Source organism: Camelus bactrianus, chromosome 1 (assembly GCF_048773025.1).
Source record: "Camelus bactrianus isolate YW-2024 breed Bactrian camel chromosome 1, ASM4877302v1, whole genome shotgun sequence".
In the NCBI taxonomy this organism is placed as follows: domain Eukaryota; kingdom Metazoa; phylum Chordata; class Mammalia; order Artiodactyla; family Camelidae; genus Camelus; species Camelus bactrianus.
In genome coordinates this window covers 72510745-72654923 of record NC_133539.1, presented here as the reverse complement: position 1 = coordinate 72654923, position 144179 = coordinate 72510745, and the positions used below count along the sequence as shown (strand labels likewise).

The following is a 144179-nucleotide window of genomic DNA, read 5'->3' as shown; positions in this document are numbered from 1 at the left end:
TTCTCGGAAAAGTTTTTTTGTCAAATATAAATTGAACTGGACAACCGTGAAATTCATTTCACTATGTAGAGGAAAAGGAGTTCACTATGAGTAGGGGCTGTAGTGGATGAACTGGAGAACAGAAATGGTGCGCCTATGGATTTGCCAAAGTAGAAAATTCCTGACAGCCTCCTTGTTAGTACAACTGAGTTCTTATTTTTTGAAGGAAACTGAAGTTTTAGAGAAAAGAGGCATCTCCAGTGGTTCCTTTTGAAGCCCTTCTTTGTAGCTTTAAGCAGTGAGGATCACAAGTCTTTGAACCCAACCGCAACCATCCAGATTTGCCCATTTATTTTTTAACCCGACTCAACAGGAAAAATGTGGAGGTGAAAATGAGGAGGGATGAAAAGAGGAATCGTATTCTTTGTATCCTGTCCTGCCATTTGCCACATTTCTAAAACACCAAGATTCCCAGTCTTGAGAGGATGCATGAATCTTTTGCTATTTTTTTATCTTTTGACAAAAAAAGTAATAATTTCCAATGGCTGAATAATTACTGGAAAGGATTTCCAGTCTCTTGCATTTGTACTTTTAACTAACAACAAGTGGAGATCACTGACCCAGACACTTGGATATTGTTCCAAACTGTGCCACCCTGAGTGGGTCACAGAGCTTCTCTGTGTCTATTTCCTTATCTGTAGAATCATATTCTCACCTGTCAAATTCACAAGATTGTTGAGAAGAATTAAGTGAATTCATGACTATGAAAATGCCTTCAAAAACACGAAGCACCACAACAAATTCAAGGAACAGTGGCAATTATGAAGATTATAACGGTGACAATGAGAGAATGCAGGTAGAAATTACATACATTTATGAAATTATGGCTTAATATTTGTCATGTGGGAATTTTAATATTCTTAGACATCCAGGACTGAGATGTTAATAGAAGTTTATAAGCACAGTGGTGATCCTTGAATGAGACATATTTTAAACATTCAAAAGAAAATTCATGATATGCATATTTCTCTTATCAAAGGTAACAAAGACACCAATGCAAAATGCTCAAAATTTGCAGCTTCTGGAGGTTCTCTTTCTTTGCTTTGCCTATAAACAATGCTTGGGAAGGCCAAGTGAGGATCATTTTTAGACCTTTAGTCTGACTGAAATACTGCCCACCCTATTTAAGTCCTGTGATTTCTGTCAGAGAGTGAAATAAACATGCTTCTCAATATCATTACCAAGAGATTCCACTTTGACCTTCTGGTTCTGTCTCAGGTGGCTGCTAAGTGATAGAAGGATGAAAGAGAGGAAGAAAGTATAACTGTGAGAACTAAAAATATGCCCTAACAGAAATTATAGGTTCCCTAGGATGAGGATAAAGATTTAACTCTGTAATATCAATTGCTGTCCTATTAAATAAGGAACTGCACTATAAAAACTGCACTACAAGTGATGATTTCTGGATATCTGCACATATCTCTTCCACAGTACCCTCCCATCACTAAGGTAAAGGAAAAGCATATTGATTTTTCTGTAAACATCCATCCTTTTAAGTTGACTAGCTGGAACTCTGTTATTTAAATAGGAAGTTATGTCCTGCTTAGGTAGCTGAAGCTGCCAGCAGAGCTTTAACAGATAAAATATTCAAGGACCAAAGCACCGCCATTGCCACATTCCCAAAATACCAAGATTCCCAGTCTTGAGAGGATGCATGAATCTTTTCCATGTCCAAAATCAAACACAAGGGGCATCTTCTTGGCAATGCTCTGAGATGAACAATTATTTATACTCCATTTCACTACTCAGACATACAAAATAAGGCTGAAGCAAGAAGAGCAATGCTACTCACGGAGAAATGAGAATTATAGCATTCGGGATGGACAGATTTTTATTATCCTATGTTCAGATAATTAAACAGAGAATTAGAGTGCATGGATTACTCTGCAAATGGAGGGCAGTAGAAAGCCTGTACCCTATTTTCTTGAAATCCTCTTGCTTTCCTCCTTTTGCCCATTATACTCCTGTCTACAGGGGGCATTTTCAACTCTGCCAATAGTGTCTGAGAATCTGTGCCCTGGATGTCATGACCCAGTCGAAGAGGTTTGCTAATTATCCTAACTCCCCCTGCTGGAGGGTTTAACTACAACCCAACCTAAAAACTCTCTTCTCATTTGAACATAGTAACTGTTAAAAATATTTTTCAAGTTAATCCACATAGTAAAAAAAGAAGCAAAAAAACTTTAAAAGAAGGTGAAGTTTATATGAGACTGTAACTCACTATATTTTAAATATATTGGTTGTTTAATATTATTTTTAAACTAGCCTTTGTGATTAGATTTGTGGAATATAAAATAGATACATTGGTCTAATTTTTCCCTTATTCTCTTTTTGTTCCCACACTCTCTCATTTTTGTGGTTTGCAATATTTCCCTTTGTCTCTAAGCTCTAGACTTCTACTTAATAAGTACCAATAAAGATTGGATGTTATCCTTAAACAGTGGTAGCATTCCCCACCTGCTAATTGCTTTATTTGTACTTACTGTTTCCGCCCTCTCATCAACAGGGGCTTTAACATAAAGGGCAATGAAGTAGAACGTGATGAAGCCAACAGGAGCCAGCCGAGTGAATGCTTCTATAATTACACAGTAGCCTGGAGTAGCTCTTCTCAAATCAAATTATGAGCCTGGATTACCTAAAACTCTCAGGACACAGTCCGGGTTTTCATTTGTCTGCAGGTTACTGGAGACAAGCAGCCTTCTTTCCTTTTGCCTTTATTCTTCACAGACATTAAAGCTCAATCCCATTGTGATATTCCCAAAGCAATGAGACATTGTGGAGAATGCCATTCTCTTAAACACTTCGTCTGATCCCATGTGTTTTATAACTGATTTTAAAATTTTTTAAAGAAAGAAAGTTTTTTTTTCATGTTTACAACCACCCTTGTCATTTGCATATCAAAGTTGATTCCCAGCTGAGCTTATTCATGATTCTTTGGCAAATATTTATGTTTTGTCACCATCTCAACCACCCATAAGGCAACTGGAACAAGAGTCATTAGGCCTCGGCAATGTTTGGATTCTTGTTTGAACACCTGACTGTCCCCTCAGAAATGTACACTGCACTGGAAATAACATAGTAATAAGAGGACCAGACTCAAGGTCAGGCCACCTGGAGTAGGGACTCAGCTCTGCTGCTGACTAGCTGTGTGGCCTAGATCAGTCTCTCAACTTCTCCTTTTCTCCATCTGACACCCAAGGAGATAGAACTAGATAATTCTAAGGTCTCTTCCAGTTCTGTGGTTTCACATATGTATAATACTACGTGAATGATACACACAAGAGACTTAGTACATACTTAATTGGAGAAGCCAAGCAAAGCAAGATAATCTTTTTCTCAAGTGATTTAAATGTTTATTAGATCAAGATTTGGTGTGTCCAAGATCAGGTCAAAAAGTGAACAAAAGGTGGTAAGGGTTGGTTGGTTGATGGCTCCTCGAAAGGGAGAGAACTGAGGTTCAAGGCTTAGCTCTAGCAGGCTCTATGTGGTGTTGGGTCGGTCCACCAAAACTTCTAAGAGGAGTTGGGTAGATGACCTCTAAGTCTTTTCCAACAAGGACATTATGGCTCAAACAGAAAAAAAAATCAAACCGCCACATTCCTAAATATAATATTCAGTGCATTTTACTATATATTCTTGAGGAAAATGGATATTGGTCTGAATAATTACAAAACAAATATTCTCTGTTCCATATTACTCTGTATTGAAGAATTTTCAGTTGGTTTATAAATATGTATTTACAGTAGGCATCCTGATGGGGAAGACAGGTAAGACTATAACTGTCATAAAGGCAAAAGAATTTTCAGATATGGTTATCATAACAATGGGGTCTGTCATCACATACCAATTTGTTGACTCTTGGCTACCATCAAAAAGATAATGAGATTTTTATTTTCATGGCTAATAACTTAGAAAGTCACACCAAACTAAATTGAAAGTATTAGTTGCACACCCATTTTTTAAAGCTGTAAGTTTCCCATACTAAAACCTTTTTTAAATCACTCATTAGCTAAAATGTTACAAAATAAACTGAGTTTTAAATTGATTCCACTTGAGAACTAAAGGATCTAGTTAATAATGCAAATTTAATTTAGTTTTCCACATTATTATTCTTAATTTAAAAATTATAAACATAAGTGCCAGCATCTTCTAAGTACTTTCTGTATTTAGTTAGACACAAGCTATATTCACAAAACTAAAGCACCCAAACCAGTAAGATATCAATAGAGCCTCTCAATGCATGAGATGGCAACAGCCCCAACAGGAACACAGTCCTTGTTTCAGACCACTACCATCTTCTGTGAGGTTAACTGAGATGGGAGGTAAAAGAACACCATTTAGGAATGTATCTGATACACAGATTATGAAATAATTTAGAGCTTCCAAGTGCACAAATTATACACAGATAGAGGTAACAGGAATTTGACTTACGTACTTCAAGTCAAACCTGAAGCCCACATTCCAGAATTTTCCTAAAACACATGAAGAACCTTTAAATCTACTTTGCAAACTTGAAAGTTTACAAAAATATTAAGGTTTTCCCATTTGGGGTTTGCCCTTAACCACTGTTTCTTTTACTTGTTGTTGAAGCAGGTAAGGAAAATAAACTTTACCAAGTTAATTATATAGTATTTGTCATTTTCCAATTATAATAGCCTCTCCTTTCTATCTCATTTACTTGCCATTAACAACACTACATTTTACTTGCTGGCCTCATAAAGGTAGAAATTCAGAAGTATGTGTATTAATATATAATACGTATTTTATACATATGTAGTACATGTTTTACATGCATACATATATACACACATAGAGCACACAAAAGGAAATATTGCTTGGATTTCAGGCTGTTCTTTTTAAAAAATAATGTACTGCCTTTTGTGCCTCCATTTCTAATTAGCAACTTACTCTCACAACTTTCTCCTAAGTAAATCTACAATATACTCTTGAACAGAGAATAATGATTGCACACCCAGTATCTGAAATCAGGCTATGGTTGCAATCCTGTTCTACTTTTCCTTATCTGATACCCTTAAAAAATTGTTTAACCGTTTAACCTCACTGTGCCTCAGTTTCCTTATCCATAAGATGGAGATAATAATGGCATCTACTTCACAAGACAGTTTTGAGGGTTAAATGAGTTTGTATGTGAAACAAATTTAGAATAGTACCTACCACATAAGAGGTATTTAACAATTAGGTATTACTACTATTGGTTTAGTTTATACTATAGAAACATATCTGCAATTAAACTATCTTCTTCTTTAAAGATCTTCCAAGTGTATGAAGTCTTCAAGATATGAAATCTCATATTCTATCTTTCCTTTTGCCCCCACCATTCTCCATTAAAGTACATGTTTATTATTGTTATTTTCCATAAATGCTTATGCCAAGGAAATTTCTCAGCTTAGTTACAGACAAGTATTGTCCAATAGAACTTACTTTGATGATGGAAATATTCTGTATCTGCCCTGTCCAATACAGTAGTTACTAGCCCCATACAGCTAATGAACATTTGAAATGTGGCTAGTTTGACTCAGGAATTGAATATTTAATTATATTTAATTAGAATTTGAATTAAAAGAGCCATACTGGCCAATAGGGCTACCATGCTGGACAGCACCATTACAAAGTGTTTTGGAGTCACACCTAGACTTAAATGCATGGCCCTGACACTTACTACCTCTATGACAATTATTTTCCTGGAGCTTCAGTTTCTGAATAACATTCTAAAGGGCATGGTGTAATACATTTTATAAATATTAGTTTTTCTGATTCTCTACCTTCCTTTAGATTGGTATAATCTGGACAGAACAGCTTTTGAAAGGACCAGACACAAAGCAGAGAAAAACTTTTAGCTCTTTTTAGACTTCAAAATGAAAAACACCACCCCCCCCACAATGTTCTCACCTGCTGCACTATAACTGTTAATCTTAAGTAAAAATGTGATATTCTGATTTTACAGAGACCCCTGAAAATGCCTACACATTTCTCAAAAGATGTGAAACTACGAGGATCCTCAGGACTGTCTCACATTCATAGAACCCCAGCAGGCTTTGGTCATGGAAAGCCCATTTGTACATACTCCCCTGGATTGTGGCCACAATCCAGGCAGTCTCTTGTTGCCTCCGTCAAAAAGCAATCACTGTCGGCCAATGCTCCAATAATCTTGTGACCTGCCATCAATATATTCATGAAAAAAACTGATCCCAAGTAACTCCCAGGAGAACTTCCTTTTTGAAAACTCCTCACAATGACACTCCTAAAAGATGGTAGAAGAAATTCTCATATACCATGGAAATAGTAGTACAGTCTCTTTCAGCACCTTCAAGGACATGATCATATGGGCCTGGGATACAAAACCTCAGGGCAAATATGACCAGAAAATCGCAACCCAGGCTTATTATGAAGAACTTTGGAAGTACAAATTAAAGTATTGGCACTCTTAAAATTGGGACTTGACTTCAGAACAGCAAGATAGGGGTCCAAGATACTTTGTCAACAGCCTCAGCTCTTTTCTGAGATTATCCTCCCTGGTAAGAAAACCTTTTACTATCATACTTTTATTTGATGCTTCAAGGATTTTAGCTAACTTGGCTCCTTACAAGGTCCTGAGCATAAAGACTTTCTGGATATCCATAGCTTCATGACACTACTCCCGATTGTAATCTAAAAATAGGAAAGACCACATACCCACTCAACAATCATAACTTGTATGCCAGATAAATTGTGGCAAAGATGAGTGCACTGATGAGAAATACTGACTTCATCCAACTCTGGTCTAATATATATCAAAAGGGAAGAGAACTAAAACAAAACAAAACAAAACAAAACAGCCCAAATTATGTGAGACAGCATGGTGCTATGGTAAAAACAGTGGCTTGATGTCATAAGACCCACCCCTCATTACTCAGTGTCTGTGGGATTTGGGTCCAGTTATTTGACTTTTTAAGCCTTGGTGTCTGTAATACGGGAATACTACTATTTTATTTTGAGGACTATAGTGATTAATTAGACAATGTACAGAGTGTCTAACACAATAACAACCGTAGTATTGATAGTCAACAAAGATTTGTCTTTTTCTCAACTCTGATATTTCAAAATAATGCTATAATCATTCTAGTTAGTCCAATCTATCCAAAAGTATTTACTTAACCTTTTACCTGGATTTCAAAAATGAAATGACATATGTTAAGCCATGATACCAATTTCAGCAAATTTTGATGCAGATTTGGGATTTAATACTCCTAGGCCTCAAATAAAATTTTGGTAATAAGGATTTGGCATGAATTATAGGAACAAGACAAGCATAATATAGGCCTTGGGTACCATTTGCCTGGATTACTACAATTTCTTCCTCACTCAACTGCCTTCTATTGTTGTTACAGAGACCTCTACTGGGGGTTTTGACTATATTAACCCTTTTCTCCTCTAAGATTTATTACAAATAAGAAATAAAACCCTGTGAATGGCTTCCAAAACCTCATCCGTGTCACAATTACAACCAAGGAGGACTTCACCTCCTATGTTTCCATCTGCATCCCTTGAATGGCTTTTCTCATGCCAGCGTGACCCTATATACAAATGTATCCCTAAGTAGGCCTCTATGTTTTAGGCGGAATGAAACACAGAATGCAAAGAAATGAAAAATCAATTTTTCAGGCCCATTTCAACTTTGCAATGTTTCATTTTAAAGTTATAAAATCCAACTTTCTAAACTATTACTTCCTCCCTACCGCATCATAGGCATTCTGTTTTTTCCAACAAGTGCCAAAATGAGAATGTACACCCTGCTCCCCCATAAACTTGCCTGCACAAAGTCTTATAAAGAATAGAAAGTAAACCTCTTTAGTTTCTCATTACTTAAAAATGTGATTTATAATATGTCTTCCTGATCAGCCACTCCACTTGTAGAGCACCCAGGCCAGTGCTGAACATGTAATTAGCATATCATAAATACCTGTTAATTGATTGACAATGTTAATATTATTTATTCTTTTCATACCACATACTTACTCAGTGTTTTACCTGTTGTCTATTTATCCTCTGTGCCTATCTCCATTGTTGTTTTTTCTAAAACTACAAGCTGTAAAGTGGAGGAGCCTGTAAAGTGGAGTGAGTTTCTTTGACTCACTGTGGATAATGGGCTGTGGAGAGATGCTTAAACAGGCTTTTCAATTGATTGATTAATAGAACGATTGATGGATGGATGGAAGAAAGAGTGAATGCATTATAGCATTCTCCATTTGCTATTCCAACAGGCTAAATTTACCAAAGGGGTCTGTTCTGCCCCTGCTGCCTAAACAAAGCGCCAGAGGTAGGTGAGTGAGAGGGTCAAGGAACAGCCATCCCTACCGCACACAATAGACAAGGGCTGCTTCTTCCACTAATTGCTGCAAAACATCTTTTGAGGCAAGGTGGTTATTTTCTATTATTTCTTCATCATATTCTTAGGGTAATTCTTCTTTAAGTTATAAAAGAAAAAAATGCAACTAACAAGAACTATGCTTTTTTTTAACATTTTTTATTGATTTATAATCATTTTACAATGTTGTGTCAAATTCCAGTGTAGAGCACAATTTTCAGTTATACATGAACCATGCTTTTTTTTCAGCCCTACACTTTTTAACTTTGAGTCTCACTAAATGCAAGTAATTTCCTTGCCATCAATAACTTATTTATTCATTTTCTAGGCCAGTATACATTCTATCTACAAATGGACTTTGTTTCATAAACCTAAAAATGGATAAAAGAGATACAAAAAATATTTAAATCTTTAAATTGCCAGATTTCCTTTAGAATTCATGTTAATTTCAAGTCCAAACTAATGATCTTAGGGCTCAAAAGTATAAAATTTTTGGCCAGATTGTTTTAACCTGATAGAGGAGCAGTCAGGACTAGACACATGGAAGCAAGCAATAGATTTCAGGGTTATTCTGCCTAGAAATATACGGCCATGTCTCTGCTCATGTTTATTTCTGTCAGTACCACATGTAACATGCAAGAGAGATGAGTTCTCCCAGGAGCTATGCTCTGTGAGCACACCCAGGGCACTACCTAAAAATCCATCACTCTCACTAAAGAAAAAACATCAGAATCTAATAAGTGAATAAACTAGAATATGGTCATATTACTTTTTAACTATTCACTCATTCATTTATTCAAAAATATTTACTGAGTACTTACAATGTGCCAGGTATGGTTCTAGGCACTGCAGATATATAGGTGAGAAGATATACAAGTTCTCTGCTCTCATGAAGCTTATGTTCATACAGTTTTGCCCCTTCTTTGTATAATTAACTGGATACAGGGCACCACTTATAAACTCATTCTTTCTCTTTACTCTTTAGCACTGCTCTATGAGCTATGGAGAGAACACAGGAGGAGCTGAGCTAATGGAGGAATATAACTCAATTCTCAACAAATCCTCAACATTCACTGTGAAGGAAGGACTAGCCAGGGTGGTGCCTGTGCCTTTCCCTTTAGTATTGGGACCATCATAGTAATATGGCTCTGTAATAACTCTAGAAATCTGCATTAATCATGAATGTTTAATGGTGGACACGTGGCTCTCAGTAGAGGTTGTCATAATATGCCACTGAAGAAGGATATTTCACAACAGATTTATGTTAGATTGCTAATTTTAAAAGCAATTTATAAAATACATGCAGTACAATACAATTTTGTTAACAGAGGAATTCTGACTGTGCATCGGACAAGGTGGATAGAATACACAGCCACATGCTGGCGGTGGATAGCTCTGGTTAGGATTGTGCGTGCTGTATGTGCGTGAATGCATGCAAATGCATGTGTGCAAGTGCTTTGCATGTTTTTTTAAATTTTCTACAATGAAAGTGTTTACTAAATTCTCCAACCATAGGGAGAAAAATTTTACCCCTCCTTCCAAAAAACTACATCAAATATTACTGCAGCAGAAGGTGGGATCCAATAACAGAGGAGCCACCCTCTTGTCTAGGCGGCCTCCTTTTGTAGCTTATGAGGCAATGTTGTTTGGCCTTGTCCACACTTGGACTAAAGCACTGAAGTTTTTCTCGTCAAATTTCATTTGGACCTACTGGCCAGAGACAACCTAGTAACCATAATTTTCCAAACCCTGCTGTTAGGTACAGTACATGGGTGGTATTCTATCACCTATGACTAGTTGGTAATTTTTGCAATAGCACTTATTCTTCTGAAATAAATTATATGTTCTTCACAATGCTGTCAAAAACAGAAACTTATCACAATGGTATCAAACATAAGACATTTGAACAAGTAAAAAGATTTTTTAAAGGTGGGAGGGAGATTTCTAAATTAACCAAGGTATTATCCTCACTTAAGGATATATATGTGAAAAAGCCTGCTAAAACAAGAGCAATGACATGGCATACCTCCTTTCATTTTAGTCTGTTTCTTCCAAACTGAATCATCTATTCCTCCCCTTCTTGGAGAAGGCACAAGACCATTCACCAGTGGGCAGAAAATAAATGTGTAAACTCATAGAATCAGCTTGTCACAAATTGGCAAATACAGTTAATGGTTAATTATCTGCAAAGACTTTATTCTTGTCACTTTTCAATTTTCTGGTCAGCATTTCAAAAAAGGAACCAACTCTAATTAGTAAAATAATTTTTCAGGTCTTTATAGAGCTGTTTCTCTAGAAAGCTCTTGGAATAGCCTGCTTTTGTTTTGTATTGTTTTCTTTTAGGATAATATAACTCCCTTGCTCCTACATGAGAGCTAAGAGCACTTGCACACTCAACCCACCTCCTAACCAGGAAAACATTTTTTAAAAGATTACTGTTTTTTTAAGCACAGATCTAGGTGTTCTGAGTTTCTGCTGCCGCTCATCTGCACTGAATGGCAAAAACAATGTAAACCTTCCAGACAGAAAGTTGTATTTGAGAGTTAGTGTGAAATACGGTTCACCCATGTGAATGATCTTGGGATAATAACAGAATCAGAGAAGATGTTGTGTGTAGCCTAACAAAGAGTCAAAATTATAGATATACATGTAGATAGTTCAAATTAATTATTGGTTCCATTTAGAAAAGAATCTCCTCCTGAGAAAAGAGGCTTTGAGTTCATCTCCCTGCTCCTCACTCTTTTACCTTTGAGCTTTTGGGGGACCAGAAACGCTAACCTTAATTAATGGAAGATCCACTAGACCCCAGGCAAGGGTTTGGGTCCCAGGCCCCGGGTCTCCTCCTGTGCCTCTCCCAGGAGTAACAAGCAAGCAGCCTTCATTACTGGCAGCTGAGGGGAAGGGTCACTGGGAATGGATTTGCAGGGCCCTCATTGAGCGATCACTCCATGCTGAGAGGAGCTGGCCGTGCTCTCGGACACCTGGTCATTAACATTGCTAATTAGCAGCCATTAATCAGGGCGCTCGATTTTTTTTGTTGTTGTTGCATGTCACTGGCTCAGAGGAACCAAGTGAATAAGAAGATTGTTTCATTACCTCCACAAGAGGTGGAATGAAAGCAGTTCCCATCAGCTCAAGATGAGATGGATTAAGGGAAAGGTTAGACAACAGTTTGAGATGAGCTGGGATTGGGGTGGAGGTGGGGGAGCGGGTGGAGGGGCCGGGAGACCTGAGCTGTCTGCTCAGGGAAAATCAGTCACCTATAATTAATGAAATCTTCCGCAACCTAATTCTAATCACCGTGTGAGCGAGCGTTCCTCCAACAACCAAAGTTTTGAACTTTAAAAGCTTTATTTTCTTCTGTTAGTGCAGGGAATTATCTTTAAGTCATTTTAATTTTGTTCAGAACTCAGTAAGTTTGGTACTTCTGCCTTCTCATTCTAAAGTAACTTTCATTCTAAAAGATTATGACATAATTTAAAATTTCAAGTAGTTATAATGAAAGCACTTTTAGAATATCTTCATTATTTTACCCAAATGGATACATTCCAACCAACAATCAAGGGGTAATCAAAAAAAAAAAATTCTACAGTTTTTAGAATGGAAATAATAAAAATAAGTTTTTATTCTTATGCCTAACTGCCCTAAAAGGCAAGAGGGAATGAAAAGACTATATTGATTTGTACATAATGACGCTGAGAAGAACAGCATGTCATTAAAAAGGGCTAAAGACTGTGTGTGTCTTGTGTCTGTGTGTAAATTGTTTTTTTTTTTTGTTATTGTTAATTCAAATGCAATGTAATGAACATACTTTAATGGAGCATTTTCTCTTCTGGAATGTAGGGTGTTGTGTGTGTAGCACATTATCTTAATTTCTGGAAAACGTAAATCTTGGTAACAGGTTGTATGTCCCCGTGTTATCGGTGTCATCATCATTTTTTATCTAGGAAAAAAATATTGTGAGAATACTTATTTAATTAGCAGTTAGTTAGCTACTATGAATTTATTCATTTATTAAAATGTGCTCACCCAAGAGCTGCAAAGTAGATCTCCTCCACTTATGGGGGAAGTTCTCTTTAACTCTAAACATTGAGTACTTTGTCCAGCTTTTTGCTGTGTTTCTGCTCTGAGTCTCTCTGTAGGTTACAAAATGTTGTTTGCAGTGGCTCTAAATGACTAGGAAGCAGAGATTGTCTAAGTATTTATTAGCACTGTGGCCTCATTTGGACATGTGTAATAAATATACATTTGCACATATAACATGTACCCCTGCACTTTCAAAGCAAAGTTATTTACTTAATGTGTCCTCATTTCCAAACAATAAAAGGTGAAACCTGTTATTTGTGTACAAATTTGCTCTGTTTACAAAGAACTATGAAGTTGTTGGGGGAAGGAAGCAAGTATGTAAAACTAATCTGAGGAGCATTTCAATTGGGTTGGAAATCTGTAATATGATTTCTAGGACTTCATGGGAAAGTTGAACACTCAAGGGGAAATTACACAAAGAACAGCTGAGAAAAAGTTGCATTCTGGCACAGAATCATGCAAATGGGGCACATTCTTCAGTTTTCTCATGACGGATTGCCTCTGAAACCTCAGAGCCAAGCTGCAGCAATGCTAATGAGGGAGATGCATCAATGAACAGTGTCATCCCAGGGGCTTCCAAAGGGGACGGGGTGGGGGGGCGGGTGGCGCGAGAGGGAGCTGGAGGAGGAAGAAGGAAGAAAGGAAGAAAAGAGAAAAAGGGGGTAGGGGAGAGGGGAGAAAAAGAAAAAGAAAAAGGAGGGAGAGCAGTTGAACTTTGAAGTATTAGGGCTAAACCATTACAAACAACTAACGTAGCAGGTAGAGATGGAAGGTACAAAATGTACAGCACTACAATTAGATCCTTTAAGATTTGAGAGATTTTAAGAAACAAAATAGGATGGGAGATAGAAAACTTTATAAACTGTCTGCCTGTTAGACTAAAACCAAAATTACAGCTGGGAGCTAAAATGCTCTATGCAGACAGAGTATGGCTTGTGGTTTCTCTATTAGGACTCTAGACTATAATGAAAAAGACTGGGGACCATCTATGCCAGAAAAAAAAGGTAGCACTTTTCAGACTTAACTTCTTTGTGGTTACAGAGTTCTCATTTGAATATTGAAAAAAATTGTAAACGCACACATTTGTAGCTCATTTACTACAAATGAAGTTTGCTTGTCATTCCAATTGTGTTTTGAAAGATTTTTTCTTTAAATGCATGTGTCTTTGTGTATCAAAGATTAGTTTTTTTAAAGAATATTTCTCTTGAGATTAACAAATGACTACTTTTGTAGAGATCCATGAGCAGATTTCTCTTTCTTGAGCTGCTAAAACCATACATACCACTTGCTTCCATCCCCACCTAGTTAATCCAAAATTATTACTAATTTACTTTGCATTTTCCTTCCATTCTGGGCTTCCAATACACTATATTTCTCATGGAAATCAAATCAATAGCTATTTATTTAGCTTTTATTATATTTAAGGCATTTTATATTATTTTATAAAGAAACATAAATATATATATATAACTGTTAAGTTTCAGCCCTTTTAAAGTGGTATTGTTTCCAAACCTTATGAATTAACTGCCTTTATAATAATACCACAACAAACACAGCCAATTTGGTATTGATGTCAGTTGTGTGCTACACTTCCAAAATGTCCCACTAAAACTTAGTGCTGGCTCAATCAAAAGTATGGTTAAAATGTATTACCATTTTCCTTTTATTAGTTTATTTTATTAGGATCTGGTTTTAAAAATGTAAATAGCCAACAGTGTCCTTGTTTGCTAGCACCGTCGGTTCAGTACCTTTAGTTAAGTAAATAAACTCAAATAGAAGAAAAAACTAAAAAGAAAAAAAATGACTGCAGTAAGTTTAAACTCTTTAAACAATGAATATATAAGCAGCTCTGCATCAATATAGATTGATGATAAAATCAAGTTCCTTTTATTTTTTTGCTCAATTTCAACCAATAGGAACTGCAAGATTCAGAATTAAAGTGGAAAAAAAAATCCCTAACTCACTGTATTGTGTATTACAGTTCATATGGTATAGTTTCCAAGACCACCCACAGTTCTGAGACTGCTTAATGGAAGATTGTATCAGCTGCTTTACCTAATGACAACTAGATGAGTTCAGAATGAAGTGTTAGCATTCATAGTACTTGTGGGCATAAAACAGGTTATTCACATCATTTCAAAGATAAGCTTTGTAGCAAAATGCATTCATTCATGGAATACATTTCTAACAAATCAAGGACATTTTCTATTGAAATTAGCTTAAAAATTAAATTTCTCAGATAAAAAATTTAAATATTCCATTAAAGGATCTGTTAACATGTATTTAGGCAATTAAAAATTATATATTAATGGAAATTGCAAAGTATGTTTCTGGCATCACACAGTGTCATTTAACAGCATAATTATGAACAATGTTATTAATTGGTAGTTCACTATTGTCCATCATACACTCTAAGGGATGCCAGAGTGTTTCAGAAAACTTTCCCTCTAAAAAAATCTCTAAAGGCGGAGAGAATACATTTGAACCACAAGACATCTTCGAGTAAATGCTAAAGTAGCCCCTCTCCTTGTTCCCCTTCCTTCTTTTACAAAAAAGGGATATTTCTTGGAAGTCTCCTGTTTTGTTTATTAGATCCCTATGATTTTTACTGCAGAATATGGCCATGTTCATTTTAATTTAAAAATTATCTAAATTACAAACTATTTAGTTTGCTTGCTTGCTTTTAAATCTTAGAGTAAAACTGATACTCCAGGAAGATGCATCATGTTAATCTCTTGAAATACTGTTATCCAGGGTGAGATGGTACAGCAATCAGTGAGCCTTCCTTAAGGTTCAGGGACTCTGATCTTGAGCCTTCAATCAGACTTACTGTATGGTTCTGAGCATGTATGTCCTCTAGCTGCTTTGGTCCTCAGCTTCCTCATGTGTAAAATGAGACGGTATACTAGGTGTTGATCTTTAAACTCTGTTCACTTTGGGATGCTATAATAATTCTAGTAACACATTTTGTTTTTTCAATGGAGAGTAATGGCTACTTAAATATTAGTGTAGATTAATTCTGTGAATCTTTTACAACATAAGAATTTTAAGGAAGCATGGAATCCATATGTGAAATATAAAAAGAAAACACACTTACTGTTTTGGCAAATTTACTCCAAAACTTTAAATATAAAAACCTGGGGAAAAAATGCCCTGTTTGGTTTTCCCTTTGTTTTCATTTGTTCAATAAAACCATGTTTAATTGGGAATGAGCAATCATAACCCTTTATTAATCAAAGCTTTTTCTTGCAGCATAATTCCAAGAGAAAGATGCAGAAAGAAACCAAAAAACCTTCTAACAAATTTTCCTTTCTTTAAAAAATTATATTCTGTCCACAGTTATTCACTAGACTCTATGTCTAACATACTACATCCTTAACTATGGTGATTTGGTTTTGAGCTCATGCTCTGGAATCAACCCTTAGTTAAATCCTACCTCCACCATTTAGTTATTGTATCAGTTATCCTCTCTAAGCCTCAGTGCTCTCATCTGTAACATGAACATAATAATAACACCTCATGGAGTCTGAGGAGCAGGGATTAAATGAAATAGTATATGTCAAATGCTCCGCACAGTGTTTGGCCCAAGGTAAGTCCTCCATTAATAAGATCTCTTATTAATACCTTCTACATGGAAATCACTGTTCCCCTTCACATTAAAAGCCCATCTCAAGGTGAGACAAATATATGAAGCACACCAGAAATAAGAAAGTAATCCAAAACACTTAGCCAAATAGCATCCAAATTATCTTCCAAAAATACCTTGTTCAGTCAAAAACAAAAAAAAACTTCCATACGTCCTACCCTACTCCTCTGCATGATCCCACCCCAAGCCACTATTATGGGACTCAGCCGTATGAACAGTCCTCTCTGCTGGCATGGTAGTTACCCACACGTTCAGAATCAGTTGCTAGGGATCATCACAAGGTTACCTCCTGTCCTAGCTGACAAATGCAACCCACCCACCAGTACCCTCAGGCCCAGTCTGGCCCAATTCACCCTCACCTCTGTACCATTGCTTACATGGTCCCTCCACCTACTTCACCTTAGGGCTGTCTCTTCTTCGCAGGTTTCACTTTGTGCTTTTCACTCCTTCAGTAGCTCCCTATTTCATTTGGCATCAAGCTTAAACTGCACATGGATTTCCAGATCCTTCTTTACTTCTTCAGCCTCAATTTCCATCTTGGCCCTCCATCCAACACCCAACCTCCAGCTGTTTTGAACTACTGAAAGTTCTCAAAACTTCCCATATTCAGCTTCACCTCCAGGTCTTCAAGGGTTCTCTTTTTTCTGGGATATTCTTTTTCTTTCTCCCTGAACCCCTTCCTTCAGATGCCCCATAGCTAATTCCTATTTGGCCTTAAGTTCTCAGCTTACATGGGAGCCTTTCCTGACTAGGGAAGATTTGGTTAGTGAGTACACATGTCTCCATGGCATTCTAGTTCTCACCCTTATCAGAATTTTTATCAAATATTATTGTAGTAGGCTATGTGCTTATTTGTCCTACTCCAAATAAACAATTCCTTAACAGCAGGGGCTGGGTTATGATCATACTCTCTGGCCCAAGAATGGAGCCTTTCACATATGAAGTCCTCAGAAAATATCTGTCAAACAAATTTCTTTTATATCTATCAGAGTACTTTTTATATAATCATCGTCAGTTCCAACATAAAACAGGTAGATGGATTATAAAAGTCATGTTTAATAGACTACATCAACATTAGAAACTGTCATTAACTAGCCAACCACAGAAGGTCCTAAAGAAACACATCAACACTCACTTTCTCCCCACGCTGTTCTGGAGAGTAAATTAAAACATGGACATTGCAGAGAGGTCCTTGAAGGACTACTAAACTTCTGTGGAAGAAAAATTTGGTAGGTTATTTATGCATCTTCAAGGCTGCCCTTTCCATCCTAAAGGCTGGAGAACAGTGAGGGAGAGTGTTGTGGGGAGACAAGGAGCACAGAATCATTAGGAGTAATCAGGAATGTTTAGATATCGAAATGGTAATTGGTTGTGTGAAAGAGTTTGGGACATAAATCTCTTAAAAATATTTTGTTTATGACTAATAGAAACTGTGAGGTTCTCCAACCCATGTAGCTTCGCAGTGTGTGTGTGAGTGTATGAAGGTGAGATGGGTAGTCCTCATCGTTGTCTCATGACTCACACCAATTATTTAAAAGTGCTTTTCTTTATAGCCTCCTCAACCCTGATTTTGCCCAAGGTTTTACCCAGCCAGACCCTCCCGCACATCACATGTCAGTAAAGGAAAATCTCAGTACCTCAGCTCTGATCACACACACTTTTTTCTGGAACACCTATCTCACTTCACTTTTACCCTTATGCCCATTCCACTTTGTTCAGACTTTAGATCCTATTTTGGCTTCTATTTTTGGTTCCCATCACAGATCCTGGAACTTAGCTTTTCTTGCTTTGCCCCTGGATGTTCTTTTAGAACTTTGGTTTCTTATGCTTAATGTTTGATTAATTTCACTACTAGACGAACTGTTCTGAAAGAGCAGGGTTTTTTTCACTTCTCTTATACTAGAAATATATATTTCATATACATCAAGAGCCAACCTAAATAACAGCCATCCTAGAACCAAATATCCATAGTTGATTCTGGACCACCTGAGCCCCCAGCCACACAATGGGCCAGTATTTCCCGAAGTGTAGGACACATACCATGTGTGGCCACACTGCCGGACATGAGCCTGTGCAGGCAGTACACTGGCATGGTGCTGAACAGCAGCAGTCCACATAGTGAGTAGGAAAGTTATTCTCCTATCAGTTGTCTTTCAGTCTTTCTGATTACAGTAAGACTAAAAAGTCCAAGTGCTAATCTTGAACACCTTTCCTATACTTCATAACACCCTGTCTAACACAAAAGAACTGAATAGTTTTCATTTGTTTCCTTTAATAGTTACATCTTCTTTATGGTTTATCACATTTGTTTACTATTTATAGGACTGATATGTTCATAGTAAATAGTTTCCCTTGCAAGTAAACTACACTTAAAAGGTAAGTCCATAAAAAGAAAATGTTATTTAAATAATAGCACAGGCAGTGTATGGCTCTGATTTAAAAAACCATGATGCAGTCATGAATTGCTGAATTTGGTAGACAACAAAAAAACAGACCAAAGTTACAGAACAAAATTAGATTTAGGCATAGCAATAGTTTATATTTTCTGACCCCTCAAAATACCAGGTTTTCTTTAAGTCAGCAATAAAAACATTTTCATTTATTCTCTACATATTTCTTAAGGGAATTTAAAAAAATTGAATCTCTTCAAACTTTCATTCCTAGTTCTTTCTTCCTCAAAACCATGAAATGATTGTTCTATAGACTATAGTGCTCACGGATCAACCAAAAAAAAAAAAAGAAAAAAAGGATCCTTTAGTCCCATAATTACCAAAGGAATAAACAGAACCTTGAGAAAACAAGCTGGTGTTTAAGAAAATAATTTTCATTGCCAGCACCTAACCACCGGCCCCTTTCTTAAGAGGAGTAGGAGGCCCACAGGGTAATAAAAGGCCTACTATAGAACCATATAAAAGTTCCACATGTGCTACTCCCTGAGTGGCCTTTAAGGGGGTAAGGGCTGGAAGGGGGCAGGGGAATAGGGCTAAGAGCAAGACAAAAAAGGAAAAATTTTGCTTCTGGAGAAGCAGCTCATCTTACACACAAAAAAACTAATTAACATGACAGGTTCCTATTTGCAGAAGATCTTGTTATCAGTGAAAAACAACAACAACAACAACAACAATAATCGTAATAATAATATGATGATGAGCCCAAGCAGTCGGGGTTTCTGCAATTACAGTGTGAATTGCATGAGAGGATTATATGAAGTGCTCTTGGCTTGGAGGGGGAAGTAAGACGCTTCAGCTTGCGAAGCGCAAGCAGCTGCTTGGGGGCCGTGCACCTGCCGGTTCCAAGGCTGTTTTTACCTCGAGAGGAAAACAGGCCCCTTCTCTTTCCCTTTCACAGCCCCCAGTCCAAAAACCATGTCTAAGAAGAGGGAGAAACGGGGAGAAAAAACGGTGAGGAGAGAAAGGCTCAAGAAAATAAAACTGAAAAAGTTCGTCCCCGACAGCAACAGCGGCTCCCCCATTTAGTGAGAAAATCGCGGAGCTGGAGAGCAGGGGGAAAGGTAGGGGTGGGAGGGAGGACGGTGGCGAGAGGAAGGGAATGACTTCATTTTAATGCAGCAACAGACAGAGCGCGATCTGATATTGGCAAAGTTTCAAGGAAAATGGGGGGCAAGGGGGCGGTAGGAGAAGAAAGGACTCTTTTACTGTTTCAGGCGGCTAAGTCTTCCAGAGGAGCATAAGCTCAGCTCGACATTCTGGGAATAGCAATGAGGCACACACAACAATCAAAACACACTAAATCTGTTTGATGATTCAAACACATCATGCATCTGCACCCACAAAATAAGACTTCAATTAAATAACCTTGAAGATTTGAACAGGAAAAGAAGGGAAAGCGTGAGGATTTTTAATTAGTAACTCCCAATACAAGCAGTTCTCTAAAAATTAGGTGTTTGCACTACACTTTATTCTAAAGTGAGTTGTAAGCGTGTGCCACTAGAGAGCACCGGACAGCTCCTCCCCAACATCGACTTGAATTTGTGTTTTCCTTCATTAGGAAGAAGACTAGAGGAAGTTGCTTCAAGAAGGCCTTTACCAAAGGCGAGAAAAGAGCCTACATGAAGCTTTTTATACACATTCACACAGATACATGCACATCCACAGAACTTTTCCAGTATTACAGGAAAACTCCATACGGTTTATTAAAAACAAAACACACACACACAAAAGAATAAATACCCATGTCTCACATCGGGTCATTGTGCAAACTACAACTTCTGTTCCCCAGAATTTTTACTTAGAGGATTTCTATTTCCATGGTAGGGATAAATTATCCCACTATACTATTATTACTTGGTCTGTGAGCATGTGATCTATCATATATGTTTGTATCCATACTACATAATAACACACAGTTAGCAGTGAATGATATGCTTGAGTGTCTCAGAAACGGCTTTTTTGTTGTTGTTAGATCCAGATTCACTTACTTTCAAACCGATTTGCAAATAAGCTTGGCCTGGTCCCTGCTTGCTTTTAAAAAATCAAAAGGAAATAATTCATACTGAAAAATAGGAAAGCATTTGTAAGGCTCTATCTTTGGAATCTTAGAAACACTTCTCCCTTTTATTGAAAATTTATTCAACCTAGCAACCTAAGCAGAAGTTTAGAGGAATGAGAACAAGTTTTTTCAACTTCCTAGATTATACTCCCTGCCCCCAGCAAAGACTCCAAATGCATCAGTTATCTGACAAAATATAAATAAAATCTATTTGAAATATAAGCATTTTACTCTACATAAACCTGAGGTTGATACAAAGACTATTTAGTAGAACAAGAAAGCCAACTGTGCAAATTAAGAAGACATGAAAATTAACTAAATCATTCTTTAGAGTCTGAAAATATAAATGAGTCACAGAAAGGGAGGCAAGAGTTCAAGCGTGTGAGCATGAAGCTAAAATGTCTCACCACATTTGTATTTTCAAAGAGTAATTTGAGCAACTGAGGGGTTTGAACCATGGTATACTGTTTAGAAAGCACTTAATTTGGGGTCAAAAACAGAGTTCAAAAGGAATGTAAGCCAGGAACATTGGGTATACCTATCAGTACCAGTAAAACCATGCCCCTTTTAAAAGCCTGTAAGCCTTAGGTAAAATATGAAATAAAGGATGGACAATTTTGTCCATCACAGAAGTGGGAATTACCTGTACCCCTCTGTTAGTTTCCCCTCAGTAAATGGGTAAAGCTTTGCTGCCCACTCAGAATGAGGCCAGATTCAAGGTGAGATCTTCCCTAGTGGAAATGAGGAAGGGACTAACCCTGGGAGGCAAGAATCCCAAGTCTCAACCTCAACTCAGAGTGGCCTAAAGACTATATACATTGCTCTCTCTGACCTCAGTATTTTCATCTACAAAATGAGAAAGGTGAATTATTAGATAGTCTCAAAGATGTCATCCAATTCCAAAATCCTGTGATTCCAAGGGTAGAATCAGAAAAGACTGATAATATATCTTGCACCACTTGGTAGATAAGGAGATATCTATTCCTCTTCCACTGCCATGATTAAAATCCCCAAAGAGGTGAATCCCAATAACTCACAGCTTTGATGGAAGCTCTTCAATTAGGCTGAAAAATCTCAAAAGAGTCTAAAAGAATAAAAGTGAATTGTCAGTCATGAAGCCTCTGGAATTTCTGACCATTCACCCATCTTTAAAGTCCCAGTATTTTTCAAGGTGCATCATGTAAGGTTGGGGTCAGAATCGCCAAGGAAAATGGGATGTGGGCCAAGTTTCTGAACTGCTCGTTAACTCCTTCCTCCAAATTCAAACCCACAAGCCACAGTGACACACTGCTGTTAATGGGAGTGTGTCCTATCAGATGCCAGGAGGAAAAAGATGAAAAACCATGGTACTACCTTACCTCCCACCTAGCCAGATTTAGTCTGTCCTTCAAGCTTCTGTTTTCCTTCAAGAAGGCTCTGCAGACTGTTTCACACTAATCTTTCTTCTTTACAAATTGGTACCAGATTGTAGCATAATTCATCTGACATCAATTACACCTTGTGACATCTCATATTTTTATTTTAACTTTTAAAGCATCACTTCCTCATTTATGATACTACTTCAGTGTTCCTCAGTACGATTCTGTGGTCAGAACCTGGTATACACTGTATAAAACAAAGTTGAGCAAATTTTACAGCAAAATGTTGAGAGCAATTAATAAACTGATGTGTATCATGATGTGACATCCCAAGTGCTATAGACAGCACTTGGTCTTCTCAAGCTTACTTAAAAAAAGCTTCTATCGGAAGTATTGTCCAATCTCTATAACAAGGTTTCATTTAAGAATTACGATTCAAAACTTCACTTATTCATTTAATCATTAGTGCTACAAATATTTACTGAGTGCCTCCTTCGTGGCAGGCACAACTATGCTAGGGGTGGGACTACCAGATGGGTAATTTCTGATCCCTCAGTCCAGTGGGAAAGACATAATAACAGCTAATCATAATCCAATGTGATGAGTACAGAAAAAGCAATATGCACAGAATAATATGAACACCAATGAAGAAGCACCCACCTGGTGGGAGAAGAGTGGTTAGGAAGTGAGAAATCTTTCTCCATGGGATGACCTCAGAGTGAGGATGGGAGGGAGCTATCAAATTACTGACACACATATAATTTGGTCAAGAGTTTAGGTCCAGAGTCAGAGCCACCTGAGTTAGAATCCTGCTCCTGCCTCATAGCAGCTGTATGACCCTGGGCAAGTTTCACTCTTTGAGCCTCATATTCTTTATCTATAAAGTGTTAAGTATTAACCTCAAAGCATTGTGAGGATTTAATGAGATCCTAAATGTTGCACCCTGGCAGCGTCTGGAATAGAGACCTCTCAATGAACTCAGGCTCATGTCATTAGTGAAGCGTTACTGCCATATGGATCACCTTCTTGCTACAGTGTGGGAGAATGAGATATAAAATTCATATGCCACTTCCCTGTTAAAGCCTCTCCTCATTCCCTCACCTCTGCCCAAGTTCATTAGTCTCTCTCCCATATCTCCTCTTTTTCAAATATTCTACTGTATTTATGAGGCGCCATTCTGTAATTTATTTACTTACATGTATCCTCTATTAGATTATAAGAAACTTGATAGAAACTCTGTCCTATTCATCTCAGAATCCCCCATGTCTAAGACAGCGTCTACCTCATACATAGTAGGTACTTAATAAATGCTAATGGAATTGGATATATATAGTGTGACTATATAACATTCTGCTGCAAGTCTGCCTTCAAATAAGTGATGGAGATGTTAGCACAGAGATGACATGATTGATACAGGGTAAGAAAGAGCAACATGCTCAGGGTCTAGGACAGTCTTACTTTTGCATTCACTCTATAGCATGAACTTATACAGGTCTGGTGCCTCTGCTACTGGCCTTGTAAGGCCAATAAAAATGAAGTGAGATGGCATTAAAAGTAAATTTTTTTAATTAACCACCCTTCTCCAGATTTTGCATCCTTAGTATAATGTCATGAAATCATGAACTCCAAACCAATAAGAACAAACATAAACTGTCTCAGAATCAGGAGATTAAAGCAGGGGCTAGGATTAAATGAAGTCGGTGGCTTCCTATCAACAAATAGTGTGATTTCCAGACAGAACTGCAAGACCCTCAAAAAATTTTCCCCATAAATCTTTCCCTCCTTCCAAAACTGGCTTGAAATTCTTGCCATGTAAGTTTCTATATATCTGTGTGTATTTAAGGTGGGTGTAAGGGTGGGCTAGACATAGCGTCTTCAGAAAACCCTTGCAATAATGCTTGTTATCGTTTCACTTGCCTTTTCCCGTTAGCGTATTAGCTTCATGCATGGGAATATGCCTTGTAAATCATACAAAAAATATTATTAACACAGAATCATTTATCAGGTCAGCTTTTGGTCGCACAGAAGACATGGTCTCAGGGAAAGAGAAATTGGAAAGGACAGGTAGATTTTAATCATGGGCCTCAGACTGGAACCAGGTGCAGCCTGGAGAAGGTAGACCAGGGAGAAGTGACTTAATTAAAGCCTAGGAGCTGGGCAGCAGGGGTGGAAATGTAATGATGTAACTTAGTGTCAGCCTTCAATCCTGTTGTCCCTTAAGTTTACTCATTCATCTTTTTATTGTTGTTGTTTTTAAGTAGGGTTTACTGAGTACTGAGAATGTGCTAGCATTAGGACAGGTCTTGGTATGCAGTGGTGTAAATGCAGATAAAGCACCTCCTCTAATGAAGCACACAATCCTAGTATAAGAGACAAATATTAAACAAGCAAGCATATTAATATTTCATTTTAAAACATGCTAAGAGCTAAAGGGAAAAAAACAATAGATTATAAGAAAATGATGGAGCCTACCTTTTGGAGTGGGTGCAAAAGTAAATATACATTAAAACTAATGAAGTTTAAGCTTGCTTGAAAGCCTCTTATTTGCGTGGGCTCCCTCCTAGGCTTTGGAGATAGGGGGACCCCTACAGTGTGTTCGTACAGCTATGTTTTTGCAAAATTTGCAAATGGAAAATATTTTAACTGCAATCAATAAAGACTGCTGTCTCTTTCCACTCTGATTTCCTCTGTCATACTTCCCCTTATGTTGTGTGAATCTGGAGGGCCGTGGGCATTTCTGGGATCTAGTTTGGGGAAAATTGAGATGGGGATACACTTCAGCTGGGTTTGGTGGGACATATTACAAACTGTAAAGTTACTATGAGCATCCCAATGTAAGAAAGATTTCCAGGAACAGTCCTCCTAGCCTTTTTACCAACTCTTACAGCAGGATGACACAAGGGTTTAGGCCTAGAGGGTATCACCTGATATGACTGTGTCCTCCATTGCCTGGCACCAGAAGTAGATAGGTAGTTGGGGAGAAACCAAGTATGAAATGCAAGGGCAAGACAGAGCTTTTGCCCTGTGTGAAAACACTACTACTAAACATTTGCATAGCATTACTAATAAAAACACTGTGAAGCTGAAATAAACTTTTCTAAACTGTCGAATATAAAAAGCAAATTTTGATTACTATAGAAAAACACTAAATTATCTTTCTATCTCACCATGGGAGAAAAAAGACATATAGCCAAAGAACATAAGGGGAAAATGATTAAAGCATTACTTATGCTATGGTACTAGTTACATTTTTAAATTTATCATTTTTGTGATGTCTTTTATTATCTAAATAAATATTCACTTCTGAGTATAAATTTATATTCATGATTTTTTTCTTAAAGAAAATCACCGAATTATATAAGCTTCAGGTCCCACAAAACCTTCTCTTTACCAAGAAGCTGTGACCTGACTCTGGTCACAGCTTCTTGGTAAAGCTGAGATTTCAGCTGAAACCCAAGGAAAGTGAAGAAATATTCACAAGAAAAGAAACTCCAGGGCCATGGAAAGAACATGTGGAAAGACCTGAAGGTGAGATGAGCTTAGAAAGTTCACGTGTAAGACCACAAGCCCTATTTATTTCTAACAACACTTGTTTTATTATAAGAATAATGCATGTTCATTATAGTAAATTTGAAAAGCTCAGAGAAGCACAAAGAGTAAAAACAGAATCACCATATATGTTCTAATTTTTTACTGGAAAAATATGATTGGTCCAGTTATACCACAGAACTCTAAATCAGATAGGATGGTTCTAAAATGATCTGGAACCTGATAGATTTTCAGAGCATTGTGCAAATGTAAAGAATCTGGTTACTCTTATCATCATCATTATCAATGTCCAGTCACAAAAACATATTAAAAATATCCTCTTTTAAATCTTTTGCCAAGGTCATCTGGCTATGGAATTATACATAGCACCTTTGTGGCAGTAATGACATAGGTGAAGAGGGGTCCCTTAGGATTCCTAATGAAGGGAATACTTATTGTTCTGTTGCCCAACTTATTCTAGAAATAGTCCCTCTTCTTTCAGGGAACTAACCCTACCACTGCTTCAATCATATGACTTTGATAGAATGTGATGATCACAGTTTCCCCTCCCAACTCCCAATCTCAATTGTTGGGTTTGGAAATGAGCACAGATTTGGGCCAACGTGAATCCTACCCCATGATTTTCTATCTGGAGCTCAGAGAGGACTTGCCCCTCTGTGATGGTAAAGATGGGGGATGTGGGCCTGAGAGCATTAGAAGGCCATGTTTCAAGCCAAATAGAAGTTGGTCTGAGAAAATAAGACTGAGGACCTAGAGAGGAGCAGAGAAGAACGATGAAGAATGTCCTGGTGATCATCCCAGAGAGTCCTTATTTCTTGGCATCTCTGAAATCAAGCTACCCTTACAATCTTTCCTGTTGACTGGTTAGGTGAAACAGTAGATCTCCCTCTTGTCCAAGTTAGTTCAAGTTATGTGCCTGCCATCTGGAACCAAATTATTCCCAATATGCTAAAGGTGAATGCCTCCTGTGGATCTTTATCATGAATAAGTCACTGTGCTGGATTCAGGGTTACTAATAAAATAGAAAGGGACAAGAACTAACATATATTGAGTACCTAGTGCATTTCAGGGGCTATACACAAGTTACTTACTTTCACTCTTATAGCAACTCTAGGAAGGAGGTATTGCTTTTAAGAAACTGAGTCTTGGTGTGATTGGCAACTTGTCCATGTTCTCACAAGAAAGAACAGAGGCAAAATTTGAACTTAGACCTGACTGCATATCACAATCTTATTCTTCTGCTACATGTTACTCATTATAGGATCTTATAACACAATTTCGAAGAGAGATATTTATACAAATAATATAATGGGATATGAGCTGATGCAAACAAGGAGTGACAAAAGAGAGAAGTATTGAGTATGGACTGACCCATTGCCCAAAGGACCACCCAGTTCTACCACATTGGAATCTTGAAGCCTTGTTACTGCTTTTAAATCCTGTCCTTGCCATGAACCTAAAAATGCCATTGTTACTAGATAAGTGCTCCTCACTTAAATATGTTCAGATCTATAAGCTAGAGGTTAAGACTTAACAATTTTATTGGAGGGGAGTAATGTTTAACCAAGACTATAATAAAATGTGGAAGGATCAGCAAAACAGCCATCCAAAGACAGAGCAGGGAAAATGGGTCTAAACCACAACAGAAATTACTTAAGTCCTTTATATGGGAAAACTGCTGGCTGATAGTGAGGGCTGTTAAACAATGAGATGGGTTACCAGGGCAAACTAAAGAATCTCCTCATCTACAGGCCTTTAAAATAGTAAAATTTTCTTGGTCTGAATGGCTTTACGTGTGGTCTTTCTTGAGACGGGGTGGGGTCAGGGAGCTACAGAGGTAAGGATGACCCTCTAATTCCCTTCCCAAAGCCTGAAATTCTCCCTACCTGAGTGTCGTCACGTGGAGGAAGGGGCTCTGCCATTCGGCAACCTGTCCCCTCTCCTAGTTCTTGCCTACCTTAGTAATGCACTCATTCACAACTGCTGTAGAAATGACTGAAATATTTAGACATAATGGAGGAAGTTTAATAGGGTCCAGTGGGAAACCCAGGTGTTTAGATCAGCTTAAAAATAATAACCACCTCCCCTGCCAGGGGCTTTCTATTCACAATCAGCTCTGCTTTTATTCTTAACCATAAAGGCTACCTCAGACAGGAAATTATTCACGTGATTGGTCTTTACAAGTGCTGTTGGGTTTAAACTGAGGGCTGTAGAGGTCATTAGTGGGCAGCCATGTGATTAACCTTTGCTAGCCCGTTGCTTTTCACACTTTGTTAACAGCTTCCATTATTGCCCCTCTGAGTCTTGAGGAAGCTGTTTATTGACAGTATTAAAAATACGTAGCTACAAATTCTTAAGATCCTTGTGTTAAAGGAAAAAAAAAAAAAAACAAAGAACCTCCCAACATCTTATGGGCAGCTGACTGGGGAAGTGGGAAACCTCTAATTTGCCATAGAGGTTTATCAAGACCTGCATTAAATTAATATTACACTTAGCTCAATAGTAGTCCCTAATGTCGCTCCTTTCTTTCGTATTTATATATATATGATGGTGACACCAGAGAATTTTAAAATTTAAAAAGGGAGCTATAAAACCTCTGGAAGTATTTGAAACTTGGACTCTTGTTATTTCTGAGGAAATCAGGTTATATGTGTCTAGGGAGGAGAGAAAGAAAGGGGTTGATAAGAAAAATGTCTCTCCTAAGGCAAAGTCAAGCCCTCACCCATGTGAAATGACCAAGAGTTTCAGAAAGGATTTTTATGTGTGATTCAGTACTTATTCTGATGGGAATAAATAATGGTTGTTTCAGTCTTCACCCCTCTCCTCACCCCCACACTGGGCTATAAAGTGTCTTGGGAGGCATTTCCTAGAATTGTTTGTGCAAGAAAGACCATATTGATGTTTCCCAACCAATGATACGCCTAAAGCCTACTTAAAGGATGGCATTCTTCAAATGATCCTTGGTCTATGACCCCTCCCACTGCCCCCATGACCTTCCTGCAAGAATTGAATGGCCTTTCTATGACCCCCCACTTCAGCATAAGATTTCTTCCCAAGCACTTTCCTTTTACTTTCTGAATTCCAGTGAAGAATTTAAACTCCTGCTTCAGAAGTATCTAAAGCTTTCCCCCTGCTAAGTCAGAACTCATATTCAAGGGGGGGAAAGGCCCAGAAGATAAATCTTCAGGAGATTTATTCCCTGATTATATATATGCATATATAATACATTATATATATAATAAATACATATATATGACATATGTGTAATATATATGTATATATAAAATTAATGAGTATGAAGGGAAATTATTAGAATTCCATATAAAATTTCCATGCTCAAGAGATTAAAAGAAAGGAACAATGTACAAAAAGAGAGATGATTCTTATTCCATCTTGACTTTTTGTTTGTTTCTATTTTGATGCTATTGCTCTAACTTATTCATATGCTGTTTAAAGTGTGCAGCTATAGACCCAAACTCTTTTCCTGGGAATAATCACAGGGCAAGTATTATTTCTCTCAAAGAAAAATAGGAATTAATTAATGTTTTATTAAAAGAAGACAAGCATTATAAATGGGACTACTGTCTTCTCCCAGAACTATCTGTTATAGGCTATGACCTCTGATGTTTGTGTGAATTGTTCTACAGCGAGGCTTCAGTTCCCATATATACACTGTGGTCAACAAATCCAAATAAACAAATAAAAACAGGTTCAATTTCCCTTTTTAAATATCGTTATAACTTTTAAAACTGAAAGACCACATATTCCTATATTTCATGATGGAAGGTGGAGGGGAAATTGTTGCTAAGATAAGACTTTGTATTTTATGTCAAATTGTATCTGGAAACTCATTTTAAAAGTGGAATTATAACCTGCCCACCCCCCAAAAGCAGGGATTCGAGATGAAAATGCCAAAATAACTTTAATTATAGGTTTGTTGGGGGGTGTGACGTTAAAATATCAGTCAGTGGAAAACTTCACATTGTTAATGTGTCACTCAAAAAATTTGAAATTTGTGTTATACCATTACTATTTATTTGTACATTCTTGGTCTCCAAAGCACATGCTTGCTAGATAAGAGCCCAAATCACTATAACAGTGGTACAAAGTTTCCAAATTTCTTGTAAAATGAGTTAAATATAAATCACTGCAGGCTTATTAATGTAAACCCTTGGTTCCACTTTTTGCAGATAGATTTTCAAAGTTGGGCTAAATCATACATAATTTATTCAATATAAAAAATAACAAAATTCAATTTGACCTACAACCTTTCCATTTTTTTTCACTACAGAACTCAAAATAATACTGTGGCACTAGGGGAAAAATATAGTAGCCTCTAACATCAAGCTAGTATTTCTTAACCTAGACTTATTGTAGACAATAATTGGTTTTCTCTGCTTTCTCCTTTCCCAAGCTGCATGAAAAAGGAAACCATGGAAACTAGGCCACCACGAAGCAATGCTTTCTAACCTCAGCTGAGTTCTCACTGATCCTCAGGAATGGTTTTACACATCCCTTGTTGACTATTATAGGAAGCCACATTAGCTGTTTTAAACATCTATCCTCAAGGGCCCACCCTTTGACTTCCTTCAACTTAACCTCCCTCACAGGGGGTGAACTTCAGGCCTACTTCACTGAGGAAGGTCAGTCAGCATACACCCCTTGCACTGATCCTTGACCAAACTAGACCTGGGCTTTGGCCTGCCTGGCTGGCCTAGCTGGGTCCAGCCCATGTAGTTCTCCTAAGTTGTCTCCACCTATGTGTCCCATCCTCACAAGGCAGCCTCAAACTTGGCAGTTCATGGTCCATATGTTGCTACCTAGTCCCAGCTAACCTTGATCCAGAGTCTATCATGACTTATCTTAGCAGCATTTTCTATCTTTTCTGCAGTGGATCTATCCATATGTATGAGAACATGGCCAGCTCTCCCTTATCCTTCCAAATTTCCTTGGAGGCTTCTCTTTTTACCGCCATTTTCACTTCTCCAAGGCTTTATCTTTAGCCTTCTTCCTTAGTCCTCTCTCTTTAGGAATCTCTATCTTTACTGTCTTCTTTGGTAATCACATCAAATCCAGAGGATCTACTTTAATCTTTAAGCAATGAATTCCTCAGTCCCTAAACTCACATTTTTAACTTTCAGAGCCATTTACTAATTCCTCAGACTAAGATGCTCTTTCCCCATCAAACTGCCCCTTCTTCTCAACTTCCTCATTTCAATAGATATGTCATTAATGTCCCAAGGCCATGAGTATTTCTTCTCTCTCCATGGCCAATGAACTATTATGACACAAGAAATTGTAAGTATTATACCCTTTCCATGGCCAAAAACTCTTATGTGTAATCTCTGTGACATGATCCCCCTGTACTCTCCCCTGGCTCACCGTGACTTAGCCATTCCAGCCTTCTTTCTGCTCCTCAAACCCATCAGATTTGTTCTCTCCTTAGGGCTTTTGTGTATTATTTTCTCTCCTCCTGGAACTTTCTGCCCCTCAGATCATTCTAGGGTAGCTCCTTGGCATCTGGCCAAAAGATCACTTCATCAGAGATGGTCCCAGAAACTCCATCACGTCATGCCATTTATATTTTTTCCATAACAATTTTCACAACTGATATCAATCAGCTAGGATTAAAAAATGATGAGTAGCTAAACTATAGTAGTGACAATAGACAAAGGAAAAAATAGGCTTGAGAAGTGATTAAGAAGCAAAATCAAGAAAATTTGATGACATTTATACAAGTAGCAAAAATAAAAGTATTATGGATTATTCCCAAATTTCTAACATGGGGGACCAGGTGTATGGTGGAGTTATTTAAGCAGAATCAAAAATATAAGACAAGAACTAATTCTGGAAGAGAGACAGTCAGTTCACCTTAGGATGTCATTAAGTTGTGGTGTCTACAGTGCAGACTGAAAGATTTCCAAGAGGCCATTGAAAATATAGGTCCAGAGCTCATGGGAAAGCATTTAAAATTATATGAATAGAAGATATGGTTTATGAAGAGTAAGAGCAGAAGAAGGACCCAGAGACCACTGGAGAGCACCAATGTGAAAGGGAAGAGACTCATGAAATAGAAGGAAAGCAGGGCAAGAAGGGAAGCCAAGCAGAAGTTTCAAGAATAAGGGGGAAGTCAGCAGTGTTAAACTATAAGCATGTTGCCTAATGTAAGAACTTCAACATGCCACTGGATTTGGCAATTGTGTCATTAATGAATTCAATGAGAGCAGTTTCAGAAGCAAGGCAGAGGCAACTGTCAGGCCACATTAGGTTGAAAAGTATAAGAGCCAGCACAGGGGAAGAAAGAATCTTCAGATATGACTCAAGCTGTGAAGGGGAAAAGAGAAAAGGCAATAGTTAAGGGAATACAGATGTGCTCTTTCATTTGATGAGTAGAGAGACTTAGTTGTGATGGTATGTGGAGAAGAAAAAATGGCAAATTGAGAGAGAAAGACTTTCAAGGTCTCCCTGACTGACACTGGCTTGTTATTTCTAGTCTTCTTTCTCACTTCTCTCCACCTCACCTATGATGTCCCCAAACTGGAGCTTCCAGGTTGGAGGAAGACACTGGAAGGGGCGAGGATCCCTGCCTCATCATTATGCCTCCAGCCAGCTCCAAATACCTGAACTGCAACTGATGGATGATTCAGCATTTCTCCAGGTGTGGTGCCACATTTTTACCCCACCCATATCAAATGTTGCTTGGCATTCAGAGAGTGTATAAGAAAAAGTGCATATGCTTTGGAAGAGAAAACTGTATGTCTTAAATCTAATATGATGAAGTTTCATTCTTCCCATAAATCTCTATGTGTCCTAAACAAAAATATATATTTTCATCAAAATGCATTAAAGATTCTCAGTACCTTGTAAATACATTTCAAACTTTCAGCTACAAAATTGTTTAATGCCCATTAATATTATTAGTAATTAGAGAAGACAAAAGAAAGGAAAGGTAATCTTTACAAATAATTCAATATTCATCTTGTTCTCATGACACCCACGCTTCTCAGAAAAGCACTGCAATCTTTTTATAATCCTCTCTCATCTTGAGACTTCTTGATCTGAGCCTGTTTAATTAGCTCTGAAATAGTAGCTACAGTCAGCACCTGAAGCAGGTCACCTGGCTGTGTGACTCTGAGTGAGTCATTTTACTTCTCAGAATGTCAATATCCTACCCCATCTAACTTTCAGCTCAGTTACTTTATGAGATCAAATCTCACATTATACCCTTATCACTCAATCTATTGCAGGTGAGATATACTGCAAACCTACTGGAAAAATCTTTGGGGATATATAGGAAGATTCCTATTTCAGTTTCTAAGACACAGCAGAAAGTTGGAACTTAAAAGTTTGGGGGGAGCTTACAAGATTATTCTATATAAGGGAAAGATCAAATAATGTTACTGCAAACTGCTATTGTAATTCATTCTTCCATAAAGATTACCTCTGTTCTACTAGCAAGTTCAGCAAAACCTTGGGTTATCAGCCAAATAAATGCCACTTCAGTAAGTAACTGCTGCCTGGGGCCAGCTTTAACTTGCATCATCAACTTTTTTCCTGTCTAAAGTTCTACTGTAAGTTTTGCATACATAAACCATGTTCCCCTTGGCTTTATTGCTTGCCCTCTTATGACATTTCCCCTCCTCTTAGTTGCTGAAGAGAGCCCCATTGTGTGGGGTAATACCAGAGAGCTTCAACCAGTGATGTAAAAGAGTCACATTCAGATAGTATTTTAGGTAGAACAAAATGCAAGAGCCTACTGAACATTTCCTTACTATGTGAAAATTGCTGCCTGCATCTTTGCACCACAGTTCTGGGAATTCAATTCAAAAGAAATGTGCTCAAAAGTATATGATTTTGGCTCCCATGTATGATCAAGGGACAACAGAGAAACACTAAACTCTGTGACAATTTTTCCAATTTGTGATTCTATGCAAAATTTCACCAACTTTCCATCACTTGAACTGAATTCAAAATGGATTCAGAAAATGTGGTACTTGTCTAAATGAAAATAAATGTTGTTTCAACAATCTTTTTTTCCCCCTTTAAATTGATGGTTAAGTGTGTGACAAAAGGAGGACAACAAACAACATATACATACTCATCTGAAAAAGAAAAAAAAATGCCACCCACATACACAGAATACCACACACAGTCACTTAATGAAAAAAAAGTCAGATGCCACATAGGATAACTAGTGAATATTGATGACATTTTTTCTACCCTATACAAATTACTCCTGCTAAAGCACGTCCAGCTTGTTTTTTGCCAGTGTTTCCCTCCATTATGCTGTTAAGCATAGATTAAGGACACATTCTAAGAGCATTCTTCATAAGAACATTTCTCTCAGTGCTACTTAAACATGGCCTCTCATGTACATCTTCTGTGTCATTGGCCTTTGATAATCAGTAAAGTATCTTTGCTTGAAGAAAAATGAGTAGAATAAGCCTCTTCTAGGAAAAATCAACGAGTGTAAGTAGGTAATGGAGGTGGAGGGCACAAAGTTCAGAAATCTAATGCAAATTCTCCTTAAGAACATACCATTCCCCTGTAACATGAGAATGACTGGCATTGCCCAAATATATCCCCCTTGCATTTTAAGTGATTCTAGAGCAACTTTCACTTAGTTGCTGGAACCGATGCCTTTAAAAGCATTATCCCAGTCCTTCATGTTAATAAAGAGAAACCTGATTAATCCTACAAGGCAGATTATATTGATTTGAGGAGAGGATTCCTGTACTTTCATCAAGTAAGAGTGTGCCCAACATTCGAAAATTGATAAATCAGCAGAGAAATAAAATACACTGTGAAGTTCTGAGTTCTCCACCTTTGCCTCCTTTGCTTAATTTGCTCTCTTCTTCCAATTCCATGCTGAGCATTTATTCATTAATTTAACAAATATTTGTTGAGTATCTCACATTTGCCAGATACCACTCCAGGCACTGGAAATACAGTAGTGAACAAAACAGACAAAAATTCCTGCTTACGTTTATGTATCAAGCTAAAGTAGAGCTGTCTTTTCTCTCCCAAATCTTGTCAGTCTGCACTTTCACTTAGGAAAAAGGTCAGTCATCTGAGAAAGAAAACCCTCTCATTTATTAGAGTAAACAAAGGTCATCAATAATCATACACTCATTCACTCAACAATTACTGATGAGCATCCCCTAGATGCCAGGATGTAGGCTTCAAACTGGGAGCAGCAAGATGAAAACCACACAGTCCTTGGCTTCACAGGAATTATGTGTTTTTGCAATGTCTTTTATGTGAACAAATTAACAACTGATAGTTTTCAAATTGAATTTGAATTTCTGAAGTCTACTGATAGCTGAGAGTTGGTTACTTTTCTTTTTTCCCAGGCCAAGTCTTTCTCCTGATGCACTTAAGTATAGACCCTAGGGATAATGATCATTTTCAAAAATATGCTACTGCCCAACTTGAAAAGGGTAAGCTAGACTTGGACGTGCATCTGAGTGTTCTCACTTTATTTTCTACAGTCACAACTCCTGCTATGTTTTCAATTAGCTACAGTAACCAAAACTAATATTCCATTATACTTTTTTTGATCATGCTTTATTTAATTTAACCAACAATAATGACCAGGGCATAAAATAGCCCAAGTCCTTTGTTTAGGGTTTGATGAATAGAACCATATGCCTGACCTCAACCCTTTAGGGAATGGACAGTCAGAAAGTATTTACATGGCTCCTCAATTTTATTTGTTATTTTCCTGTTACTTTTTTTGGTCTATGTGGCTTTGTTGACTCTACTCACTATATGTGGGGGGTGAGACTAGAGTCAGGGGTTTTGCTTTATTTCTGTAATTATGGCATTTGAGAATGTGGCCTCTCTGTCATCCATTATGCCTCTTTTCTGTTAAGTATTCTGATCAAAGTGTACACAAATATTAACAAATTTTTCTTTTCTTTTTTCTGGTTGAGTGTGTGTGTGCATGTGTGTGTGTGAATCAGCAGGAAACAGACAGCTACTTTAAAGTGTTGATATCTAGATACCCAACCTAAAGTGGGAGGTTGACACTCTGTAATCCAAATGCTCAGTGGGAGGCATGCAGGTCTGGAAGACATGCAGGTCCCCGGTGGTGCCTCTCTGTCATTCCTCACCAGGTGAACATACTATGGCTTTGAGCCAGACACTCCTGAGAGCAAATCCAGGCTTTACCTCTTAGCAGTGTGTGACTGGTTACTTATTAACATCTCTGAGCCTGCCTGATCATCTACACAATGAAAGTAATAAATGTTAACTGACCTTGCTGGCTGGGTTATGAAAATCAGATACAATGTATGTGTTGAAAAGAATATAGAATCTCTATAAAAGGCATTTCATAACTAGCTGGTGTCACTGGCATTATCACCATTATTTCTTCCAAATTAGGCTCCTTTCTCTCCCTTGTTCTCATCCTCTGACCTCTCTTATTTCCTTTCTTTCTTTTCTTCTTATTTCCTCATTCCCCTTTTCTCTACTCTCTCTCGCCAGTGCCTCAGCTCTGTGAGTGGCGCCCAAAGGCCCTCCAGCAATACTCAGAGAAAAAGATGTTTCAGATCCTTGATCTCCATGACCAGCCAGAGAAGAAATATCAAAGAGAATGCCATCTAGGAAATACTATCTCACGTAGAAAGACATCAGGAGAATCCAATCAATGCAGTGTAGCTGAAGTTACCCTATTGCCTGAAAATGCTGTTTCTTTTCTGCAGGTAATACCAAGCCCCACAAATTTAACATTCTTTCATTCATTTGTTTCTTCCTCTAGAAAATGTATTAAAGATATGTAATATGCTAGATCATCTGCCAAAATTGAAGGTATGAAATGTTTATTACTTATTTCTCTTTATGTCAACTCCCTCTACAAATATTTGTTGAATAAATAGCAAGTGAATGATGAACAACCTAAAGTTTCCAGTTTTGAAGACATTGAAAAGAAAAAGATAAAATTTGTATTCATGAATGTAGGTCATGTGCACAGAGTACAGCTTCTTTTTCAATTAAAATGAGTCAACATCCTCTATATATCAGGTTCAAACTGGACACTAAGATACAAATATGAAAAGACAAGACATGGTCCCTGCTCATCATTCATCCATTCACTTAATAAACATTTTCAATTACTTGCTTTATGTCAGGATTGGGTCAGTGGTTGCAGACACAGCCCTGGTCAAAGTAGACTTGGACCCTGGTATCATAAAACTTATTTCCTAGTATATTAAATATAAAAGAAAACAAACATAACCCCCCCAAAAATTAAATAATTACAAATTATGAGGAGAGCCATAAATGAGAAAACAATGGACTGATATGGACAGGACATCTACTTTAGATAATCTAGTGGGAGATAGAAAAGTAATCTGATAATTATAATTCAATATTTGCTTATCTGCCTATCAAGCTATAGGTTTGTAATTCCTTTCTTCGTTCTGAAAAAAAGTTTTAAAGAAGCAATAAAATAGTCTAAGAACATCTTACCAAAGTGGTTGTAGCCACGACATATCTCAACATAATAAAAGCTATTTATGACAAACCCACAGTCAGCATAATACTCAATGGTAAAAAGCTTAAAGCCTTCCTACTAAAATTTGGAACAATACAAAGATGCCCACTCTCACCACTTCTATTCAACATAGTATTGGAGATCCTAGTCATAGCAATCAGACAAGAAAAAGAAATAAAAGGGATCCTAGTTGGAAGAGAAGAGGTAAAACTGTCACTATATGCAGATGACCTGACACTATATATAGAAAATTCCAAAGGCTCCACATGAAAACTACTAGAGCTGATAAAAGAATTCGGCAAGGTAGTAGAATACCAGATTAACATTCAGAAATCATTTATATTTCTTTACACTGTGAAAATGAAATATAAGAAAAAGAAAGTTAAAAAATCCCTTTTAAAATTTCATCCAAAAAAAAAAGTAATTAGAAAAAACCCTGACAAAGGAGGCAAAAGACTTACATGTGGAGAACTACAAAACACTGATTAAGGAAACTGAAGATCATTCAAAGAAATGGAAAGATAGCCCATGCTCTAGGTTTGGAAGAATGAAAGCTATGGCCATTTTAACAAAGCAATCTACAGGTTTAACACAATTCTTATCAAATAACCCAGGATATTTTTCACAGAACTAGAACAAATACTCCTAAATTTATACGGAATTACAAAAGCCCCAGAATTGCCAGAGTAATATTGTAGAAAAAAAAAACAAAGCTTTAGGAACAAACTTCTCAGATCTCAGACAATACTACAGAGCTATAGTAATCAAAACAGTGTGGTATTGGCTCAAAAAAACAGATATATGGATCAATGGAAGAGAATGGAGAGCCCAGAAATAAAGCCACAAACTTTTGGTCAATTCATCTTTGACAAAGGAGGCAAGAACATAACAATGGAGTCAAGACAGTCTCTTCAGCAAATGGTGTTGGGAAAACTGGGCAGCTGCATATAAATCAATGAAGTTAGAATACTCCCTTACACCATACACAAAAATAAACTCAAAATGGCTTAAAGACTTAAACATAAGACAAGACACTATAAACCTCCTAGAAGAAACCATAGGCAAAACATTCTGTTACATAAATCTTAGCAAAGTTCTCCTAGGTCAGTTGACCCAGGCAATAGAAATAAAAGCAAAAATAAACAAATAGGACCTAATTAAACTTATAAGCTTTTGCACAGCAACAGAAACCATAAACAAAACAAAAAGACAACCTACAGAATGGGAGAAAATATTTGCAGATGATGTGACTGACAAGGGTGTAATTTCCAGAATATACAAACAGTTCATACTTAATAACTTAATAACAAAAAAAAAATCAAACAACCTAATCCAAAAATGGGCAGAAGACCTAAACAAGCAATTCTCCAATGAAGACATACAAATGGCCAACAGGCACATGAAAAAATACTCAATATTATTAAAGAAATGCAAATCAAAACTACAGTGAGGCATCCCCTCACACCAGTCAGACTGGCTATCATTAAAAAGTTCACAAATGATAAATGCTAGAGAGGCTGTGGAGAAAAGGGAACCTTCCTACACTGTTGGTGGAAATGTAGTTTGGTGCAGTCATTATGGAAAATGGTATGGAGATTCCTTAAAAAACTAAATGTAGACTTACCGTATGATCCAGCAATCCCAATTCTGGGCATATATCCAGAGGGAACTTTAATTCTAAAAGACACATGCTCCCCAATGTTCATAGCAGCACTATACACAATAGCCAAGACATGGAAGCAACCTAAATGTCCACCTACAGATGACTAGATAAAGAAGTTGTGGTATATTAATACAATGGAATACTACTCAGCCATAAAAAGAATAAAATAACGCCATTTGCAGCAACGTAGATGAACCTGGAGAATGTCATTCTAAGTGAAGTAAGCCAGAAAGAGAAAGAAAAATACCATATGATATCACTTATATGTGGAATCAAGGGGAAAAAAAACAAGACAAACGAACTTATTTACAAAACAGAAACAGACTCACAGACATAGAAAACAAACTTATGATTACTAGGGGGAAAAGGGAGTGGGAAGGGATAAATTGGGAGGTGGAGATTCGCAGATACTAACTACTATATATAAAATAGATAAACAATGTTTCTACTGTATAGCACAGGGAATTATATCCAATATCTTGTAACAACCTTTAATGAAAAAGAATATATGCATGTTCATGTATGAGTGAAACTTTATGCTGTACATCAGAAATTGACACAACACTGTAAACTGATCATACTTCAATTTAAAAAATGGAAAAAAATATACATATACTAAGAATAGTAAAGGGGCACATAGTACAATGTGGACACAGCTGAATGATCAACCCAAACTGTGTGGAATCCCAATATTAACACAGAAGTACAGGAAGGCAAGTAATACACTTAGTAGAAAGACCAAAAAAGACCATAGGAAGGAGCAAGTAATGGGAGCGCGGTTAGTGGGAAGTCACCTACTTCCAACCCAGGCCAGTGGGGAGTCGCAGCAGCTCTTACTTGGTAATATAGTCAAAATGTCGCTGTGGCACCCTGACCTTGGATCTGCCTGTGTGGTTTCTCAGTGCTATCTTAATGACCCTGGAAACTCCCAGGATCTGATCCCTGAGTCTACTGCTTGCCCTGCTGCTGAAAGCACCCTGGCATATCATCAAAGGACCCAAGCTCACCATCCACTTCTTCCACTCATTAGCTGTGTAAGCTGGAGTAGGTCACTTTCTAGCTCTAGTCTCAACTTCTTGTGCTGTACAATGGGCACATTTGTCAGACCACAACTATAGGCAGCAAAATCCACTTTTAACTTGTTAAAACAAAAAGGAGTTTACTACTGAGTATGAATAGTTTTCTAAATAATTGGAAGGGCTAGATGACCAGGCTCCAGGTTGAGTTTCTAGGTTCAGCTCCCAGACCTAGAACCATTTAACCTCTGGCATTTTCCTTGCTAGCAATATACATGCCTCATAACTAATCTTTCTCCCTGTATTTAACCCTGTGACTAGTTCAAGTCTTATGATAGTAAAAGTGATAAAACAAAAATTGCATCAAAAATCACAGCTGCAAGGGCATGTGGAAAATGATTTTTTTAGTCGTACAGCCTCTGTAGGTCAGGAAGGCACACCAGAAGGGGTTGGAACACGTGGAGCAGGCTGATCCACACAATTTGCCACAAGAGACAACAATGCATCCCTCACAAGGTTCTCACAGGGACTGGCATTGATTAAGAGATTTCCACTTAGTAAACGCTGGCTTGCCCTGGCCAGCATTCCTTGTGCCCTAACACTGGGTACCAAAGACACGGAGTCTAGCACAGGAGTCCAGCCTTACAACCCCAGACACCTTCCAATGCCCTGTGGCTGGAAGTCACTTCAGCAAACCACCCCTCCTGTCTGATGGACCTTGCTGGCTTATAGCATGGTCCTATCCAGAAAGAGAAAGGTCTCTGCCCACCAGCAAATCAAAGTTCACAAGGTAAAGTGGTGAGTGCTGGACTGGAGTCTTTAGAGAGTACGACCAAAATCTAGAAGAAGGCAACTAACTTTGCCTGGAAGAGTTAGGTAAGACATCACATTTCATCATCCCTGATAATAAATAGTCCAGTCTGCAGAATAGAATAGCACTCTATTTGATTTTCTTTCTTTCTTCATCTATAACCCCTCATAAAGTTTCAGTGCAAAAAGCTGCTTGTATGACATATAAACTCTGTTGTATATATATTTGGTTATTTGAGAATATGACCCCAATGTATTAAGCTTGATCAGAAAGGAGGATCTCTGTTCACTTTTAGTCAAATTTTTTAAGTATAATTTTTCCTAGTCATGAAAGTAGTGTATACTTATTAAAGAAAATTTGGAAAAGACTGGAAAGCATAAAGAAAATAACAATTACCTTTCATCTCATCATCCAGCATTAACCACTGTTAACCATTTGAACCCATTTCTTTCTAAGCAAATACTAACCAAAAGAAAGTCGGTGTAGCTAAATTATCACACAAAATGGACTTCAAGGTAAAAAGCATTATTAGAAATAAGAATGGTCACTACATAATAATAAAAGCTTCAATTCACAAGGAACATATAACAATTTTAAACTCTTAGGTATGTGTTATACCTTCAAAATGTATGAATACAAAATTGAGATATCTGTTAAGAGAAATTCATATGTTCACACACTTCAACACATTTCTCTCAGTAATTGATAGATCAAGTGAATAAAGAACTGCAAGGATATAGATTTGACACAAAATAACAAGCCTAGTACAAAGAACATATTATAGAACACTGCATCCAACTACTTGTTGAACACTCAAGTGCTATTTACAAAAATTAACCATGTATTAGGCTATAGAGCAAGTCTAATACATTTTAACGGCACTTGATAGGCTACATCTTCTAGCAATAAAATAATAAACATAACTTTTCAAAAAGAACAAAATAAAAATCTATTTCATTAGAATTTTTTAATATATTTTAAATAATTCAGGGCAAAAAAGAAATCACAATGGAACTTAGATTATTATATAATTTTCAAAAGAATTACCTATGAAAAATTAACATATCAAAACTTGAGGGATGCAGCTAAAGCATTTCTTGGAAGGAAATATAGCTTTAAATGCTTACAGTAGGAAAAAAGGCTCAGAGTTAAGGAGTTAAACATATAATATGAAAGTAGAAAATATTTAGAATCAAACAATGTCAAAATGAGGTCATTGAAAAAACTAGTAAAATTTAGTTTTCTAGTAATGTTAATCAAGGAAGGGAAAGGAATAAGTAAACAATATTAATGAAGAGGCCATAACTACAGATGTTATATAAATGTAAAAGCTAATAAATTGATAGTATAAATAATTCTATGCTAATACATTTTAAAACATAAGTGAAGTAGATAAATTCTACAAATAAGCAATTTAGCAAAAGTGAATGGAGAATTTTTTTAAATTTAAATAAAAGAAAATCTGAATAGTTCTATAAAAGTATAAAAGTATGTTTTACCTTAAAAATGCAAGGTTGTTTTAATATTAGAAAATATTCATAACAGATAAAAGTTAAGTATCCACCTTAATAAATAAGAGAAATAATCTCCACAGATATAGAAAATTCATCTGAACAAATGTAGAAAAAAACATTTGAAATAAAAACCCTTAGCAAACTGGAATAAAAGGACTTTTTTAATAGAGGGTAACCATAAGTGCTTGTAAATGTCATACTTAATGGTGAAATGTTAAAAATATTCCTTTGAAATACGTTCACACGTCTATTACAGCTCTTATGAATTGCAATGATCTTCTGACATGTTTGTCTCCTCTCCTCCAGCTCTCCCTACCCTGTCCCCAGTGCTCAGTATAGTTTCTAGTACACAGCAGGCATGCCATTCATGTTTGCCGAGTGAATAAAGCAGAGTTCCTTAATGCTAAAACACAAGTTGCATAAAGGTCACCAGGTAAGTTCTGATTCCCCAGCTGTATCCATTTAGCACTCAAGGACTCTGAATGGAATTTGAGTACTGCAAATGTGTTGCCGTGTGATATTTAAGACATTCCAGATGGCTCTTGTACCTTCTCAACTCTACTGTGTAAACATCATATCCCCAACTTGTTCTCATATACTTAGCCTTTCTGAAAATCAGTTCTTTCCCTCATAAATGGGAATAATAATAATAGTACGTTTGTCTTAGAGTTGTTGTGAGAACTGAATGAATGTTCATGAAAGTTAGCTCAGTGCTTGTCATCTAGTAAGTATACAGTAAATGTTGACTATAGTTATAATTATTAATAACATTAGGGCTATTTCAGATTTCTATGGTATCTAGTATAATGCTTTGCAACTTCTCAAAAAATATTTGCTAAATGAATGAATGATTAGTCTGTGATGCTGAAATATACTGGTGGTCTTTATGCAATTTGCATTCATTCATTCATTCATTCATTCATTCAGCTAAAATGAATTGCAGGCCTGCTGCATGTCAAATGCCATACCAAGCACTGGGAATACAAAGATGATTAATGATTACGATTCTAGCCTTTGAGGAACTCACAGCATATCTGAAATCACTAGACAGCATAAATTTATTTTAATTTGAAAAATCTGCATTGGCAGCTCTCTATTTTTATGCCTACCTCTCATAAGCAAGGTACATTGACCACTGTCAAGATGGAGTCACTCTGGAGAAAAATCAAGCTATATCAGAACTTAGATCCTCTCACAAAGGCTTGAGCCCAGGATGAAGGTGAACTCACTTGGCCCTAATGTTTGGTCTTAAGGGCAACCCAGAGAATCAAGAATATGGCAGTCAAACAGAGTCGTGAACTGAAGCATGGCTCAGAAAATTATTGGCAACTGAAGGTCCCATCTCAAGGCTGGGCCGTGACCATGAGGGATAGTATGTAAGGTCCCAATTGGAAGTCACCAGCAGAAGACAAGTCTTGTGCATCAAGGTCCCCACCAACATGCGGGAAATTGAATTTGGGAGAAGAGACAATATGAGGAAGGTAATAAAGCGTAAGGTCCTTCATTAGGAAAGGGAGATATCAGGGATGGGAAAAGTGATCTAAGTCTCAAATCCCAGAAAAAAATAGTTTCACATATTACTAAGTTACCAGACAGAGGAAACTGGTATAATAATGTCACATGGTTTTATATTAATTAAAATAAAAATATTAATGCCCTACAGGATATAGTAGATTTTTGTCATATTTTCTAGTTGTTCAGCACTTTTTGAGAGCCCTTGAAATACTTGGAAAACATTTTCCTTTATGAGTTTCAATTTCTCAAGGCAGAAACTAGAAAACAAATCTCCTCAACAACTCAGCTGCTAAGATGTATGCATGAGACCTAGGATCCACCAATCAAATGCAGCCACAAGAGACTTGTTTTCAAAAGAAAACAATGTGAAGAAGGCGGCCTGTGAAAGTCACCTTCTAGAGAACATGTGGCAAATGTATCCAAGTCTTGGAGGGCAGGAAAGAGGAAGGTCCTAGTGTCTAGTCTCTTATGTCACTGGTGATAGCTGCCCTTCGCTCAGCTATGAAGTCTGAGGCATGCATGCCAGCGGTGGTACCTTTGCCAGTGAAGGGCCTTCTAGCATAATTGCCCATTGTTCCTAGTTGTGTAGCATTCAAGCCAGAGTCTCTGGGACACCAGGAAGTGGGGGAGCTTTTCTCTTTAAACCAGCTTTACTGGATTCTCACAACCAACAATCCTGAGAGATATAATGGATCAGACCAATATCTGAGAAAGACTCACACTCGAGGAGGGACAGAGTGTGCTGTGATTTGGGACTGACACAGACACCCAGGACCACCCTGGGTCACTACATGCCGGATGTCACTGATGGTAAAAGAGGCAGGGCAGGCAGCTGCTCTATCAGCTGTGCCTGACCTCTGAATGCTGTTTCTGCAGAACGTGGCTTAACTCAGGTTCTGCAAATCGTATATTGTTTTCTCTCTCAAGAAAGCTCAGGAGTCAGAGCTGGCCTGCAGTCTGCCAGGCAGAAGACCCAGGAAGGGAGAAGAAAAAGAGAAGCTGGGGAATGAGACCAAGTGTAACTGCCTCCACCCTATCTTCAGAGCCACCTCTATTTCCCTCTTTCTGAATTCAGTGTTAAGATTCAAAGAGTTTTCTCTGCAACCAGGTATTTCTAAGAGGAACTGACAACACAAAGCAAAAGGGAAAAGGGAAGCACAGATTTTCTCATTTATTACCAGGAACTGCCCTTACTGCTTTTAGAGAAAGTGTTTCTCTTTCTGCTTATTCCTGTGGCTGCTATGCACTCTCAAGATATATTTGTTATAAGAAACATTTCATTTCTTCATCTTGATATCAAAGGCCTAACTGCTCACATACCTGTGATGGGATGGCTAAAGACTCTTCTTGGAGTAATCCCTGAGCTAAGCACTGGGTATAGAGATGAAAAAGGCCCAACTTTTGCCCTCATGGAGCTGCGCTGAATGAGAGAAACAGATGTATCACAGCAGAAAAAGTATAATAGATGCATAGACAAAGTGGTATGGAAGCCATGCTTTCCTTTGCCACAGGTAAGAAGAAGGAAGCAAGCCTTTTGAAGGCTTTACAGAAAGAAGTGACATGTGGCCTTTATGCATGAGTAGAACTTTGATGAAAAGATGAATACATTCCAGGAAGAAGCAGCAACACAAACTCAGGCATGGAAGTAGAGAATTGCAAGTTGTGTTCAGGAAACATTGAATACTCACTGAAGTAGAGTATAACGTGCGTGTGAAAGAGGAATGGGGTAGTGGGGAGGACAGACTGTTCTCTGGGCTTTTTTCTCAGTTAGAAGGAGCCAGATATTGTACTTGTTGATTGAATGACTATGGCATAGTTCTCTAAAAAGTTGAAATAGAGTAAAAACAAAACAAAAATCCAGCAACTTCAGTATTTCATCTGTTGAACTCTTCAAAAACCTCTGACAAAATTCCTAATATTGCTTGGTAAAATATGATTTTTAAATGGGGAAGGGGTTCTTTGATAAGATGTAATAAAACTATTTTAATTCAGTTAAAAATCAGCATAATGATGACAGTGAGTAACTCACTGGAAACTGAAGTGCTATGAAGAGAAAAAGGCTGTAAAAGAAAAACATTCAGACTTGGAATGCTGAGTTTATGCTCTGGACCCTGAAATGCCTAAATTTTCAGGATACTCCAATTTCCTCTTGACTGGTTCACACACTTCTAGTTCCTTCTCTATCTCACCCTAAGCCCTCTTTGCCTCCCAGAAAGTGGGAAATGCCCCTCTTAAAGAGATCAAATGAAACAGAGGGAGAAACTATATATTTCAGTCTGAATTCCCCGTCAGCTCAGAAAGGAGGCAGCGTTGACCTAACTTAGCACCATATGCCTTACCTTTCAGCTGGTACCTTTGTGTACCTGTGGCTGATGCCAGCAACTCAGCCTCACATCTCCCACTCAGCTCTCCCAGGCTTCTTAGAACTCAGATTCCCAAGACAAAGCACAATTGAGGCCCAGTTAGTGCTCAAGTTTACTGAGAATTAAGCCATAGGCAGATACCATCAAAACACATTTCACTTGTGACCTTTCACAGCCAACGAATTGGAAGGATTTTCCTTTGCAGGGATTGAATTTAAAACGACTTCCCAGGAGTGAAAGGTCAGCCCATGGAATCATGATATCCAGTTAAACACAGCTAAATAGAACATTTTAGCATGACAATAAATGGAGTTATATTTAGCTGATTTGGGATACTATCTGGCCAAGGGAAAAGAAGGAGTACAGAGATTCTTCATCTCCCACCCCCCCCCCCCCCCAGATGGAAAAAGTAATGGAGTAGTGCAGACAAGCACAAAGGTGAGGAATTTTACTAAATCTGTACAGTGAGACCATTTTTGCTTTCCCAACATTTACCATGTTCTGAGTAGGACGTGTTGGTTGAATTGCATAAAGGCTATATTGTCCTCTTGACACACACATGAAATTCCTATTAGCATGACTGGAGCAAGATGGGCTCCAAAGGGAGAACATACCCTCAAATAACTTTCTAGGCAGCTTTGATTTCTAGATACGTATGAGGTGAAAGCACATTAGCCAAACTGGCTTTGATAACAAATGCATTCTTTTTTAACAAGGAAAGACTGAAGGGAAAAAAATAGTTGGCACTCATCTGCCCTTAACTTGAAATGCCCATGTTATTTTGAAATAGCCTCATATTTTGCTGCTGTTAACTAACAGATGGTTTTGTTAGCTGATGACTATTTCTCTAAATAACTCCCGACAATAAAAGGCTGTGACACATGAGAGCAAAATGGGGACCATAAGTGGTAGCCTTTTACTTCCAGAATCTTACCTTGTCGTCCATCCTGAAATTTGATGTGTGTAATTGCAGCCACTGGGAAGGGGTGGAGTGCTATAGCATCACAGATCTGCCAATAGTTAGAAGAGATTATAGGTGTATGTTGTTTTCTTAGAAGGGAAAAAAAAGTATATTTAATTGAAACCAGTTTAGAAATCAGGATCCCTGTGAGTTTAGAGCGAGAACGTTTTCAATGAAATACTGTTTCATTCTGGCTATGAGAGACCCATTCTGTTTCTCTCCCAGGCTAACTGTGCTATTTGATAGGGAACCCACAGTTTGTTCTTGTTCCCCAAGACCCTATCTAGTACTCAGTGAACTGGTACTCTGGGTAAATATAATAGTGATTTAGCAAAAACCATTGGCCACAGTCTTGCGGATTCCATCTAACACTGTTTCATTTATGGTGACTGATCTCTCTGCTTATAAGGTCTTTTTCTTTTTCTTTTCTTTTTTAACTGAAGTATAGTCAGTTTACAATGTTGTGTCAATTTCTGGCATACAGCATAAAGTTTCAGTCATACATATACATCTATACATTTGTTTCTACATTCTTTTTCATTATAGGTTACTACAGGATTTTGAATATAGTTCCCTGTGCTATACAGTAGAAATTTGTTGTTTATCTATTTTATATATAGTAGTATCTGCAAATCTTGGTCTCCCAACTTATCCCTTCCCACCCCCTGCCCCCTCCAGTAATCATACATTTGTTTTCTTTTTTTTAATTGAAGTACAGTCAGTTACACCGTATCAATTTCTGGTGTACAGCACAATGTCCCATCATGCATATACATACGTATATTCATTTTCATATTCTTCTTCATTAAAGATTATTACAAGATATTGAATGTAGTTCCCTGTACTATACAGATGAAATTTATTTTTTAATCTATTTTTATATACAGTGGCTAATATTTGCAAATCTCAAACTCCCAAATTTATCCCTTCCCACTCTCTTTCCCTTGGTAACCACCATAAGATTATTTACTATGTCTGCAAGTCTGTTTCTGTTTTGCAGATAAGTTCATTAGTGTTCTCCTTTTTTCTTTTTTTTTAGATTCCACATATGAGTGATATCATACGGTATTTTTCTTTCTCTTTCTGGCCTACTTCACTCAGAATGACAATCTCTAGGTCCTTCCATGTTGCGGCAAATGGCATTATTTTATTCTTTTTTATGGCTGAGTACTATTCCATTGTATAAACATACCAAACCTTCTTTATCCAGTCATCTGTCAATGGACATTTAGGTTGTTTCCATGTCTTGGCTATTGTATATAGTGCTGCTATGAACACTGAGGTGCACGTATCTTTTCAAATTAAGAGTTCCCTTCTGATATATGCCCAGGAGTGGGATGGTTGGATCTCATGGTAAGTCTATGTTTAGTTTTTTAAGGAATCTCCATACTGTTTGCCATAATGGCTGCACCACACTACATTTCCACCAACAGTATAGGAGGGTACCCTTTCTCCATACCCTTTCCAGCAGTTATCGTTTGTGGACTTTTGAATGATGGCCAGTCTGACTGGTGTGAGGTGATGCCTCCTTGTAGTTTTGATTTGCATTTCTCTAATAATTAGTGATATTGAGCATTTTTTTCATGTGCCTATTGGCCATTTGTATGTCTTCACTGGAAAATTCGTTGTTTAGGTTTTCTCCCCATTTTTGGTTGTTTGGTTTTTTGTTATTAAATCGTATGAGCTGTTTATATATTCTGGAGATTAAGCCCTTGTCAGTTGCATTGCTTGCAAATATATAAGGTCTTTTTCATATGATGCTGCCTTCTTTCATTTTATCTTTTTCAAAATATCACCTGATCTTTTTTACTTATATTCTGCCTTTGGACAGTCCAAAATGGGCATGACTCAACCTGCTTGGGCATAAAATTGGCCATTTTCCAATCTCTAGCTGAGGAAAAGGTATGACTAAAAGGCATTACTAAACTCACAGAACTGATACTCAGGCCTCAAGCCCTTGGCTCCTAAAGGTCTATATTCACCCAGCCACTTTGAGTCTACCCTCAACCTGGGAAGATCTTTAGACCAGATAAACAAGAATATAGCCTTTGTACACTTCAAAAAAACTAAAACAAAAACAAAACAAAGCATGTCCTACATAGAACATGGTAAATGTTAGGAAAGTAACCATCTTACCTTTCCAACTTTATCTTGCTCTTTTTCCTAATATATTGCTGACCTCTTATTGTTCCCTTAATACCTTCACCTAGCATTTACAGTGTGGCATACTGATTTGTTGTGCCCAGAATCCAAAGATAGCTCCATTCCTGCTTATTGGTTTAATCTCTCACCCTTGGTAAAAAAGTTCCATAATGATTTTAGCCTACTACTAAACTGAACCAACCCAATCTATATTCTTTCCCTATAGATGATCTCTCATCCAAGTCTGTGACTACTCATTACCACCCAGTCCCACTCTGCTCTTTATCTGTCCAGGACCATAAATCATTCCAAAAAGTCCATGTCTCCAAGAGGACTGAATAAGCATAGATTAACTGAGACATTTCCTTTTAGGTACAGCTAGAATCATTGAGATGATGAGATAATGGTGAACTAAAGTATAGCAGTGACAATAAGAAGGAAAAATATAGTCATATTCAAAATATATTTTTGACAAGACTTAATAACTGATTGACAAAAGGGAATAAAAAGAGGAAAAGATCAAGGGTGATATTTCAGATTTCTGACTTGGAGAAGCTGTTGGATGCCAGACATGATGAAAGAATAGGGGCAAAGAGTTGGAGATTTGAAAATCATTGAAACAAGGGCAACAAAGGCGCATGTATTATGTTTATCCCATTATTTATGAAGGTTCTTGTGTGAAATATGCAGGACTAGGATATCTTTTATTTGAATAAATTGTCAAAAAGTAGAATAAGGAAACCTTTATCAAATCACAGAAATTTGAATCCCAGTTCCCTTGTCTATAAATGATGATGATAGTACCCAAGATATTGGTGAAAACAGAACACACTTTTTATAAACCATCCAATATAGTGTCTGGCATAATATACTCAATAAATGATAGCTGCTATTATACCTATGATTTGTAGTGACTTACTATACATGATCTGAAGACCAAGTTGGCAATTTTCAAAAACTGAATCAGCAATGAAGTGTTGAAGAATGCAGAGGGCACCCAACCTAGACGGTAATCTCATAGAGTCACTGGTATTATTTATTGTTTACCCAGCACTTCAGCCAGCAAAATTCAAGGTCGGTCATTATCATTTACTGCACATAAGAAATGAGAAAAGCACTTCATAGATGGGGAAAACACAGCATCCCTGATGGCAGGAGTTACAGTTTGACTCAAATAAGTTTGAACATTTGATGGCCTAAAGTCACAATCTATGAACAAATCTCCATACTAAGATATCAAAGAGAACAACCCAAAGATACCTTTGACCTTCTTCCTTATAAAGACAGAAGCTGAGTAACTGTGTTGTAAACACAGGATATACAACCTGAGACAACCTTGGGACCAGGGTGGTAAAGTTATATAGGTCTTTCTCTTAAAGAAGGTCTTATGTTCTTGATTTCTGAAAATGACAAGTTATGAGTAATCTTTTTCACATAAAAATAAACAAGTCTGAAAATGGTTGTACCTACAAACACGTAAAACAAATAGAAAAACAAAATGTGTCTCAAAAATAAAACCAACCTGTTTTGTAAATAAAAAGGACTCACGTTTTTCCCAGACCCCTTGTCACTGACTGAAACCTTCTCTAAATAAACTGATCAAGTCATCATGCAAATAATTTTCTGAAAAAAAAAAATTCTGAGGCATCCAACATAGTTACACTAGAAGCTACTGGAAGCCCACATATCCACCCACAAAGATGACTGCATCAGTGATTATTTGGTTGTAGGTGACTGAAACCAACTCTGGTTAACTTAAGCAAAATAGCAATAATAATCTTTAAAAAATTAAATAAACTACAGACTCTAATGAAAAAGTGAACAATCAGGCCTTGGGAAGAACAGGATCAAGATGCTCCAAGAAATTAGGAAAGAGGTATTAAAAGACTCTCTTCAGGGCTTGGCCATTGGAAGGACCCACTTCAGTGCTTTGTGTCAATGTACACTCACTGAAGACTTAAACTCCCGGGAGGGTAGGAACAGTCTTACCTCAGACATGTGTCCAAGAAGTGTGAGGACAGTGCACATGTCTCTCCCACCAGAACAATATGGAAGGAGGGAAGCGAAGTCCCCAGAAGCAAAACCGGAGTGTTAGTAACAAAGAAAGGGGAAGGGTTGCTGCGCGAATCACAGATTCCAAGGTAGCCCATCTCAGAGAATATTGGTTCTGAACAGAAACAAGCATTGATTTATGAAACCCATTTGTGCAATTCGGTTCATACTGCCAATGCAGCATGAAAACTTACATTATTAAAATTTTTTAATTTAGAAAAAAACCTGATGTAAGCTCATACGCTCAAAAAAAAATGTATTTCCCAGACCTGCCACTAACAGCATTCTACCCACAACAGCAGAAATCATCACCCGTGTCCACAACTTGCCATCATGAGCCCTCATAAAGCACAGATTACGGTTCCAAATTACACTCAAAGGAACCAGGACTCTTTGCAAGGTACCAGAAGTCATGTCTTAGGACAGAAAAAAATTAGGATGGTGATGGTAGTAACCTCCTATGGTTATAGAAAATCGGTTTTTTCCTACGATGGCAGGACGTGCTGAAAAGACAACAAACAGATCCCGCTGAGAGAGATGCTACTCACAAGCCGTGATGATTCAAGCATCCGAAGCAAATATATATATAATAACAATTCTGGTTAATTAGAAAGGCTGAGTCTGTAGAAGGTGGAATTCTTCACAGCCGGGAAACAGAAGTTAGAAGACGTACGAGGAGACGTAAGGGCCGCGGTGCGTAGGCGCGTCAGCGGACGTCGGCGTCGAGCGCGGGTGCACGCGACCCTTCATCCCTGTCAGGAGGGCGGTCCACACGGCTCGCGGGCCGTTTCCCTGGCAAGAGTCGTCTGCGGCCTTTGGTCCTTTTCTCCGTCATTATGGGGAATAAATCTCTCTCAGAAGTGACTCTCCAGCTCCCGGAAAGGGGACAGATACTCAAGACCCTTTCATCTTCCCTCTGGTGGACACCAAGCCCGGTATCGGCAGCGCCCACGGGCTGCAGTTTGCCCGGGTGTTTGTCACATTGAAACGAACAGGACCCGGTAGTTGCTCTAGTGGACTTGGGCTGTTTTTTGGTTCACATGGAGCCGCGGCAAAATCCTCATTTGAGGAATAATCCTTGTGCAGTTGACGGGACAGATCATAAAAGGGTTATGGAATCGTTGAAGTAAGTTACGAAGCTCGTACTTTGGGGTCATTAGAAATATGTGGGCAGATGATGCTAAGAAGTTATATTCAGATCTTCTACTGGCACAAGTCCGTGAAAGCTAACCTCCCCAAGTACCGGGAAACCAGCGTGGAAGTAATGGAGGAATAGCTCGTTTTGCTGTTATTGAATGTGCCAGCGTTGATGAGGCTTGTGTAGACCTGACCAGTGCTGTACAGGAGAGACTACGAAAGCTCCAAGGTCAGCCTATCTCAGCCGACTTGTTGCCAAGCACCTACGTTGAAAGGTTCCCCTGGGCCCTACAACGACAGAAGGGACTGCAGAAAGATACTTCCGTAACATCATCTTGCTTCTTCCTCCTTTTGGATCGTGCTTTGCTTGCTCATGCTGATCCTACTTAAACTACAGCCTGAATGAATCACGAGGACTCACACGGAAGGATATACAAATTCTCTCATTTTTGCAGGTATGTGGATGTTGAGAAGCTGTGAAAGCTGTGTAAAATCAAGTTTCTCTTTAGCCGTAGCTTGGCCAGTTAAAAGTTATCAGTAGAGGGCTGATTAAGCACCTCTATCAACTTTTTTTGTAGGTTAATTTATATTATTGTAACTTGGTTTTTTCATGAGGGTGAGCTTTTTTAAGGGGACTTCGAGAACAGGGAGTTGAGTCACTCAAAACTTCTAATCAGTTCATAGCATGATGTCATCAGTGGGCTGCTCAAGGCCTCTCTCATTTTATTTTACTCATTTTACTTCTTTTCTACTTTATAGTAATCCCACTGCCCCCTTCCTATCCCACACACCCTCTGGCACTCACTGATGTATTTGGTATAATTTCTTAAATATGTGTATGTCTTTATAAATTGTACAGTGTTGCTTTGTACATGTGCTTTAAAAATTTGTTTTATTTTTGTATTTGCTATTATTTCCTTTATTTTTATTTATTTATTTATTGAAGTGTAATTGATTTACAATGTTCTGTTGGTTTCAGATGTACAACATAATGATTCAATGCTTTTATAGATTATACTCCATTTAAAGATGCTATAAAATAGTAGCTATATTTCTCTGTGCTGTGCATTTATGTCCTTGTTGCATATTTATTTTGTGAGTAGTGGTTTGTATATTTTAATTTCTTACCCCTATCTTGTCCCTCCCCCTTCCCTCTCCAGACTGGTAACCACTGGTTTGTACTCTCTGTGAGTCTATTTCAGTTTTGTTTTATTTATTCATTTGTTTTTGGATACCACATATAGGTGATAGCATATGACATTTGTCCTTCTGGCTGACTTATATCTGTATGCTTTTTAAATTTGTGCTTTTTAATTACAAGATAGTATTGTGTTATTGTAGATCTCATTCTTGTTCTTTTTACTTTTTTTATTGAAGTATAGTCAGTTTACAATGTTGTGTCAGTTTCTGGTGTACAGCACTATGCTTCAGTCATACATGAACATACATATATTTGTTTTCATATTCTTTTTCACCATAAGCTACTACAAGATATTGAATATAGTTCCCTGTGCTATACAGTATAAACTTATTATCTATTTTATGTATACCAGTCAGTATCTGAAAATCTCAAGCTCCCGATTTATCCCTTTCTACTCCCTCCCCCCAACCCTGGTAACCATAAGTTTGTTTTCTATGTACATGAGTCTGTTTCTGTTTTATAAATAAGTTCATTTGTCTTTGTTTTTTTAGATTCCACATATGAGTGATATCATACGCTATTTTTCTTTCTCTTTCTGGTTTACTTTACTTAGAATGACATTCTCCAGGTCCATCCACATTGCTGCAAATGGCATTATTTTATTATTTTTTATGGCCAAGTAGTATTCCATTGTATAAATATACCACAACTTCTTCATCCAGTCATCTGTCGATGGATATTTAGGTTGTTTCCATATCCTGGCTATTGCAAATAGTGCTGCTATGAACGCTGGGGTGCAAGTGTCTTTTTGAATTAAGGTTCCCTCTGGATATATGCCTAGGAGTGGGACTGCTGGATCATATGATAAGTCTATTTTTATTCTTTTGAGGTCATTCTTGTTCTTAATTGTCATTCATTGGTGATTTTATAGATCTATCCATGTACCTGTATTTATGTGTAATTGATTGCTTTTAATTACATAATCCATGGTATGAACCTACTGTGTATATAGACCATTCTTCCAGTGATGAACTCACTGGTTGGTTCTAACTTCCTGCTGTTTATATGATGAATGTTCTCATTAATCCTTTTTTGGACCTTTGCAAGGGTTTCTCTGGGAAATATTTTCAGGAGTGGAGTGCTAGATCATACTATATGCACATACACTTAGTTTCACTAAGTACTGCCAAATTGCTCCCCAGAATCATTATAACAATTTACCCTACCCATGACAGTTCACAAGAATTCCTGTTTCCTCCATATCCTCACCAGCAATTGGTACTATCTAATGTTTAAAAATATTTGCCAATGTAATAGCTATAAAGGGATATTTTGTGTTTTGGGTTTGTTTTAACTTATAGTTCTCTATTTACTAATTGAGGTTGAGCTTCTGTTCATATATTTGTTAGCAAATTGAGTTTCTACTTTTGTGAATTTCTTATTTATAATCTTCACCCAATTTTCCATTGGATTTCCTATCTTTTTTCCCCAAGAGTACCTTGTATATCCTAGTTTATAAGCCTCTTTTCGACTTTTCAAGTATCTTTTCCCAAGTCTGTCATCCATTAACTTTATTTATGCTGTACTTTGTTGTACAAACTCTTCTAGTCAGTTTTTCACCTTATGGTTTATGCATTTTGAATCTAAAGACATTTTTCCTAAAGACATTTTTCTGCATGTTGTTCTATTTGCCTTATAGCTTATTTTTAGGTATTTCAAGTATATAGAGTTTGCCTTTTTATTTGATTTAAGGTAGGGAGCCACCTTAATTATTATACTTACAGTGAATCAGTTTTCCCAACAATTATATATTAAACAATCCATTCTTTATCAACTTCTCATATATAAATGGGTCTGTTTCTTTAGTATCCCATTAGTCTGTCTGCTTCTGCTCCAGAAACACACTGTTTTTATTACTGTTTGTGGTATGTCATAATATTTGATAAGGAGTCCCTCTGCTTTTGTTTTTCAAAATTGTCTTGGGTATTCATGCATCTTTATTTTTCAGTATGTGTTCTAGGATGCATTAGTTGAATTCCTCAAAAAAATGCTGGTGGAATGACATTGCATTTACATATTTAGGGAGGATAGTTATCTTAATGTTAAGTTATCCCATCCATAAACATATTTCACCAATTTTTTAGGTCTTCATTTATGTCCCTTTTAGTGATTTTTAAGTTAAAAATTATTTCTGCCTCTTTGGAGATCTGGAATCCAGTATGTTTTGCTTTTTCTTTCTCATCTAAATTTTTAATTGATATAATATACATAAAGTGTACAGATTGTAAGTGTACACCTTGACAAATTTTCACAAAGTAGACCCACTTGTTTAATCAGCATGCAGATCAAAAAACATCAGAACTCTAGAAGCCACCCTTACCTATCCTCCCAGTCATTGTGTATCCCTCTCCCCCGTCTCCTATATAACCACTGTCCTGATTTCTATTTAGCTTATTTTTGAACTTTATAAAACTGAAATCATGCAATAAATATTAGAGTCTGGCTTTATTCACTCAGCATTATCTTTGTGAGATTCATCCATTCTGTTGTATACAGTTGAGTGTACCTTGTTGCTATGTAGTATTCCATTGTATAAATATACCACAATTTACTTATTCTACTGTTGATGGGTATTTGGGTTATTTCCAGTTTGAGACTGCTAAGAAAAGTGCTGCAATGAACATTCCTATAAATATCTTCTGGTGAACAAATATGTGCATTTCTGTTGGGTAGAAGACTAGAAGTGCTGAGCTGTGGGGTTTTTTTGCCTGTTTCAGCTTTGGTTCACCTATAGTCAGTTTTAGTAGATACTACCAAAAGTTTTCCAAAATGGTTGTACTGATTGATCATTCCACTAGCAGCACGTAAGAGTTCTAGTCATTCTACTTCTTTGTCAACACTTGCTTTTTTCTCTTTTGCATTTTAGCCATATTGTTGGGTCTTTAGTGGTATCATACTGTGGTTTTAGTTTTCATGTCCCTGGTATTTATGAAATTAAACACCTTTTTGTAAGTTTGATGACCATTCTTCTTTCATGAAGTGCCTGTGTAAGTACTTGCCCATTTTGGGGAGGTTGAATTGTCTTGTCTCATTCATCTATAAGACTTCTTTACATATTCTGGATATAAGTCATTATCAGATACATGTACTACAATATCTTCAGGTTTGTGGCTTATTTTTCACTCTCTCAATAGTGGTTTTTGATGCATAGGGTTTTTAATTTTAATTTTGTCCAATTTATTTGTTTTTCCTTTGTGGATAGTATTTTAATGTCCTATTTAAGAAATTTTTAGCTACCTCAAGGTCATGAAGAAATTCTCCAGTTATTTTAGAAGCTTTATTGTTTTTCCTTTTACATTTATATTTATATTGTGTGTATCTGTAGAGTGTAACATATGTATCAAGATTCCTTTTTTATTATATGAGTATCCAATTATAATACCTTTCTTAAAGCTTTACTTTTTTCTATAAAGATCTTGTGCATTCATTATATTAGCTCATAGGTGCTTTAGTTTTTTATTGCTATTGTGATTTTGCATTTTTATTATATTTTCCACTTTGTTGTTGTGGTGTAGGGGAATGATAATTGATTTTTTTTGTAAGCTCTTCCTTATTTACCTTATCTTCCTGACAAAAACTTGAGATATAATCTACATGAAAGTGCTTCAATAAATAAAATGTACTTGATGTTTAAAAATATTTTCTTAGATTAGAATAAAATTAGGGCAATAAAAACTTGATTTTATGGTAATATTAGATTATGATAGTTCTAGATATCAGATATAAGAGAATCTGGGTCTTTTTCAAATCAAATATTATGAAAGTGGAATTCAGCAGGATCTCCCAGAGCAAAGAATTCTGCATCTAGAGGCTTTTAAGCAGAGTGTCTTTACCTTTTTGTAGACATTTTCTAGTACTTTTGATAATGGCTATATCAAAATAATGTGTCTATCCTCCCTTTTCATTTGTAATATGTACTTTTAGAACTATTACTTTGTAACATTCTTATTTAGAAGAGCTCTTTCAGTAAAAATCTTTGAATGTTGGACATTAACTGAAAGGGTACAAATCTATAGCAAGTTAACTTCTTGGGGGAACTTGTAATGGCAATCTGTTTTTACTTGCTGGAGCAATACAGATTTGTCAAGAAAAAGCACCAAGAGAATATAGCTTATTTCTAATTAGAGTAGTGAATTTTCCATGGGTTCAAATGTTTTAAAGTAAGAAAAAAATAAAAATAAAAGGTATACAAAAGTAATTCTAATACAAAAATGGTATTTTTATTTATGTTAATAAGTAGTGAAATATTGATATAAGTGGGCACTTTTTCTTACTTCTACAATTGTATGTGTATTTTTAATGTACTTGTTTCTATCTATGTGAACAGAAAAGAGTGAACATAAGAAACTTGAATAAGTCATACAGATCCATAAAAGGTAATTACAGTACCAACAACAAGGAGTGAAAAACACCAGTGGCCACAGATAATAACAAACTAGAAAAAGCATGTATCAGCTGATCAGGCCTTATGACCATACACAAACAAAAATTTTTTAAAGGGGTGGACGATGTGTTACATAATGAATAATCAGACCAAAATCCCAAAGAAGAGAATTAATTGAGCAAACTTGATGCCTTGATGTCTGGTAGAGAAAACCTCTAAGTAACTTTACTAATTAAAATTAAATACTGATTTGATATATAATTTGGTTCCAGTAATACTAAAACTAGATCAATATATCACAGTGGTGAGACAATACCCAATTTGGGATCCAAATTTGACAATAAGAAAGAAACATAGTATTGAATTTTTTTCTACCTGCAAAATTCCCTGGGATATGAAATAAACCAACCCCTCCAATAAAAAGCCAACCACATATTTTGACAGCCCAGATTTCCTCCTTCTTTCCACTGCTGTGTGCTGATAATTTATCAGCCTTCCTTAATCCTGTCCAAGTTGAGAGTATGTGCTTTGCCTTCATTGAGGTTAAAGTACAGTCTCCAAATCTACTACCATCTATAGGTTTTCTTTCATCAGAAACATAGATTATTAATTATTCTGATGGAAGGAGGGAGGGAAGAAAGAAGAAAATGAAAAGAAGGAAGGAAGGAAAAAGGAAAGGAAGAAAGAGGGAAAGAGAGCTAGAAAGAAAGGAAGGAAAGAAAGAAGGAAGGAAGGGAAGAAGGGAGGGAGGGAAAGGCCAAGGACATAAAGAAATCTTTTGAGACATCAAGTTGCTAAGAATTGAGAAATAATCATGAGCTATACAACCTTATGAGATAAAAGATAAGTAAAAAACAATAATTATTTAATTAATTTCCTTAGAAATGTAGATTCTATTCAAAACATACATCTTGTCTGCCTTACTTATTCCTATATTGCTGGTATCTAGGACACTCACTATACGTGCTTGGCATATAGTCAATGCTCAAAAATATTTGTAAAATAAATTGAATAGATGACTAAATTCATGAGTGTGGTTACTCGGATCCAATTTTGTCATGCTGGTTGCTCAACATGATAGTCTGAAGCTGTGTCAGTTCAGACACTCCTGGCAAAGGCAAATGCAAAGATAGAATGCAAGAAATGTATTAGAGGAAATAAATTGCTGTGAATAGTAGGAAGGAAAAGCCTTTGTATCACAATGCTGATTTGACACTTGTGAAAGAAGAGAGGAAAGGAAGGAGGATTGGGTTGGATGAGCCTCTGACTGCAGTGTAGCTCAAGAAAGTTCCAGTCAGGCCAATGGGGAACCCCAGTGCAAAGTTTAGAGGAGTCCCACATGGGTCAGAAATGACCTGGTTTTGTAGTACTTGGCTCACAGAACACCTCCTGTGCTGTTACTGGCTGTGAGCAGCCCTAAAAGAGCATGAACTTGGAGTTGAAAACTGTGGTGGATCCCAAAGTTGCAACATCTGAAGGCTGTCTGCTAATTACACTCTCAGGCAGTTTCTTTCTTGATGGAGGAGTGAGTGGCACACCTCCACGGCCATAGAAACTGAAAAGCTCCCTGTTTCTAATGATGAGTAGATCAGTTCCAGTATCAATACTAAATTTTCTCTCTCCATTTCTACCATGAACTCTATGAACTATTTTCTCCTTGAATACAGGAGATTATTCCTTTCTTCCTATTCAAATGTGGGCATGAATTTGAAACCTTTCACTTATGTGAATGTTTCATTCACCAAGAGAGTTGACAGATGTCAACTTTTTGAATTACACATAGAAAGGGCAACTCTATTGCCAGTCATCAAAGACTACAAAGTCATTCCATTATTTTTCAAATATCTCCTGCTTGAGTGGTAAACTTTCAGTATATGTCCATGTCTAGCCGGTACACCAAAAGTGGCATCCCTTTGTTTCCATACCTAATCTGGGACACTTCTTTCCTCTATTAGTCTAAAATAAGGGATAAAACACATATGCAAATATATATGATATATATTTTATATATACATAGTTTAAAATATGCAAAATATATAATAGTCAAATAACACTATGATGTAGATAGTGAAAAGTGCTAATGGAAGTACAAATATATGCAATGGAAGTTCAGAGAACAGAAAGATTAATTTAAACTGAGAGAGCTGGAGGAGAGTTTCATGGAGAAGATGTCATTTAATTTAAGTCTTTAAAGATGAGTAAGATTTGTACATGTGGAAGATGAGGTAAATGACATTGACTGATAGACTCATATGCCCAAGAGCATAGCCAGGAAAGCACAACCATGTAAAAAACAAAAACTCAGAGCTTATAGTTCTCAGGGCAGCAGGAGCAATTTAACTGACAAATTTCAGGTAGCTTTTGGTTCCTAAGTTTGAAATCTAAAGCACTGTTGGCCTGCCAGTCACTAGAAGATATACTACTATTGTTGTCTGTCTGTAAGTTTGACATCAGAAAAATTTACTTAAGCATAGATCTGACTGTTGACTCTGGCCATGAGGACCATCCTGCCTTGAGGGCACATTTTATTAGCATATACAACATATGCTGAAAGACTGAACTGAAGATACCCGTAAATTGTAACTATCACATGACAGAGTGTTTCAAAATAAGTTTAAGGTGTCATTAGTTCAAGTGGTAGCTCTGACACCAAATAGCTGCTCTTTGACTGATCTAAGAATGAACACATTCTCTCCATACAGTGTTCCATTAGCGATTTTAATTGCATGCTAACCTTTATAATTTGTTGCTGTCATTTAGGTTCATATACTGTACTAATATTTATTCTACGTATTATATAACACCTTATTAAGTTTATTGTCCTCTTTCCAAAAAATGTTTTATCTGACTTCAAGTGAGGAACTAACTTACATTTACATATCTGTTAAAAGTATTTGCTTGAATTACAGGTTCTCTTAGTATTCTCAACAGAGTTTCTAATTTAAGTCTGTGGAAGGAAAAAAGAGATAGTTTGCTTCCCAAAATAGGAAAAAGCCCTGTATATGCATCCTGTTATACAATATCTATGCCCTGAGGACCACCAAAATAAATGTTAATTACTTGTTTTGTCTTTTTCGTGTGCTCCATGGAGCTGTCTTTGACAGGTGGAACCAGAATATGTACCTCCTTTAATTCACATCCAATAAGTGCCTACCACAATGTCCTAGACATTAAAGCTTAATGAAAATGTTTAATGAAATAAATATGTAATAATTAAGATTTACTTTCTAAACATCCCCTCCATCACATTATATCACATAATTATGCTCAATAAGTCACAATGGTGGTAGAGACACAAATTCAGAATATTAATTGCACAGCAACAGCAAACTCCTCCTGACCGTCTCACCATGTATCCTTGCCTCTCCTATAAGCTTCCTTTCATTCTTTTTTTTTTCTTTAAAAGTTTTTTTCTTAAGTGACCAGTATTGAGAGGGCTGGTTTAGATACTTTATTTTGTGTTTGTGTATATATATATATATTTATTGTATATGTATTTATATTATTTATATTATATTATATATAAATATATATTTATTTGTGTATATATTTATATGTATAAATGTATATTTATTGAAGTATAGTCAGTTTACAATGTTGTGTCAATTCCTGGTGTACAGCACAATACTTCAGTCATGTAGGAAGGTACATATATTCGTTTTCATATTCTTTTTTTACCATAAGTTACTATAAGATATTGAATATAGTTCCCAGTGCTATACAGTATGAACTTGTTGTTTATCTATTTTATATATATCAGTTAGTATCTGCAAATCTCGAACTCCCAACTTATCCCTTCCCAGCCCCTTCCCCCCAATAACCATAAGTTTGTTTTCTATGTCTGTGAGTCTCTTTTTGTTTTGTAAATAAGTTCATTTGTCTTTTTTTTTTTTTTTTGGATACCACAAATAAGTGATATCATATGGTATTTTTCTTTCTCTTTCTGGCTTACTTTACTTAGAATGACATTCTCCATGTCCATCAACATTGCTGCAAATGGCATTATCTTATTTTTTATGGCTGAGTAGTATTCCATTGTATAATTATACCACAGCTCCTTTATCCAGTCATCTGTTGATGGGCATTTAGTTTGTTTCCATGTCTTGGCTGTTGTAAATAGTGCTTCTGTGAACATTGGGGTGCCTGTATATTTTTGAATTAAGATTCCCTCTGGATATATGCGCAGGAGAGCTTCCTTTCATTTTTTCTTTGCCTTTCTAAACTTCTCTTTGATCCACAAACGCCTACTAAACATCTGCCATATGAATATTAAGGAGAATGTGTGAGCACTCAAGATCATTTCTGTGGGACTTGTTTCTCTTCTTCCCTTTCTTTTGTCCCAGTATCTTTCCTGAAAAATATCTCCAAAACATAGATATGTGAGTCCACAGGTCCTATTCTCTCCATCAAACCAAAAACATAATATAAAATTTCTTCATTCATTATAGGCTAGAGATAATCACCAGATGATATGAAAGTTCCTAAAATGTTAGGTGTTCTTTTCTTAAATATATAAGTTAAGTTAGATTAAAAGTCTATGAACAGTAAACATTGTATATTGGTGCTCTAGAGATATGTAAATATTCTGGTACAGTAATTTCCTTTTCATAATTGGGCTGATCCACTCAAACTATCATTCCTATCCTTGCTGACTTATTTGGCAAAAGTGAGATCCAATGACAGGGACTGGGCTGATCCACATGACTCCCCCACTGATAAAAATAAAATGTGTCACTGCTTTCCTCCTAATAAGTCTGTCACATGGAATGAGCATGGGCTCCAGAGTCAGATATAGCTGGGTTTGAATCCCAGCTCTTCTGTTTCACAAATTACTCAACGCCTCTGTACCTCTGATTCTTGAGCTATGAAATAAGGTAATAATGCATATTTTATAAAGTTATTATTAGGGTTAAATGGGAAAATGTGTATAAAACATCTGGTACAAAGTAGGTACTCAAGAAATGGTTGTTTTTGTTCCTAAATTATTTCATTTATTTTCATTATTTTTACTCAGTATCCTTTAAAATAGCCCTAGAATAATAATCTGCTACATACAGCAACAGTGTTCCTAGAAAGCTTTGGTCATGTCACTTCATCATTGGCATGTGTAGCAACCTTCAAATCAGTCAGAGAAGAGAGGGCCAGTTAAAACAGGTGTAGGTTTTCTTAGAATACAACTTAGGGAAGTGACATGTCTGTCACATAGTGTGTGTTTCAGATGGTGAGTTTTGTATTTTAAAATAAAAGAACCCAGAGTCTGAGTTGTGAATAAATTACTGCTACTTTAAAGTGACTTTTTTAAGTTTGGATTTCTTATCACTTCCAGTTGATAAAAATGCTAGACAAATGGAGAGGTCACAGGGAAGAAATGAAATTGATGGTGTTAATTTATGACCCTGTTTCATCTGTTAGTAAAAAGCAAAATCGACAGAGAAGGGATAAGGAAGTACAAGAGGGAAAACAATGAGAGATGCATTTGGCATTGCAGTATATCAGGGTATGGGTATCTGTCCCTCATTTTTTTTAAACTGACTGAAAATTTAGAAACTTATACTTAATAAATTAATATTTTGGTTAACACAAATATAAAGATGTGTTTAGAAGAGAAGCTTAGGTTAATTTTCCACCCCAGATGCCCAACACATGGTCAGAGATGAGAGTGGGGCCCAAAGAGAACATTTCAAATGTAAGTATATTGTTAATTATAAACCTAGAAGTCTTCTGAACGCGTCATATTATCCAACATAATTTCTCCAAGATATATATCCACTTCATGTCCTTTTAGATCTATATAAACCAGCAGAGAGAAATTCTTGGTTTATTCAAATCCGTGTAAGTTGGTTGATTTCCCTACCTTGTCTCCTTGAAGAAAAGGTAATTAAATGATTTCTGAAAAATTAAACCATAGTTACTAAAATCTTCAAAATGAGTTCTGCTTCATATGTTTGTTTGTGTTGCGGTTGTTTTATACTACTTTTGTTTAAAAGGAAATCTACTTTCTAAAAGATGTTCAGGATTCTCTGAGAATGAGGGAGATAGGTCCAATTAAGACTCAATTACAATGGAACATAATGTCTTCAAAGAAAAACTCCCAGGCACACCTAGCCAAACATTAGGGGTTCATTCTCTTAGCGGATGGAACTGTCTGTGAAGGTAAAGAAAAAAGACCTATAATCTCAAGGTCAGTGAACCAGAGGTGCAAATATAGTTAACAATGTGTTTTTACAACAAGTCCCTGTTTTTCCTTTTATCCTTACTGAGACTGTGGTCATTTTGACATTTCCATATTTGATGCTAACCTAACAGCTAATGTGTGTTTTTAAATGGAATACCTAAAGGAGAATTTTAAAAGTTTTACCACAATGCAGCTTTTAAATATACTTTCAACTATTGTTTGATCTTTTTGCAAGAAAACTTCTTATGAACTCTAAGTATTCTTTCATCTGTTTTGCTTTAGGTGACCTGTTCATTTTATTTTTACCTTCATCATGCATATCCATTACCAAAAAAAAATTCTTTGTTTTATCCAGTCCCAGCATTTCATTTTTAGTTTGAGCTTATATGCTCCCCAAGTATACACAATGTCAAAAAAGATAAATTTGCATGTCTTACCTGACTTGCAATTAGGGTTATTAGCAACAGTATATCCAGGAAAGATTTTGTGTAAGTTAGGTTCTGGGCTCCTAGGCAACAGATAAAAAAAGAAATCCAGGACATTTCCTTCACAACAATCTCCATCCATCTTATAGTCTTTTGTTAAGTCTTTTAATTTTAGATTTTCTTCCCAAGAAAGTAGGTAGATACGACTGCCGGCATCCCTAGAGCCTTTGTTAATACTGTAACGACAGACGTAGACCACTGAAAGGTGTGCCTGGAGTGTGCAATTTTCAGTTTCTTTTGAATGATTCAGTACATGCTCTGTGCTTTCAGTTCAGACCAAACACAATCAAAAGTATATGTCTAGAAATTATGGATTTTATAGTTTCCAATTCTACATTTCACATTTTCATAGAACTGGAAATCAGGAACTCTTCAATATTATACCAAGGAAAATGTGGGAAGGAGGGGATCTCCTTTCTTTTTAATAACCCTTGAGGATTCCATGACATTCGTGGTGATTTTTCTTAATCCCATTTTACCATGATACCAAACCATCATGATACTACTTCAGTGTTACAAGGTACCCAAAGTATTGGATAAAGCAACCAGGAGACATCCTTTGGCCATGCTACCAGAGTAATTTTTACTATCCAAATATAATAATATGAACACTTAAAAGAAAAGTAGAGATCAGTATATTGATTCCAAAGTGGATTTTGCTGCATATTTCCAAGTACTTCAAAACTTAACACTTGTCAGTCTACCAAGGCAATAGAAATAAAAGCAAAATTAAACAAATGGTCCCTAATCAAACTTACAAGGTTTTGCACAGCAAAGGAAACTATAAACAAAACTAAAAGACGACCTGCAGAATGGGAGAAAATATTTGCAACTAATGCAACTGACAAGGGCTTAATTTCCAGAATATACAAACAGCTCATGCAACTCAATAACAAAAAACAACCCAATCAAGAAATGGGCAGAAGGCCTAAACAAACATTTCTTTGGTGAAGACATACCAATGGCCAATAGGCACATGAAAAAATGCTCAATATCATTATCAGAGAAATGCAAATCAAAACCTAACACTTAATTCTGGAAATTAATGTGCTAATCATTTTTGATTATTAGAAAAAATGCCTAATAAATGGACACTTGGTTAATATTTTTAACCTCTGATTTTATTTTATTTTATTCTTGGTTAACCAGGTTATTCTCATACTGAAGAGGAAATCAACTCTGATTACTGGGATCCAGAGGAGCCCCTAGTGAAAGATACTCCCCACTAAGTTGATGCTTAAACATTTTTTTGTTGAAGAATCATCCCCAGCTGATATGGTAGTAGTTTACGCTAACAGTCATTTACAATGAAATGTGTTTTAGAGGATTTTAGAAATGACTTTGGCAAAGAAATGGAGAAGAAAGCATGAGTGCACTAGGAAATCCAGGAGACCTGGAAATTTGGTGCTGCTAGCTTAGGGGCTCCTAACATTTTCATCTCCAATGAAGTATTTTATTATGTGCATGGACCACCAATCATAACACAGAAATCTCTACAATGGCATAATGGCTAATCAGATCTTTTTGAATATTTGATGAAACTTTAGGAAATTATGAAAGCCTCATGAATTTGAGACTAAGTACATGTGGGAAGATTGGGAATTGGAGATTATTACCTATTTAATGTCTTTGAGAGTTATTAAATTAATTTTCCATTTATACTTGAGTCAATTCTGATAATTTAAATCTTTATAAAAAATCACTTATTTAAGGTTTCAAAGTTATTGATTTAAAGCTACTTGTATTAGTCACAAGATTTTTTTTAAATCTGTCTGTAATTATATCTCTTTTGACTTTAATATTGTTTTAGTTTGTGCCCCTATCTTTTCATTTTCTTGATCAGTTTTTTCAGATTAGTCTATTTAAAAAGTACTCATGAAACATTTATAAAATTTACCATCTGGCAGGTTACATAGGATACAATCAAAATAGAAAAAAATAGATCTCATAAAGATGAGTGCTTAGAAAATAATATACTCTTTATATATTTTTTATTGAAGTATAGTTGCTATACAATTTTATATAAGTTACAAGTGTACAATATAGTAATTCACAGTTTTAAAGGTTATATTCTGTTTATAGTTATTATAAAATATTGGCTATATTCCCTGTGTTACCAGTGAGGTAACCACTAGTTTGTTTTCTATCTGCTTCTTTTTTGTTATATTCACTAGTTTGGGTTTTTTTTTAGATTCCACATATAAGTGATATTATACAGTATTTGTCTTTCTCTGACTTATTTCACTTAGTATAATGCCCTCCAAGTCCACCCATATTACTGCAAATGGCAAAATTCCATTCTTTTTTATAGCTGAATAGTGTTCCATTGTATATATGTACCACATCTTCTTTATCCATTCACCTGTTGATGGACACTTAGGTTGTTTCCGTATCTTACCAATTGTAAATAATGCCGTGATGAACATTGGGGTGTATGTATCTTTTCAAATTAGTGTTTTGGGGGGGTTTTTTGGCGGGGGGTATATATCCAGGAGTAGAACTGCTGGGTCATATGGTAGCTCTATTTTTATTTTTTTGAGAAAATTCCATACTGTTTTCCACAGTGGCTGCACTAATTTACATTCCTGCCAACAGTGTATGAGGATTCCCTTTTCTCTATATCCTCACCAATATTTGTTATTTGTGTTCTTTCTGATGCTAGCCATTCTGACAGGTGTGAGGTGATGTCTCATTGTGTTTTGACTTGCATTTTCCTGATGATTAACAATGTTGAGGTCTTTTCATGTGCTTGTTGCCCATCTGCATTTCCTCTTTGGAAAGATGTCTACTCAGTTCTGCCCATTTTTAAACCGGGTCTTTTGTTTTTTTGATGTTGAGTTGTATGAGCTGTTTGTATATGTTGGATATTAACCCCTTATTGGTCATATCATTTGGAAATATTTTCTCTCATTCAGTAGGCTGTCTTTTCCTTTTGTCAATGATTTCCTTTGCTATGCAAAAGCTTTTAGGTTTAATTAGGTTCCATTGTTCATTTTTGCTTTTATTTTCTTTGCTTTAGGAGACAGAACCAAAAAGATACTACTACGATTTATGTCAAAGAGTGTTCTACCTATGTTTTCCTCTCTGAGTTTTATTGTCTACATTTAGGTCTTTAATCCTTCTTGAGTTTATTTTTGTATATGGTATTAGAGAATGTTCTGATTTCATTTTTCACATGTAACTGTTCAGTTTTCCCAGAACCACTTATTGAAAAGACTATCTTTTCTCCATTATGTATTTCTTGTTTTATTATTTTCATATTTTGATTTCAACTTCTGAGTGTATTTATAATAGCTTTTAAACAACCTTGTCAGCTAATGTCCTCATCTCTTGTCGTTTCTGCATCTATTCTATTAACTGATTTTTTTTTTCTGGTTCTGGGTCATATTTCCTATTTCTTTGCAAGTGTTGTCATTTTTGATGACTAGAAAAGTATTTTTATGTGTCATATTGATTGTCTGGATTTTGTCGAGTGTCTGGATTTTTTCTTCTTCCTTTAAAGACTTGAGTCTTGTTTTGTAGGGCATTTACTTAGCGATAAGCCTGGTCTTTTTAAGGCTTGTTAGGCTTTTTTAGCATGGGTCCAGAATAGCCTTTGTTATAAAGCTACTTAGCCCTAGGCTTAAGGTGCATCCCTTTTGGAATCACTGTTAAATTCCCTGGCTGTTTAAGGAAATCTCTGCTCTGTGTGCCTCCACTCAAATATTTCCTGGCCCCTATTATGGCTCCTTTATAGCTGATATTTCACTAGAAATTTTTCTTTGTCCATTTTCAAATATGTAGCTGGTCATCCAGCCACTCAAGGGAACTCATATACAGATCTCTAGAGCTCTTTCTCTGTACAGCTCTTCCCTCTCTGTACTCTGCTCTGAAAATTCCAGCTGCTTCAAATTCCAGAAACTTTGTTTTCTGTCTCCTCAGCTCAGTGAGACTGATGTGTTCTTCTCGAGTTTCCCATTTCTGTGCCACAGAACAGAAAGTGTCTCTAGAAAGAAAGCCAATGAAATTCCCAAGCAAACTTCATATACTTCCCTCTTCCCAGTGATCGTTCCTGTGTTGCCTATTGTCTAAGATCTGAGAACAATTATTTAATATACTTTGTCCAGTTTTCTAGCTGTATACAGTGAGAGGGTACATCCAGCTTTGGATACTTAACTGTGGATTTAAAGTCATTGTGTCGTGACTATGTAGTTTATTTCTAAGATTTCTAATCAACCTCTTTTCCTATCCACCTGTTCCATTTTACTCCTTCCTGCTTTTGTTTCAAAATTTCTTGCTTTCTTAAAAAAAAAGTTATTTTTCACTTATTTCTTTCACCATTGTAAACATATCTATTTTAAAATCTTTTTCAGACTAATTCCATCTGTATTGAATTCATGTCTCAATTAATTATCTTCCTGCTTTTTATAGAATTAGATTATTAATTTGGAATATAGTTTGTAGGTTCATTTGAGTGAAAGATTTTAAGTGAGTTTTGCATTCAAGACAGAAAGTGAAGTGATTAGCGTGCATGCTGTCAGCTGAGACTTCGTGGATTCAAACCTAAGTTCTGTCATTCCTTGGCCAAGTGATCCTGGCAATTTATTTAGCCTCTCTGTGACTTAGTTTCCTCATTAGTATGATGAGATGATGATGCTAATGATGATGATGATGACAACTACAAGAAAAATAAAAATAATGACTACCTCAGAGTTCTTGAGATAATGCACAAGTCATATATTCTATGTATATAAAGCATTCTCTGTGCCTTTCACATACCAAAAGTTTAACAAATGTTGGCTCTTGATATTTTTATGGTTCTTGATATTTTTATGGTTCTTGCTCTCATTCTCTTTCTCTCTGTCTCTCTCTCTCTGCCTAGGTATTTACCAATCCTCATCTAGCAGTTTTGAGGTTGCTTCTATCTACCTCCCAAGTTCGTACTTCAGAACTAAGTTGTATAATTGCATTTCAGAGCTCTTCTTTCATAGTGATAAACAAGGCTGTAGATTTCCTCTGTGCTACCCTCCTCTTACTAAACTGCTCCCCACCTTGCTGGAATCTGATGCCTGGTAAAGCCAGAGCCTCTGGTAGTGATCAAGAAGGTGACTACCCATTCCAGTTCCTGACTGTGACTGCTTATTTGATGGAATCATTTCCCCACAGGACGACTCATACCACTGCCTCTTTCTAGGTCTCGAGTGTCCAGGATTATGAAGTCAGCCCCCACTTGTCTACAGTGATATTTATCTTGAGTTTTCATTAGTATCTGTCTCTACAGTTTTCTGTTTTCACATTTTATCTACCATTGCTCTGTATTTGGAGTGAAGTAAATAGAAACTTCCGAAGCTATCCTGACTGGGAATCTCCCCCTTTTTCTCTTTATTTTTCCCTCTCTTTTTACTTTTTAAAAATTATTCTGTCCTTCTCCTTTTCCTACTCCCTCATGCATTTTCTAAATAAAGGCTAAAAATGTATAATAAACATAATTTTAAAACTAAATAACTAGAGACTTCTGTTTTAATTTCACAGAATTTTTCTTTTTCTGCTCTTCCTCTGTCATCTTTTATAATAATCATACTAATAATGCTGATAACACAGCTAATATTTTGTATGTATACTGAGGTGGTGAAGCTTAGTGACCCTTGAAGGAGAACTTAATGAGAAACTCTAAGGCCAAAGTTCTGACTTTGGGGAGATGCAAGAAGGGAGAGGCTCTCTGTGACTACCACCACAATCCCCACCCAACTATCTCAGAAGTAAAAATAACTCTCATTCTTCACGAAAGATAATGATGGGTCACTGGACTCGTTCAAGTTCTTTAGAAGTCAGGAGAGTTCTGTAGTATTCAAGGGCAGCTCTTCCCTTTGCCTGATATTTCCTGTTCCTATTTGTCCTCCTTTATTTTCCCCACTTCTAGTAGCAACCATCTCTCTTTGTATTAGCTGTCTCCCTGTTATATTTTAAATCTCTTTAAAGTATTTGAAAATTAAAACATGGAAAGGTGAAAGGTCCATATTAGCTATCAATTCCTTACCAGAATATCCCAAATTTAGAGACTGGAAACAAACATTTATTATCTCAATTTCTATAGGTCAGGAATCTGGGAATGGCTCAGCTAGGTAGTTCTGGCGTCAGGGTCTATCATGAGGCAACAACCAAGGTGTTTTTGTGGCTTTCTGCATCTCAGGGCTTGACTGTGGGAGGATCTACTTCCAAGCTCACTCACATGGCTATTGGCAGGCCTCAGAACTAATTCCAAACTTACTTATTTGAGTCCCTACACAGGGTCACCTCATGACATGGCAGCAGGCTTTCCCCACAGCAAATGATTCAAAAGAGAGCCTGCAAGATGGAAATCGAAATTTTTACATAACCTAATCTCAGAAGTGACGTCTCATCACTTCTACCATACTCTGTTCATTAGCATGGAGTCAATAAATCACACACTCAAGGGGAGGGGATTACATAGGGCATGAATACTAGAAGTCAGGGATCATTAAGGGTCCTCTTAGGAGATGCCTGAGAATCTTACAGGTTTCCAAATTTTCACCACCAAGAAACATTCCAACATTCCATGTACTTTGTGTTCTGAATTTTTCTTCCTGGCAGATTTTATTTACTAAGTAATAGATTATTTCTTCACTTTTATTCATGTAAAACTATAATATATAATACAGTTAAGATCAATAGTTAATCAGCAATATTTAAAATTAATATAGTTATATAATAATTAGATGGCCAGAGCATTAAGTTATTTGTAGGACTTCATCTAATATAAATAAGCCATCTCATTTAGACTTTCTGAAATACAGAAAATGAACCCCAGTTTTTCATTGTTTTCTTTATGAATTCTTAGAAGTTCAGATAAGTCAGATTAAGTAAAATTAATCTGGTCAAACCGCACTATTTCATAGATTAGGAAACTGGATTCCAGAAAGGCCTGTGTTAAAGCTGGAACTACATTCTCTACCTCCTGGCCATGTGTCCGCTATAGCACAGTGACATTGTTGGTCTTAGTCTTTACTCCCAAAGACTAGCAAGGGGCACTTAATAAATCATAATTATGATCACAATAATGATATTAAGATTTATATCATATGGTAATCATTTTACAATTTATGTTAAGTCAAATCATTATGCTATGTACCTTAAATTTATACAGTACTGTATGTCAAGAACACCTCAATAAACCTGGGGGAAAAAAGACTGATACAATAAAGCTAATTATATTAAGCATGCTCATCTTAATGGGATTAACTTGTTTTAGTCAAACCAGCCACAGTTAATGGGGCCCTTTACAACTTGATACAGATCAAATCCTCGTCTTAGAATATTCATTATTTTAATTGTTTAAAAAATTGATTTTGATGATGTTTAAGGGTAGTTTATATGCTAAATAATTTGCTTATCAACTAGAAAATAGATTGAAAGCATCACTGTAAACCTGTGAATCACATACAGTTCCAGTGTGGGTGAAAATTAGTAACCTTGGATGAGAATAGCCTAATCAGTTAATCTAGTTAAAGGCTCATTGCCCTACTCACCAACCTTAGGATCTGAGGAGGTTTGCACACCACAGGTTTTCTATGCCCCAACTATTGGTGTTAAACACTGAATCATTGTGGCTCAATATAGAATAGTATGACCACCATCTAGATATTTAAAAATGCACAAGATACTAAATTTTACCTTTCCATCTCCTAAAGTAAAATAGTACAAAAAAAGTAAACTTTACTTTGTAGTCTTTACCCAGTGGAGCTCTTTGAAATAAAGTAATTTAAAAGTTAATCATAGTTGAATTTTGGTGACAGACACTGCTGCCTAACAGCAGAAAAGAGACAGTTTGCTCTGCTTTTCTATTATGCAGGCTGTTTCCTCTGCACCCCACTGTCCCTCACCTCCTTAAAAAAGGCCTGCCATGCTAGTGACTAACTGGATAAATTTAATTCAGGTGAAGTATTAGGAGGCCCATTGCACCCAAAGGCATGACTTTCAGTCCAGATTTCATCAGTTTTAAAGCTGATGTTTTGAGGTCTCATTTGTCTGTGTCCTATATCTTTTTCTCTACTGATTCCAAATCCAGATGGCCTGATAAACCGGTGTTATTCACTGATTCTCCCCAAACCCCAACAGTAAAGTTTTTATAAGTGGAAAGGTGTCTTATTGATTCAGATATACTGGAAATATTAAAAACTATGTGTCCTTAAAAAAAAGAAGTTAGTCATAGAAACTGTTTGAGAATTGTGCCTAACATTTATAAAAGGTTGTGAAAACTAGAACTTAAATAGTTTATGATTTATTTGGACTCAAGGAATAAGATCTGCTGGAAAGAGTCACTAATTGCTTGCAATGGTAGGGTGCGTGTGTGTGTGTGTGTGTGTGTGTGTGTGTGTGTGTGTGTGTGTGTGTTTTAAGCCTGTTATTAAGGAAAAAATTTTAAGCAATGTCTCAGCTATGACTTGCCTGATTCACTAGCCCATGACAACAGGAACTCCTTTAAAAACTTTCAGTCCTTACCTATTTAACACTATGAGAGGCTTCTATAATATTCATATTTTATCATGTCTGCAGTGAGTCACCTCTGTAAGATCAGAATAGAAGAAAACGATCAGGGAAAAAGCAAAGATGAAATATGATATTTAAGAAAAAGCAAGGAAGAAACCAAAACATTTGTAGAGATGCTCTTTGCTGTTTTTGAAAAGTCTAGAAAGCCAGGGTTAATTGGAGCTGCCTTGAAGGTGAACCACAATTTGGGAAGGCCAAAAGAATTGAGCTCAGAGTATCTGGATTCAAGGACTGGCCGTACGTTGAGGACTTGTGTAATCTCAGCTGAATCACTTTGCTCGCTAGACTCTTGTTTCTTATAAAATGACACAATGTCAGTGATTTTCAAACCGCTCTGTGGAGGCTTAGGAGTTTTTTGGAGGCAGTTTTTTGGAGGGATAGGTGATGAGGTTGAGAAGACGCCTCCATTCCCCTCAACTTCAATCAAAGGAGCTAAATAAACTTTTGCCTTCTTATGCATTGGGCTTCTGAATATAATTTGTTGTGAAAAGTATTTTGAAATCATTGGTCTTGCAAATGTTAAAAAAAATCAGTGTGAAACTCTATATTTGGGTTGGTAAAAATCCACCATAGCACAATGACAGAAATTCTAGATGATCCTGAAATGTCAGTGTCAGGCTCCTCCCCTCCCTAAAGATACTGGAGATGCAGGGTTGGAGACATCTTGCTGAGCTCCAGCGAGGACTCAGAGATGGCTCCAATAATCAGAAAATGTGGGAGAAGCAGCTATCTAGGATGCAAGAAATGAAGGCAGCCCTGGGGAAGTTAACTTTTCTTTTGAAACATTTTTAATTTTACAATAATGCGTAAACAGATTCTTTTAAAAGAGTCTACTAATATAGAAATATAGAGACCAAGTGTAAAATTTCCTCTTTATCTGCCCATCCCACAATATCACTCTTCTCATTACGGTTAATCACTATGTTCAGTTTGGTCTGTTCTCTCGCAAATCTTTTTTCTATGCAGATGCATATGCACATATACTGTTTTTTTTTTTAAAAAATAAATGGTATATGTTTTTGTGCAATTTGCTTTATTTATCTACTAATGTGTCTGGGATTTTTTGCATATCAGTATATGTATCTCTGTCCTTTCTGAAATAATTGTATCATATTTCATAATATATATGCCATATTTATTTAATAGTGGGCTTTAAAATTAGGGGCTTTAAAGTTGTTTGCAGTTTTTTATTAATATAAACAATCAACATTATTGTACATACATCTTAATGTACAAATGTGAGTTTTTCTGTAGAATGGATTACTAGAAGTGGAATTGCTATGTTAGTATATGAAAATCTTCTAAATGGCGTCTATTTATACCAACAGTGTGTTTCTCTATATATTTGCAAACAGTGAACATTAAATTTCTTACTTTTTACCAAATTGATGATAAAAATTTTGATATATTGATTTGTATTTTCCTGATTGCTAGTGAGATTGATAATCATTTCATCTATTTTTGCCTGTTTGTGTCTGCATTAGTTAGAGGAAGCACTAATTGTGGGAATCTAGAAGCTAGATTTTAGTCCTAGGTTTGTAATTAGCTTTGCAGACTTTGATGAAATAAATCTACCTTTCTGAACCTCGATTTCTCAATCAGAAAAATGGAAATAATAATCCCAATTCTGCCTTACTCCAGAAAGTTAATGTGAGGGTTCTGTAAAATAATAGATGAAAAAGCAAGTGGAAAAACTCTAAAATGCTAGACAAATGGATGGAATTTTTTTAGTTTTAAAAACGTGTAATATTATTGAATAATTCTATAATTGGGAGTTTTTCTAAACAAAAGAAGGCTATGTGTGCAGCTGCTCATTTACCTACAAAATTCAGGTTCTCCCAAGACATGTTGTAGGGGTAAAAGGCGCAGTTTCTGGTTCAGCTCCAATACCACTCCCCACTGCAACCTGGCTGGGTAACCACAGAGGAAAGCCTACTCCTTGTGAGATTTCTAATCCAAGTTTGTTATTTCAAGGAGTTGGGGTGGGGGGTGGATCCTCTCCCACATCTTCTCTGGTTCATCCATCAGCAACAACAATGCCATCTGGTTACTGGGGACCAGTGAGGCATAAAATGCCTGGAAAAGCAGCTGTCTTCCCCTTTACCTGTGTCAGAATTACTAATTAAGTGACAAATTTGCCTTTAACCATAAATGAAATTTCGTGCCCTGAAGCTAGTGCAGCTTTTACACTTTATTAACTACTCCTTTTTGTAACTATAACTCTTTCTTTAAAAGAAACCTATACTTCTGTGAAACCAGGATAAAAATTCTCATCTGGTCATCTGTCTTTTTTTAGGATAATGTATGCAGTAATTTGAATAAGCCTCTAATTGTCATCTTACCTCATGCTTTTTATCTTGAGGTGAAACCAATTTGCCTGTTTATGCTTAGTTTCTTTTCCCCAGTGTGTGTTCATAATATTGCATGACAGAATTTTCACTTCCAGTTTTTCCACTACCAATATATTGCATAAACCTGGATGTGAGGGCACTGTGGCTGAGTTGTGTTACCCTTCACAAACTTTGTAAAACTTCATATAGATATAAATAGGCTATTTCATACTCCCCAAAGGTCAACATTTCATCTGCATAATCTATTGGGTAAACCAGGAATTAGAAAATCTGAATTGGATTAAATTTTAGAAGTTTTCTACAATCAATAATTCTACTGAAAGATCTAGATATTTTTGGTAACTAATATTTGAATAAGCACAATATATTCTTCAATGTCTAGCACAAATAAAATTCTTTCCCAAATTGTCATTCTTCTCCACATGTAGCAAACCCTTTCCCCTCATACTCCCAAGTTGCAACTTTGGTATTTCTTACCTCTTAGAAGGATTAACAGATTCATGAAAACCCTTAATATAATATCTCCTCCACTCTTGGGGATTCTTCCTTTCTTGGGACCATTTTGGATGAATATCTAGGCCCAAAGTTAAAAGGATGCCCCCAAATTATGTTATTTTTCATAACTGACTTGAGGACCTGGCCTATTTGGTAATAGGATTAAGTTCAACCAGCCTATAGCAATTGGAATGTGACCCAAATGCCTAGAGTCACCAAGGCACACTGTCCCCTCGGTGCTTTGTGTTAGGTCATTATCAAGTTCCTTTTCATTTTCCCTAGAAACAGTGATGTTGTGACCCTCTTAAACATACTACATCTACCGGAAATGTTACCAATTTAATGCAGTCATCATTTGTTGAGCTCCTAGTATGATGAAAGCCCTGGGCTAGGGATGTGAAGGGAATAAATATGAGTACTTATATTTAAATATATAAATATATACCCTCAAGAAGTTTTTCATCTAGGAGAATTGTCATATATAAAAATAACTGCAATGTAAGACAAAATGTAGAATTTTCCCTAAATGATAACAGTAAGATGTATAGAGTAGAGAAAACTATCCGATAGTCCACTGGGTCATGTGGAACCACTGAGTTGTCCTGTGAACACCAGTTAACACATGGGCAGTCTCTACATCTTTGCTTAATGTCTCTTTGTGGCTGGTACAGCTCAGCCTCTGATTTCACCTCAGTACTGTTGAGAGTGGGGAGTGTTTAATGCTGTTTTAGAAGAAATGTCAAAAGAAGATCCATTTTCAGCTAGCACTCCCAGCAGGAAGCAAATCTTTGAATCAAAAAAATTTACAATCTTCCTCAGACTTCAGTGTGCATGTGAATCACCTGGGTAACTTGTTAAACTGCAAATTCTAGTTCAGTAGTTCTTGGGCAGAGCCTGAGGTTCTATGTATATAACAAGCCCCCAGGTAATGTTGATGCATTGGTCTTCAGCCCATACTTTGCTTTGTGTAAAGGATTTAGGACATTGCTCCCATAGCTGCAGAAGATGCTAATTGTGGCAGACAGAAAAGTTCAGTCTAACAAGAGATAGTCAAATAAAGCAGACAGCCAACATTTCACAGAGCATAATGGACAGAAGCAAAGCCTTTTACACAAATCAACTGGAAAGGACTCAGTACTTAACAGCTCCATTATTTGCAAGTATGTGGGCAAATGTTTAGAACAATTCTATCATTAGCAATAATGGACGGAAAGCCAAGTTGGCATCCTGGGCAACAACCAGACTATGGGACACACGGAAGAGAGTCTCTAAATGGGATCACAACAGTTTTCCCGTAAGTTACTAGTCTTATCAATTCCTCAGTGATCAAGAGCTGAAGCCTTATGTGAGAATATATAATCCTCCATCACATGGTGTACATATGTGGAACAAACTTTGTAGAATTCTCACTGAAGAGTGAGGATTCTGCCATACTCAATAAATCCTTTTGCTGTCTGCCTAAAGTACTGAGCCAGAAAACCTCATCTATTATCAATAGAGATATGAACTCAGAAGGCCCTATCTGAGTATTAAAAATCAAATCGTTGACTTGCTATACTTGAGTCTCCACATATACCTACTACTCCACATATACCTACTCCATATATACCACATTTTACTACTAGAAAAAAAAAATAACTGAAATAAGATGTGTTTGCATCCAATCTTTTTGTTCTAAAGTACATAACAAAAGCAAAAGGATCTTGTAAGATTCTTATACTTCTAAGGAAAAAGACCCACAGCATGGACCTTCAGATGAATATTATAACCAGGTTCCAGAGTAGCATATTTTCTTAATGATAATAGATATTATGCCTGGCTGCTAACTCTGAGTAGAAGTCAAAGCCAGACAAAGCAGATTTCCTCTCCTTCTGAAAGGAGATTTTTACTATTATTTTCGAGGAAGAGGCTAAGTAATCTTGAGTTGAATTCTGAACTTATTACCCAATAGACTTAAGGTTTCTTACACTACCCAAAGGTCCTCAGAATATTTTATCTAATAAAGGGACAGTTATATCAATCTCAGATTGCTTTATTTAAAACAACTACTTTAAAAGTTCAATTTAAATAGTTTCAATAAGAACTGGCCCATCATCAAATTCTGTTGAATCCTTCCAACCTCCTATTCACAATGGGCATTATGGTTTATTCTTTAATGTACGTTAATTTGGTTCAAGCAGGATCCAGACTGCACATCTCAGCATTCTACTTGAATAAAGAAGAAAGCATTCAATTCCCCTCCATTACAAATTCAGCCTTCCACAAGTCAGTTCTGCCAGTCAGTGATGGCTGCATTGCAAAACCTGCTTTGCGAATGTTTTGCTGGGTTTTGTTGCTAGGTGATGACCGCGAAAACTTCGCAGTTCCTGCTGAGAGGTTTAAAAAAATATGCCTGTAACCAGTTTCATATTAAAGAAGAGGGGACAAAAAATAGGGCAGCCTGCACCTTAATTCCTTAGGGTTTACTCCTTGCCCTATACTCCCCCTTATCTGTCACAGAGAAATTGTGACCTTTAAGAAATGTATATACACAACTCCGGAAAAAAAGAAGGAAAACAATATTCAATATATCATCAACTAAACCAGAGTAGAGCTGATAAAACAGAACTTGTCTTATGTCTTCCTTTTAGAACTTAAATTACTCAAGGATGGGAGAGGGGAGGGCAGAGAAAGAAGGTGAATAAACAATATCAGCCCATTCTCGCAACATTCTTTTCTGTTCCACATATTAGTGGAGACCCTTTGCTTAAAGAAATTGGCCTGAAGCTAGAGTCAGCTTGTACCTGAGCTGTGTTTCAGAAATCCTTGGTCTGGACCCGACTCACCAGCCAAGCAGCAGGGATTCCTGGGAAAGCCCATAGGCCTGTCTGAGGCCTGGTCCTATGTCAGTGATTGATGAGGACAAATGTGAGAGGTGACACACTGTGAAATCAGACTGAGGCACAAAGAGTTAATCCTTGGGCTTTTTCCAAACTGGGTCCTTTGAGGGAAAAATAATATTTATTCCTCCCTTTGTTAATTCTGCAGCTAAAAAAGCACTCTTGATATCTTATTCACTAGGCTAGATGCCAGCCTATAACCTCTGAAAACTTCAGGAGATAAATACCACCCTAGTGGCAGTAATTATCTGTCCTTGTTGCATTGCCATCATCAAATTATTTTAAACTGCTGATTTTAAAAGTACTATATTATAACCAATAGAGAGAGGAGAGCAATTGTTTCTGCATACAAATTTCTCTTCACAAGTTAAAGGACCTACCTATAAATCACAGGGGAGAAAAATCTGAGAAATTACAGCTCTACTACCTCAGGCTTCTCTATTCTCAGAAATGTGGAAACAGCTTACTAAAGAGTCCCCCTTCTCTCCTTCACTAAGTCATTCATTCGCTTGTGCTCACTTCCTACTGGATCCTCTCCTGGGAGGAGGGGCCAGGCCATGTGGGTCTTTGACTTGGCCACGCAAGTGAGTTTCTTGTACTTTCACACTCTATATAGCAGATGCACAAACTTTAGCAGTGTCTTTTTAACACTTCATTAATTATTGAGCTGTGCCAAGAATAATTATTGGACTATGCCAGAAGTCCTTTTCTCCCACATCAGTAAACAGTAATTTAGAGAAGGGGGGTTATAACCTTAGGGTTAGTGACGTTTTCCCCCCACAGCTGTGTGGTGAGCTCAACAATACTGCATATGCTTCAACAAATGGGAAGGTCCACAGCCCAGCCTCTGCTGCACGCAGGAAATGTTATGGCCAGAGAAAAACCCACCACAATAATTCTGTGACACAAAATTTGAAACATCTCATTTACTAACAGATCCAAGATATCTGTTCTGATTTTGTGCTTTTGTCCTAATTCAATAATACTACTAATAATAGTAATAGTAATGATAATAATAAATTCAATAACAGCAAGGGAATTGACTTTCAGGATTTTCCTCACATGTTGTAATGGAAACCTGCTAACATTGATATAAGGCATTCTCAATTATTAAGATCTTTTTCTTTTGCCACTACTCAGTAAGATTTTAATTCTCTCCTTTTCTTTTAATTAATAGATGTTGCTTTATGGTCACTTGACAACCCTCATCCTGGGACTCAACAAAATAGAAAGGTGTTTTTCCTACATTTTCAAAGTCAAATCAGACATAGAAAAGGCTAGGCAGAGGCAGTGTTCCTCTGGCTATTTGGACCAAGATTTTTGCTGTTTGCATTTCAGAATAATGAAACCTCAGGATTTGAAGTTTACTTAGTATAACAGTCTTCCTATTCCATACAATGCTTAAATTCCCTCAAAGTAATGCCCGACAAAAGTGGTTATCCAGTCTCTGCTTCAATGGAAGAGAACTTATTCTGTGATAAATAACTCATTCTTTAAGGTGGCCAGCATTTAAGTGTTCCATCTCATATATAGTAGAAATTTGTCTACTTTCAGCCTTGTTCATCAGTCCCATGTGGAGATACAGAACAACTTTGTAAATATTCCATGTCAGCTTCTTTTCAAACTTTAGGTGAAGAAGAAACTCCTAGAGCTAAAAATGTAGATTCCAGGCCTCCATGTCCCTAGAGATCTGATTTCAGGAGATCTTCAGATGGCCCACGTAATTACACTGTTCTAAGACTTTTCTTCATGAGACTAGATGTCTTCAGGCTCTTTCAGTTAATTCTAATGAGGAACAACAAAGTCACACATGCCCAAATCCGATGACCAGTTCTCTGTTGTCATCTTACTCATGTTGATTTCTCTGTCCTTCTTGAAATGCTTTATTCACTTAGCCTCTGTGGCAGCCCAGTCTTGCTGTTCCTCCTGCATTATTGTCTGCTAACATAGCACAGTGGCTTCCTTGAGTTCCTTCCGGAACGTATGAAGCAAACTCCTACCTCACAGTTTTGTACTTTCTTTTTCCTATGCATGGAATTTTCTTCTTCAATGTATGATGCCTTTATTAGTTATTCCAAGTTTCTGATCAAATGACAGTTCCTCAGAGATACTTCCCTGACCAAATTATCTGAAATAGCCTGCACCCTATTCTCTACCCCCTTATACTGCTTTATATCTTTCAGCATTTATCACTACCTGACACTATGGTATACATTTATTTTCTCATTTGTTTTTGTTTTTTTTTTCTCTCTAGTAAGAATGTAAACTATAAGCAGGCTGTTTTGTAAACTGCCATTTCCTCACTGCCTAACAATGTCTGGCACATAGTAAGCACTCAAAAAATACTTGTCAGGGAACTCATGCACTATAGTTGAGGTTGTAAATTGGTGTAGTTACTATGGAAAACAGTATGGAGGTTCCTCAAAAAATTAACAGTAGAACTGCCATATGATCCTCCAGCAATTTCATTTCTGGGTATTTACCCAGAGAAAACAAAAACAGTAATTTGAAAAGATAAATGCACCCCAGTGTTCATTGCAGCATTATCTACAATAGCAAGATATGGAAGCAGCCTAAATGTCCATCAATAGATGAATGGATAAAGAAAATGTGGTATATATACAATGGAATATTACTCAACTATTTAAAAAAATGAAATCTTGCCATTTGCAACAACATGGATGGATCTAGAGGGTATTATGTTAAGTGAAATGAGTCAGGCAGAGAAAGACAAATACTATATGATCTCACTTACGTGTGGAATCTAAAAGACAAAACAAACAAAACAAATAGAATCATAGATACAGAGAACAAACTGCTGTTGCAGGGGGGAGGGGGCCAGCAGGAAGGTGGGTTACAAAATAAGTGAAGGAGATTAAGAGGTACAAAGCTTTTAATAAAATAAATAAGCCAAAAGGATGTAATATACAGCATAAGGAATATGTTCAGTAATATTTTAATAACTTTGTATGAGAACAATTGTTAGCAGACTTAACGTAGTGATCATTTCATAATGTATGCAAATGTCAAATTACTATGTAGTATACCTGAAACTAACACAATATCATATATCAACTATATTCCAATAAAGAAAAAAAAATAGTCAAAAGAATCAAAGAGAAATGATACTGGGTCCTTTCACAAGTTTGATTAAGTCTATGTCCCTGTGAAGGTGTGCTACTCCGAGTTTCCCTAGTAAAACAGAATAAGCTATATCCTTGTTTGAAATACTAGATTTTTACAAATGTACCATTCATTTCCATTCACTTTTAGGGCAGCTATGTCACACTACTGAATCACATTGAGCTTATGCAGCTGCTAAGCCACATTGCCCTGTGAAGCTGGACATTTAGAACCAAGCTTAGGATCTCACATGCATTTCTGTTAAATGTTCTCTGATTAAATTTGCTCCAGCCTATTAAAATTATTTTGGATACTAATTCTGTCATTAAGCATGTTCCCATGTCCGTCTCTCTTCTGCATTCATTTTACATGACTATTGATTAATTTTCTTGTTCTAATCATAAATAAAAATAGGCAGTAAAGAGGAGTCAACAGATCAAGGTTTGTATCTGGGCACTTAGTAGCTGTGTGGCCAACTTTGATTAGGCTAATTAAGTTCTCTGAGTTTCTGTTTCCTCATCTATAAAATGGAGATAATGATGCCTATCTAATAAGGTTATTGTGAGAATCACATAAGACTATAAAGTGTTGAGTATAGTTGCTGGCATGTGTAATCCATTGTTAATTCTAACATTGAGCACCATGCCTGGTACATAGTAGGCACTGCACAGTCTATGTGGTAGGACTCTAGAACTGTACATCAAGATTATCAATGATCCATTAATTAGCCCTCTTTGGGGTTCAGTTATTTCCTTGGGCAGTTATGAATACATCTCCTGGAACTAGCATCCTATTTGCCTTTCTCCATTTTGTTTAGAAAAAAAAAACCCAAGAGTTTAATGCTATCTCCTGAGCTACCAAGCTAGTATCCCTGTCAAAGAAATAAAACTTAACTTACTTGACACGACTTAGTGAGCCCACTGCTTTCTTTTCTGTATGTTCACAAATCATATCTGCATCTGGGATTGATGCCTGAATTACCAGTTTGTCACTGTATTATCATTACATCATATTTTCCTCTTATAGTGCTTCCTTCATTCTCCACAGGTCACTAAAGACTAAGCTCATCTATAGTTTTTCTCAGTGCCCTGGTATAGACAGCCAAAACAGGAACAGCACTCGTTCACTGCATCTAAGATGATTACTTGCAAGTTCCTCACATACCTGAAGTTTCAAGAGTCTCTTAACCAATGCTGTTTCTCATCTGATAGTGTATTCCTATCCATTTGCAAGAAAAGTATATAGCTACATTGGCACTTTGAGGATACAAATCAAAGAGGCAGAATTTGTACTCATTTGAGAGCTTAGTCTGATGTTTTCCATATTGTGAGAGCCTCAGGTAGAGAGACTGCAGTTTATTTATCTTCACTAAAAAATTAATCCATTAATATCTTTATTAATGGATTTTATTAATATCTTTATTATTTATAGTAACTAAGTGCTTCTAAATTGTCTTAGTTTCTTTACTTGATTGCTTTAAACAGCTAATCTTGGCAAATCCTTTCTTTATGTAGACTATAAAACCAAATTTTATTCCAGGATTTTCTGAATTATAGTAACTGATGGTGGTTGGTGGACTGCCACTGGCTGTATTTCATTTACTTACCTGTTTTTTTAATACATACCCATTCAGCCTTAGGGCTCACCACCAGAGAACTCAAATTCTTTAGCACTTTGAAATTAATTAAATGAAGTAAAGGATAAAAAATATTTTCCATTATCATATAGTAGCTTTTTATTATTATTATTAATGGGATTTAAACTTTGATAGAAAATAGCATAAACGTTTCATTGTACCTCTCCAGAAGTGAGATTATAAGAAATATTCCTACTCCTAGCCATCAGTAGATATGTAACTGCTCAGAACACCAGGAAACCTTGTATTTCTAGGCAAGGCAAATAAAACCTTTTGAATGGTTTTCCTGTGAATGTTTATTGGTTTGAACCTTGGTTAGTTTGACTCCATAGCCACACCTTCCCATCACGCCACACTAGTGCTCTCAAATACAGCAGAGCCTCTGCCCCTAGGAGCTTCATTCACCTAAAACAGTATCAAGAAAATCTGTTAAAATGTACCTTGTTCTTAGTGACAGTTATTTAATGTAGGGGAAAAAATAATTTAATCAATTAAACCCAAACTTCAAGAAACATTTATGTGGTGGTGTGCTGTCTTTGAGATCCTACAAGATAGTTATGACATTTATAGTAGTGGTAATAACTGTGTCTTTCCTGCTTCTCTTACTATTATAATTATGATTTAAGCGAATATTTGCATGCATTGACATGAACAAAAACCTTTATAAACTCTTACTGGAAACATCTGGTGAAAGATGGCCAAATAAGTCAGTATCATAAAATGTCCCTCCCCCTAATACCTAGTAGCTTAAATGAAAAAAAAAGAAGTTGTTTAAAAGAAAGTTTAAAAAATCATCAACAGCTACCAAACCCAAAAAGAATTTCACCCTTATAACCTAAACTCAGAAAAATGGCAATCAGGAAAAGAAATAAAAAATTCTGGTTTATCAGAACCCAGCTTCTAAACTTGTATCCACACTTTCTAACCTTTTAAAAACAGAACTGAGGAAACAAAGTATGTCAACAAAATCTTGAGGATTTTGAACAGTATTCTTGGAGCAAAGGATATTTGGATGAGTAAAGCACCCAGGGATATTCCATGGAAGAACTCCTAAAAGCTACCTTACAATGCCCCAGAACCTCTACTAAACATGATTAAGAGTCTGAGATGCCATGTCCCAGGGTGCTGTGCTAAGTTGGGGGAACAAGCTGAAGCTTGGGGGACTATGATACACCCTTGGCGAGATGGAGTGTGTCCTGGTACAGAAGATTCAGTGGGTTCTCAAAAGAGAGAACAGATCTCTGGGCCCCCAGGGAGTGGCTATGCTCAGCACCATGGGAACTCAGCCCACTCTAGCCATACTCTTTCAGACTTTAAGAAAGTATATGGAAAACAACACTTTATCCCCACACTGATAAAAAGGAGAAAGACCAAGAAATGGAGAATAATGTCAAGGACAGAGTAAATGTAAGATATAGACTGAGCTTCTCACATTAAGCTTGAGTAACTTAAAAAGAAAAGATATAGCAACTTTGTAATCATACAGTAGAAGAAAAATTTTTCAAATGTATTGAATATCCTAGGAGGCAAAAGCCTGATGAACCCAGAAAATACTATCCAACAGTAGAAAATGCCTAAGATTGATTTATCTATAAAGGAACTTAAAAGTATATGTATTCAAAATGGAAGGGTAAAACAACATAATTAATTGCAAAAAAGATGTTTTGACAAACAAATTGAGAAGGAAAATAATAACACTGAAGGACTAATAAATAAATTAGAAGCAGCAGATATATGGCAAAAAAACTTAATTGCAAAGAAGGGCTTCAGATGATTACACAAAAGGAAATATATGTTCATATATATATATATATAAAATACATTATATATAATTTTAAATATACAAGGAAAAAGACAGCTATTAAAACAATTAAACAAGAAACTGTTAGATGTGAAAGAGAGATAAAATCTTTACCAAAAAAATGATAATTGGTATCAGAGAACCAGAAACAGAAAAAACAAACGGAAAAAAAAATTCAGAAATATATAGGAATACAACAGCCCTCTGTATCTGTGGATTCTGCGTCTGTGAATTCAACCAGCCATAGATTGAAAATATTCTGGGGAAAAAAACTCCAAAAAATTTCAAAAAGCAAAACTTGAATTTGCCACATACCAATAACTATTTACATAGCATTTATATTGCATTGGGTATTATAAGTAATCTAGAGATGATTTAAAGTATACAGGAGAATATGCATAGATTATATGCAAATACTACACCATTTTATATAAGGGACTTGATTCGTGGATTTGGTATTTGCAGGGGGTCCTGGAACCAATCCCCTGTGGATACTAAGGGATAACTGTACTAACATGAAGAAAGAACTAAATCTGAAGATCAAAAGGGTGTAGCATATATCACAAAAAACTTACACAAAACCACCTGACTAAGTTATTCAACTTAAAGGATGAAGAAAGAATTCTTATCTCATCTAGGCAGAAAAATTAAGTCACTTATAAATAGAAAAAATATTAGCCTGAACTCTGACAGCTATACAACATCATTCAATAACTGAATTTAACTTTTTTCCCCTAAAGAGTTGAGGGGTGGGGAGTATCTTTGACCAAGAATATTATATCCAATCATGTTGTCATTCAATTAGAAAGGCAACAGTCCAGATATATTACACAAGAAAGAGCTTAGGAAATAAAACATTCATAATACCATATGAAGCCCTAATAAAGAAATCATCATTAAATAAGATGGTAAGAGAAATGATGGTGAAATTTAATAAATTATATATATAACAAAGACTATGCCTCTGGGGAAATATGGCCACAGAATAAAATGAAAATATTATAACCCTGATGTGGTAAAAATTAATGACTGTGTTCTGTTTTCAGTAATAACAGAATAGATTATACCAGATGAACCCTCCCACAGATAACAATTACAAAATCTAGACAAATTTTTTAATAAGTTTAATGCATTGAAGATTGACAAAAGGCAGGCATTTTGGAAAAGAACTGGCTCAATAAAAGGAAGCTTTGCTGGGCAACATTTGCACTTGTACAGCTCTTCTTATAGTCATTTTCTGTTTTACACAGCACATCACAACAATTTGTAAGTAGGAAGTTTCATTCTTCCTGACATAAGAAGCCAGAGAATGGAGTTTGGGCTGCCAGAGCAGCTAAAAAAGTGAGGAAGTGAAGGGACAAATATCAGAAACTGGAGAATCAGAGAAATGTATATAATAGAAAATCTGCATTTAAATTCTATCTGAGTCTTTGGCTAACCTTGAACTGCACATAAATGAAGGAAACTACAAGGACAAAGTTAAAATGTCTCACCAGGAGCCTGAGAGGTGACAGTTGGAAGGCTAAAAGAACTGAGTGGTGACTGTAAGTAGAGCATACCACAGAGGAGACAGATTGCGGAGTCTGAGTTAACAGCCTACTAGAACAAAAATGAGGACATTTCAGAAGTAAGTAACAGAATTCAGAATCTTTACAATATATTACAGCCACGATATCCAGCAGAGTCAAAAAATCACTAGCTGTGCAAAGAAGGAAAAATATGACCCAATAAAAAAAAGTAGTCAACAGAAATTAACTCAGAGTTGACCTAGATGCTGGAATAAGCAGGCAAGGACTTAAAGAAGCTATTAAAAATATGTTCAAGAACTTTAAAAAATGATTCATAATATAAATGAACAAATGGAGAGGAATCTCAAAAAATATGAAACTATTAAAAGGAACCAAGAGGAAATTCTAAAATGGTAAAGTACAACATTTTACATTAAATTCACCACATAAACTATTGAAGGAAAATGAAGCAAGTCTCTAAAATCTTGAGGATAGATCAATAGAAATTATCCAATCAGAAAAGAGGGAGGAAAATGTGAGCAGCCATTCAGTGACCTGTGGAGTACACAGAAAGAATAGAGGGGGAACAAAAGGAAGAAGATATCACCAAAACTTTCCCGAATTTAGTGGAAAATATAAACTGAGAGATCCAAAATTTCAGTAAATCTCAAGCAAGATAAATACAAAGAAAACTGCAGCTAGTTGCATTGTAGTCATACAGTTGAAAACTAAAAAAGATACATGTACCCCAATGTTCATAGCAGCACTATTTACAATAGCCAAGATATGGACACAACCTAAATGACCATCAACAGGTGACTGAAGAAAGAAGTTGTGGTATATTTATACAATGGAATATTACTCGGCCATAAAAAAAAGAATCAAATAATGTCATTTACAGCAACATGGATGGACCTAGAGATCATCATTCTAAGTGAAGTAAGCCAGGAGGAGAAAGAAAAATATTATATGATATCACTCATATGTGGAATCTTAAAACATACACACACACAAATGAACTTATTTAGGAGACAGAAACAGACTCACAGACATAATAAACTTATGGTTACTGGGGGGAAAGGAGGTAGGAAGGGATAAGTTAGAAGTTCAAGATTTGCAGATACTAACTACCATATATAAAATAGATAAGCAACAAGTTTCTTCTGTATAGCACAGGAAACTACATTCAATATCTTGTAGTAACCTATAATGAAAAAAATATGAAAACAAATATATGTATGTATATGTATTACTGAAACTTTATGCTGTTTAAACAGAAATTTGCACAACATTGTAAACTGACTATAATTAAAATTTAAAAAATAAAAAAAATTTAAAAAGTAAAATTCTTGAAAACGAGAAAACAACATGCCACATAAGAGAGAAATAATGATAGCAATGATGTCTGACTTCTCATCTGAAACATTGGAGGCCAAGAGAAAACTGTGGAGAACTGTGGTAAATAAAAGATAGCCAAAATTTCTTTGGTACTCCTCCCACTGAGAGATTCCTGCCCCTTTGAGTCTGAGTGGGCTATGTGATAGCATAACCAAAAGAATATGGTAGAAGTCCTGTTGTATCTGTTTATGGGCCTTAAGAGAGTGGCAGCTTCTTCTCATCTCTTGAAACACTTGTTCCTGAAGTCCTGAAGTGACAGATAGAAGTCCAATTACCCTGCTCAAAAGATCACATGGATAGACTCTGAGACTACATGAAAAGGGTAAATGTGTATGTGAGCCCTAGCTTCCATAGGTGACATGCATTTGAATGAAATCGTCTTGGACCATGCTGACCAGTCACAGCTGAATACCACCAAGTAACTACCACCAGTGCCATGTAGAGCAAAAGAATCAGCCAATCAAGCTCTGCCCAAATTTCTGAACCGCAAAATCATTCAATATAATATAACAAATTGGTATTGTTTTAAAACACAAGGTGTTGGGGGTGTTTGTGAGGCAGAAATAGTTGGCCAGATCAACATTGCTAAACTTATGAAAGAAAAATAAAAATCTTTCAATCCAGATTTCTGTATCCTGCAAAATTATCCATTAAGTGTGAAGATGAATTTAACACATTTTCAAAAAAATCGAAAATTGGAAAATTTTGCTGCCAGCAGACCTGCACTACAAGAAATATTAAAGAAAGCTCTTCAGTCTAAAGGGAAATTGCACTAGATCAAAACACAGATTTACAGCAAAGAATACTAAGCATTAGAAATGATAAATATAAAACCCCCTATTTGTTTTCTTTTGATTTTTTAAAATAACATGACTGTTTAAAGCAAAAATTATAATGCTGTTGTAGAGTTTGTTTCATAGTTAGAGAAAATATATTTGACAACAAAAACAGAAGAACAAATGGATTGAATAAGAAAACAAAGCACAAAGTGGTAGACAAAAAATACAGCCATATCCATAATCATATTGAATATAAATAGACTAAATTGTAATTGAAAGACAAAATTAACAGACTATACAGCAAAGCAAGACTCAATTATATGCTGTACATAATAGATGCCCTTTAGAGGTAAAGTCACAGATGGATTAAAAGTAAAAGGATAAAAAAACAAGTAGGAAGCAACAGAAAGCTGGAGTGACTATATTAATACCAGACAAAATTAACTTTAAGAAATTTAAGGATTATTACCAGAGATAAAGAGACAAATTTTATAATGCTAAAAGAGTCAGTTCATCAGGAAGATAAAACAATCATTTATGTGTATGAACCTAATTAACAGACAAGCAAAATATATGAAGCAAAAACTGACTAGTTGGAGATTTTAACATCCGTTTCTTAGTTATTGATAGAAAAACTGCTTTTAAAAAATGAGTAAGAATATAGAAGAGCTGAATAACACTGCTAGCCACTTTAACCTAATGACACAAAACACTCAAAAATTTCAGAATATATATTCTTTTCAAGTATACATGGAACATTTAGTAGAATAATCTCTATATGCTGAGCCATAAACTGTCTGAATACATTTTTAAATATTGAAATCTTGCAGGGTATATTCTGTAACCACAAAGGAATTGATTAGAAATGAATGGTAATAGAATATCAAGAAAAGCCATCAAATATTTGGAAATTAAACAACACATTTCTAAATAAATCCATGAGTTAAAGAAAACAGAGAAAGTATAAAATATTTTTGATAGAACGATAATTAAATTGCAACATACCAAATTTACGGTATGTAGCTAATGCAATGCTCAGATGAAAATTTATAGTGTAAAATACATATGTTAGATAAGAGAAAAATTTTATGATCAATATTCAAGTTCCAATTTGAAGGTAAAAAAAGTAAATTAATCCTAAATTAAGTGCAAGGAAGTAAAAAATAAAGAGCAGAAATCAATGAAATGTAAAACAAATGCTTGACAAATTTGGCAAAACCAAAAGCTGGTTCTTTGAAAAGAGCAACCAAATTGATAAATCCCTAGTTAGAAAGTATAATAAAGAAAAAAAGTGATTGAAATTATTAATATCAGTAACAAAAGAGAGGTTACAACTACAAATCACAGATATTAAATGAAAATTTTGTGCCAATTAATTTTACAACATAGACGAAATGGATAAATTTCTTGTAAAATATGTAACTTAGGAAAATGACATATATGATGTAGAAAATCTGAATAACCTTGTACCTATTACAAAAATTGACTTCATGATCAAAAAACATCCTACAAAGGAACCATAAGCCTAGATGATTACCAATAAATCCTATCAAATATTTAAGGGAGATGTGACACCAGTCTTATACAAATTTTTTTTTAATCTTGAAAGAGAATTCTCATCTCATTTTGTGAGACGACACAAACCATGATACCAAAACTTAGCAAAAATATTACAAGAAATAAAAATTACAGACTAGTATGATCAAATGAATGCACATACAAAAATGGTAATAAAAAAAAAGAAAGAAAAGAAGAGAAAAAAAGTATTGTCCAAACAAATCCAGCAACATATAAAAAAGATAATGCAGCATGACCAAGTAAATTTTGTATAGGAATGGAAGGTTGGTTCAACATTTGAAAATCAGTCAATATAATATTAGAGTAAATGAGAAAACCCATATAATAATTTCAATGAATTCAGAAGACACCTGGTAAAATGCAATGCCCATTCGTTAAAAAAAAAAATTGCTCTCAGCAAGCTAGGACTACAGAGCAACTTCCTAAATCTGAAAAAGGGCAACAGCAAAAAGCCTGCAACTAATATATTTAATGATGAAATACTAAATGCCTTTCCTCTAAGACCGGGAACAAGTAAAGGATTTTTATCATTTTTATACAGTATTGTACTGGAACTTTTAGCTAGTGCAACAAAGCAAGAAAAAATAAATAAGAGGTACACAGATTGGAAAGGAAAAAGTATAACTGTCTCTGTTCATATGGCATGATAGCGTATGTAGAAAGCTCTAAAGAATCTACAAAGCAACTACTAAAACTTAAAGTAAATTCAGCAAAGTCATGAATAAATATAACAACATGCACAAATTTCAGACATTATTCACATTATATTAAAAAAGCCAGACACAAAAATCTACATGATATATGATCCCATTTATACAAAATTCTGGAACAAACAAGATTATACAAAGGTGAAAAAAATTGGAAAAGATATTGCCTTGAGGGAAGGGGTTAACTGGTAATGGACATAAGGAAGCCTTCTGGGGGGTGGAAAGATTTCATATATTGATAGCAGTGTAGAGTATACAGGTGTATGCATTTGTCAAAACTCATTAGATTGTATACTTAGGATATGTGTATTTCACTGTATTTAAATTTTACCAAAAAAAAAAGTAAAGGACTATAAACAGATACTGAACTCTAATGAGTAAATTTGCTTTTTTCAGTAGTATGGTTTAGCAGTTCTAAAGTTAATTTGTGTAAGACAAAGTGAGTAAACATTTTAGGCTTAAACAAATGAGTAAATATATTGCTAAAAATGAGAACCAGATTTCTCCTTGTAGGAGTTACAAATAGATAAGGAGGAAGACAAAAATGTACCCTGAGGTGTTGGGTTGAAACTGAGAGTATCAATATGACCTTTTAGAGATGATAAATGATAGGTAGAGAGACAGAGACAAAAGAAAAGAAAGAGAGAGAGGGAGAAGGGGGGGAGGAATGAAAGAAAGAGAGAGAGAAAGAGAAAGAAAGAAAGAAAGAAAGAAAGAAAGAAAGAAAGAAAGAAAGAAAGAAAGAAAGAAAGAAAGAAAGAAAGAAAGAAAAGAAAGAAAGAGAGAAAGAGAGAGAAAGAGAGAAAGAAAGAGAAAGAGAAAGAAAGAGAGAAAGAAAGAAAGAAAAAAGAAAAGAAGGAAGGAAGGAGGAAGGAAGGAAGAAGGAAAGGGGAAGGAAGGAAGGAAGAAGGAAGGAAGGAAGAGGGAAGGAGGGAGCGAGGAGGGAGATAAATAGAGAAAAAAAGGAGAGAAATGATATCTCCTAGCTGTAGAGCTGGGGGCAGGGAGGAGAGCTAGGTAAGAAAATTACAAAATGAGCATAAACATATTCTTGTGCCAGAAATTAAGGAAATGCTCAAAGAATAATGAGTTCATATCAAAAGGATACAGGAGCCAGCTTAAAGTTGCTCCCTTTGGCAAAATCTGGGACAATTTGTACATCAAAATAATTAATAATAGTAATTGATTATAACTTTTGAATAAAAGAAAAATCCAGATATGTTTTGTTTGTTTCCTGGGGCTGCTGTAATAAAGTTCCTCTAACTGGGTGATTTGAAACAACAGAAATTTGTTGTTTCACAGGTTTGGAGATTGGAAGTCCAAAATCAGGGTGTTGACAAAGGCTGTGCTCCCTCTGAAATCTATAGAGAAATCCTTCTTTGCCTCTTCCTAGCACTGCCTAGGTGGTTTGCCAACATATCTTTGGCATTCCTTGGCTTGTAGAGGCATCCCTCTGATCCTCCATCTTTACATGGCATTCTCTCTGTGTGTCTTCATATCATCCTCTCTCTTGTGTGTATCTGTAACCAAATTTCTCCTTTTTATAAGGACACAAGTCATACTTTTTAAGGCCCAACTTAATAAGCTCATCTTAACTTGGTTAAATCATCAAAGATCTTGTTTCCAAAAAAGATCATATTCTGAGGTGCTGTGATCATAACTTCAACACATCTTTTGGGGTGGGGGGTGGAGGAGATACAATTCAATCCAGAAGAATGCATATTGCAATGAAAAAGTAAGTAAATATTAGGTAAAATAGAATCCTTGTTTGTAGTAGAAAGCCAGCTAATAAATATAGGAGGAATGATGGAAATAGAAAATGATCAATAGGCTAAACCAAATGGGCAAAATTTTGATGAGTTATGAGACAGTAAATAGTCACAAAATATCTCTGCTCAATATAATTATTAATTTTGAAAGGGATAATATTACCTTTACAGAAGAAAATCTTGTGCCTACCACTTCAATTATGTAATCAAAGTAAACATCACCAGTGTTGGAACAGATATCTTGTGCCTCACTAAGAAAGGTACATCACCTCAGTGATATTCATACCAAAAATGCATAACATGATTTAAATCATGAAGAAAAAGTAGGCATCCAAATGAGGGCTCGAGGGACATTCTACAAAATCACTGGCCTGAACTCCTCAAAAATGTCAAGATTAAGAAAAATGAATGGCTGAACAATAGCTTCAGATTAAAGGAGACTAAAGAGACATGATAACTAAGTCATGCATGATCCTAGATTGGATTCTGTACTCAAAAAAGATTTCTATAAGAAGCATATTGGGACAACTGACAAAATTTGAAGATGGACTGCAGACTAGACAGTACTATATCAATGTTTAATTTCCTGCTTTTGAAACTTGCATTGTGATTATATAGGAGAATGTCCTTGTTCTTCAAAAATACATATTTAACTATGTATTAAGTGTGGTTTAGACAAATAATATGCAAATGTGTAAAATAGAATAATAAAAAATGGAGAAAAATATTTTTAAATTGGTAAATATGGGTAAAGGGTAGGCAGGAATGCCCTGCAATATTACTACAACATAGGAGTAAATCTCAAATTATATTAATTAAATAAAATCAGAAAAAAACATAGAAGTAGAAGAAAGGATAACAACCCAAATGTCCATCAACACATGACTGGATAAAAAAGATGTGGTACATATATACAACTGAACACTACTCAGCCATAAAAAAGAATAAAATAATGCCATTTGCAGCAATATGGATGGACCCAAAGACTGTCATTGAAAGTGAAGTGGGCCAGAAGGAGAAAGAAAAATGCCGTATGACATCATTTATATGAAGAATCTAAAAAATAATAACATGAATAATAAGGACACAAATGAACTAATTATTATTTTGATTTCTTGAATGTGTGTAAGCACATTTGACTGTCCTTTATGATTGGATTACCACATTCTGTTGATTCTTATCTTGTAGTTGGCTTTATTCCTTTGATAACTATATAAGTTTAAAAAGCTAAAGATCTAATCTGTTCTTAGAAACAATAATTAGTACATATATGAAAACTAAAAAAATGTGCAGTATACTGTTTATATGTATTTACGTGCAATATAATGTGTATGTGCAAACTGTAATAATTTTACATAATAAAACTGGAAAAAATAAATAATAAATATTTTAAAAAGAATCCATTCTGACAATATGATAATAAATATCCATTGCTTACATGTTAAAAAAAAAAAGAGTATTAAAGGCTTTATCCTTCATAGCAGGAAATCAATCAGTACTGTAAAAACTGGAAACATTTCACTCTTAAAAAGTAATATTGTTAATGTCTTGATGCTTTTCAAAATCTTTAAGCTTAGGATCTTAGGGGAGTAATATCTCTTGAGGAGAAAAACATTTATCAAAAACCCTGCTTTTCAAAATCTAGGAGAATAAAATTCAATATATTTCTAATAGCTGGTGGAGTATGATTTCATTATTTTTAAAAATTTTTAAATGAAGTATAGCTGATTTATAGTGTTGTGTTAGTTTCTGGCTTATAGCATAGTGATTCATTTATATATTATATACATTATTCATAATAGATAATTACAAGATATTGAATATAGTTCTCTGTGGTATACAGTAGGACCTTGTTTATCTATATTGTATATAATAGTTTGTATCTCCTAATCTCAAATTCCTCATTTATCCCTCCCACTGTCTCTTCCCCTTTGGTAACCATAAATTTTTTTCTTTGTGAGTTGGTTTTGATTCTGTAAATAAGTTCATTTGTATCATTTTTCAGATTCCACATATAAGTGATATATGATATTTATCTTTGTCTGACTTACTCCTCTTAATATGATAATCTTGAGGGCCATCCATGTTGCTGCAAATGGTATTATTTAATTCCTTTTTATGAATGAGTAGTATTCAATTGTATATATACATACCACAACTTCTATATCAGTCATCTGTCAGTGGGCATTGTTTCCATGTCTTGGCTATTGTAAATAGTGCTGCCATGAACATTGGGGTGTATATATCTTTCCAAATCAGAGTTTCCTCCAGATAAATGATCAGGAATGGGATGGCTGGATCTCATGATAAGTCTATTTTTAGTTTTCTGAGGAATCTCCATATTGTTTTCAATAATGGCTGCACCAAACTACATTCCTACCAACAGTGTAGGAGGGTTTCCTTTTTTCCACACCCTCTCCAGTGTTTGTCATTTTTTGGACTTTTTAATGATGGCCATTCTGAGTGGTGTGAGGTGAAAACTCATTGTAGTTTTGATTTGCTTTTCTCTGATAATTAGTGATATTGAGCATTTTTTCATGTGTCTATTAGCCATTTGTATGTCTTCATTGGAGAATTGGTTCTTTAGGTCTTCTGCCCTGTTTTGGATTAGGTTGTTTGTTTTTTGGTTATTAAGTTGTATGAGCTGTTTGTATATTCTGGAAATTAAGCCCTTGTCAATCACATCATTTTCAAATATTTTCTCCCATTCCGTAGGTTATCTTTTTGTTTTGTTTATGGTCCTTGCCCTAAGAGAACATTGCTAAGATTTATGTCAGAAAATGTTTTGCCTTATATCCAGAGGGAACCTTAATTCAAAAAGACACCTGCACCCCAATGTTCATAGCAGCACTATTTACAATAGTCAAGACATGGAAACAACCTAAATGTCCACTGACAGATGACTGGATAAAGAAGTTGTGGTGTATTTATACAATGGAATACTACTCAGGCATAAAAATGAATAAAATAATGCCATTTGCAGCAACATAGTTGGACCTGGAGAACATCATTCTAAGTAAAATAAGCCAGAAAGAGAAAGAAAAATACCATATGATATCACTCATATGTGGAATCAAAAAAAAGGGACAAATGAACTTATATAAAAAACAGAAACAGACTCACAGACATAGAATACAAACTTATGGTTACCAGAAGGGGAGGGCGTGGGAAGGGATAAACTGGGAGTTTGAGATTTGCAGATTCTGACTGGTATATATAAAATAGATACACAAGTTTATATTGTATGGCACAGGAAAATATATTCAATATCTTGTAGTAGCTTATGGCAAAAAAGAATATGAAAATGAATATATGTATATTCATGTATGACTGAAGCATTGTGCTGTACACCAGAAATTGACACAACATTGTAAACTGACTATACTTCAGTAAAAAAAAGAGAAAATGTTTTGCCTATTATGTATTGCCTATGTTGTCTTCTAGGAGATTTATGGTGTTCTGCCTTATGTTTAAGTCTTTAAGCAACTTTGAGTTTACTTTTGTGTATGGTGTAAGGAAGTGTTCCAAATTCACTGATTTACATGTGGCTGTCCATTTTCCCAACACTATTTGCTGAAGAGACTGTCTTTTCTCCACTGTATATTCTTGCTTCCTTTGTGGAAGATTTATTGACCATGAGTCTGTGGGTTCATTTCTGGGCTCTCTATTCTATTCCGTTGACCTGTCTGTTTTTGTGCCAGTACCACACTGTTTTGATTACTGAGTTCTGTAATATTGCCTGAAGCCTGGGAGGATTATTCCTCCAGCTTCTTTCTTATTCTTCAGTATTGCTTTTGCAATTCTGAGTCTTTTATGATTCCATGTAAATTTTAGGATTATTTGTGCTAATTCTGTGAAAAATGTCCTGGGTAATTTGATAGGGATTGCATTAAATCTGTACATTGCTTTGGGAAGTATTACCATTTTAACAATATTAATTCTTTTAATCCAAGAGCATGCAATATCTTTCCATTTCTATAAATCAATTTCAGTTTCCTTAATCAATGTTTTATAGTTCTTGGCATATGTCTTTCACCTCCTTGGTCAGGGTTATTCCTTACTCTTTTTTGTGATGTAATTTCAAAAGGGATTGCTTTTTAACTTTCCTTTTCTGGTATTTCATTGTTAGTGTAAAGAAATGCAACAGCCTGGGTTCAATCCCCAATACTTCAATTAAAATAAGTAATTAATTAATTAAACCTAATTACCTCCCCCCCAAAAAAAAACAAAAACAAAAACAAAAATGAAATGCAACAGATTTCTGTATGTTAATCTTGTATCCTGCTCCTTGCTGAATTCATTTATCAGTTCTAGTAATTTCTGTGTGGTTTTTAAGGTTTTCTATGTATAGTATCTTGTCACCTGCATATAATGACAGTTTTACCTCTTCCCTTCTGATTTGGATACCTTTTATTTCTTTTTCTTGTCTGATTGCTGTCGCTAGGACATCCCAATACTGTGTTGAATAGAAGTGGTGAGAATGGGCATCCTTGTCTTGTTCCAGATTTTAGCAGGAAGGTTGTCAGTTTTTCACCACTGAGTATTATGTTGGCTGTGGGTTTGTCATAAATATCTTTTATAATACTGAGATATGTTCCCTCTATACCCACTTTGGTAAGAGTTTTTTTTAACGTGAATGGATGCTGAATTGTATCAAATGCTGTTTCTGCATGTATTGAGTTGATTATGTGGCTTTTGTTCTTTCTTTTTTTGATGTGGTGTATCATATTGGTTGATTTACATATGTTGAACCATCTCTGTGACCCTGGGAGGAATTCAGCTTGATCATAGTGTATGATCTTTTTTATGTGTTGTTGGAAACAGTTTGCTAATATTTTGTTGAGGATTTTTACATCTATATTCATCAAAGACATTGGCCTGTAGTTTTCTTTTCTGGTAGTGTCTGTCTCATTTTGGTATCAAGGTGATGGTGGCTTCATAGAATGAGTTTGGGACTCTTCCCTCCTCTTCAATCTTTTGGAAGGTTTTGAGAAGAATTGGTATCAGTTTTTCTTTTTATGTTTCACAGAATTCCCCAGTGAAGCCATTCATTCCTGGGCTTGTTCGCAGGGAGGTTTTTGGTTTTTGGTTTTTGTTTTTTACAGATTCTATTTCACTTCTAGTGATCAGTCTGTTTGAATTATCTATTTCTTCTTAAGTTAGTTTTGCTGGGCTGTATGTTTCTAGAAACTTGTCCATTTCTTCTAGGCTGTCCAATTTGTTGTCATAGAATTGATCATAGTATTCTCTTATGTTTTTTTTTATATCTGTGGTATCAGTTGTTATTTCTCCTCTTTCATTTCTCATTTTGTTTATTTGAGTCCTCTCTCTTTTCTTTTTGGTGAGCCTGGCCAGAGGTTTCTCAATTTTCTTTACCCTTTCAAAAAACCAGCTCTTGGTTTTATTGCTTTTTCTGTTGTGTTTAATCTCTATTTTATTATTTCCTCCCTGATCTTTATCATTTCTTTCCTTCTGTTGACTTTAGTTTTTATTTGTTCTTCTTTTTCTAATTCTTTTAGGTGGCACGTTAAGTTGTTAATTTGAGATTTTTCTTGTTTTTTGAGGAAGGCCTGTATCGCTATGAATTTCCCTCTTTGATTTCATCCTTGACCCGGTGATTTTTTAGTAACATCTTGTTTAGTCTCCATATAATCATTTTTTCTCATTTCTCTTTCTGTGCTTGATTTCTAGTTTCATGCTATTGTGGTCAGAAAAGATATTTGAAATAATTTCTGTCCTCTTAAATTTGTTGAGGCTTGTTTCATGTTTTAGTATGTGATCTGTCCTAGAGAATGTCCAATGAGCACTTGAAAATAATGTGTGCTCTGTTTCTTTCAGATGTATTGTGAAAATATCAATTAAAGCTAACTGTTCTGTTGTGTCTTAGGATGTCTATTGCCTTATTGATTTTTCTGTATGAAATATCTGTCCATTGATGTCGGTAGGGTGCTAAAGTCTCCTATTGTTATTTTATTCCCATCAGTTTCTCCATTTATGTCTGTTAGTATTTGTTTTATGTATTTAGGTTCTCCTTTATTGGGTGCATATATGTTAACAAGTGTAATTCCTTATCTTGTATTCATCCTTTTATCATTACATAGTGTCCTTCTTTACCTTCCTTTATGGCCTTTGTTTTAAGGTCTATTTTGTCTGAGTATTACTACCCCCACATTCTTGTCATTTCCATTTGCATGAAGTATCTTTTTACATCCTCTCACATTCAATCTATGTGTGTCCTTTGCCCTAAAGTGGGTCTCTTATAGGCAGCACATTGTAGGCTCTTGTTTTGTTATTCAATCTGCTACTCTGTGTCTTTTGATTGGTGTATTTAGTCCATTGACATTTAAGGTAATTATTGTTAGATATGTTTATTGTTTTCCAGTTGATTTTGTATTTCTTCTTTCTTTTTCTTTTTGCTTTTCCTTTTGTGGTTTGATGATATTCTTTTGTATTGTGTTTGAATTCTCTTCTTTTTGTTTTTTTGTGAATCTATTCTATGTATTTGATTTGTGGTTACCCTGTTTTTCAAGTATGTTAACCCATTTACTTTATCTACTTGCATTAGACTAGTAGTCATATAAGCTTAAACACATTATAAAAAAACTACATTTTCTTACTCCCCTCCTCCACATTTTATGTTTTGATGTCCTCTTTTACATTTTCATGTTTTTCTTTTGTTGTTCATTATAGTTACCGCATTTCCAATTGTGATTTTTCTCTTTTCTGTAGATTCTTGCTTCTTTTCCATTTAGAGAAAACCTTTCAATGTTTCTTTTAGGATAGGTTTAGTATTGCTATATTCTTTTAGTTTTTGCTTGTCTAAGAAATTCTTTATCTCTATTCTAAATGATAATCTTGCTGGGCAGAGTATCCTAGGTTGCAGGTTTTCCCTTCCAGGATTTTGAATACATCTTGTCAGTTCCTTCTGGCCTGCAATGTTTCTGTAGAGAAATCAGCCTATAGCCTTATGGGGGTTCCACTGTAACTAACTCTTTGTTTTTCTTTTGCTGCCTTTAGAATCCTCTCTCTGTCTTTAACTATTGTCATTTTAATTAGGATATGTCTTGGTGTAGGTCTGTTTGGGTTCATCTTATTTAGGATTTTCTATGCTTCCTGTACCTGGATATTGTTTCCATCTTTAGGTTTGGGAAGTTTTTAGCCATAATTTCTTGAAATACATTTTCTATCCTTTTTTCTCTTTCTTCCCCTTCAGGGATCCCTATTATGTACAGATTGTCATGCTTTATATTATCCCATAGATCTTATATATTACTTTCTTTTTTTAAAATCATTTCATGTCTTTTTGTCTGCTGTTCTAATTGGGTGATTTCCATTAGTCTATCTTCCACTTATTTGTTCTTCTGCATTATTTAGTCTGCTCTTCATTGCCTTCAGCTCAGCTTTCATCTCAGCAAATGAGTTTTCTCATTTTAATTGGCTCTTCTTTACAGTTTCTTGGTCCTTTTTACAGTGATCTGCATTTCTGTCAATAACCTTTCTTAATTCCTTCAGTATTTCTGTTATCTACTTTTTGAACTCAAGTTCTGGTAGACTGCAGAGGTCTGTTTCATTGTTTATTCTTTCAGGGGATTTCTGTTGTCTTTTGGGGGGGAATGGTTCCTCTGCTTCTTTATTTTACTTTTATTTGTCTGACTATGAATTTAGGAGTAACAATTATCTACTGTGGCCTTGAAGGGCTATTTTTATGTGGGAGCATCCTTGTGTAGCCTGTGTGAGTTTAATATTTTTGTTGGGGGCTGTTTTTAGTATGGATGCCTGCCTTATCCTTTCTCTGTGTGTATTGGCTGTTATCCCCTTGATAAGGGGATATGATTGGTGTTGTGATGACCAGAGCCTTCACTGGATGTTGAGCAGACATCCTCTTCACTCTGCACTTTTCATAGCCCTGTTGTAGGTTGGGTCTACTCTTCATTTGTTGGAGTAAAAGCCCGCAGATCTTTTTCTAAGCTCTGGTATGAGGTATGCAGGAGTGGAGTGCTTCCACTGTGAGAGGAGCCACTGAGTAATCTTCCACAGGAGCTGTCCACTGGGAAGTACACTCTGTGGTATCGCCTGTCACCCATTGTGCATGCTCACAAAGTACACTGTTGTTGGAGCTGCCCTTGGCCCTGCTACAGCTGTGAGAATGCAAGCAGTCTGAGTGTCTCAGACACTGTGCTCACAAAGCCACCAGAGCAGATAGACTTAAGTCAGGCACCAGCTCCCCCACCCCCACCCACTGTAGCTGCACACCTGGACCCTCCCTGGGATCTACGGAGTCAGCCCAGACCCCAACACTGCCTCCATGTACCTGAAAAGCCTACAGCTGATAATGCCAAACCTGCCCCAGCCATGTACCCAGTATTCTGTTCACATGTCCCACAGCTGCTGAGCCAACAAAGGCACTGGAGGAGTAAATTCTCCAGAGTCTCCTGGGACACAGCTCAGACTTCAGCCCCACTTCTGAAGTTGCATGGCACCTAGAAATGGGCTCAGATTTCAGTGCTGCCTCTGCTTAGGGGCAGACCATCTGTGCTTACATATTTAAGGTCATAGAGTTGGAGCCATGCTGACTGTGAGCACATCAAGAAGGAGGCTGCTATGGTGGGGTTCTGCCCTACCTTCACACATGTTAACAATGGGGCTTTTTATGACAGACCCTGGCTCCATTGTACACATTTGTAGCCCATACCACACTCCAGCTCCTTCAGGCTGTCTCTGAGCAGCCAATCCCGGTCTTCTCCCCAGGTCTGTCCTCTAAAGTCCGAGTTTCAGCACCCATCCCCTGCATGCACCAGCAGATGTATCTCTCAGGCTGGGGAGTGCATCAAGGTGGCACAGATCCTCTGTGCTGGCCTCTCTCTGTCTGCCTGCTGCACTCTCCTCCAAGCTTCTGAAGTTCCCTATCTGGCCTGGCTGATATCCCTGCTGGTGAAGGGACTTCCCAAGGTGAGAGAACCTTTCTTTTTTCACAACTTCCTCCCAGTGGCACAGGTCCCATCCCAATTTTCCTTTTTATTCCATCCTACCTGGTTACATGGTGATCTTTATTATAGTTTTGATTGTATGAGATCATCTGCCAGAGTTCAGTAAGTATTCTGTGAGTAGTTTTCCACATGTAGATATATTTTTGATGTATTTGTTGGAGGAGTGAGCTCCACTTCCTTCTATTCTGCCATCTTGATTTCTGCCTCCTTTCATTCTTATAAAATTATTTCTACATCTATGTATTTATTTCTTGCCCTACCTATCAGTTTATCTGTTAATCTCTGTATAGGCTTATAGAGTTCACTGAAGCAGTGTTCACCAAATGTTCCACTAGGTTATTTATAAGTAAATTTTTCTTTCTTTGTACTTTTTATACTACTTGAAGTTTTGATAATAAGCATATATTATTTTTATAAAAAATAATGTACATATTCTAACATAGATAATGGCATTTACATTTACATTTTGATTCTCAAAACATAATGATATTAATTTTGATTTGATAAAATATTAACATGCTAAAGCCATTTCCAGTTCTATAAACAAACTAAAAACCCAACAGAAAGTATCTGCTCCACATTTCAAGAGTAATGAGTTCAATCATGTTAAGGTTATAATTTTGTTAGTCTGCTAATTTTTTTCCTCTCACTGCAACTAGAAATTAATTCTTTGTCAGTCTTAACAATTAGTGTTCTTATCTTTTTTCTGTAATAAAGATGACATTAGATCAAAATCTTTTCATTTTTCTTCTCTTAAAAATCCACAGTAATAGTCTAGTCGTGACAAGCATGTGATAATATCATCTGCACAGAAAAATAAGATTTCACAATTTCACAACCATCCATACCAACTACCTTATACCAACTACCTTATTGGGTATATAGCTAAATTAAAAGGTCTCTCTCACATTTATCTTGAAGCTTCCTTAATTTGAATTTTCTCCCACAGTCCCAGCTACCCTTAGAACATCCTCTGTTTCCTGTACCCTATTCCTTGTTCTCCAGAAATGTTTTAAAGTCTCAAGATTCTCCTCTAAGATACAGTCTTAGGGTTGAAAAAATTGAGTGCAGAGGAGTGATGTGGTAGAAGATATTTCTGTTCATCAAGACTCACTGGCCCTCCCTGTGAGATGATTATACTCAGGCATGTCCGTGTTACTTGCTTTGGCTAATGAAATGTGCAAAGTGATGTATGTCACTTGGAGGAAGAAATTAAGACCCAATGCATGCCTCTGCCACAACGACCAGCAATGCTCCAGGTAGAAAAGATGATCTATTCAGCTTGGTTCCCTGAGTGAAGACAATGTGAAGCCAAGCTTCAGTCAGCCCACAGTGGACATGTGGAGTGAATGAAAGACTGTCGTAGGAAACCACTGAGATGTGAGGTTTTTGTTGCCACAGCATAACTCATCCTGAATAATATACATTAGTATTCTGGTAGCAAAGCTACTCCCCCTTCTTGAGTTGTAGTTTTCTTCTGCACCCATCTAGTACATCTGATGAACTCTCACTGGACTCTTGGGAGGAGACACCTTATCATAATTATGTATATACCACCTAGAAAATTAGCATAAGTTTTAACATTGAAAAATCTCCTTTTCTATTTGTCTGGGCATAGTCTGCTTACATAAATCAACAGATACAATGGATCTGTTAACTCCAGTGTTGGGGCTGAATTTATGTATCTGCCTTTTGTAAAATGAATTATCACATATAGTCAGGTACTCAGTCCTACTGAACAAATGAAAGAAGTTTCAGTGCTTACTTATTAGTCATGTTATCTTTCCTAATGATCAATTATTGCTTTTATGTTCAATTCAAGAAACAATTGAGTATCTACTATGTACCAGGCATTCTGAAAGACACTAAGAATTTAGAAATAAATATGAACCCCTTCTCAAAAATCCTTACAGACTAGTGAGTGAGACAAATAAGTAAAATACAAGTTGTCCTGACCTGGTGTAGTCTTGAATGGCTCCCTTAGTGACAACAGAGACTGTAGACACCCTTTAATAAATAGCTGTATTTGCCATCTGCAGTCCAGAAATTCTGGGAACTAGGCAAGTCCTGACACAGTTACTCTCTGAAGAGAGTCCCCTGGGATGTTCAATGAATCCAAAAGATTCTTGGCAGTTTTCTTATAGTCACTGTGTACAATCACTGGCCATGCTCTTTCCATTCTCCCTTTTCAGTTCCTCCCATATTCATTCCTTCTTTCTTTCCCACTGATACTGTGTTACTTCCCAACTTCATAACCTTGTATCTTTATAATTTTAATCCTTTTGTGGCAATTTATCTTCATATTTTGATTCACCTCCAAGATCCTGTTATTCCTGACAGAACCTACTCCAGATCTTTGTGTTCTATAAGCATTCTTTTAATTCTTGTTGAATGAAATCTGACTCTTCACATGATTCATTCATCTTTGACAGTATTGATTATAAAGCTGATAAAAAGGATAAGTTTTGCCTAATTGGAGACACCCAGAATCTTCATGATAACCCCAATATGAGAATTGCCACATGTACTGCTGGGCAATAAAATTCAGCAAGTAAAAATCATCCAAGCTGCCTCGTGACTCATAACTCAATCCATTAATAGGATTTTTTGTATCTTTCTCTTCTTTAGTTCCTGACTCAGTTTTATCCCTGGATATTAGGCTATTGGTTCCTTTATTAAGTAACTTCTAGCGTCCCCTCACATGATTCTTGTTATGAGACCACTGATCTACCCACTTTGATACTACTCTCTGGATCGTGCTCAAAGCCTAAGGATGGAAAAAATAGTTGTGTTCCTATTTACCATACACCCATATCTTATTTTGGCTATATTCCAAGTCTGTTTTGCAATTCTTGGTAAGAATTGCCTGGTCTTTAGTTTTAACTGTTTAGTGCCAATTTAAGCGTCCCTTTAGAATCTCCTTGACAAAAATAATGCTTAATGATATAGAACATAGGAACTTCAAATGAAATTTAAAGATATTTGATCAGATATTTGATAGTTTAAGATAATTGATTATTTTCTTTACTGATGTCTTTTAATTTATAGAAATAATGCATAATGATATGAACAATTTCAGAAATATATCAAGTAATAGTTAATGACTATTTTCACTTCCCCTCCACTCAATCCTGTTCCTTCCCCAGAGATAACCACTGATAACAGTTTAGTATATATTCTCCAAAACATTGTTCTATGCATTTAAATCATAAATAAATATACATAGCTATAATGTGACGTCCTCCACATAACTAGTACCCATGTAGTTACTTTACATAAATTTGGTAACATCATAGATCATTAATTCACCTATTCAACAAGTTACATTGACCCCCACCCCTAACTATCTTCTGCCCATTTTTTTTGTCCTTTTTTTAAATTTATTTTTTTATTGAGTTATAGTCAGGCATATGTAGAATAGATAAAGAAGATTATACTATATAGCACAGGGAAATATATACAAGATCTTGTGGTATTTCTCATTTTATTAATTTGAGCCCTCTCTCTTTTTTTCTTCATGAGTTTGGCTAAAGGTTTATCAATTTTGTTTATTTTTTCAAAGAACCAGCTTTTGGTTTCATTGATCTTTTCTATGTTATCTTAGTCTGTATTTCATTTATTTCTGCTCTAATCTTTAAGATATTCTTTTCCTTCTACTAACTTTTGGTTTTGCTTTTTCTTCTTTCTCCAGTTGCTTTAAGTGTAAGGTTAGATTGTTTATTTGTGATTTTTCTTGTTTTCTGAGGTAAGTTTGTATCACTATAAACTTCCCTTTTGCAACTTCTTTTACTGCATCCCGTAGGTTTAGATCATTGTGGGTTTTTTTTTTAACATTTTTATTGATTTATAATCATTTTACAATGTTGTGTCAAATTCCAGTGTAGAGCACATTTTTCAGTTATACATGAACATATATATATATTGTCACATTTTTTTCTCTGTGAGCTACCATAAGATTTTGTGTATATTTCCCTGTGCTATGCGATATAATCTTGTTAATCTATTCTACAATTTTGAAATCCCGTCTATCCCTTCCCACCCTCCGCCCCCTTGGCAACTACAAGTTTGTATTCTATGTCTATGAGTCTATTTCTGTTTTGTATTTATGCTTTGGTTTTTTGTTTTTGTTTTTCAGTTTCCACATATGAGTGATCTCATATGGTATTTTTCTTTCTCTTTCTGGCTTACTTCACTTAGAATGACATTCTCTAGGAGCATCCATGTTGCTGCAAATGGCATTATGTTGTCAGTTTTTATAGCTGAATAGTATTCCACTGTATAAATATACCACCTCTTCTTTATCCAGCCATCCGTTGATGGACATTTAGGCTGTTTCCATGTCTTCACTATTGTAAATAGTGCTGCTATGAAATTGGGGTGCAGGTGTCATCCTGAAGTAGGGTTCCTTCTGGATATAAGCCCAGAAGTGGAGTTCCTGGGTCATATGGTAAGTCTATTCCTAGTCTTTTGAGGAATCTCCATACTGTTTTCCATAGTGGCTGCACCAAACTGCATTCCCACCAGCAGTGTAGGAGGGTTCCCCTTTCTCCACAGCCTCTCCAGCATTTGTCATTTGTGGATTTTTGAATGATGGCCATTCTGACTGGTGTGAGGTGATACCTCATTGTAGTTTTGATTTGCGTTTCTCTGATAATTAGTGATATTGAGCATTTTTTCATGTGTCTATTGATCATTTGTATGTCTTCCTTGGAGAATTGCTTGTTTAGGTCTTCTGCCCATTTTTGGATTGGGTTGTTTGTTATTTCTTATTAAGTCGTATGAGCTGCTTATGTATTCTGGAGATCAAGCCTTTGTCGGTTTCATTTGCAAAAATTTTTTCCCATTCCATAGGTTGTCTTTTTGTTTTGCTTATGGTTTCCTTTGCTGTGCAGAAGCTTGTAAGTTTCATTAGGTCCCATTTGTTTATTCTTGCTTTTATTTCTATTCCTTGAGTAGACTGTTCTAGGGGAACATTTTTGAGATATATGCCAGATAATGTTTTGCCTATATTTTCCTCTAGGAGGTTTATTGTATCTTGTATTATGTTTAAGTCTTTGGTCCATCTTGAGTTGATTTTTGTGTATGGTGGAAGGGAGTGTTCTAGCTTCAGTGTTTTACATGCTGCTGTCCAGTTTCCCCAACACCATTTGCTGAAGAGACTGTCTTTCTTCCATTGTATATTCTTGCCTCCTTTGTTGAAGATTAGTTGACCAAAAGTTTGTGGGTTCATTTCTGGGCTCTCTATTCTGTTCCATTGGTCTATATGTCTGTTTTTGTACCAATACCTTGCTGTCTTGATGACTGTAGCTCTATAGTATTGTCTGAAGTCTGGGAGAGTTATTCCTCCAGCCTCTTTCTTTCTCTTCAGTAATGCTTTGACAATTCTAGGTCTTTGATGGTTCCATCTAAATTTTATTATGATTTGTTCTAGTTCTGTGAAATATGTCCTGGGTAAATTGATAGGGATTGCATTAAATCTGTAGATTGCCTTGGGCAGTGTGACCATTTTAACAATATTGATTCTTCCAATCCAAGAGCATCGGATATCTTTCCATTTTTTAAAGTCTTCTTTAATTTCCCTTATCAATGGTTTAGATCATTGTGTTTTCATCTTCCTTTGTCTCTGGATATTTTTTTATTTACTCTTTGATTTCTTCAATGATCCATTGCTTGTTTAATAGCATATTGCTTAGCTTCCACTTGTTTGTGTCTTTTGCAGTTTTTTGGTTTTTTTTTTTTTTTTTTTTTGTAGTTGATTTCTAGTCTCATAGTGTTGTAGTCGGAAAAGATGCTTGATATGATTTCAATTTTCTTACATTTACTGAGACTTGTTTTGTTGCCTAGCATGTGATCTATCCTGGAGGATTTTCCATGTGCACTTGAAAAGAATGTGTATTCTGTTGCTTCTGGATGGAATGCTCTTAAATATCAATTAAGAACATTTGATCTAATATGTTACTTAAGACCTGTGTTTCTTTATTGATCTTCTGTCTGAATGATCTGTCCATTGATGTAACTTGGGTGTTCAAGTCCCCTGCTATTATTGTGTTACTGTCAATTTCTCCTTTTATGTCTTAATATTTGCCTTACATATTGAGGTGCTCCTATATTGGGTGCATATATATTTACAATTGTTACATCTTTTTCTTGGATTAATCCCTTGATCATTATGTAGTGTCCTTCTTTGTTTCTTAACAGCCTATTTTGTCTGAAATAAGTATTGCTACTACAGCTTTCTTTTGATCTCCATTTGGATGGAATATCTATCTTTTTCTATCCCCTCGCTTTTAGTCTGTATGTGTCTCTAGATCTAAAGTGAGCCTCTTATAGGCAGCCTATATAGGGGTCTTGTTTTTGTATCCATTCAGCCAGCCTGTGTCTTTTGGTTGGAGAATTTAGCCTGTTTACATTTAAGGTAATTATCAATATGTTTATTCTTATTGCCATTTTTAATTGTTTTTTATTTGTTTTTGAAGGTCTTTTTTTCCCTTTCTTTTATTCTGTTCTCTTGTGATTTGATGACTATCTTTAGTGTTATGTTTGGATTTATCTTTCTTTTTTGTGGGTATGTCTATTATAGATTTTTTGTTTGCCATGAGGTTTTTGTATAGCAGTCTACATATATAAGTGATTGTTTTTAAGTTGCTGATCTTTTCATTTCAAATGCATTTAAATAGCCTGCATTTGTCCTCTTCTTCCCTCATCATTACTGTTTTTGATATCATATTTTACATCTAATTATTTTGTGTATCCCTTAACTGCTTATTGTGGATATATATGATTTTACTACTTTTATCTTTTAACCTCCCTACTAGTTTTGTGTGTGGATGATTTCCTACCTTTACTATATGTTTGCCTTTACCAGTGACCTTTTTCACTTTATAATTTTCTTATTTCTGCTTGTGGTCTTTTCTTTTTTCACACAGAGAAGTTCCTTTAACATTTGTTGTAAAGATGGTTTGGTGGTGCTGAATTCTTTTAGCTTTTGCTTGTCTGTAAAGATTTGATTTCTCCATCAAATATGAATAAGAGCCTTGCTGTTTAGCATATTCATGGTTGTAGGTTTTTCCCTTTCATCACTGTGAATATATCATGCCACTCCCTTCTGTCCTACAAATTTTCTGCTGAAATATCAGCTGATAGCCTCATGGGTGTTCCCTTGTATTTATTTGTTGATTTTCCCTTGCTGCTTTAGCATTCTCTCTTTATCTTTAATTTTTGTCATTTTGATTACAGTGTGTCTTGGTGTGTTCTTCTGTGGGTTAATCCTGTATGGGACTCTCTGCACTTCCTGGACTTGGGTGTCTTGTTTCCTTTCCCGGATTAGGGAAATTTTTAGCTATTATCTCTTCAAATATTTTCTCAGGCCCTTTCTCGCGTCTTTTTCTGAGACCCCTATAATGTGAATATTAGCACACTTGGTGTTGTATCTTAAACTGTCCTCATTTCTCTTCATTCTTTTTTTTTTCTGTTCAGTGACAGTGATTTATACTACTCTGTCTTCCAGCTTACTGATCAGTTCTTCTGCATCATTTAGTCTACTGTTGATTTCTTCTATTGAATTTTTCATTTCAGTTACTGTATTCTTCATCTGTTTGGTTGTTCTTTATATTTTTCAACTCTTTGTTTAAAAAATTCTAACTTCTCGCTCTCATTCTCCTCCCAAGTTCTTTGGTCATCTTTATGATTGTTACTCTGAACTCTTGCTCAGATAGATTGCCTATCTCCACTCACTTAGTTGTTCTTCTGGGGTTTTATCTTGTTCCTTCATCTGGAACATATTCCTCTGTCGCCTCATTTTGTCTAATTGCTATTTGTATTTTTATGTCTGTGGTAGGTTAGTATGTTTCTCAACCCTGGAGAAGTGGCCCTCTGTAGGAAACATTCTATGCATCCTAGCAGTGCACTCTCTTCTTATCACCCAAGCTTTATGCTTTATGGGTTCCACCTAAGAGGGTTGCGTAAGTCCTTCTGTTGTGGTGGGCTGACTATGTGGGCAGTCTGGTAGGCTTGGTTAGTCTGGTTGGTTGCCAGGCCCTGTCTTGTGCAGATGCTGCTGGCTGCTATTTAGTGGGATCTGGTCATGATGTGGCTGGTTGCAAAACCTTAGGGGGCTCCAGGGCTAGTGCTGGCTCACTGGTGGGTGGAGTTAGGGTCCTAAAGACTCTGGGGCTGTTGCCCACCCACTGGCAGGTAAAGCCAGATCCTGTGGTTAGTAACAGACTGATGGCAGGCAGAGCTGATTCTTGGAGTCTGGGTGCAGGGCCTAGGGATCCCAGAGTTAGTTTCAGATTATTGTGGTGGGGGAAGGGGGGTCAGTTCCTGACACAGTTGGGTATGGGTTTAGGGGTGTCTTAAAGTTTGTGTTAGCCTGCCAGTGGGCAGGGATAGGCCCCAGCTGGTACCAGGGTACAGTCTGGCCTTCATTGCAGGTTCATAGTTTTCTTGCTTCTGGTGTCTGCCCCCTGGTGGCTGAGGCTGATCTAGAGGCTTGTGCAGGCTTTCTGGCTGGAGGGGCCAGTAACCTGCCCATTGGTGGGTGGAGCTGGGTCTTGGCCCTCAGTTGGGCAGGGCCATGTCTAGGGATGTGTCTAGAGGTGGCTGTGGGTTCAGGAAGTCTTTAAGCAGTCTGACTGCTGGTGAGTGGGGCTCTGTCCCTGCACAGTTGGTTGGCCCAAGGATCCCAGCACCAGAGCCTACAGGCTGTTAGGCGCAGTCAGGTCTTGGTATTAATGATCCAATATGTCAGCCACCAGGAGTGTTTATGCTGTTGAATGTTCCCCAATATGTCTACTACCAGTGTCCATGTTTCCCAGGTGAGCCACACCCACCTCCAGCTTCTCTAGGAGACTCTCCAAGACCAGCAAGTAGGTCTGGCCCAAACTCCTATCACATTACTTCCTTTACCTTGGGTCCTGGTACATGTGGGATTCTGTGTGCACCCTTTAAGAGTGAAGTCTCTATTTCCCCCAATGCTGTGGGGCTCTGGCAGTAAAGACCTACTGGCCTTCCCAGTGCTGGACCCCTAGGCTGGGGAGCTTGATGTGGGGCTTAGAACCCTCACTCCTGTGGGAGAACCTCTGCCATAGAATTATTCTCCAGTTTGTGAGTCACCCACACAGAAAATACAGGATTTGATTATATCGCAAGTTCACCCCTTCTGCCCATCTCATTGTGGCTCCTTCTTTATGTCTTTAGTTGTGGAAGATCTTTTCTGACAGGTTCTAGTCTTTCTCATCGATGGTTGTTCTGCAGATAGTTGTGGTTTTAGTGTGCTCATGAGAGGATGTGAGCTCAGGGTCTTTCTACTCCACCATCTTGGCTTCTCTACTAAAATGCACAATCTTTTTAAAGCAGCAATTTCACTTTAACAGCTAAATCTTACAGAAATATTTCTATGGGGATACAAAAATAAACATTGTTTACAGTCACACAGTAGATTAATCTTAAATGTCCATAAATAACAGAATAGTGAAATAAATTATGACTTATTCATATAATAGAATATAATTCTTTTTTTAAAAGAAGCTTTGTTTTACTTTATGATACAAATATCTATTTTAACTTTTTTGTTTTTAAAAGTATTACATAAGTGAATTCGTTTTGTCTTCAGGTTGGATTTGTTCAATAGGTGATATTATATATATATATATACATATATATATATATATATGAGATCAAATTTTATTTGACAGATGTAAGTCACTCAAAAGAGTTCATTTTGATTTATTGGGTACATAATAATATACCTTTCAAAAGAAAAATATGTTCATATATATTTACTTGACAGATTGAAATGCTGCAGAACTATCACTTTGTTCTTTCAGAGATATGGTTTATATATCTTTCCGAATGTGTTCCTGGCCTAATCACCCAAGTAAATCCAAAGGAGTTATTCTTGGTTCTTGAATAAATATTACTCATTTGATAACTTTTCATTAAAGTAAAATATAAATATCACCTGCATTTTACATACATCATCTATAAACAGGTAATTGGAGTATAGATATATGCAAATTATTTACACTCATGTACTCGCACTTACTATCAAAAAGCCAAATAACAGCTAGGACATAAGAGTGGAATTTCCTTTTTAATTCTGAGGCTTCTATTATACTTCTTTTTCCACATCAGTTCTACATTATGTTTCAAGCTAGAAATCTTATAAATTTCACTTTCCTCGGTTTGCATCCGAACCAGATTTTTCAGTTTAATGGTCCTTAGTGTATTTAGCTATGTGATTAGTCTTTATCAGGAAGAGTAAAGGAAACCAACACACTTCCTGATTCACGAATGCCAGAAAGAGTGGCAGCAAACATCCATGGCATATGACTGCAATGGAAACTGTGCTTGAGATGAAAAGCCAACCTGCCTTCTTCAGGCTCTTTTGGGGTTTAGCTTCCAACTGCTTCTTCCTGGGGAATATGAAGCAAGATATAGAGGTTTAGCCTAGCATCAGGGTGAAAGCAAGACCTTTATAAACCAAAGTCATATGTTTGACTGGAGCAAACGTCCAGAGCCTCAGCAGTTTGGAGCGCAGATAAAAGCCAAGAAATTCAAGTGAGAAACTGGAGGGCGAAGCAGTTGTAACTTAGCTTTGTAGACTCAGGAGTGTGACATCATAGTTCTCTTAGCCACACAGAACTAGACAGAGCAGAGTGAAATAAGCCTGAAAAAACCAGCTCCAAAGGTGATGGCCAGTGAAGAATTGGAATCCAGGCAAGACATAAGGGCAGAGTTCCTGACCAAACAAGGCAGGATCCCAGTCTGAAAACAAAAGCAGAGACATAAGTGTTAACGGGTGCAAGGTGGGACCCTTCCTCAGTCTGGACAAGGATGCTAGACTTTATTCATTCAGCAAGTATTTGTTGAGCATTTATTACATACCAGGCATTTTTCCAGGCACAGGGAATACGGTCATGAACAAAACAAAGGCTCTGCCCTCATGGTGTCTGCTCCCTTATAGAGAAAGACAGATAATAAGTAAACAATCCAAACCATTTTTTAGAAGGCAAGTAGTGATTTATGCTAGAGAGGAAATAGAACAGAATAATTCGATTGAGGGGGACTTTCAATAAGGTTAAGAAAAGGTCGGAAGGGGTTAGATCATATGGGGTCAGTGGACTATAGGAAGTTCAGATGTCATTCTAACTACAGTAAATGCCATAGGGGGTTTTAAAATTGAGAAATGACGTAATCCTGAATTTTGTCTTTCAAAGAGCACTCTGCCTACTCTGTGAAGAACTGACTGAGGAGCCAAGAGCAGAAGCAGGGAGGGATTAGTTAGGAGGGTATTGCCATAATTTAGTGGAGACATGATGTTGGCTTGGAGCTGGAGAAAAGTTGACACTGAAAATATATTTTGAAAATAGGACCTCCAGGATTCACTCATGGATTGGATGTCAGGGTAGGGAGAAGAGAATAATCAATAATGATTTCTAGGTTTTTAGCCTTAGCAACTGGATATAGCCATTAACTTAGAGAAATAAAAGAGCAAGATAGGTTTCAGGAAAGAAAGCCCAAATTCCTTTTAAGCTCTGTTAAGTTTGGGATACTTGTTATACCCTAAAATGATGATTAGGCACTTGGCTATGAGTCTGGAGCTCAAGAGAAAGGTCAAGAGAAGAGATACTACATGGAGAGACATCAGTGTGTACAGATGGGATTTGAAATCATGGGACCAAATAAGATCACCTAGATGGAGAAGGGAAAGAAACAAAGAAAGACAGGGAAAGGAAAGAGACTAGCCTAAGTCTAGTCCCTGGTCTCCCTAACCCTTAGAGGCTGGAAAGAGGGAGCAAAAGAAACAACTAGTGAGACAGAAGAAAAATGAGGCGATTTTGGTGTCAAGGAAACTGAGACGGGACTATAATTATGACACCCAAAATCAGGAATTCAGAAGGGCCATCTGCGCAGAATCTTAACCCTGTGTCCTGGGCTTATGCAAGAGGACTGAAGTCATTGAGGAGACAGATATATGGAGTCCAAGACTTGCGCTTAGAGAAGCAGTTCATGGATCTCTTTGGCAGCCAAGGCGAGTTAGAAAACAGGAACTGCGGATTTGTAACAAGACCTCCAGGTAATTCAGTTTGACAACAGAACTTAGATAAAAATCACTGCATGAGCAAGTTGTCGGGAGGACTACTTATTCTGCCTTTATTGGCATCAGTTTGGGAACTGGGCTATGTTTGAGCCCACGTTCTCAGACTAACCCTACAATCCCACGGGGGATTGGCAGTGGGGTACCAGCAATAGCTAATATGACAGTCAAAACTCAGGGAAAACAGTAACAGGAGAAATGAGATAGGGAATGACCAAAGGGAGCCAGAAGGTCCAAGCCCTGACCAAGAGAAACCAGGGAGTTTGCAGCATGTAAAGAGGGTAGAACAGGTGGGCAAGCATCCAGACAAACATCCAGGTGTGCAAGTAGTACTTAGAAATAAAGGACAGTCTTATACTGGTAACTACCCCGTTGTCTTAACCTAGAGTGCTTGGGACTAGCCCAAGAAGAGAAAGGAAGCCTGCAATTAAGAGTTGGGAGGAACAGAGGTAAATCACATAGTGCAGTGCCAGACACATGGTAGGTTTCAGTTCATGACAGGCACATTCATTCATTATCATTGTTTTACCCTGAGCAAGGTCCTGAAACAAACTGGGTAATCACAGATCTATCTTCACACTGACTGGTCTTCACAGTCAAAGCCTACAGGAGAGTGACCTGCCCAGGATTTTGACCCCAAAATCACTTTCTTTACAAAAGTAAAAGTTCTTTATGTGCTGAGAATATAACTATAATATGCCCACGCTCTCTTCAAAAGTCAGGATTCTCCTCCTTTGAGTATACCTTCAACTCTGAGTCCAGCACCTAACAACATTGCTAGGGGAGGAGATAAATCAAAAAGCATTGGTGAGCCTCCGGAATTATCTATGGATTTCATTCATGCAGGCTCTATTTCCTCCCAGTAATATTGGTAACTGAGAGATACCTGCTCTATATGTCATGTTTAAGTTATATGAGCCTTCTAATGGACCAAGGAAAGAAACCCAGAACTTGGTTGTGGTGATTTAATACAGTCTTTGGTTCCACTAGCATGACCCCAGCTGCACACATGTATTTTCAAAGAATAGTTAACCAGGGTGAGCCATCCAGCTTTTCTTTGCCCAGCCTCAAAAGGCCTCCCCTCTCCTCACACTGACCCACCTTCTCCATTTAATACAAACAGTATAAATATTTAATTTCAAACAGCAGATTTCTAAGTTCCTCTAAGGACTAGCAAAACCTGATTAATGTTAAGAATCTTTTGGGAAACAAACTTCTTTGCAGCAGAACTACCAGCCTGACATTCTGCCTGGATTTATATTTCATCATGTGCCCAAGGCTTGAACTTGCTGCAGAACAGGCTTCTCTCCTCTGTGACTGTCACAACTCCAAGGTGCCATTTAGGTCAATGCATTAACCTTGGTCAAGCAGAGCTGAGCAAGCCAATGGCAAAACCCTGAGTGAGCTATGCTTTAGAAGGCAGATGCTGATAGTTTCAAAGACCACATGTCTGAATGCCTATATTTGTCCAGCAAAATCTGTATGATTGTCTGACTCCCCAAAGAGAAGTACCAAAGACACGGAAACAGCCAAGGGGTGTGTACTACAGACAGCTATGTTGTACCAGTCTGGAAAATTCACATTATTGTTATAGGGTAGGAAGTTTAGAAAGTTTTGAAGTCAGCATTTTAGCCTTTTTCCTAAACCCTGATGTTAGTGAGCAGGGTTTCAGGAAACCCATAAACAGCTACTGTTTTCTTTATCTTGGCATTAACAGGCAACATGAAGGTTTAAGAAAAGTTTGTTGGAAAATTTCCACTTCGAACGGCAAGGGATTAGGTGTTTATTCCAATTTCTCTCTCACTCGCTCACTTTCTGAGAGGGAAGTTCACTCTTAAGATGAAAAGCAAACAGCCACAAAAGCATTTCCAAGTACAAAGCCGTGGGGTATATTCCAACCTTTGGAGAGAGTCTCCCAGGTTTCTAACCACAGCCGGTTTTATGTTCCGCGCATCAATCCACACATGTGATTGTTACTGTACACCTGTATGTCATTCGGAGGTTCACCCAGCTCAAGCAAATTATATTTTTAAACTATACTCATCAAAAAAAAAAAAAAGTTCAGGGAAAGGGATTTCCTAGCTCTCAAATAAAAATGTGCAGTGGAGCGCTTACTAAGTAAACAGAAAACATGGGCAGCTGAGAAATCAATTTAGCTGAACAAACAATGTTCCATGTAATGAACTACTAATTATCCTTTTATGCCATGTCAGTCTGAGTGATTACAGAGCTGTGCAGTTTAATTTGACGTTTGAGCATTGCCTTGCTCCATTAGCTTCATATAAAGCTACAACACATTCAAAAGGGGGGGAGGGGGGTCTGTATTTATCTGGAACTAAGTAAGCACCTGTATTAATAATAAGAGCATCTCAGAATCTTTTTTAAAATATATTTTTCATATGAGAATAAACAAAGCATTAGGAACCTAAGGAGTGTGGAGATCAAATTGAGTACCTTATTGTCAGTGGATGAAACACCTTGAAGCAGTGATATGCCCTGGGCTCATCACAGGAACTCCAGCTCTTGAAAACACCACTGCTGTCAGCTGACACTTACCTCGCTTTCCAGCCCCAGGCTCCAATCGGCGGCAGGATTGCAGAACTGGACCAACAGGAGGATGCAGAGTGAGAGTTGAAATGAAGAAAGGGTTCTTTTTCAAACTAAACTCATTAAATCATAAGATTCCTTTAAAAAAAAAAAAAAAGAACTTGCATTGTAATGAGAATATGATCAGAGATTAGAACCCTTGACTTCACCTGCTTTCTTTTTCATGTCCTATCACATAGTAAATGACATGGCTGAGGGAGTAAATGGTGATCTGGGAATTTTTTTTTTTATAATTCCATCCAATTCAACAAATTCAAGTTGAGTTCCTGCCATGCACTTTCACCTAAGTGTTATGGTAGATGGAGAGAGAAATAAAGATACAACGCATGTCCTTCAAGGATTGGCCAGCCTTTGGTACTTGAGCCTTCTTCTGTTTTTCAACTTGCTGAGCAAGAAAAACTGGCTCTCATAAGCAGGGGTTCTCACCTTTCACTGCACATTGGAATCACCTGGAGATCCCTCAAAAAACTGACACCTGGATCCCATCCCTAGAGATTCTAATTTGATTGATCTGGATGCAGTGGTAGAGGGTCATGATTTTTAAAGCATCTCAGGTAAATCTAATTGGAAGCCACTGTTGCAACCCACTGCTATGTTGACTAAGTGTTTTATCTTGGAGTTATGCCATTTACTCAATCCACAAGTATTTATTGAGTATTTGGAAGGAACTTCTGTGGTATAGGAAGAGATATACAATGGTGATACAATGATCCCCCAAGAGAGGGAAGAATCACCCACCTTTTCAGAAAACATTACACCTAGATTCATACACTTCAGAAAGAATTATCTCAGTTAATGCCCACAGTAACCTTGAAATGAGATATCCCCACTTAACAGATGAAAAATGAGGCCTGACAAGATTAAACCGCTCACTCAAGGTTGAACATTTAGTCAATGACAAACTGGGACTTAAACATAGAATTTTAGAGCCACATGAGATCTCAGTGATGACATAATTCAACCCCTTCATTTTTATGGTGAATACCCTGAGTTCCAGAGAAACTATGTGACTTGACCAGCCAGTGGCTAAACTGTTTTTAAAGCCCTAAGACTGAAACCCAGTTCCCAGCTGCCACCCAGTTCAGTATTTTTACCTGAACAATAGATTGCATCTCCAAATGGTCAGCTTTGGTCACTAGACAATTAAAAATAGGATATTTGATGAGAAACAGGGTTCTAAAACTCATTTGTTACAGCCTCAGATCAAACTGATGATTAAGGAAACAAATCCCCTGCTTGACACCTAGCATTCAAGCTAGTTAAGAAAAGTAGAGTAATACTATCAGTTAAATTTGTGATAAAGAGACCTTTCCAGGGCCCCAAATCCTAAATCCTCGACCAACTGCATGCCTGTGGCCTACTTCTTCTCCGTATCTAGAGTACTAGGCAAATATGTTCTTTATTACTAAGTCTGCAGTTCTCCATCGTGGATGCACATTAGAATCACCTTGTGTGCTGTTGCAAAATACCCAACATGGACCACATCCCCAGAAATTCTGATTTAATTGGTCTGGGTTGAGTTCTGGGCATCAGTGTTTTTAGAAGCTCCCCAAGTGATTCTGAAGTATAGCGGGTTAGCCCATTGATTCCAGGCGTTGCCCTCGAATATACTGGCCCACTCATGGTCCTCAGGTGCTCTTCATGCGCCTGAACAGAAGATCAGAGTGGGAGGAGGCCTAGTGTTCTCCTCCATGCCTTTTCTCCCCCAAGATTGACCATGGTTCTTCTCTGGCCTTCCAAGACGGAGAGCAGTTTCTCCCAAGTAAGAAAGGATCAGGCCTCATTTTAAAACACAACATTTTTCTTAAAAGTATTTTACAAAATACCTAGCTAGTACTCCTCAAAACTGTCAAGGTCATGAAAAACAAGGAAGGACTGAGAAACTGTCACAGACCAGAAGGGATTAAGAAAACATGGCAAGTGGAATATAGTATCCTGGATTGGATCCTGGAACAGAAAAGACATTAATGGGAAAACTGGTGAAATCCAAATGAAGTCTAGAGTTCAGTAAATAGTCATGTACCAATTTGGTCTTTTAATTTTGAGTACATTTGTAAGATAATAACATTGGGGAAAACTGAAACTGGTTGAGGAGTATAAGGGGACTTGCTGTGCTATCTTTACTACTTCTCTGTAAATCTAAAACTATTCAAAGTAAGAGTTTATTAAAATAAAAAGAGTAATTTTTTAGATGCACTGAATGAGAGTTTAAAGGATTGCTTATCTCACCTAGTTTTTAATCATGATACCATTTAGTTACTAGTATGGCAAATTGCCTGTATTTGAGGATTTTGTTATTAACTATTTTGTCTTTCAACTATTCCATTGATCTGGGACAGAGGGAGCCTTGGCCATTTCTACCCAGAGGTTAGAAGGAATCATTAACAATTCTTTCAGTGTTATGTATTAATCATGTAGGGAAAAATAGAGGACTGTGGCATTAAAACACAACAAATCTCAACTCTAGGTAATATAGCCTAGCTGCCATGTTCTGAGACATGAAGCCACATGGTTTAGCAGCATAACAAAGTGTTTCCATTGTGTTGGCAGCACCATTTTTACTGTCATATTCTAACCACACTCACATGCATATTTTATGATCTTACTGAATGCAATGTGTTCTCTACATAGAACATATGCAGTCTCTAAGCACATTAAAAACAGCTGCTGCCCGAATCCCTGTCTGTTTTCCCAAGCCCATAAGCCTAGTTCCCAAGCCTGTCTTCCAAGACTGTTCTACTTAAGAAAAACTGAATGAACTGTTCGCAAGTGGTATTTTGCTACCAGGTCTCCAAGATGATCTCCATAAGAGCTCACTGAAGCTGAAAGGAATCTAGCTTCTACGTAGAGAGAAACGGAGAGCTAACTACCTTCACTTCTATTCAATCCAAAAGGAAACCAGCTCATGGTGAATGTAGTTTTGTTGCTAAAAGTACAAACCCACTTGGTTCTGATCTGAGGCCCACTAGAATCATACCATCTTTATCCCACAGCCAAAGAGTGTTCTAGGAACCTTCTAGCCAGTACTCCTGGGAGGTAAAACAAAAATAAGAAGTTAGGAATAAAAGATGCTGAAGTAGGGCTTTAAAAAGAGTACTTTTATCCAGTTAGACCTGTTCTTTTCTCCCTAGACCAGTATAGGGTACCTCAGCTTTGACCACCCTGCTAGGATTATGTTTTAAATCAGTCTCCTCCATTGGTCCTGCTTTTGGCTTTCCATGTGGCTAGAGTAGGATTTCTGTTACACTATGTTTCAATTTGGAACCTAGAGACTGGGTGGTTCTGTATTTGGCCCGTGCTCAAACTTGTCCTTCCACTCAGCCTCCCACATCCTGTGTTGATTCTGTGCCTATCTATTTCTCCACTTGATTATAAACCCCCAAGGGGAGAAAACCATGTCTTACTCATTTTGTGTCCCTTGCTCTGCCTACCACAATGCCTTTCAAATAGCAAGTGTTCAACAAATGGTGGTGGAATATGTTTTATAGTTCTTTAGTGGCCAGGCTTCCTATGGATCTTATTTATGGCTGCAGTCCCTGTGGTCACACAAACGGGGGAATCAGGGCAGTGCTCAGTCAGAACTCAGCTAGAAGACCCTACATTTCTCCTGCACACCCTGGAAAGAGGAAGGGTTGATTCACTGGAGACTGAGGCACTACTAGAAACACTTCAGAATTATGTACCAAAGATACGTATTTTCCTTCATCTTTAAGCCAGAGGAAAGTTATGGTTGTAAATTTACTCCATGATGCAGAATTTATTAACTGAAAAATATTGGTACAGATTCATCTAATAAAGGAGACATTGTTTAAGGGCATGAACTGAAGGCTGAGAGGAGACAAGCTCTTTAGACATGATGATATATAGAGGACTTGCATGTAAGAGCCGAGGGTGACACAGTTCATAATCAAATGATCTTACTGATAGTAATGCACAACAGCAAAACCAGGAGGAGACAGTCTTTTACATGAAGTTGAAGTGACATCTTCTAACCTGAGTCCAAAAGGGTGGGAAGATTAAAGAAAGTCCTCTCTAGTCTATTCCACCCATCCCTTGCCCCAGCATGAGTTTTAGTTCTACATTCTAGAGATTTCCCTAAAAGCTCCCACCTCGTAGTCCTTTCCCATAAAGCCAACTACTCACTCAATCTTTTTTTCTTTCATGCCTTTTTTGCTTTTAAAATGTTTTGTTTCCTTGCACTTGGGTTCTACCTTGGCCTAAGCATCCAGGTACCTTGTCAATCATCAGCAATTTGCATTTATATTCCTGGACTCAGAAGGTGAAGAAGTAGAAAGAGTAGGGGACCCATGGCAATTACTTCTCCTCAGGAGAAGGTATGAATCATACCCATCATATTGTCATGATTAACATCTTACTAACATATCTCCCTTAGGTTATTAAGCTAAAATGGTATCAGATTCCTTCTTTACCTTAAATCCTGCTACTTTATTGTTTGCAAGAACCCCCCCCCCATATTTCCTATTTGTGTTCCTATCTTGCTTATTAAACTACTTATAAGGTCCTTTGAAGGAAGACCCATGTCCCCAACGTTTACTTGGTATTTGCTCAAAGGGCACAAAAGGGGTGGGGAAGGAAAGAAAAATACCAGAGACATTCTGTGCTTTTATTCCAAGTTCATAACTTTGTAGATTTTTCATAAATCCTACATAAGATGTCTGTAAAATCGTCTTGGCCATGTTGGCAGCCAAAATCCAACAAAGTCTGATTCATTTTACTCATTATTTTCATCTTAAGTGAAAATTCTTCTTACAGGCATGCATGTATATTCTTCAACCGAACTGGACAATTACCTACTCTTCTAATTTGTCTTATCCTTTCTGGCCTATGTTAATCAGATTTGTGCTGGGATCATGCTGTGTAACAAACAACCCCCAAATCTCAAGGATTCATAATAACTGGCATTTATTTTACACTCACAAGTCTGTAGTTCTGCCGAAGGTTGTGTGATCTCAGCTGGGCTCCTCTGGGCCAGGTTGGACTCAGGCCAGATCACTTTCAGGTCTACTTCCATGTGCCTTCATACTATGTCCAAGGCTGAAGGAGCAACAGTTACCTGGGACATACTCTTCTCAAGACAAAGGGAAGGAGCTGGCAGAAGCCCAAGAGGGCTGGCAGAAATTTATCATGCCTCTTTTAAGGTCTGTACTCACAAGTATCATGATGTCCCCTTCCATTGGCCTAAGAAAATCACAAGGCCAAGACCAAAGACACTAAGGGCAAGGGAGGATGCTCTACCCCAAGCAGTTAGGGGAATGAAATGAATAACTGCTATTCAATGATCTAATCTATCACAGGCCTCTGTGGCTTTATTTTTGCTATCCCATTTGGCTGAAATACCTTTACTATCCACAAACCTCCTATTTAAATCTGGCCCATCATCCTTCCAAGTCCCAGTCCAAGTGTCACCTCCTCCATCAAACTCTCCCTGGTGTCACTGGGCAGATATAATCATTCCTTTTTCCACACACTGAAATCTGTATGGCTCAAAGAGTATTTATAACACATAGAATTGCATTGCAGTCATTGTCTGTTTGAAATATCTCCTATAAAATCCTGAGCACCTTTTAAAAAAAAAAGGGCCTATGAACAATTCATTTTTTATTACATCATTCAATGCCTTTAGTATGATAGATGCTCAGTATATGTTGCATAAAGAAATGAATACATACACATATTTGTGTACATGTGACTGTGTGTGTGGATGCCGGCATTAAAGAGAAAATATAATAATTAAGGGTTTCAGGCTTGGCATCAGACACACCTTGGTTCAAATTCTGTCTTCTTTGGTTGAGTGCCCTCTGGGAAGGTACATAGCCTCTCTGTGCCTCAGTTTCCTCAACTATAAAATTGAAATTGTAATAATCCATGTAAAAGGTTGAGTAAAAGACAAACACTTAGTAAGTGCTACTATTTTATTATTACTATATACACTATAGTGAAACATTTCTCTTATTATATGCAATGTGATGAAAATATTTTTTAAATAAGTACATAATGACAAGGACTAAAAGGGAACATGTGTTAGAGTAGTTAAACATCATTTTTTATTTTCTTCATGGGTAATATGGTTTTGTTTGTGCAATTTAAAAAATTAAACATTGTTTTCCCTGGTATTCAGCCAACTTCAGAGTGCTGACCTATATGGACCTACCACTCCATAAAAATGACTTTTTGAAGAGATGCTACATGACAGATCCATTATAAATATTATTTTTCTAGTTCTCACAACAGCCCTGCAAGGTCAGTAATATTATGCCCATTTTATAGATGAGCATGGTAAGATGCTGAGAGGTCAAATTATTTGTCCAAGGCTCTACAGTTAATAAGCAGGAAATATGGAAAATGGAAATAAGGCCTGACTCTGAAGTTCAGACTTTCTTTTCCACCTCATGTTTCTGTTCAATCACTATTTCACAGATAATTTACAGTGTGAAAAACAAACTAGAGGCACCCAGACAGGTGTTGGTTTCTAATACCATTCTACAATAAAAACAAACCAGGGCTTCTTGGAGAAATGGCTAAGTCTAGGACTGTAGCTGGAAATATGAGTCTGGAGCATTTGTAGTGCCAGCAAGTAACGAAACACTCCAAAAATTTACAAAAAGAAAACACATACACACACAATGATGTGGTTAGGCCTAAGGGCACAAAAGCCAACTGAAAGAGCTTCCAGTGGCCAAGCTTGAACAATTTAAGCAACAAAATAAAGTAGTATAGGATTATAAACCAACATATAAAATAAATACCCATGAGTCCATACTGATATAAATAAATAATTGAATAAAAAAATAACCATCACACAAATTCTACCAGTAGAGCATCCTACAGAATGCTTGACCAGTACTCCTTGAAACTGTCAAGGTCATCAAAAACAAAGGGATTCTGAGAAACTGTCATAACCAAAGAGCTAAGGAGACATGACAAATAAATGTGATGTGGTGGGATTCTAGAACAGACTGAACATTAGGTAAAAACCAAGAAAATCTGAGTAAAAGAGTGAATTTCTGTTAGTAGTAATGTATCAGTTAATTGTGACAAATGTACCATACTAATGTAAAATGTTAATAATAGGGGAAACTGGGTGCGTAGTATATGGGAACTCTCTATACTATGTTTACAATGATACAATATCTTTTCTATAAATCTAAAACTATTCTAAAATTGAAAGTTTATTTTTAAAAAAAAAAACATAGGATCTGGATGTGAAGACAAGTTTCAGCTTTGGAATTGGCCCCAGATAATCCTGGAATGCAGGCTAGAAGAGTTTTCTTGTTTTCTTGGTGGTGCTCAAGAAAGTATCACCTAACAAAATGCTTGCACTCCATCACACTGAAAGCTGGCTAACCCAACAAAGTGGATAATATATCTGGAGATCCTAAATGAGAGACCAATTTGCCAGATCATAAAGCAGTTCATTCCATGGTTATCTGATGACATCTACCAAAGTCCCCACTACTATATACTCTCATTGCACACATTGTGAATAATTATTTTAGCAACTATCTGTTCAAAGTCTGTCTTCCCCCATAGACAAGGATTTCCAAGAAGGAAGGGACTTCTTTCACCACATAGTCCCAGAACTTAGCAGCATGCTCCTAGGTGCTCCGTAATTAGGTGTTGGGTAATTATTTACTGAACACACGAGTGTCGGTGCAATCTAGAGGAACAATGATCAACACTGCTACATGTGGTCCATGGTAAATGACGAGCCTTGGCTTTCTGAAAATTGAGAGGCCACTGGGACAAATGTAGCTTCTCTTTCAGTCTTCCCAATCTTGGTTCACGCTTCAGCTCCCCAAATACCATTATTTCTAAGACTTTCAAACAAGAGCAGAGTGAAGAATTTTACCTGCTGTAATTAAATCTAGTCCTAGAAAACAGTACAGTTGACAAAATCCAAGGAAATTACAAGATCCACATATTTTCTTTTGTGTGGCTCATCTATTAGCCTAAGAATTGAGCCTATTTTAGGCATCACTAGGAAAAACAGACTCCTAAAAACCATAAGAAACATGTAGCCAAAAGCACTGTGGGGAAAAACTCTAAGCATAAAACAGATTTCATTAGGGGCACATGGTATTAAGTCTCCCTGGTATATCAATCTTCATTATTGTTATTTTATTCTATCAGTGCATTCCAGGTCACAGCGAGTTAGTAATTTTGCCATATCTTTCACTGCCTGTCTTTATGTAAGTGCTGCTAAGAATAAAATTAAGCAGTGGGAGAAAAACATCAGTTTGGTGTCTAAATTTAGAAAACTTGATGAATAAATCTATTAAATTCATTGTGGGGAAGAGAGAAGAGCAAATCATTCCTTATAGGAAAGATAAAATAAATAGAAAATAAAAGGTGATTGTCCTTATAATTCAGAACAACAGATTTAAATGTAAAGCCCCCCCACCCTCTTTTATTTACAAATGAGTATATTGGTTTATTGTGTATTTTCATTCATATAACCCTCAGCTTGAATTTTTAAAAAGACATAATCCGAGGAAAGAAACCATGCAGAAAATAGCTTATATGAACCCTGGGTTCAGCATTTGCTGGGGAGGAGTAAGACCTTTATGAGATCCTACTGATAGGATATAAATCATCTTCCAAAGATTGTCGAAAGCAGGTCTCCAACACTCAGTACTGCAGACATCTGGCAGGCTTTTATCCTCATACTCCACCCACCCGCTCAACATCTGGCAGCCCCTTCATCCCCGCTCCCCACGCCTGTCCCCAACTGCCTCCCAACATCTGCCACACACTTCTCTTAACCTCAGAAGCAAATCCAGTCCAAAGCTCAAAACACAATGTTCCAAGGATGGTGACCTAGAGTCACATACTAGATGGGGATGGAGCAAGGTTTGTTTTTATTTTTTTAACTTCAAATGAATACACAGTTTACTTGAAATTATGCTTTCATGTCTTTCTGGTTCTCCCTGAGAAACTTGTTTAAAATTGAAATCGATAGTTAACATTAACCTCTTAAAAAGTTTTATATCACCTGAGAATTGGAGGGTACAAAGAAAAAATAATCAGAAAAAAATAATTTTATGCTGATGACACACATCTTAAAACAAAGAGAAGTCTGATTGGGAAAAAAATGGACAGAATACCTGTGTGTTGCCTATGTGTACAATCACTTAAAGACATAATCCAAAAAAAAAAATGTTTTGAAGCCTATTTAAGGAAGTGAATGCTATTTGAATTCTACATTAGTTTAGGAATACCTTCTTAGTACTTCCAACACCTTATGGCACTTACTGGTTTTACAGAGCCATCTCACATGTGGTCTCCCCTGGTTCTGAACAGGAGGGTAACTTCCTGGTTAGGTTCTCCCTGAAACATTTCTCCACACCTAGACTTAGGTTTCCTACTATCAGACTTGTATTCTGGACTATACACTCTGGCAGTTGGCTGTTAACCATTTCATGGTATTTATCTTAGGGCTACACCTGACTGAGTTAACTCACCAATAGTTTCCTCCCTCTCGACACCCCTCACTCCTACACACACATTGTTTTCCACCCCCTCTCTTCTTTAGACCAACCCCTGTTCTTTTCCTCCAAATAAAGAGATGCTTGCCCTTTCTTTTTTAAGAGAAACATGGGTAAAACCATGTAACCCTGAATGTTCTGGGCACAAGCAAATTCCTGAGATGGTACTGGCTTCTGATGAGATAGACGTTCCAAACTTAAAGCCACTCTGGGCTTTGGATGGTTGCCAAGCTGCTGGATATATCACAGAGGCTCTGTAGGCCAGAGCCCTATCAAAGCATTTTATCATTTTATTACACACTTAAATTAGCAATTACTTCTGGGACACTATTTAGCTTCTGTTGCAATGTGAAATTTCTTTTTTTTAATTAAAGTATAGTTGATTACAATATTATGTTATTTGCAATTTCTTACTTACAAGTTTAAATATGTTTAGTGACTGTTTATCAGTCAGAATTACTTGCACATATGTGTGTGTTTTGTTCTCTGTTAATGTTTTATTTTCATCCCTAAGAACACTATTAAAGAGTTATATCAACATTATTTTCTATTTTGAATGTTACCTGGACTGGGGAAATCTTCGTGCTTATTAAAATTACAGGAATAGTAAGCCACGTTAGGTTGGAAGTAGACTAGAATCATAAATGGTCTTTGCATGGCAATATTATCATAAGCAAGATGAAGATGACATGAGTAAAGGCTACAGAGAGTGCACAATAAGCCTAACTAATACATAATATACTGAAGAGAGCATTTGAGTGGGAGATAGACTTGCCTTCTAGTCCAAGATCTCTGTTATCTAGCTTTGTGATGTTATGCATGCCTCTTCACCAATCTGGGTCTTGGTTTTCTCATCTAATTTTTCCTGATTTTGTATTATTAAAAAGAAAAAAACCTCATTCACAAAAGTAGAGAGAATAGTACAGTTAACCCAGCTTCAAAAATTATCACTATCTTTTTTTTAATTGAAGTATAGTCACTTTACAATGTTGTGTCAGTTTCTGATGTACAGCATAATAGTTCAGTCACACCTATACATACATATATTCATTTTCATATTCTTTTTCATTATAGGTTACTACAAGATATTGAATATAGTTCCCTGTGCTATACAGTATAAACTTGTTATTTATCTATTTTATATGTAGTAGATAGCCTCTGCAAATCTTGAGCTCCCAATTTATCCCTTCCCACCCCCTTCCCCCCTGGTAACCATAAGTTTGTTTTCTATGTCTGTGAGTCTGTTTCTGTTTTGTAAATAAGTTCATTTGTGTCCTTTTTTTTTAGGTTCCACATGTAAGTGATATCACATGGTATTTTTCTTTCTCTTTCTGACTTAATTCATTTAGAAGGACAATTTCCGTGTCCATCCATGTTGCTACAAATGGCATTATTTTATTCATTTTTATGCCTGAGTAGTATTCCATTGTATAAATATACCACAACTTCTTTATCCAGTCATCTGTTGATGGACATTTAGGTTGTTCCTATGTCTTGGCTATTGTAAATAGTGTTGCTATGAACATTGGGGTGAATGTATCTTTTCAAACTAGAATTCTCTCAGGATATATGCCCAGGAGTGGGATTGCTGGATCATATGGTATGTCTATTTTTAGTATTTTGAGGAATCTCCATACCATTTTCCATAATGGCTGCACCAAACTACATTCCCACCAACAGTGTAGGAGGGTTCCCTTTTCTCCATAGCCTCTCCAGCATGAATCGTTTGTGAACATTTTAATGATGGTCATTCTGACTGGTGTGAGGTGATACCTCATTGTAGTTTTGATTTGCATTTCTCTGAAATTACCACTATATCTCTTTTCATCTGTAGTGCCTTAATTTCTCCCTGATCCTTTCCTGCTGACTTTTTTCAAGCAAACTCTGGATATCATAACATTAATTTTATTATTATTATTATTTTAATTTTTTAATTTAACTATAGTTGATTTACAATGTTGTGTTAGTTTCTGGTGTATAGCATAGTGATTCAGTTATGCATATATATATTTCTTTTCATATTCTTTTTCAATATAGGTTATTATAAGATGTTAAATATAGTTCCCTGTGCTATACAATATGACCTGTTGTCTATCTATTTTTTAATTGAAGTGTAGTTGATTTACAATGTTGTATTATTTTCTGGTGTGCAAACATAGTGATTCAGTTGTTTTATATATATATATGTGTATGTATATATATATTCATTTTCATACTCTTTTTCATTATAGGCTATTACAAGGTATTGAATATAATTCCCTGTGCTATACAGTATGACCTTGTTGTTGGTCTATTTTATATTCAGTAGTTAGTATCTGCAAAACCCAAACTTCCAATTTATCCCTCCCCACCCCCTTTCCCCTCTGCTAACCATAAGTTTGTTTTCTATGTCTATAAGTCTGTCTCTGTTTTATAAATAGGTTCTTGGTGTCTTTTTTTTTTTTTTTTTTTTAGATTCCACATATAAATGATATCATATGGTATTTTTCTTTCTCCTTCTGGCTTACTTCACTTATTAGGCAATCTCTTTGTCCATCCATGTTGCTGCAAATGGCATTATTTCATTCTTTTTATGACCGAGTAGTATTCCGTCATATATAAATACCACATCTTCTTTATCTGATCATCTGTCAACGGACATTTAGTTTGCTTCCATAGACATCATTACATTCAATCTGTAAATGAATATTTCTAAGAGATAAATACTTTTGCCTTAAGCTGCATTATCATTACATCAAAATAAACAAGCCAACAAAACCAAAAACAAAGAACAAAAATACATGGAAATAATTTCTGCAGTCCCTTTCAATTCTAACGCTTTAAGGCCCAAAACCTCCCACAAGCCAGACCTTAGTCAGTTATAGCCATCCTTTCCTTAAAATTGAAGCTTTTTACTCCATTCTATAAGTGACAAAATGTTTTAGCATTTTTACCTGATAGGCTCACTGATCTCCAATTCTGAGCTTCAAACCAAAAGGAAATGTGAAAAAGTTAGAGAGAATTGAGTAAAGAGCCAATCAAAGGTTCAGATGTTCAAAAGAAGGCAGATTCCTTATGAAACATTAAAGAACTAGAATTTTTCTGACTAAAAAGGAGACACACCAATAGAGTAAATTAGAAACAAGAAGCATTCATTCATGCATTTTTTTTGATTCATTCATTCAACAAACACTAATTGAATACTTGCTTTATGCCGAGGACAATGGTAAGTGATGGGAATGCAAATATGAATATGACACAAAACATTACCCGCAGAAGTGTGGCAATAAGCTAGTCTCTATCTTCAATTAGAGAAAAATTAATAGCAGTGAGACTTAGTATGTAGTGGGAAGACTAGCAAAATATTAAAGTGAGTTTTCAAGGGACTGTGGGAATCTCATTTAGATGCATGAGATTTCATTTTTATTTAAGATGGCTTGAATATATAGAGAGGATAAAAAATATCTCTACTTTCAATTGTAAGGTTTTATAAACCCTGATTTGATACTTGGGTAAGAAAGTTATAATGTACATGGTAGATACTATAATGATTACTATTACCTGTCTGCCTATACATAAAGGTAAATCCACCCTCATAATTCAAGTTTCTTTTTCTCTGAAATGGAAAATGGAAAATATAACCTAACTTCACGTCCCCAAACAGAAGTCATAGATATTCAAAACACAATTGGAAGATGTAGATGATGGTTAAAACTCATTTCAATTTTTCTTCTCCCTTCGCACTGCCAGTGTTCCTGTTACTGGGATCTCTTATCTGATGACTACAAGATCTTTAAGTTGCTAGGTCACCATAGTAATTTTGATGCCAGCAGCTTGAAAGACCAGTGACTGAGAAACACCACGTTAAGGTAACTCAGACTGCAAAAGGATAGCCCTAGGCCAGACAGTGATACGAGAAATGTTTGCCCTCACTGACACCTTCTTACTCATCCCCTGCACCCCGACACATAGCCTTCACATTGTTTGTCCATTGAGACCTTTGCTTAGATGAAGCTCTAGCTCCTGACTTTTTATTTTCCTTTTGTCTCCCACTCACCCCAACCAAAGAAATGCCCCTACCCCTACCTATGCCCTATTCACCCAGAGTCATCCTTTTACATAAAACTGACTTTTTAAGGTAGTATGGATATAAAAATAACTAAGTTGGTTTGCCCTCCCCAAATTTATATTTTCATTTTCATGAGGACCTCCTAAAAGCATCAGTTGGTTATTAATGGAGAATAGGTGTGTGCAGAGCACTGCATTTACTAAGAGCTTTCAGATACATTGTCCAATTTAACCTAATCACCACAGCGGCCTCATAAGATTTATATCATTTTACAGAAAAAGAAACTGAGGTCCAAACAGACTAAGTAGCTTTTCCATGATCAGCTGACATTAAGAGACAGTTATTTCTCATTTCAAATTTCATCCCAATATCTGGAAGCCTAAGTGCTTATAATCTTCCTGGTGGAACACAAGCAGGGCCATCCCCTGCCTAACTCGGAAGGAAGCAGCCAGCACTCACCCTCAAGTCGTGACTCCTTGGTGCCTGGTCCTCTAGCTTTCTGATTCCAAGTGCTTTGTTATGTTGTTGTCATCCTTGTTATCTCTATTCATTTATTTTGTTTTGTTTCCACAATCTCAGAATCTGTGACTTAGAAAATCCCTTAATGCTAGGAGACATTTCATTGTGGATATTTTAGACCCTGTGGCCCTCAAGTAGCAGAGAGAATTCCAAATGGAACCACACAGGCAACCCAGGCCAGCTCTCAGACCCTGGTTCTTGTACAAGAAGGCAAAGTCAGCCACAGAAGAGGGAATGTCTTGGCCTCTGGTAATTGAAATGAGTACTACTAGATTAGTCAATAAATCATAAAAGAGGTAGTCAGGCTTCTTTATAAAGCAGACAGCACTAAGACCATCTAGGGTCAGCTGAGCTGCCTCTGGCTTTCACTGCACAGAGGGCCTATGTTTAAGGGAACCTAGCTAGATTCATGTACATCCAAATCTGTGTGATAACACATCAGCTTGTAGCAGGGAGGGCACCCTTCAGACTGGGAGTCTAGGTATCTGTGGTCTAATCCCAGATCTCACTAGCTCTGTGACCCTGGAAAGTTGTTTAACCTCACTGGGGCCTCAGTTCTTTCATCTGTAAAATAGGAGCACTGAGAAGAGAACATTTTGGCCGAATGAAAAGTTCTAACACTGTCTAAGATGTACTATATTATATTCTTTCCTGGAAGGACATAACTTTGTGCAAGGAGGCAGATTGCTACATGCCCTGGAGTTAGTCAGCCTGCATTCAAATCTCAGTTCTGCCACTGTCTTTGGGCAATTCACTTAACTTTTCTAAAACTCATTTTTCTTATCTATAAATGGAAATAGTAACTAATGGGAAACCAAACGAAGTAATGCAAGTATGCTGATGCGCAGAGTGCCTGGCATACAACAAGTGCTCAATAAGTGTTAGTATTAATTCATATCACATTTTTAAATGTTGCACATCCTCTACTGTCAACTATCCACAGATTCATGTGCATCAAGAATGGAAATGATTCATTCTGCCTTTTTAGCTTTCCAGTTTCCATGTAAATCTGGAAAATTGTTCTTCAGTTCATAAATTCAAAAAAGTCTGATTAAAAGCTCTCTTTGCCTTGTTATGGAATCTCATTTGATTCGTTACTGCCATGAGCTGGTTGACTGAGCACCCACTATGTGTCAAACACACTGAAAAAAGGTAAGTTTAAAAAATATCATTGAAGCAAAACCAATATAAAGAAATATACTCCTAATTACTTTATTCTTGACACTGTCCTTTTGTGTTATGAGCCCTTAGACATGGCTATTGAAGTTAGTCCAGCAAGGCAGTGTATATGCTTTATGCTATTTATTTACCTCAAAAGATTCATGACCACATATTCTGTACGTGGTGCTGTGAAAATCACTGAGGCAGATGCAAATTAAATACCTGATGCCTGGGAGCTTGTAATCTTGTAGGAAAGATGCTACATACACAGGTACCTACCAACCAAAGCATGATTCAAGTGATATTAAAGAGGTACAGTGTTCCAAAAAATGAAAAATTACTTCTGGCTAAAGGCAGAGGGGACTCAGGGAGGACTTGTTGAAGAGGCAGTATTTTAAAACTGCTCTTTTAGTTGTGAGCAGTATTCTAAAGGTAAAAGATGGGTTTTAAGGAGGAGAGTCTCTGAGAACATCCCAGGAAGAGTGAAAGTCTTCAACAAAGACATAGAGCCAAATCCAGAGTCCCATCTGGTAAGTGTGTGAGACATAGTGGAACATGAGCATGAAAACTGGAAAAGGCACTGCTAGGTTGGGGAAGGCTTTTGTCTCCACTAAGTTGAGGTGTTAGTAAACAGCAGCAAACTGCTGATGATTTGAAGAGCAAGGGTGCTTTAGAAAGATCCATCTGGTAACAGAAAGAAAAACTTCTTTCTTCTAAAAGCTAAGACAGGATCATTGAGGGCCTATGGTGCTCCAATGTAACATGGAATGTCAAAGCTTCCTCTTGGAAGCAGCACTGTTACAATTTCAGCAATAGATGGTATACAAATACCTAGCTAAAGTCTGGTAAGTATCTATAGGCACTTTTGATGAGAGCAACACCATCTGTGCCCCATGATCTATTGCTCATTTTCCCTGGAAGAAAACACTACAAAACATGTTCCTCAAATTTATTTATTTATTCTCAATATCCCTAAAAGGTGGGATAGCCATCCCTAATAGCATATTAACTGATCGAATGAAAGCATTATAGTAAAGCCTGCAGCCCTTATGGCAGGGCATTGAAGGTACAAGGCATATGTCATAAAATTAAATTCACAAAACCTATACCCTCTTGAATCCCAGCTTTCAATTCTGGTAGCGTCATAAATGAAACAGGCTTGGTGGCCTCCACCTCTCCTGGGAACTTTTGTTTGATTTACAAAAACAGGGCACGATTTGACACACTCGGCATAATTAGTATTCACTACTTAGGAGAATGCCCCAACAGTTAGAATTCAAATGTACTGAAGCCAGCCCTGAATTTCTCTATATCCCCCTCCTGTCTCCCTTTTCCCTCCTCTCTTTTTTCCTGCACTCTCATTTCCTCCTCAGAGGACCACGCAAGCTAGAGAGAGAATAAGTAAATCCCAGATGTCATGGGGGCTCTACACAGAATCGAGGAACAAAATGCATGTTTCAGCCACGGCCATTCTGCGAGGCTAGCAGAGGCTGCTGTTATCTGCTCTGCTGCCCAAACCTCTTCACGCAACTGCTGATTACACAGTGTTGGTTCCACATTAAGAATTTTCTGGAAAAAGCCCATTTCAGAGAGGGTTTGCTGAGCATTTAACAGTGCTTTGCTAACAATCATTAAAGTTATTACTGTAACTTAAATAAAGTGAGCATAAATGTGTAGAAGATGTTGTGGTAACTACTGCTCACAACGTATTAAAAAGTCCTCTTTTCCCAAGCTCAAGAGTTTGCCAGTTCATTTTAAATCTGCTTAATTCCTGTTTTAGGGGGCCTTGTGACAGTCTTCCAAAAGTTAGCTGACAAAACTGTGACTATATTTAGTTGTTTATTACACACCAACTCAAGGTGGTTCATGCTGGTAGACACACAGAAAAGCGAAGAAAATTGGAGCTCATTAGCAGGAGAGGCCAGGAAAGCTTTAGGGAAATTCTGAACTGGGAAATATTTGTTAGAGAATTTTGGTTACTTCCAAGGGCAAAAATAATCTAAGCCCTAAACAAGCAGTATAAACAAGTTAATTTTCAGGTTAAAATGGACAACGAAGAGATGATGATGAATAGAAAAGACGGACCCCAAACTCCAAGGAAATGGACAATATCTTGGATTTCTTGATCCTTTGGTTTGATATGGTTGACATTGCTTCCCCTGGCTTGTAGCCTGGAAATGCAAGGGAAGAAAATCATTTTGAATTTTGTTTCTACCAAATCTTACATATGCCATTTTGGAATCATCACGGGTTTAACCAGGTGGTATCCAGATAAATGACAGCTTCTGCTGAGTATGTGGCAATACAGCAACACAGAAATGGGATCAAAACTAACCTGCAAGTCAAGGAGGGCCTCTGCAAACTTCACATCCAAATGAACACACTGCATTTGTTTTCTTCTCTGCATAACTATTTTTATTAGATGTGAAGGCCCAACTTAAGCGTAGCCTAGAAACTGTTTCAACTGCTTATTAGTGGTTGATTCCCTCATTAACTAATGTTGAAGTGAGGGGAACATTGACATTTAAGAGCATCTACTCATGTCTACATTCAAAGCCACAACATTTTTATTTTATCCTTTGTTTTCGTGAAGGTTTGGGCAGGGGAGCAATTCCTGTTTTCTTTCATTTCTTGGAATAGAAATGGAAATTGAATGCTGCTCTTAAAATCAGTTTAAAAAGTAGTTTGAAACTTAACTCCATAAAAGTCACATAACCATAGGTGACAATGGCCCGTGATTGTACCTCAAAGATTGGTCACTGACAGTTCATTTATATTTTCTTTTCTAACATACTCCCTCACTCCCACCCCCACCCCCACCCCCCATTACTACCACCACCATTACCCCAAACAAAATAAGCTACTTTTGAATGGTTTATAGAAAGGGCTAAACAGAGTAGCATAGATGAGTAAACAGTGTCACCTAGTGGACAGGACAAGAAAAAAGCCAGTGAATTGGCGCAAATGGCAATTTGGGCCAGCTGTCAGCTTTGGGCCACATTTCCCCCTTACTTTGGCCCACATTTCCCCCTTACTTTGTCCCTCTATTATCATGAGCAAATGAAAAATTTCCCTTAAGGAGACACCAAAAAACAACTATAAATAAACCAAAACCCCCATGGCTTTCACTATCTAGTTCTCTAGTTCCTTAATGAAGGTATTACCCAAATAAAAATAACAGTTAGCATTTAATGAGCATTTTCCATGAGTTAATATTTTGCTAAGTGCTTTACCCGGGTTCTCTCACATAATCATCCAAACAGTCCACTTATTTGTTAGGGAGTTTGAATGACATGTCCAATGTCATAGAACCCAATTGTGGTAACCCATGCAGTAATACCCACTAGTTAGCACCGCATACGCACAGCCCAAGGGCAAGCAACGAGATCTTGGAGGATAAATGGATGCAATAACAATAATTAGATACATAGTAAGCATTTACTGTGCCCCAGACTACTTAGGGGATTCAAAAATGAACTGATATGGATCCCACCCTCTAAGAATTTATAGTCTAAATTTGTAGAGTACTTTAAAGTTTACATCACTTCAGCTTCTGACTTTAGAAACGAAATTTTATGACTCATCCAGGTTCACACAGATAAGAAGTGGCAGCTCTTCAGATTTAAAAGAAAGTTCATTACTCCGTCTCACGCTGCCTCTTTCCCAAATGCAGCTGCTACAGATCTCTGGTTTTATGACAAGGGGTGGAGGATGAAAACAGCAGAGAGATGACTCAGGGACTAGTCATCATGGGATCAAGGGTGGAATGTCCCTTTTTCCACTCTACCGCCTCCAAACCACCCCGGCCCTGAGAGGAATGACCGTAAATAAATTTTCTCAATAGATTAGATTAAAACAAATCATTTACATTCTTACATCTCAGAAAATGAGAACTAGAAGGGAACTTACATCTGAAAAAGAATATACATGAAAAACCTATAGCTAACTTCATACTTAATCATGAGAGAGAGGGGACTTTCCCCCCAAGATCGTAACACTGCAAAGATATCCTCTCTCATCACTCCGATTCAAAGTCCTAGCTAGTGCAATAACACAAGAAAAATAAATAAAAGATGCACTGATTAGAAAGGAAAAAATAAAGCTGTCTTTATTTGCAGATGACGTGATTGTTAATGTAAAGAACTCTGAAGAGTCTACCAAAAAAAAGAAAAACTTATGGAACTAATAGTGATTATAGCAAGGATGCAGGAAATAAGAATAATATACAAAAGTCATTGCTTTCCTACATGCTAGCTACGAACAACTTGGATATGAAATTGTGAAACAATACCCTTTACAATACTACCAAGAAGAAGAACAATGTGGTCATAAATCTAACAAAATACATATAGGAACTGCATGTGACAAATTACCTTCAACAGAGAGAGGAAAACCTTCTAGTATATAAAATAGGTTAATAAATATAAAAATAGGTTAAATAAATTAAATAGGTTAATAAAATATTTTCTTTATCTTTGTAAAGACTGAAGAATTCTGCCAGAGGTGAGACTCTAGATTTCAAAATCCTAAGATTAGTAGCCCATCAGAGGCTCTCTGGCCCCCTTCTCGTTTCTGTGTTCTTCTTGTGGAATAAGGGAGCCATAATCAGGAGTGGCATACTCAGAGTGCCCTAACTCATTTAGGAAAGCTAATGAAATAACAAAAAGGAAAAAAGAGTAAGGTTTTTCATTAAAAAAAAAAAAAAAAAACCACCTTAATACTGTCAGATGGAAAAAAAAGGAACAGCTGCAGCATTTCTTCTGGCTCCAAAGACATGATACTGCCTTTCTTAACTTTCTTCCAGCAGTTAAGATTCCAGATCTAAAATTCTTTAAGCTTCTTTCTAAATTAAAGAGGTCATTTTAGCTTATTGAATGGAGCTGAGAGATACAGCTGAAATTTCCTACTTACCTTCAATATTATCAGTACCACAAAGAAAATTCATCTGCATATATCATGTAAAATAAGAACAGGGTGGCCCTTGACTTGTATGTTGTATAATCTTTGTGACTCTGTGCTAGGCAATTCCCAAAGTTCTTTACACATATTAGCTCATTTAATCCCCACAACAACCCTATGAGGGGGGTGCTATTATTACCTGCATCTTACATAGCTAAGTATAAATGAGAAATTTTTTTTAACATTGCAGAGTTTCCTTTAAAAGTTTCACTTTGGATTTCTTTAGATAGCCAGCAACCTATAATATGTGTCAACTAAAATACCTTATATTTGATTCCTTCATAACACTCGAAGAAGCTATTTTTTGTAAAAAGCAAGGTAAATTGGTGTTGTGGGGCCCTTGTGTGGTGGTAGAGAGGCAGGAAGTGTAACTCAGTCAAGAGGCACCTCTGTAAACTCAGTGACGTGCTGGTCGGTGTTTAACAATCAGCCCTCCATTTAAATAGACAGAGCAGTGGAAGAGAAAAGAAACAACAAAGAAAGCCCTGATTTTTTTAGTGTTAACCCATTTTTGTGTATAAATACTCTCACCGTTGCCAATTATAATGCTCACAAAGTTCCTAACATTTCACAACAGGCTCTCAACCAGTCAGTAGGAGCTGGCTCTAGCACAGCTAGCAAAGCTTCATGAAGACGGGGTTTAGGACTGTTTTGTTCAACCTAGTACCTAACACAGTGCTGACACTAAGCACTCAAGAAGTATTTGCTGAAGAAATGAATTAGTGGGTTGATGAGATGCAATGAAGTAAATTAGGTAGAAGTGAATATAGTATCTTCCACTAGTTGTAATATAACCGGGACCTTGCTGCTTCTGTGACATCATAGTCTCTATTTATCATGATGGTTGTGATTTGTGCTGCAATTCTGTTGAGGGAAGTGGACTATTATCTCAGCGTTGTGCTTTGTTAATCATAATGGAAGTGCTAAGAGAGTTAAGATTCCTGACTTTGTGTTTTCAAGAGAAGTGAAAAAGAGACATTAGATTTATTTTCGTGCAGTTTAGTCAAACATCATATTTATAATTTTTAATGTTATTATTTAAACTCCTGTAAGGAAAAAAATAGCTATGTTATATAAATCTGAAACTCTAACCTCTAAGCTATTGAGACAATTATTTTGACAACCAAATATTCTTAGAAACTCAGTTGTTTCATTAGAACAAAAGAGACAGGGGACTAGCTCTTCACTACCACTGGGTAGTTTCTTCTGGCTCCTGGAAATGATTTTCTTGTAGCACACATTGGAGAGAATGTCAGAAGGAAACTAGTCATCTATTCATTCATCAATAGGTAACTGATTTCAATTTGTCTAGTACAAATTGTTTGCACAAACTTTAGAACCTATGAGAGATGGATGCAGACATTATAAGACCATAAAATTTTTAAATAGCAAATGAGGAAGAGTAATAGGGCCCTGACATAGCCTGAACTGAGAATCAGACCAATCTAAAGTATCTAAGCAGGAAGGAAACCATCAACAAAACAAAAAGACAACCTACTGAATGGGAGAAGATATCTGCAAATGATATGACTGATAAGGGATTAATATCCAACATACATAAACAGCTCATGCAACTCAGCATCAAAAAAACAAACAACCCAATTGAGAAATGAGCAGAAGACCTGAACAGACATCTTTCCAAAGAAGGAATGCAGATGGCCAACAGGCACAGGAAAAGATGCTCAACATCACTAATCATCAGGAAAATGCAAATCAAAACCACAATGAGATGTCACCTCACACTTGTCAGAAAGGCTACCATTAAAAAAAAACACAAATAACAAATGTTAGTGAAAATGTGGAGAAAAGGGAATCTTCATACTCTGTTGGTAGGAATGTAAATTGGTGCAGCCTCTGTAGAAAACAGTATGGAATTTTCTCAAAAAAACCAAAAATAGAACTATTATATGATCCAGAAATTCCACTCCTGGGTATATATCTAAAAAAAAAAAAAACGAAAACACTAATTCAATAAGATACATGCACTCCAGCATTCATAGCAGCATTATTTACAATTACCAAAATATGGAAACAACCTTACTATCCATCAACAGATGAATGGCTAAAGATGTGGTGTATTTATATACAATGGAACACTACTCAGCTATAAAAAAGAACAGAATTTTGCCATTTGCAGCAACATGGTTGGACTTGGAGGGCATTATGGTAGTGAAATAAGTCAGACAGAGAAAGATAAATGCTGTATATCACTTATATGTAGAATCTAAAAAATTCAACAAAAAATATAACAAAAAAGAAGCGGACTCAGAGATATAGAGAACAAACTACCAGTGGAGAGAGAAAAGGCAGCATAAGGTTAGAAGAGTAAGAGATACAAACTGTTAGGTAGAAAATAAGCTAGAAGGATATATTGTGCAACACAAAGAATATAGCCAATATTTTATAATAACTGTAAATGGAGTATAAACTTTAAAAACTGTGAATCACTATATTGTACACCTGTAACATATATTGTACAGCAACTATGCTTCAATTAAAAATTTTTATTTTATTTTATAAATAAATAAATAATAAAGTGTCTAAGCAGAGAGGCCAATGCCTTCCAACCTAGGGTTGCAAGATAAAATACAGGATGCCCAGTTAAATTAGAATTTCAGATAAACAGTGAGTCATTATTTAGTATAAGTATGTCCCCAGTAAAGCTCCCAATATTACATGGGACATAACTGTACTAAAAAATGACGTTCTTTTTCCGAAATTCAAATTTAATGGGGTATTTGTATTTTTCTTTGTAAAATCTAGCAACCCTATCCTAAGGACATGTCTGCTTGAGATGGCCTAAAAGGGAACCTAAAATTTTAAATAAATTCAATAGTTCAATGTAAAATAAATAAATGAAAAATTTGAGAAAATTATAACCTTGAGTATTAAAAGCCTTTCTAACTTAGAAAATTAAGAAGTCATGGAAGAAAAGAGTGATAAGATCCGCTTTGTAAGAGTTAAAAAAAAAAAATTTCTGGGGGAAAAAAATAAGCCATATGAAAAAACAAATAACAATTAGGCAAAAATATTTGCTACTGGAAACTTAGACAGATAGCTAATCTCTCACATATATAAAGAGTACCTACAAATCCATGAGTAAATGAAAGATCATTTATCTGATTAAAAAGTTCACAAAGATATACAGAGGATTCATAGAAAAGAAAATAGACATGGTTCTTAAATAGGGAAGAAGAAGAAGGAGAAGGAGAGGGAGAAGAAGCAGCCCATGTTGGCAAGACTGCATAAAAATACTTCTATATGTTACTGGTGAGAGTATTAATTGGTAGAATTCTTAGGGAGGGCTATCAGACAGTATCTTGCTAAAGCTTCAAATACATATCCTATTGACCCAGATAATCTACTTCTAGGAATTTATGCTACATATATACAAATACAAAATGAATTAAGTTTAAGAATATTATCTGAGCACTGTTGTAATGGAAAAAATTTGGCAACAGCTTAAATGTTCATCAACAGGGGACTGATTAAATAAAGTATGGTACATGCACACAATGGAATACTATGTAAATGTAAAAACAGAATTGAGAAATGACTCGTATAGATGTGGAAAAATCTCTAAGTTATATGATGAAAAGTAAAGTGTGTGTAGTATATTAATATATGGGAGTAAAATGAGACAGAAAAGGAGTATATATATATTTACATTGGCTTCTATTTGCGTTAAGAAATATATCTGATAGGATATATTTAGGATCAATAATAGTGGTTACTTATCAGAGGGATAGGGATGTTTGGATGAGGGCAAGGAAGGAAAACAGTCTTTTAATAAATAGCTTTTATATATTTTGTGTTTAAAATAAAACACATGAATGTATTACCAATTTGAAAAAATAAAAATATATTATCCCAATTCTGATGTTATTCAAAAATAATAGGGCTTAATTTTTGGATTAAGGTTACAATAATTTTTGAGACTCCTTAATCCTTCTCCTTACTCCACTGTAATGAATGAATGCTCCCAGTATTGTTTGTATTCTTAGACGAGAGGTATAGAGATAGCATAGTCCCATGACTTGACTCAACTATTCTCAGTCCAGATCTATTACATAACCCTTAATACTCCTCAGCAAACCTTAGCCTAGGTTATCAGCAACAACAAAAATAATTGCCAAGCACTGACTGTCAGTAAGGCATCATGCTAGTTTTTTTGCTTCAGAAAGTCTATTATTCTTTGCACTGACAGGCTTAAAAGGAAGGCATAGGGTGTATATTTTAAAAGGTGAACATTGCCATGAATGGTATAGACAAGAGCACTGGAATCTAGAAGAAAATTTATGTAGGGGCAAAGCTCCAATTTGAGCCTTAAGGATGAGAACTTAGAACAAGAAAAGGAGTCCAGAGGCATTTCAAATGAGGGAACATGATGAGCAAGGACACAGAAGTGGGAAAAGTTGTACCATATTTAGACCAGCAAGCAAACTAGGAGTTTTCCACACAAGATGTACTTACACGGGTGAATGGTAGGAGAAAAAACTGGAAAAGTGTGTTAAAACCTGTAACAGAGGTTGCTGGTTGTCTGTGCCAAAATGCATTCTCCTCCTCCTTTTTATTTTAGCAGAATACTTATTGTTGGCTAGGTGCATTAACACATGGAATAAAGACCACATCTACTCAGCCTCCCTTGCAACTAGATGTGGCCAGGTGACAGGGGTTGGGAGTCTCCTTAAAAGAGCGAAGGAATGCCCCCAAAATGTAAGCGTACCAACAGGAGCCAAAGGTCCATAAGGAAAGGTTTTGGTGTAGACATGTAGAGCAAGATATGGAAAGATAAAGAAAAGACTGTTTCTTTTACTCAGCCCAGAATACCAGCTCTGGGCCTTGTGAAAAACAAGGCTTCAGTCAGAAAACAAAAGAGTTGTTTTCTTGAGAACTGAGACATTGGAGCACAGGTAGTGTTTTTTCTCATAACCAGGTAACAAAAGGCAATATACTGAGAAAGAGGAGCTTTATTCTAATTACTATGTGAGGCTGTGTGGTTCCAGTGAAATGGAAGCTAAGTGAGGTACTGTTTTGGCATTTCACAAGTTTTCAACCTTGGCATTTACTAGAAAAGCATCAACATTCTCCTGAAGATTAGCAAAAAAAAGAATCACTCTTACTTGGCTTCACACATTTGGCTTTGATGCCCACAGGCATCAAAAAGGGGGTCTAGAGCAGAACTGGATAGAAGTGCTCATGAGCTCATGGAAGCCCCCATAAAGTAACTGAGAAGCAACTGAGTAATACCAGAAGTAAATGAGAATGATTTTGAACAGAGGGTTTAAAGACTTGTGCTACATGAGAACATTAAAATTACCCACTGAAATGTGAGTTATTGCTATTAATGTCAACTCATTTTCTCAGAGGTTATTGGGATATAGTGACAGCCTTTCTACATATGTGCCAGTGTTCCTAAGATCAGGGCCCCCACTAGAGCAACAAAGAAAAACACAGCTAACAAAAGGATAAGGTGAGGTCTACTTGATGCTGTTGAGATTCCCTTCCTGGGCTTGACAGGTTGATGGGTTAGTAATGGTGATAGGAAGGGTGAATGACTAGTAGTAGTAGCCCAACCAGAAGACAGCTGTGCTGTCTTTCCACAGCACTGGGCTTCACTGGAAATCCAGAGCCCAGGGAAAGGGCAAGGTCTCAGAAGCCTCACAGGCATTTTTGACATCTCAGAGAAGATGAGAATGGACCTCCACCTTGAGAAGCAGTCATATGTCTACACAAATTGGTTTACCTCTTTCCATAGTCTCTAGAACAGGAATAACTTGAGATTTCCAGAGCCATGCCCAAACACCAGCAAGTGTGAGTCATCTTCTCCATAACCCCCAGTGCAGGAAGAAGCAGAGGGCTCACCTGCTTCTTCTAGCTTGTCATAGCATTCGGTGAAATTGTGAGGGCTTCTGACTGCCCAGATGATCAGCTCAGGGAGACACTACTGCTTAGTCTCAGAGGTCTTAGGGCTGCTTCTTATTTGCTGTTAATTTTTATTTGTTTGGTGTGCCAGGTGTGGTGATCATCTTAAATCCAAGGTTTTTGCTTATTGTTAGAAGTGAAAGCCACCACTAGGAAGGACTACACCATTCTAAATTTAATTTTTAATGCTTCTCTTTCTGAAATCTGGTGTTATAAGGCTATCTATCATTCACAAGAAGGGAGAATGGGAAAAGGAAAAGAAATGTAGAAGGAAGTGGAATAAGAAAAGAATTGGCAGAAAGACCACATGTAATTGTACTTGGAAGCCATATTATCCCAAAATACTGCAGACTGGGTTATAAACTACTCTGTAAGTTCTGACCTTTTGCATACAAGTATGACTATGCTGCCAAAGTAATATTTTACATTCAAAATATACTTTTATTTTACATGGACTTTTCGTCAAACTAAAACTATAATATTTCAAGATCTTTCTAGCACTCTGTTCAATTTAGTTAAAACAATCAGTTGACCACTTCAGACTTCCTCTACGTGAATTCAACACACAAAAACAAACAAACAAACAAAACCTCAGAATATTTGATTTTCACTGTTAACATTGGCTTTAAACACTAAGGTGGGAGAATGGGAGGAAGCAGGATTTCTATAGTTGACTATTTGTATGGTCCTGGTGAACCAGACCAGATTAAACATGAAATCTCCTTTAATCATTCTAACCTAACATTTCCATATTCAAATAGAACCTTTGGCTAACCAAAGAAATCCACATATTGTTTTGCTTTTGTAGCATCTAGGCACATTTAACCAATCATTTATTGGTGATTCAAGGAAAGTCTTTTCAGTTGTATCTAGGTATCTTAACAACTAGAGGTGTTATCAATAATTCATGTGGATAAACCCACCATACCCTGGTAACTGGCTTTGCCTAGGGGTAGAAATGCTGCATTTACTGGTCTGCCCTATTGGATGATCATTTGGACCATTTATCACTTTATTTATTCAGCAATCATTTCTTGAGCACTTATTGTATATTCAGCCTTATGCTGGGTGCTTAGGGTATAGATATAAATAATATAAACACAGTTCTCACTCTCTCTGAGCTTAAAGTCTGGTTGAGAAAAGATGTTAATAGCTAATCTTTTTGAAGGGCTTACTCCACAGCAACCGCTGTGCTATGTATGCATTTATGGAATTTATCTCATTTATATATCTCATTTATATATATCTCTCACAATAACTCCAAGAAGTAAGAACCCTTATTTGAACTGTAGCTTGGAGGATAAGAAGACTTTTCATAGGCAAATAAT

General features: G+C 36.6%; 1 pseudogene; it reads left to right on the top strand.

Annotated features, from left to right (window-relative positions):
• Window positions 1-51922: 51922 nt before the first annotated feature.
• LOC123611640 (DNA polymerase eta pseudogene) lies at window positions 51923-116754 on the top strand (annotated as a pseudogene).
• Window positions 116755-144179: the final 27425 nt, after the last annotated feature.